Source organism: Aedes aegypti, chromosome 2, assembly GCF_002204515.2.
Source record: "Aedes aegypti strain LVP_AGWG chromosome 2, AaegL5.0 Primary Assembly, whole genome shotgun sequence".
NCBI lineage: Eukaryota > Metazoa > Arthropoda > Insecta > Diptera > Culicidae > Aedes > Aedes aegypti.
In genome coordinates this window covers 55,998,085-56,142,263 of record NC_035108.1, presented here as the reverse complement: position 1 = coordinate 56,142,263, position 144,179 = coordinate 55,998,085, and the positions used below count along the sequence as shown (strand labels likewise).

The following is a 144,179-nucleotide window of genomic DNA, read 5'->3' as shown; positions in this document are numbered from 1 at the left end:
GTGAATGATGAAAGAGTCAAGAGAAAGACAGATTATAAACTTTTCTACGCTGAACCAAGAGGATAGAAAAGTAACACGGGAGAAATAAGAGAATGAGTCAATAAAGTGTCAGAAATTATTTGATAGTGTTTCACAAATTGAGTTAATAATTATTCGACAGTGAACCACGTGAGAGCTGAGAATTATTCTAAAGTAGATCGAGAATGAGCCAAACGTTAGCTTACTCAAGAGTGAGCTTTCAGATCAAATGAGAGATAGGTAGTAAAGTCGAGCATAAGTTGCGAGTAAATTTTTGATGCCAAAGAAATAATTCAAAAGTGAATCGTTTGATATCTATGAATTAAGGTAGAGTATGTCGAGAGTGATTTGAAAGGAAATGAAGATGTAATCGATAGTAGGTTCTAAATGAGTAAATTGAAGGTTTTAAATGAGTAACGTGAAGAAGTCAAACTAATTACGAGTGGTGCTGGAATAATTCGATAATTTGTCGATTAGACGCAAATAACGAGTTCGAATTTAGTTAAAAATAGGCCAAAAGTTCTTATAAAATCAGTGAGAATTTCAAATTAAGTTAAAAGTGAGCCAACATTTCTTAGAAAATCTGTCAAGAGTTTGTTTTAAACGGATCATTAGTAAGTCCTAACATATTTCTGGGTGAGTCGAGATTAAGAGGTTCAAGAGGTTCAATGCTAATATGTTATTGGAAGTGCTTCAACTATATATTAAATTTTATATCTTCCAATGAAAAACCGACGTTTAGAACCGTTGTAATTATTAGGGTTGTTCGCCAAGTGTTGAACGGTCTAAGTTGAACAGTCTGTGCTTGTCTTACGACAATTGACGATTAATCATAGTTCAAAATTTCCATTTCCATCGATGTTTCGCTTATCTTTCCATACAAGTCACTTTTACAGTAAAACGTCATATATGAACCCTCCTTCTGTTACCTTCTGTGTACTAAACTAGCTCGGTCGAAGAATTTTGACGCTAGAGCGGGTCCAGATCACGTGAGGATCATATGGGATCATGTCCCGCTCAAGTGTCACAATTCTTGAACCGAGTGAATTTAGTACGCCGGTGGATTAGACGTCCACTATCGTATGTTCTTTTTCATTGTTTTTGCTTTCAATTTGAATTGCACATTTTGTTATATCCAGTCTCTATTTGTACTAAACACTTTTGTATTTGCATTGCTTTCGGTTAATTCAGTTTTATTATTCAAAAAAATATGTTCAATCATTTCCAACATATCAGAAAATTACACATTTTAGGACACATACTAAACTAGTTGCTAAACTGCGTATTGGACTACTTTTGCAAACCAAGAATACTAGCAAGCAATAAGTGTCACTAATCAATATCAGTTCAGTCATTTTATCCCAACATACATCCCATAAAAAGAATGCGAATATCTTGTACTAAAACAATTTTCGTAATCCAAGATGTCCCACACTGCAAGTAGTATGGAAACTAATGTAAAACGATGTCTGAAAGACACTTTCGAGTACTTTGACTTAGCGCCAAACAAGACAACCCCCAGTTCCTCCATCCATCCATCTCCGTACAGTACATTTTCCGCAACTATGCAACAATTGCTGCATCCCAAGGAAAAGCGTCTCATTCCAAGCGAAAGAAAGCAGCAGCCCATTATGGAAGTGCAGTGGAACCACAACAACTTCACACAAACAATGAGGCGAGAGACGTTTGAGGGGGGAGGGTGTACTTAGTGCAAGCATGACTGCATCTTCTCTGAAACGATGCACCACCGAATGACGTCACGGATAAACGCATAAGGTGCAGAGCACCCGTGCACGCATGCACCTGCCCGAAACAGGATTCGGATTTCACTTTCCATCATCGAACAACGCACGTTGCGGTTGCATTGCTCCAGATAGATAGCAGATTGCAGATATGTTGTGCGTTAGCTTTCGATTTCATTAGGTTGGCGTAAGTACGTATAGTACGCATACGACATGTAGGGAGATAAAAAAACTAGAGCAGTTTTACTTTCACTGACTGACTGAGTGACTGACTGACTGATGCGCCCCATGTTTGGAGAGGGGCAACTGATCGATCCATTTTCCGGGAAATGGAAAACCACTTTCCAACCGGTGTGGTGTTATGTTATGATCAATTTTGATTGTTTAGATGGAACTGTTACAAAACTTGGAGTATAAACAGTGTACTAAAATATATCATGCAATGATTTGTCTTAAAGACAACCATCAGATAAAACAGTTGCGAAAAAATAGAGTACTAAATAGATTTATAATGTTATCTAAATCCACAGCTAGAATTGATTTGTGCATTGTTCCATATTTTAGTACAATAGTAAAATAGAGTACAAGATAAAAACAGTTTTAGATATTTTTTAAATTCATCCAGTTATGAAAAATATATGAAATATGCTTTTACCATTTTTGGATGAAGGGATCACTATTTTGTAAAAACATATTTTCGATAATGTTAAATTAATCAATAGAGGCATAAACATGTACTAAGACCGTCTCATACAAGACAATACAAGACATTGTGAAAAAAGAGTACTGATAGATTTATAGTGCAATCCACATCATCATATTTTAGTACAATAGTGAAAATCAGAGTTTTCTTCAAAGAAATTCTATATTTTTTACTAAATTTAATCACGTTGGTCCATACAAACCACAAGAAATGAGAAATTTTGTCATTTTTGGATAAAAGATCACAATTTTCAACAAAAAAAAAAAACATATATCAAGACCAAGCTCGGGGTCATGGATTTGAATCGCACCGGTTGAGGATCTTTTCGTAAAGGAATTTTTCTCGACTTCCCAACGAATGCAAAAAATGACCTATTGGCATAGAAAGCTCTCAGTCCACAACTGTGGAAGTACTCTTAAAAGCAGTAAGCTGAGAAGCAGGCTCTGCCTTAATCCGGACGCCACACCAGAAAGAAAAAGAATAATGGAATCTAAACAGCCACAATAATGTACTAAAATCTTCTAAGACAACACATCGCGAAATATTGTTGATATTGAGCCATTTTTTTTCTTCGAAAACTTGCCAATAAAGTTGTTCTAAATTTAGTACAACACATTACACCTCGTCAATCGTAATTACTTCCCAAAGAATCAATCAACCTGCTAATAAAGCATTCTTCGACGAAAGAACTCCCTCCTGGAACCGCTACTAAAAGCTTCAAGCTAATAAACCCTTCATCAACATCACAAGTCATGTCTGGACGAGTGACGAGAACGGTGAGAAATCGACTCCATCCGCTGTTTTGCTGCGCGACGGCAGAAAATTATAGCTTCTGATAGGGGATAGTCTCGCGGTCTTGCATACCTCATACTAGAGTAGTCAGATGACTAGGTTTAACAGCGCTAGTCGGACGGATGCATTTAAGCACGATGATGATCATTCGCAGCACACTACAAAGAAAGATGAGTAGCTTGGAGGCGCCTCCGGCATTTAATTTGTGCCGAGGCGAGTGGCGTGTTGCGGTAATGGTTGATTTCTTCCGAGGAAGGCGAGTGAGTGCATTTTTCTATCAGTTTTTGCTGCAAGATCCGTGAAATTATCACGTCCGATGGGGAGATGTTGTTCGCAGGGCTGAATTTGATGTACGGTGATGTATGTTTTAGCACTTCCACTTTCCTATCGGCGAACAATTAGTCACGGTGGAGTGGTTTTGTTATCGACTATGCAACAGTGATCAGATGCATGTGAAATGTACTAAACTCAACTGATTATGCAGGTTTGAGAGAAAAGTGGCAGCATGTCATTGTCGGAAGCAAGTGAAATGCATAAGAGATGCACATTTGGAAATGATGTGTTTAGTACTAAAATAGTTGTTTGTAAAGAATTCAAACTTTACAAATTTTTAATAACGACTGTTTAATTTCGATCACTACTCAATTTGAACTCAAATGTCACATCACATTTCCATAAGGTTATTAGTTTAGTACAAGATCTAAAGGCATTACATGTTGAAAGCAAAACTACTAATGTGTAGATCTCCCTCATACATTTAACATGTAAATGACAGAAATCTCCAATACGAACACACGACAAGCTTTTGTACTAAATAATATTTCTTCGACGATTTTCACGGAGAAACTCGATTCTATCTGCACAGAATATTCTTAGCAAATCGCAAAGAACCCCAACCGACAACAGAAGAACTTCATAAGCTGACTTCATCAATCACATCATTCAACGTACCAACAATAAGGCTTCAGTTCTCGACAGAATCCCACGTAGAAAATGTCTCCATTAGTGTGCGCCAAGTTGAACTCCGCCGCCGCCGCCGTCATCGTTAGAATGGGTTAGACTGATTTCAATTAGGCGCACAAAATTAGCAATAAAGGTGGCAGCCTCAGCAAGCAAAATCCAATGCAGTTCTGGTGGCAACGTCGTTCGCTATGCTGCGTTTGACTCTCTATGCCAGTGTTTCCCAAACTTTGGGAAATTTCGACCCCTCAAATTTAGAATCACGCCCCTACTATATTTTTTAAAATTTGTATTCAAATATGACCGTTGTGCATAATCTTTGAATTTACCTTTATCATAAGTTCACTATGAAGTTCATATAATCTGAAAACAAAATGAAATGCATAAAACAAATGTTTTGTTCATAATAGGGTCCTCAAATGTCTAATGAAATCTTGTTTTTATTTAATAACACGAAAGAGCATGTTACTGCAACTACTTTAGCCATTTTTCCTGCTCAAATAACGGCTATATAATATTTAAACTTTAATTTTAAAATTAGGTTCATAAATGAACCTTGACACTTTTTATCATGTTTGACGTTCGTAGGAATGTTTGTTTTGGAGATTAAGTGTGTTAGTTTCAGATATTTTCCAGAAGAATACTCTATATTGAATAAGTCTTTAATTTTTATTCATTTATTTCAATAACTTTCGCCCAGGGCCCCAATTACATAACACTATAAAGCGTGTTCTTGCAATTTCTTTTGCAAATTGTCCCGGTAAAACAACGGCTATATCACATTTGAACCTTTATTTTTAAAATTGGTCCAAATTTGAATCTTGACACTTTTGATCAAGTCTGACGTTCCCTTAGTCGACCAAAATGTCACATAGGTTTTACTTTTTAACACTGGGGTTGTTTCTATCTCACATCAAAACAAAGTACACCCAAAATTTGAGTTTAAACCAAGAGTTTATGGTCTAAACTCAAGCTTTTGGTACTAAAATTGTGCTTTAGGACCCTATTTTAGTTTTTTTCGTCCTTCAAATTCATATTTGCATATTTTCGCATCTTTGGGCCTGAAAAACGTCTCCAGGGAATCGAAATCGTCCACTTGGGGAATCACTGCTCTATGTTATGGCGGTGGAACCAAATCAGAATATAAAGCCCGCTGTCTAGTAGACGTCGCGTCGCGTCGGCTCCTTATGTTGAGTTCTTTAGACTTCAGAGAGGTTCGGTTCGGACTCCGGTTGAACGGTTGATTATTAAAATGGATAGTATTCACGGTGCGATGCTGTGGGGCTTACCAAAACGCTTGCCACAGATACAGGACGCGGCACGGAAAATCCAGACAAGGTCACTTGGAATTGTAATGAAGCACCCGCTGCCGTGCTGGCGATTAGAAACGCAGTGTAGGCGTCGCGACGTGGTATTATGGTGTATCGTCTTAATTTTGAGGACATTTATGTCCAAAATATTGGAATTTTTCTGTGATTTATTTTACGATTTTTGTCTTTGGTGTCTTTAGACTATTGCGTTTTTTACGTTTACAAAACCATTCCTGATTATAATACTGCTATTCTTACGTAAGAGCCGTTCAAGCTCTCAACGGAAATAAGATTACAAATGTTCCCGAACAGTAGAAGCATTTAGGTAATCGTTATCCATATAGTCTCTTTTCTTCTTACATGAATTCGTTAAATATTCGTATTAAAATAAAAATAAGTTATTTCAGAAGTTCCATAAGCAGGGTGAATGATAATTAAAAAAGAGCTCACATGGCTCTTCAACACAATTGTTTCCAAACAGCAGGAGCATTCACAGTAGAAGCATAGCAATTGGAAAAACGTTGTCTATATAGTTTTTTTTCTTCATGCATGATTTTGCTGTTTGTGAAGTATTCGTATTAAAATTGAAATGAATTATATCCCAAGCAGATTCAATGATAATTCAAATCGAGCTCAAATGGTTCGTCAACACTTAGAATGTGAATATTTCAGACATTAACTCTAAAGACCGAGATACGAAAAGTTACTTAGCGTTGAACTTTCACCTGCTAGCTCATGTTATTTAGATTCAGGCTTTTCCAACACCAATTTTCATCAATATTCTCCGAACGTCCATACTGCAATGGCACCTTTGCCAACATAATGTAGAAGTTTTTGAGCTACTCTGCGATGTTGGATTTGTCGTCAGCTTGAACAAGCTGTGTTGAATGTTAATATTGTTCTGTAAAAGAACTTCTGATGGCGAAAAGCGGTTTAACATTCCATAGAGCCATTATGGCTCTCATACAAAAATAGCTACTATAGCTTCTAAAAAGAAACAACAAAAGTTGACCAATTGTTGCCACTACTATTATTGTTCGATTAGCCAGATTAATTTCTCTTACTGTTGCCTTCACTTAGTCGTCTAATATGTGTATTGCGTGGAGCAGTGCGTTATTTTTAACAGTGGAACGTATAGAGCTCAAACAGCTCCTTTACACTTGAAGTTTAAATAATAATCAAGAAATCGAAGCAGAACAATCTACCGAAGTATCAGCTGCTGTCAGTGAGCTCCTAAGCTCCGATTTGAATTTGTCATTTTCTTCTTTTTTCTGACATTACGTCCCAACTGGGATAGAGCCTTCTTATCAGCTTAGTGGTCTATGAGTACGTCCATCATTAAGTGGGAGCTTCCTTTGCAAATTGTTCTGTTGTGCATTTGTATATGGTGTGACAACCTCAATGATACTCTACGCGCTGGAAAGTTGAGAAAATTGCTAACCTGAAAAGATTATCGATAAACAAGATGAACAAGATCATGCGAAATAGATACGAGTTTACCGCTACGGCTATGCATCGACGAGATAATGGTCTCACGATCAAAAGAGCTTTTGGAGACCTTAACGGAAATAGACCGACAAGGCTATACAAAACTGACAGAATTGAAATATAGAACATGATCAGTCGTTCTCTTAGTTTTTTTTAATGAAGTTTGGAATAATTTGAGCTATGGGATGATAGAGTTTTAGAATCCCTAACAGAATCATGGAGCATTCCGATAAACATAAGAAGACCAACTAATATCTTTGCGTAGCAATAAAAGTATAGTGGTTTTCAATTGAACACCTAGAATCCAAAAGCTCCACCAGATTTATAATCCAAATAATGCAATTTTTCCAGCATTTTAAAAAATCTGTAATACAAAAATTTCGAAAGCAAAATCAGAAATTATGTTGTATTTTCTTTTTCTTTGTGGCGTTACGTCCCAACAGGGACAGAGCCTGCTTCTCAGCTTCTGATTGTATGCAAAGTTAAAGCGATGTACACGGCGAAAAATGTTGAAAAGGGGATTCATTTTAAAACAGTTTTAGGAAACAGGTTGTAATTCTTCTTAATTAACTTTAACTCAAAACCGTATGAAAGTTACTTACGTCGATTTGAAAAAGTAACCGAGCATTCTTAACTTGAACCGTGTTTCTGAGTACATCTTTGGCTGTTTTGTTTTGATCCTGGATTTCGTTTCACAGCGCTCCATTTCACTTCACTCCGTTGCACGAGCTGAATGACGTTTAAATCATTTTTAATTTGAACGGTGTGCAAATAACCGGAGAACAATTTAAAAAGTGGACAAACTAATGAGGGTACCCGGTAGTTTCTACTCCGTGGCTGACCAGAATAATTGGAAAATGCACAAGAAACCAACAGATGATGCTCGAGAGGAGCTTCAGTGTATAAATTTGAGAATTCCAAATAATGAAGGTAATAACGGCGCCGGCCACGTCCTTTCCGATGACTGAAGGAAAGGGATATTAGTGTGACATCCATTGTTACTAAAGACCCAGTATATCTCTGCATCTTCATGGTAGTCACGGGAAGAAGTTTTTGTTGGTGGGGAGGATTCAGAAGATACTCAATCTGGATTCATCTTGGAAAATTATGCGGTTCATGTAACCTCAATTTTAAAAGTTATCTATCTACATAAACCTCTTATATTCTATTCTTCTGAACACAAAATATGTAATCACTAGAGTGTCCATCCCGGGACATCCCGGGACAGAAAATCCCGGGATTTGACAAATTTCGGGATTTCCCGTTTCCCGGGATTTTATTTCTGACATCCCGGGAATCCCGGGATTCCCGAAATGTACGTAGAATTTGATGAAAACCACTAAATTCCAATGCAAAACAACGGCATTTTCCCTCACTATCAACCTTATTTGATGAAGTAAGTAAGAAACACATTATTTTATTTGTCTAGTTGCAAAGTTTTAATGCTTTTCTTTTCAACATTAGCCGTTTTTATAAGCCTATGCTGAGATAACAAATTTGAAAGCGCGTAATTGATCAAAACATATTTTTGCATTTCAACAAAGTTGACAACTATCGGTTGAAAATTAATTCCTGCACACCCAAAAGCAATGCCACGATAGCACCTTCTAATTTGATCGAATATAAAGTATTGAAACACGCATCTTTTTACTGGTTTCCAATCAAAATTAAAATTAAATGCACATCAAACTTTGGCCCTTTTTCCAAATTTGTCCAGAAAGATCGAAGGTACACAACAAAAGAAAACTAGCGATTTTTCCCAAGCCTGGCTTGATTGTCGTTGGTGAGCGGGAGTTATCTTGCAATTTGAAAAACAACATATTTCGTGTGTAGTATCTGTGCCTCCCTCCCAGGACTAGTGTATCATTTTGTTTGGATGATAACACGACGTTTAACAACAGCCTACTTGATGGCAAGACAAAGTTTGCCGGGCCACTACACAGTGGCCCAAGGCTGGCCAAAAGTCAAAAAAATGAAGTTTGCAAATTCCTTCTCGAATATTTTTGCTTGATTTCTTCAGTATTGAATAACAATTCTCCAAAGTTTCAGATCGATTGGTGTATATTTCGATTTTTCACAGCATGTGACCTGGAGAGATGTCAGCTGAAATTGACCCTTTTGAATTTTTCAAATTTCGTGAAGTTTGTTCTATAGAAATTGCAGTTACTGTACTAAATCATGACCAAATCTTTCTCAACTGGTCTCATTCGAAAGAAATTACCTTAGGCTTTGTTTTGAAGCTTTTTGAACTATATTTGACATGTTTACCATTCGAGAATGTCAAGAAGTGTTATACAGAGCTCCTTCAAAAATAAGTAATTTTTTCAAAGGTAGTTCAAGATATCTGGGAAACGCTCTAAAATGATCATTTACCCCTCAAAGTGTGGCAAATATTCCATAGTATTTGATGTACAATGGCTTCACTTGCGCTTTTTTGCGCCAAAATAAGAAAAAATATTTTTAGTTACACTACGAATCAGCCCATTAGACCATCGTACTTGTTAATAACAACAAGTTGTTATAAATATCGCATTTTTTACCATTATAAGCTCCTCAATAGATTTAAAAACCACCTCGAGCTTGCCCACGATATTGAACTTCAAATGGGCATCGAAATAAGACGTATCATTTAATTTTGATCTGGAAACGGATTTCATTTATTGAATTAAAAAAATGTGCTTTTTTAATCTAATTCTGTCAAACTTCTATCAAATTACCTCTAAAAATCATGTTTTGTCAAAAAATTTGAACGTTGTTAGTGAGAATTGTACTTTTGGCCAGCATTTGTATGGAATGCGGCCACTGTGCACTAGTTTCAAATAAAAGCATGAAACGAGCTCACCAATGAAAAATTCATCGTCGACATGGTAGCTCCATATCACGCACAATTTCGTCCCCAACACTACTCCACATTTTCAAAATATTGATGGGGATGAAAGTCCACCAAGGGAGTTGTGGGATGACCATGATGAAGCCCTCATTGTCTACGGAAAGTTCCACAGTGCTCCTCTGCATAGAAGAGCTAGAATTTAAAATTTCATTTCAGTTCAATGACCTTACTGTCGTTGGTCATTTCCAGAGGGGTTACAATATTGAATTCGGCTTGTAAAACATTGTCGTTCGTGTTGTAGAGCTCTTCGTCGGTGACTATTAGGTCAGTTTTCATAATGCCCATCGACAACGGAACACTATTCTAGACAAATTTCGAAAGTACAACTTGCAGAGATTCCAAGGCGATGTACAATCCTGTAAAAAGATAAGGGCTTTGACAGATAATGTCTGAGCATGGTTTTCCAGCGAGACTAATTGGGCTGCGTACTTTGGAAGGCTCAAATTAAGTTTTTGACACAGCAGTCAAGTTATCAACTTCGTTTGTGACATTAGTATGTTAGATACGTTACTTGCGTTACTATAGAGAAAGAGAAGACGATGCTGGACTAGACCAGACTGAAGTCCATGGTTGCAGATAGAATCAGAGGTAGATTTGGCGGTGTTAGAGCTTAATTAGTGTTTATTCGAAACACCATAATTTTCAACATTTCAGCTCTATTAGAAATGCCTTTGTAAATGTGGAAATTCGAAAGTCATTTCATAAATTTATTTGAACAGGACTGAATAATCATTTTGGATTGAGTTCCTATTTGGGTTAACCATTAAAATAATATTAACCCGGAAAGATTGAATCCATTTATTGATTCAATAGGATGTTCTTCAATGCATCATTTTTGTTTTCAATATTATGATGTTTTGATAAGACCTTTCAAATCATTTACAAAACCCAGCCTCCATCGCAATCATGAAACATCAACCAACTGTTGCATTTTTCATGTCCAGTTACCTTCTATTGGCCACTCTCGCGTTATTCTGGTTTACAAATCAGCAGCTGCTTGGCATAAAGATTCCTCCCTCTGACTTAATAAAGCAGTAACCAACCGACCAACCGTCCGGGTCTAAATCAGACTCCCTGAAGAAAATGTGCTGCATCAATGAACGTGGGAGCCTTCTGCGAAGGCACCCGCCGCAGTCCGTCCATCCATAAATCTTCCGGCCGCGGCGCGGTCGTCCGGAAAACAAAACACAATTACATCTTCATCATAATCATATGTGTGAGGGCGGGTGTTTTTTTGCGTTGCGAATCCACGGAGTGGATCGAGTGTTGTTACGTAAAAGACGATGAGGACCGGTGGGATAATAAATCCGGATCCGGACTCAGCTGTTGTGCTCCCCAAAACTAACGGTTCGGGTAGCGGGTTTTAAGGTGAAGATAAGTCGAAGTAACGATTAGATGTACCATTAATGGCCATAGTGGATCCCTATTTCGCCATACGTAATAATTTCATTGCGTTCAAGTTTTGAATTATTTTATAGTATTTTAATAATAAGATGAGTAAGATATCTTGTTGTTAGAACATTCAGAATGAAAAAAGTGTAAGTTTTCAGATATTCAATTAAGTTAAATTAAGTTAAATTTTAATTCAGAATGAGTTCTAGACCAATTAATTGGAACCCCTCTAATTATGGAAATTTTCTACTGGAAAGTTTCATATAACGAGCTTTATAAATAAAAAAAAATTTAAACTTTTTTGCAATATTTGTTGAAGAAAAAATATCCAAACTTTTTGCAATCTACTACAGATGACATGCAGGCTTCATCTTTTGGCGGAGAGGCCTGTGTCATCAGCCACCAAATTTTTGATAATTTCCAAAAAAAAAAGCTTAGAGACAGAAAGTTATCGTATTACCAACAAAATTTTATCTTAATTCAGAAAATTTTGTTCAAATTTGTTTTCGTAGATTCTGCAATAATGTTTTCATATCTGGATTGCAAGTACGTTAAAATCGTCTTCTATTCACGTTTCAAATGCGGATCAAGAGTTTAAAATCATCGTATTTAATACAAACCAAAGCGTTGTTTCTTATTCATTTTGTTTAATTTAGGAATTATAAGAAACAAAAAAGGCCTTATCTCATCTTTATAAGGTGAAACGTTCGATGAAGAACGCTTGATGGGGTAAAGCAACTGATGTAGCCTTCTTTGATAGTATTGCGGTTTTGCAATCAAAATACATTTTGTGTAATCTTCTCGCGAAAATGACGCACCACTCGTCACCGCAGTGTAAATGACCTAATTGTTTTCGAATATCGCGCGATCCACCCCGCTTGTCATGCGATTTTCATTCCTCAAAGCCCATCATTCTCAGCAGCACCATCTTTTCACGCGCGCACGGATTCTTTCAATTTTGTAATAAATTTCCCATTCACCGGATTCTTTTTCTTTCCTGTTGTTGCATGATCGCCGTTGTCGCCACACCATCACCGCCTGGCGCACGGTGTCAAAAGCTCGATTATTATCAAACTTTTATGTATCTATGTTGTTTTTTTCTTTTCGAAATCTCTCTACATTTTGATTAAAACTTTTTAATTGGAAGGTTGGAGAATCTTCTGTCGACGTAAATTTTCACAAATTTTTAACTTGTGTGAAAAAACCTATCTTCAAAAGAAAACAAATTGAGGTAAATTCAACTTCGAAAAAATCGAAATTTTGACACCGTGCCGGGCCGTCGTCGTTGTCTTCGAATGAATTATGGTCGGGGTTAAAAATGCAGTAACCGGTGCGCGTTGCGATTGCTATTTTCATTTTCATACATCGCTCACACACATCGACCGGTATTTTATTAATAAAAACAGCCATTCAGTAATAAAAAAAGATGGCAATAAGGTGATCCACACACAGAACAAGTCAGTGCAGCAGCTGCAGTCCGATTCTCCGAGTCTCGGAGAATCGTCCATCGTCGTCATATCGAGCAATTGGTTGTAAATTGGCGGAAAAGGGACCTGAGAATCGGTTGCAGAATTGGGCGATCGGAGGTTGTAGAATAGGGTTTAAAAGTCTCCTCACTTTGATTTTTAATAGATTCAAAGCTTCTTGAAGTGAATTTCCAACTAGCTTTTCGAATTAACAGATTGATGTTTGAGGATTTCCAATCATTTTCGTAAATAACATTCGCGGATCGCCCAATACTATTCAAATTTTTGGCGTGAACGCAAATAGTAAATGGATGTAGGACACTTATGCCATTTATCATTGAAACACGCAGCGTAAATTGCGTCGATGATGATGATGAAGATGATGACGACAATGATGATGAAGAGATGCGGAATTTGGGACACCGCCGACGACTCACCGGGAAATGTGTGCGCAATTCCTTGGTCGTCTCTCGTCTCGTCTTGGCAAAGTGCATTTTTGCGTGTAAATGCATGTACCAAATTGTAACTGAGTCTAAATTTTTATTCACGCTGGTGGCGACGTGGACCATGGAAAATTGATCTATTAATAGGTGGCCCGTTGAAATGTTCCATACCCTCAATGGATGAGTAAGAGAAGTACTTTCGCTTTCTAGGTTAACCTTTTGAATGAGGATACTTTGAATGTGATGCTTCCCAGTCGAATTGAGTTTCATAGCATGTGTATGCCATGGATAACCAAATCTTAGATATCGATTTCAAACATCCAAACACGAAAAATCGACTCAAAGGTGAGCTCGTTCCATGCTATACGTTCTACGATTTGGATCTCGTATTTTGGATACTTTAAAGATAATGTATTTGCTCACGTGTTAAGCAATACATCAGACGGATTCGAACAAAGCATTCATGATATATTAAGTATAGATCTAATCGGCAACTAAAGTAATAAAAAAAGCGTCAAATTATTGAATATCTCGGTAAGCAAGCTAGATCTTCATAAAAAAATCGCACATCAGATATGAAACGAATTAGCATTGTTCGAAGTTACCACCAATAATCATTTGACAGCCCGTTAAATACCCATTTCCATGATCCATCCCAATCGAACAGCTATTTTACAACCACAACAACCGTAAAATGTTTAGAAAACGGAAAGGAAAACGGACACGCCAAAATGCATTTTTCATTGCGCGCGCTACTGTATTGTTGTTTACCCAACAAATCACACAAAGCCCGCACCCGGACTGCACTTTCTGCAGCCAGCACGCCTCTAACAATTTATGATTTCTTCTGCTGCTGCAACATAAGAAGACGAAGAAAGTCAAGGTCGCTCTCCGCTCTTCCACCATACCGTCATCATCGCGTCTCAAGATTGGAGCCAGGGAAAAGAAAGCACACCACCACCGCAGTCACGGCTGGCTAACGACGAAGTGTGCAATTTTCATTTTCTAGCCAATCACTCGGCGCAACATTAGCCGGAGCCATGATGCATTTCCCCCGCGGCAGCACCGACGCACAATGGGAAAATTGGCGAAAAATGCGATCAAAATCTCGACAGGCTTAAACGATGTGATGTGTAACAAAATTGAGTACGGATACACTGTACTAATAAGGCTATCTGAGACCTCTTAGAAATTTTGATCGCCTTTTTCCCTGAAACGATCCCACTGTGCGACGTCGCATCAAACCACCCAAACGAGACACATCAGGAAAGATGCATTTGTTATGCCTCGCAAGCGGATGCCTGCCTGCTTTAGTGACTGACTGACTGACTGACTGCAAGCTGCACTCGTTCGCTCACTCACTCGCAGTGAATGTGCATCGTCTTCAATCGCTCAACGTTGTCATCGTTAGAGAGACCTACTTTTGCCGCCGCGGCGTGGTGCTAAACTTGCATGCATCACAGATCCCACAGATGGTGGTGGGGGTGCAAGCGGGAAAAACTTTTCCCTCCGAGCGATTTTCTTTCGCCGCTGGAAGCTTTCCTCGGCCACATAAAACATGTTTTGCTTGCAACGCCTCACTAACCAAGAGCGATGCGATCCTCCGATGATGATGGGCACAATTTCGCCGTTTTTCCCTCCCCCTCAGTCAGTCAGTCACTCCAAACAGTCAATCTTTAGTAATTGTTTTCGTTTTCATTTAATTAATTCTTCATCGCGAGCGGCTTTTTCTCACCCTTTCCCTTCTCTTTCTTCTTGCAGATGAAGTCAAGTTTCAAGGTAAGTGTGGCTAATTTGATAAATGTGCGCGCCTATCTTCTATCAAGGGCGCCTTTGGACGAGGTTTGGAGGAGGCGAGCTGTTGCCGTGCCAGATATGATCGAAGGACGTGCCTCCGATGTTCCGAAAAAAATCAATCAACGGTTTTCTAGGCAAGCATCAATCTATCGGTTCGTTTGGAAAAGTTTGTTTTCCGCAGGAAATACTTTGAATAATAATTTAGTTATGGTAATACGTTTCTTTCGCCAATCAGCAGTTTTTTCCTATGGTTTGAACAATAAAAGAACAGAAAGTTCTCACTAATTTGCACTCAGAAATCAAAAAAATTGGGTAATTTTAATTTTTTTTTGTATAATTTAAAAAGAACAACAAACGAACTTCAATAAGTTTTGATGAATTTTGATCAACTTTGATGAAATTTGATCAATTTTTATCAATTTTGATTAGTTTTAATCCCACTCGAACAATTTTGATCACTTTTGAACAAATGTTTATCGATTTTGTACAATATTTGATCGATTTTGAACAATTTTTTAATGATTTTTAACAAATTTTGATCAATTTTGATCGATTTCGTTCAATCTTGATAATTTTTTTATCAATTTTGGTAATTTTTGAAAAATGTTGGTCATTTTTGATGAATTTTGAACAAATTTTGATTGATTTTGAATAAATTGTAATAAATTTTGTTGAATTTTGAACAAAATTCTAATTGATTTTGAACAAATTGTGATCGATTTTCAAGCATTTCAATCAATTTTGAACGAATTTCGGTTAATTCTGATTAATTTCGATTAATTTCGATCGATATTTATCAATTTTGATCAGTTTTGACCAATTTTGATAAATTTTAATCAATGTCGATCAATTTTAAACATATTTTAATCGATTTTCAACAAATTTTGATCGTTTTTGGTCAATTTCGATTGGTTTTGATCAATTTTGAATTGCAGTCGACTCTCCACAACTCGATGTTTTTTTAACTCGATGGATTTTTCGGTCCCTTCAAATTGCCATACATCATGCTCTCCATAAGTCGATATTTCTATAACTCAATGTCTCCACTAGTCGATATCACATGTGAGGAAAATTTCCCTCTATAACTCGATATCCACCTAAAAATCATTTTTATACAGCGAAACAATGACCATTTCTCGTTTGAAAGTGAATAAAGTCTTTAACCAGTTGAGTAAGAGTAAAAAACATGAAAATAAAAATTTTTATTTTCAGTAAAAGAAAGTGATATTTCGACCATTTATGTTAGAAATTAGTTTTGATCAATTTTGATCAATTTTGATCACTTGTGATCAATTTAGATCAATTTCGATCATTTTTCATACAGTTTTAGTTATTTTTGATGAATTTTGATCAATTTTAGGTCAATTTTTGAACAAATTTTGATCGATGTTGAATAATTTTGATCAATTTTGACCAATTTTGATCAATTTTCTATCAATTTTGATCAATTTTGATAAATTTTGAATAATATTAATCAATTTTGATCAATTTTGATCAATATTGATAAATTTTGATCACTTTTTGACCAAATTTTAATCATCTTTTGATGAATCTGATCATAAATTTTGATCAAATTTGATCAATTTTTAATTAATTTTGACCAATTCAATTTTTATCAATTTTGATCAATTTTGAACAAATTTTGATCGGTTTTGAACAAACTTTAATCGATTTTGAACATTTTTTTTATCAATTCTGATCAATTCTGAACAATTTTGATCAATTTTAACCAATTTTGATCAATTTTGAATAATTTTGATAAATTTAAATCAGTTTTGATCAATTATGATCAATTTTGATCAATTTTCAATCAATTTTTGATCGAGTTTTGATCGGTTTTTGATCAGTTTTTAATCAATTATGATCAAATTTGATCAATTTTGGTCAATTGTAAATCAATTTTGATCAATTTTGATCAATTTTGATCAATTTTGATCAATTTTGATCAATTTTGATCAATTTTGATCAATTTTGATCAATTTTGATCAATTTTGATCAATTTTAACCAAATTTGATCAATTTTTATCAATTTTGATTAATTTTGATCAATTTTGATCGATTTGAACATTTTTTTATAATTTCTGATCAATTCTGACCAATTTTAACCAATTTTGATCAATTTTGATCAATTTTGATCAATTTTAATCAATTTTGATCATTTTTGATCAATTTTGATCAATTTTTATCAATTTGAACAAAATTTAATCGATTTTGAACAAATTTTGATCGGTTTTGAACAAATTTCAATCGATTTTGAACAATTTTTTATCAATTCTGATCAAATTTGATCAGTTTTAACCAATTTTGATAATTTTGAATAATTTTAATCAATTTTGATCAATTTTGATCAATATTGATCAATTTCAATATTGATAAATTTTGATCACTTTTTGATCAACTTTTAATCATCTTATGATCGTTTTCATCAGTTTTTAATAAGTTTTGATCAAATTTGATCAATTTTGATCAGTTTTTAATTAATTTTGACCAATTTCGATCAATTTTAATCAATTTAAATCAATTTTGAACAAATTTTGATCGGTTTTGAACAATTTTTAATTGATTTTGAACAATTTTTATTATCAATTCTTATCAATTCTGAACAATTTTGATCAGTTTTAACAATATTGAATAATTTTGATAAATTTTAATCAATTTTGATCAATATTGATCAATTTTGATAAATTTTAAATCAATTTTTGATCGAGTTTTGATCGGTTTTTGATCAGTTTTTAATCAATTATGATCAAATTTGATCAATTTTAAATCAATTTTGATCAATTTTGATCAATTTTAACCAAATTTGATCAATTTTTATCAATTTTGATCAATTTTGAACCAATTTTGATCAATTTTGAACCAATGTTGATCAATTTTGATCAATTTTTATCAATTTTGATCAATTTTGAACCAATGTTGATCAATTTTGATCAATTTTTATCAATTTCAATCAATTTTGAACAAACTGTAATCGATTTTTTTAAATTTTGATCGGTTTTGAACAAATTTTAATCGATTTTGAACAATTTTTTATCAATTCTGATCAAATGTGATCAATTTCAACCAATTTTGATCAATTTTGAATATTTTTGATCAATTTTGATTAATTTTAATCAATCTTGATCAATTGTGATCAATTTTGATCAATTTTTGATCGGTTTTTGATCAGTTTTCAAACAATTTTGATCAGTTTTTAATCAATTTTGATCGAATTTGATCAATTTTGATCAATTTTCAATCGATTTTGACCAATTTTTATCAATTTGTATCAATTTTTATCAATTTTTATCAATTTTTATCAATTATTATCAGTTTTTATCAATTTTTATCAATTTTGAACAAAATTTCAATCGATTTTGAACAAATTTTGAACGATTTTGAACAAATTTTGATCGGTTTTAAACAAATTTTAATCGATTTTGAACATTTTTTTATCAATTCTGATCAGATCAGAATCAATTTTGATCAGTTTTAACCAATTTTGAATAATTTTGAATATTTTGAATAATTATGATCAATTTTGATCAATTTTGTTCAATTTTGATCAAATTTGATTAATTTTGATCAATTTTGAACAAATTTTGATCGGTTTTGAACAAACTTTAATCGATTTTGAACATTTTTTTTATCAATTCTGATCAATTCTGAACAATTTTGATCAATTTTAACCAATTTTGATCAATTTTGAATAATTTTGATAAATTTAAATCAGTTTTGATCAATTATGATCAATTTTGATCAATTTTCAATCAATTTTTGATCGAGTTTTGATCGGTTTTTGATCAGTTTTTAATCAATTATGATCAAATTTGATCAATTTTTGGTCAATTGTAAATCAATTTTGATCAATTTTGATCAATTTTGATCAATTTTGATCAATTTTGATCAATTTTGATCAATTTTGATCAATTTTGATCAATTTTAACCAAATTTGATCAATTTTTATCAATTTTGATTAATTTTGATCAATTTTGATCGATTTCAACATTTTTTTATAATTTCTGATCAATTCTGACCAATTTTAACCAATTTTGATCAATTTTGATCAATTTTGATCAATTTTAATCAATTTTGATCAATTTTGATCAATTTTTATCAATTTGAACAAAATTTAATCGATTTTGAACAAATTTTGATCGGTTTTGAACAAATTTCAATCGATTTTGAACAATTTTTTATCAATTCTGATCAAATTTGATCAGTTTTAACCAATTTTGATAATTTTGAATAATTTTAATCAATTTTGATCAATTTTGATCAATATTGATCAATTTCAATATTGATAAATTTTGATCACTTTTTGATCAACTTTTAATCATCTTATGATCGTTTTCATCAGTTTTTAATAAGTTTTGATCAAATTTGATCAATTTTGATCAGTTTTTAATTAATTTTGACCAATTTCGATCAATTTTAATCAATTTAAATCAATTTTGAACAAATTTTAATCGATTTTGAACAATTTTTTATCAATTCTGATCAAATGTGATCAATTTCAACCAATTTTGATCAATTTTGAATATTTTTGATCAATTTTGATTAATTTTAATCAATCTTGATCAATTGTGATCAATTTTGATCAATTTTTGATCGGTTTTTGATCAGTTTTCAAACAATTTTGATCAGTTTTTAATCAATTTTGATCGAATTTGATCAATTTTGATCAATTTTCAATCGATTTTGACCAATTTTTATCAATTTGTATCAATTTTTATCAATTTTTATCAATTTTTATCAGTTTTTATCAATTTTAATCAATTTTGAACAAAATTTCAATCGATTTTGAACAAATTTTGAACGATTTTGAACAAATTTTGATCGGTTTTAAACAAATTTTAATCGATTTTGAACATTTTTTTATCAATTCTGATCAGATCAGAATCAATTTTGATCAGTTTTAACCAATTTTGAATAATTTTGAATATTTTGAATAATTATGATCAATTTTGATCAATTTTGTTCAATTTTGATCAAATTTGATCAATTTTGATCAATTTTGATCAATTTTGATCAATTTTGATCAATTTTTCATCAATTTTGATCAATTTTGATCAATTTTTAATCAATTTTTGATCGGTTTTTAATCAATTTTGATCAATTTGGATCAGTTTTGATCAATTTTGATCAATTATGATCAATTTTGATCAATTTTGATCAATTTTGATCAATTTTGATCAATTTTGATCAATTTTGATCAATTTTGATCTATTTTCATTAATTTTCATCAATTTTGATCAATTTTGATCAATTTTGACCAATTTTGATCAATTATTATCAATTTTAATCAATTTTGAACAAATTTTGATCGGTTTTAAACAAATTTTAATCAATTCTGAACAATTTTTTATCTATTCTGATCAATTGTGATCAATTTTGATCAATTTTGATCAATTTTTGATCAATTTTGATCAATTTCGATCCATTTTGATGTGGTTTTTTTTCTAAATTTATTAAATTTTTGTAATTCGTAAACAAATACTTCAAATACAGTTAACTTTCCTTACGTTATTCTTTACCTCTGTATTTTATTATTATCTGTATATTATTTAATTTTTTATATTATTTTTACTTAAATTTTCTTTAAATTATCTTATTTTATTTCATCTATATTTTCATCCACTTATCTTAAATCTCCAAATTTCCAAAATATTAAGATTTAAAATTTTATTTCTTTAAACTATTTTAAAAATTTTAAATTTCAAAAAGTTTTGAAAATTTTCAATTTTTTTTTTAAGTTTTTTAGTCTAAGTTTATTTTTTTTCTCTTTTTTCTTTAACTTCTAATTTCAAAATGTTATTTAAATGTATTGCAATTTTTTTCATTATTTTTTTTATTTTTTCGTTAAAATTTGTAACTTTTGGCTCCTTTTAAAGATATCTCTCTTAAATATCGTACACTACATTGTACCAAATATTCGAACCCAGTCGATTGATTCACACAGCTAAAACGTTCCGCCAGGCTGCCACTCCCACTGCAGCACACTTACGCAGATCCGCGCTGTCAGATTGCCACCATATTAACTGCATCGCTTGGACTGCATGAACTTGCAACAAGAGAGCTCCAAATTACTCTCGCTCCAAGGGCCACTTAATCTCTGCACTACTCCATTTAGCCACGCTGACGACAACGTAAGCCGATTCGACGGACGGGTGTCACGCGAAAAGGTCAGATATGTTGACTTATTCGCATGATCTTCATGCGAATCTGGTCCGAGCTGGTCGGGAGTTAACCCTTTGATGCCCAAACCCAAATTTAGACGGGTAATCTTTTAGATTTTTTGGTTTTCAGAAATCAAAATGTTTGGTTTTCTGGCCAAAAGTTTGGAGCATAACACGCATATCAGCCTGATGTTTCAAATAATTTGAATATTTTTAATATTTCGAATGTTTCAAATATTTTGAATTTAAATTATTGTGAACATCTCAAATATTTTGAATAATTCAAATCTTTTGAATATTTCAAATCTTTTAAATATTTTACATATTTTGAACACTTCAAACATTTTGTTCAAATATTTTGAATACTTCAAATATTCAGAAATGTTGAGTATTGAGTATTGAGTATTGAGATCCTATATTGAACATTTAAACAATCCGTTAGTTACACAAAAAAAATGTTTCAGAAAAAAAAATTAAAAAAAAATGGTCGAAACTCAAAAATTTTTGTTTTTGACAAAGATCGGTAATCAAAAGATGCTCCAAGAAAAACTTTAAAAAGCTAGGGATGTTTAAAACTAATAATTGGAAAAACCAAAAATAATTTATAAATTCAATGAAATTCGTCCCCAATACGTGCTTGAATCGATTTTAAATAGCAAAAAAAAATATTCAGACCAAAACCAAAAAAATTGGTCCTGAAGGGTTAACCAACGAGCAGCGGCAGCCTCCGGTCATGTATTTATGCTTCGGAATCGGTAGCCGGCTAGAGTTAATTCGATACGTCCAACTGCTGCCGATTGGCGCAGATTTGGATCTCGAGAGTCAGATTGTGGCAAGGCAAACTATTTTGCACCTCGGTTGCAGCACTAGTAGCTCGAAAGTGCATAAAACAGAGGAAAATTATTAGCCCCCTTCGGGCAGTGGATACAACTCAAACAAGCGGCCGTTGATGGTGGATTATTAAATTTAATTTAAACGCGAGATGTATTTAATTTAGTAGCGCGAGCGCAGTTTGCTTGGTGCGTAGACTACACCGGACTCGTTCTACGGCGGAGATTCTACGGATTCAGGACTTGGAACTTTGGCTGGGGAAGGATTGGCAAACTGGAAATCGTGACTAATTATAAATTGCCCTCCCATCGTGGCAGGAAGGAGGTGGTTTTTTGCGTGCTGGGGTTTTGGATTTTTACATCGCTGAACAGATCGGGAGAGCTCGGCGATTATGTTTGAAGCATGTTGCGCAAGGAAGCGTATGATTGATCGCATTTTGATTAGTGTTAATGTGAGTCTTGTGCAATTATCGATTATTGGCTAATATACCGTGAAAAATTTCTTTTAATGCATATATAATCTTACAATATCAGCAATATTGAATTTTTCAAATATTTTTTGAATTCTGATTTTTTTTTCTTTGAATGCTATTTAAAGCTACACGCTATGTCTGAACAAGATTATTATAAATATCGAATGTACATCGGATTTTTTCTGGCTAGAGTTTAGTATTTGGGTTATATTTTCATAATCGGAAAGTTTTAAAATATTCCATCGGCGAAATTTTGATTTTTTTCACTTTTTAGCCATTTTTCATACAAAATCCCATAAAAAGCACGTTTTCGACGCATTTCAGCCCATACAAAATGTATTGAAAAAATTTCACCGATAGAATATTTTAAATCCTTCTGATTATAAAAATATAGACCAAATACTGATCTCTAGCGAGAAAAAATTCAATGTACATTCGATTTTTATAATCGTCTGGCTCAGACATAGCGTAAGCTACGATGCTTTCTCTACAACTTTCACTCAAAAACCATTCTACTATTTACTCTAGATTTCTAGATTTACTCGCTATCTTCACAAATGGAAATGAACTCGGCTTAAATTTCAGAAAAAAAGAGGTAATAACGTTTTTCTCATTACATGTTTAAAATGTGAGGTATACAACCTTACATTCATCTTGTTTGTTAAAAATAGCAAATCTATATACCTTCTCATTTCACACCATTTTCCCATAGAAAAAATCAACTTTCCACATAATTGACCCAAATTCCTAGCGAGAAAAAAAATCATTCAAACATCCCAAAAAACCCGACCCATTTCCCCTTTTTCCAACCCCGAGAACCGAACAGCGGAAACACTTCCAGCTTCATCGGCTTTTACAACCCATATCGTATGATCCTCCTAACCTTCTTCGATTACGAGCGATCCCCGCCACTCCATTACTCAAACACGTGCCGTCGCATGGCCAAATTTTCCTGAATGAATTCCTCCCCCTCATCGGAGATCGGACCAGCGATCTAAATTATAGCAACAGGAAAAATAAATAACTCTCCAAACGCAATGCGGTGGCGCGGCTCTTTGGAAACTCTTGATCTGTGCACATGTCTCCACTACCTACTCGCTCATGGGATTGGGTCGCGATCGATCAAGCTTGATCTGGTTTGAATGTGGCGATTGATTCCCCGAAATGGGCGATTTGGTCTTTCTCGATCCAAAAGATCATATTTGCTCACTATTTTGTTGTTGAGAAACGTCCAAAAAACGTTTAAGGCGAAAAAGCTTGGCAACTACCGTTGCCGGCCACGGTTCTCCCTTTTTTTTAAAGAAAATGAGCATAGTCCTTTCTTGACATTTTCTTGTTGCAGATACTGACTACTTCGATAGATTTATTTATAATTCTAGTTTTTCTTATTGGCATTACACCCCAACTGGAGCACTACCTGATCTCAGCTTTCATGGAAAGTTGATCGTATCTTGAATTTACACCCTTTCGGTCGATCTCCCATCGCCAGAACGACTCCGAATCGGGGTTAACAGACTGTGAAGTTGTTTGTGCGAAAAAGTGCCGGAATTTTTCACGCATTTTACCGAGAAAATTTCCCTAATGGCTGTCCCACTTTCGCCCGTGCCCCCATGGGGCGCTATTTGAAATCCATCCTTGCTTTATGGTGCCCAACCGAGGTGGCGGCGTCGACGACGATGGTGGATTAGCTGCTTCCTGTTTTCTTCCCGTCGTCACTTGTGCAGCGCCTGACGGGAAGCAGAACTGTACGAAAAAAACATCGAAATTACATAAAACAAAATAAGAATCGAGTTATCGCTATTTATAACTGCCCACAGAGAGAGGAAAGAAGCATTTCCATCCTATCGTGCAAAAGAGTGTGAAGCAAGAGGAAGCAAGGAGAAGTGCGAGGCGGACACCAAAATAGAGGAAAACAGGAACAACAGGAATGTGACACCGCGGCGGCGTTGAGCAAAATAAATTCGCGTACGGTATTTTTAAACAGCCACAGCAACGGGCCGACGAAAACAAGGAAAGGGATACGCGATGCGAACTGTGAGTGAGCAGCGCTGCTGAAGTCGACTGATAAAGCTGATTTGTTAGTAAGCCCGTAATGTGTTTTATTACGTTTCCGGTGTTGCTTGAGAGTGGTATTTGAATCGATGATTAAATGACAGTGTGGAATCAATTAGATAACTTGATCGTAAGTCTCTTTGGCCAACTCACTGTTCATCTGTCTATTTGGCTTTCTTTCCTTTTTTCTAATCTTCCATATGGTCAACTGTTTTTTTAAACTAATTGCCCGAACAAAGACTATAGAGAAACCTATGTTACAGCACCATTAAAACAATACATATACCATATGAGTTATGGTAGAAAACAATAAAAAAAACCTTAGAAACGTTTACAACCATACAGATAATGGTTAATCAAATTTACTACCTAAACTTTGTTGAATTAATCCATTCAAAAAATGACCTAAATTCTAACGTAAGTTGAAAATTGTTCATATGGTTGCCCAGATTCAGATGGTGGTGATACAGCATCTGTATGGTATTCAAACCATTTAATGTGATGTAAACGTATCGTTTTTATTGTTTCATCTATTCAATCAATAGCATGATGAAAGTATTAACCTTATAACTGTATCGTTTTACTGTGTATTCTTAAACCGATACATTTATTTGGTTTCAGTACAGTATTACTTAATTTATCCAGATTTCAGGCACACCCCAAGCAACCAAAAGCTCGGATTTCACTTAAGCAGTGAACTCATTCCACTTTTCCGTATGTTCCGGATCTTCCGAAGGACCAAAAAGCGGCCATTGATGAAGACGGTAATGCCATTGACCCGATTCTGAAATCACATATGCAAATTATTTGAAAAAAAAAAAAAATGACAGCTCTGTAGGTCAATTGTCAACATATGTCGATTTTTACTGATGTTTTGAAGGACCAAGAAAAGGCCATTGGAGATTATACCAAGGCAAGGGTGGTATACTAATTTGAAGCTCATCATTGCAAGTTGTTGGAAAAACATTACTGCTCTCGAGGACAATTTTCTGAAACTATACACTTTTCCGGATTGTCTGTAACTTCCGTAGGACCACAAATGGCCGTTCAAGATTACGTGACGGTGATAACATTTTTACGGTTCTGAAACCACGCATGCATTTGATACGATTCTAAAACCACGCATGGAAGAAAACGCAGTTCTTTGGGTCAATTGTCAACATATATCCATTTTTACGGATGTTCCGGATCTTCCGGAGCACCAAGAAACGGCCATTCGAGATCATACCGAAGAAACGATGGTATACTAGTTTAAATCTCATCAATGCAAGTTGTTTAAAAAAAAATTCCACCTCATTAGATCCACTTTCAGGATATACCCAATTTTACGGATGTTCCGGATCTTCCGAAGGACCAAGAAATTGTCATTCGTGATCATACTGAGGAAACGATTGCATACTAATATAAAGCCCATCACTGCAAGTCGCTTGAAAAAAAATCCCAGCTCTCGAGATCCATTTTGTGGCTGTCAACTTTAACAAATGTTCTGGAGGACCAAGAAATGGTCATTAGAGATCATACTAAGGAAACGACTGTATACTAATTTAAAGCTCATCACTGCAAGTCGTTTGAAAAAAGCCCAGTTCTCTAGGTCAATTTTCAAGATATGTACATTTTTACGGATGTTCCGGATCTTCCAGAGGACCTATAAATGACCACCGGAGATCATACCGAGGCAACGATGATATACTTTTTTGAAGCTCATTACTGCACGTCGCATGGAAAAAAAAACAAGCACTCTAGATCAACTTTTAGGATTTGTCCACTTTTACGAATGTTCCGGATCTTCCGGGGATCATAAAGCGACATTGACCGTAATCGGTTACTCTATGATATAACAATATTACAATATAAATTTGTGTTTTCTGTTAAATTTGAGGTGTTTAAACACCATTTACTATGATTAAATTTTTCAGAAAGTGAAGTTGATCGAATTGTTACTCGACCTGACCCAGGAGGATAACGGAGTAACTCCGGCCATCGGGAATAAATTGATCCACTAGTGCCAGCATATGAAAGTACAAGCCTTTGAATTGGATGTAGTGAAAATCGCATCCTAATCAGCTGAATTGAACGTTCACAATAACAATTTGAAAATAAAAATCTTAACCTAATCGGCTACGCGTTAAGAGCGATCGTTCATACTCAAACGATAATTAACAGTCTTCAAATGAGTGTGATGCATTTAAAAATGTTAATTGCCCTTATCTATTATAAAAAATGTACTGTTTATACAGAATAACAAACAAAAAATTGATCGGTAACAAATCTTTTTCCCAGGACTCCAAATGTTTAGTTTCAATCCACCACTCCGTTTAAATTATATTTTACAGCGCTTCGTTCGTTGACAGCTCGATGTACACGCTTATTAAAAACTATCGAGGCGGAGAGTGACACTCTAATCTTTTTTGAATGAGCTCTTTACACTCAAAGGTGATCAGCAGTATGCTAGGTTTAAACGTAACAGAAACCATATACTGCATTGTTCCATTAATACACACTCAGAAACAAGAGTAGTTAAAGAATTATTAAATTTTAGTCATGTATTTTATATCTGCTTCTCTTTCATCCTGCAGAGAAGTTTTATACTATTCATCAATTTACCTGAGTTGAAGCATCGCTAAAGCCCCAAACGCAATTAAGGCAAATAGAAAATAGTCATTGATGCGTAAACTTTAGTCAAAGAAAAACAGACGTAACACTTAGAACAAATCTCGATCAAAACCATAGTCACGAGGTCATGTACGCCCAATGCTAAAATTGGTGTGTTTGGCCGACAGGCCAACAGATGGTGGTAGTGTGTAAACGTCAGACATGATGCGAGCGCTGCGGGTGGCGGATTACCTATCATATTTTTGAATCGACCGTTTAAAAGGATCGTCGATAGACAATGATGAGAGTGTTACGTCTGTTTGCCTGTGCTTTAGTAATTAAGTGACTGCTTTTATTTATGAGTGTATTTTGTAAATGTACACTCTGAAAAAAATCAAAACTAAATAGTTTAAAAGCCACACTAAAATGATATTCGCCTGGTTGGGCCTAAGCTTCGTCTAGGAGCCGAGTAGTTTGGCTTAGTATAACTTTGATAAAAACATGATCTTGTATAGGAAAGCGGAATTCGATAAAAAAAATACTGCGGTATTGAGGTTATTTTTCTTTAAATATATAAACTTAATATTGTAAACAAAAAAGAAACAACATTAATTAATCTTTATTACTAACGAGCGTTCAATACATAATAACAGAATAAACATATTATTTTTGAAATTGCAAAAATGAGTTTCTCCATGGGTTCCTATTTAGCACAAAATCAGAACGGATGAATGTTCGTTGCTCGCTGTTGATGGTGTCTGCAATTTAGAGACTTCCTGAATCCATTGATCGTTGTCATATAATACACTCTGTGGACGGACTCATACGTCTTCTCATCCTGATCGTTGGTTCTCCAAGTAGCCCCCGTCTCTTCCGATCACAGCAGTTCAAGTTCAGGTCGTAAGCTGGCTTATGGAGTATCGCTGTAAATGGAAAAAAGAATTGTTTTAGGGATCTTGAGAACTTAATTATGAATTGTTCTCTGAAGCTTACCAGGAAACGATTTGGAATGTGGATCTTTTGGCGACGATGCATTTCAATTCCATGATGGTTTGGAAGGCCAGGACCCTGAAGGAGCACTTTTTTCGGCAACTTGCACCTCTGTCTCCGTCTCTGGTTAACAGATGCAATACCAAGACGTATCCGGGGACAAACGGCCACCAAATAAGAGCATTCCAGCAAGCAATTTGGAGGAGGATTGATTCCCTCTTGCTCCTGGAACAACATCCGACGATAACATGGCAAAAAGCTACAGCAGCAGGAAAGCAGCAAAACAATCAGTTTTTCGCACGGCTGAAAATAAAATACCGAATAAATTATTGTAAAATCAAGCAATATGTAGGAAATTACTTACTACTTATTCTCCGCGAGATCCATTATTGTCAATTCTTTATCAACTTTTTTAAATTAATGGCAAGTTTTTACAGGAGCTGAATCACAATATTTTGATCGGAACCAAAACAATGATATAAACACTGAACAAAATACACTTGTGGTAATCAGGCTCAGTTTAGTTTTGTACTCCAAAATAGTATACTCACTAAACCACACGTAGTATAAATCTCACAAATGATAAAAATGATTGTATATTAAACTACCAATGATTGATCATAATTCTGAGTGTACAGTTCCTGATCATTCAAATATGGTACATTCCATCAAAACTTATATCTTCTGTGGTAAACCAATGGTTTTACTGGTCATTCAAATATGGTACATTCCATCAAAACATATATCTTCTGTGGTAAACCAATGGTTTTACTGATTTTTCATCCGAGATACAATCTGTATATTTGATCGTAGGATTCGTATTCTACACGATCGACTATTTGTACATTCGGCTATTTATTCATCCTGCAATCTGCTCAATGCTGGCCAGCTGTCTATTAGACCAATGTAGCTTTCTGTTTATTGGTCCATTTTTCTGTATTTCTGAAAACAGCCTCAAATCATAAAAGTAAACAAACTTAGTTTATCGATCCTAAGTGTTTCGCAGATGAAATTCCACTTGTTCTGCTCTAAACCAACTCGATTTATCACTTTTGGAACGTTTAATTTCCGGTTTTACCAAACGGCGTAAGTAAGATTTCCAACATACGCAACTTTACCGCTCCGTTATATGGAGAGATAAAGTGACTTAACCATGAATCGAAACAAGACACTACTTGGTACAAAAACGTCGTATAAGTAATTGAATAAACGGTGTATCATTTTGTCATAATTTTTTTGTGGGAAATTAAAGAAACTCCCTATTTTATTATCGCGAACTGATTGTATGCAAAATTTAAGCAATGTACAAGGCGAAAAAATGTTAGAGAAGGGATTAATTAAAAAACCGTTTGAAAAGAGAGGTTATGATTCTTTTTAATTAGTTTTCTCGTAACCGGATGATAGCTACTCACGTCGATTTGAAAAAGTAATCGAGATTTCGTCATATTTCCGATTGATCATTTGCTTATTTGGCAAAGTGTCAATTTGGCCATATAAATACATCTTTACTAGTTCATCTGTCTATTTGGCCAATTTGTTCATCTCACCAAATCTATATTTCTCCATCATTGGTTTTGGATATCTGTCAATTTGGCCATCTCTCTGTTTTGCGGGCAGATTGCAAAACAGAGAGATGGCCAAATTAACAGATATATTAGACCATTCGATCGGTCTGTTTGAATATCGGTCTCTGATCATTTCGCCATTGACCAATGTGTCATTTCTCGCATAACAATTCAAAGGGGCCAATCTTCAGATCGTTTATTCTGAGAAAACTCGTTGTGAATATTGTTCATCACATTTTCAATTCCTATTTTCCAGTGTTCAAATCAATCAATGTGATTTATTGCTTGTTGAGTGACGATTTATTGTAACTACACGTTAATAATCGATTTAATTCTGAAAAGGTCAAGAAAATCAGGCATGGGCCTTTTTCATAGGCCAACTTGAATTTTCTTAGTATGCCTTAGCCCAAGACTAGGCTCTTTTGGGCTTAAATGAATGAGCAAGAGTGAGGTATTGACCTCTTACCATGCTAAGAGCAATGACAGTTTGCGAAATTTTCCGATTGTAGGCTCTCTTGATGGAGAGAGATCCAATCATTGTTTACGGAAAAAGCGGTTATTGGCCGTTTTGAAAATCGGGTCTATAGCTCTATGGCCACTTCTTTTATTTGTTCATTTGTTTCATTGATACATTTGGCCGTTAGATTATCATTAGGCCATCTCTACACTTGTTCGTTTTATTAAAGACCAATAGAGTCCTTAAGCCCTGTCCCAATTTTAGTATCGAACGCTTAAGTTTAGGCCAGAAACACATGTTAACTCAATTTTTGAATGTTTTCCGTTGGTTTACTGCCAAAATAACATTTTTTTTTTTCAATTTTTTAGATTTTGCTAACGTGGTTGCAAGAACATGCTCGTTCGTGTTACATATTAAATAAAAATAAGATTTTATTAAAAATTTTAGCACCATATTATTAAGCTTTTGGTCATTTCTCCATTTGATCATTTTATATTTGGATATTTGTCCATAGGGCCCAATTTTATTATAATTTATTTTTATACAATAACACTATAGAGCGTGTTTTTGGTATTACAGTTTACTCCCCATAACTCGATATTGAAGGGATCATCGAGCTAGGGAGGTAAAGAACACAAAACCAGTCCAAATGCGATCCAAGGGACCATCGAGGTAGCCATGAAAAGCAACTTTTGCTATGGTTCTCTAATATCGAGTTAGAGATACCCAAAAATTGTCATATATATCATAATTGAAGTTCAATTTTAAAATGGGTTCAAATTCAAACTTTGATACTTTTGATTATGTTTGACGTTCACTAGTCGTCACTGGGGTTATTCCCATCTGACATTTCGGAAGGGACACGGAAAATGAATTACACCCCATACTTACTTGAGTTTAAACTAAAGTTGTGACAAAATCTCAAAAACTGTAAAAATGCTTTTTTGGACTTAAACCAACAAAAAACATTTAGAAGCTGAGTAAACATGTATTTCTAGGCTAGCTGGTACTGAAATTGGGACAGGACTTGAGGACCCTATTCATCCATTTGCCAATCTATTCGTTTAGTCATCTATCCATTTGACCGTCTGTTAAGTATGGCAACCTATTCACATGCTTATCTGTTAGTTTTTGAATTTGTTCACTTGACCCACTCTTGGTTTGGCCATCTTTCCATGCTTGGCCATATTTTCATATAGATATCTGTTCATTTGGCCATTTTTGAAATCCTCCTTTCAGATACCACAAGACAGCCACAATCACACTCATAGGAGAACCATTCTCATATTTTTTAATCACTTTTTTTTGTTCTGAGACAAATTTCCACGATGTGTGTGGCTCTCAATCGACGGCGACGACGACGGACGAGTCCGGTGAACCCGTAAATCGCGCGCGATAATACACGCGCGACAATCTGTTTGTTGAGCAGCAGCCGCAGCAGTGCACAGCAAAAAATAGTAATTGTAATATCACGTCGTTCGTTGCATTGCATTCAAATTGATGTAATAACGTCAGTGGTTGAATTTCGAGAAAATTGACAGTATCTCTCAATAATCGCTCTCTGTAACAAACATGATCCGCTGCACATCATGAGAGTCTGTTTATCGTCTACTGCTACAGCTCTGATTATATCGAGGGGATAAAAGTGCGATATAAAACTCATCTAAACAAGTTTCAAACCATAAGGATACTATATCTATAGGATGTTCAGGGATTATTTATCATGTCAGTAAAGGGCCCATTCACATATTTCATAACGCTAAAAGGGAATAAAATTACGTGATTCGACGATTTACGTCGTTTCATATATTGTATTACGCCGATTCGAGTGAAATTTCACCCAATATTACAAGTAATTTTTCTACTGTGCATAACCAAGCGCCACCGAACCCATCAGGAGTCCGGAGAACAGGAAAAAAAAATGATACGTGCAGCGCGCGGGGTTGCGTATTTTTAGCAAGCCTGATTCCGAACGCGCTTTTGTTTGGCTGTTATTTTCCGCCGTTTTGTGTGTGGGATTTCGAGATGATTGAAAGATGCGCGGGTACGATTTGCGACGGTGGAAGGAATACTCACCCTCTCGTAAATAAGACTTTTGTTTTATTGAGGAAATGTACCGAATGGGGTGTCCAAAGAGAGGCGTCACTCACTGGGGACGTGGACGCGGTGAATTGTGAACGATATGAGTTACTTGCGATTTCAAGTTGAAGTGAATTTTGATTTGTCAAAATTCATTACAAAACAGGTAACTGTTACCAGTTTGAAGTTTTACATATCCTCACATGAAATTTTGAGAATTGCGTTCCCAAACGGAAAAGAAAAAAACGGTCCTAAATTAACGACCTTCTTTCCAAAATTTCGAAGTGTTCGTAAATTTTGATGATTTATTCTTGTCATCTTATCAAATCGACGAAAAGTTTCTGACATGATGTTTCTCTACTTAAGGAATACTGATTCACTATGCTGCAAAGAAGAGATGAAGGCCAAAACCTCGTGCAAAAAAAAATAAATTCAAAAATCGTCGGCCACGTCCTCACAAAAGTTTAAATACTCACGATTAGACATATTTCCCTACCTCACCTGGTATGCACCTTCCACATATTTGGTTCGCCAAAAACAAAAAAAATCCATGAAATCATCCAGAAATTTCGACTCTTATCGGATTTCCTGCTTCCATACCCCGAATGTTGACACTGTCTGGCGGAGATAACCATCTGTGAACCATCAATGAACTCTCCGCACAACCTGATGGATGTCTGGCCCAAAATTTATGACTTTCTTCGTACTCGCAGTTTGTTCACATCATGTCCAAAAACAGAAATCTCTTCCGTCACGACTTGTCTACCTAGAGTAGAGATGCATCGTGTGTCCGAATGAGGCGCGAAAGGGCGCGTCTTATCTTTCGTAGTAGAACAAGGCGTTTGCAGAAATTTTGGGAAATTCCGCTATAAATTTGTTCTGGTGTTATCTTTGGCGCTATGGGGTGATGTAGTGATGATGATGGTCAAATGATGTAAGAGTCAATATTGATTTTTAATCGGTTTCCTTGTTTGCCTACAATGTTGATGACCTTTCGGAAGCCGAGTTAAAGTGACCAATGTAGAAACAATGCACTATATGGTGGTTACAATTCTGATGATAACAGGTGTTTACATGCCAATTGCTGCCTGCTTGTGCCGATGAATAACCAAAGTTGCTCCCTTTCTTCCTTCAGGCATTACATTCCAATTGGGTCCTAAAATTTTTAATGAAAACTTGTTTTTATTTAACAACACGAAAAAGCATGTTATTGTAACTACTTTAGCAAGTTTTCCCGCTCGAATAATGGCTATAACATGTTTAAACTTTAATTTAAAAATTTGGTTCATAAATGAACCTTGACACTTTTGATCATGTTTGACGTTCGCTTAGTCGACAAAAACACCACAGGGGTTTTAGTTCGACCACTGGGGTTGTTCCTATCTGACATTTCGTAAGGGACACGGAAAACAAAATACACCCAAAATTTGAGTTTAAGCCAAAGGATGTGACAAAATCTAAAAAAATGTTTTTTGGGCTTAAACCAACGGAAAACATTAGAAAATTGAGTAAACATGTGTTTTTGGCCTAAACTTAAGCGTTTGGCACTAAAATCGGCACAGGGCTTTAGGACCCTATTAGGACAGAGACTGCTTCGCAGCTTAGTGTTTAACTGAGGCCAGAAATACATATTTACTCCATTTTTAAATGTTTTTCGTTCGTTTTAGCAAAAAAAAACATATTCCGATTTTTGACCCCTTGGTTTGAACACAAATTTTGAGTGTATTTTGTTTTCCGTGTCTCTTCCGAAATGTCAGAGAGAAACAAGCCCAGTGTTAAAAAGTTGAATCCCTGTGGCGTTTTTGTCGACTAAGTGAACGTCAAACATGATCAAAAGCGTCAAGGCTCAAATTTTGACCCATTTTTTAAATTGAAGTTCAAATATGATGTCACCGTTATTTCAACGGGGAAAATTGCCAAAGTAGTAGAAAGAACACGCTCTATTGTGTTATTTAATAAAATGAAGATTTTTTCAAAATTAGCACCCTAAATTTGCTTTATTTCATGAATCATTAAAAATGATCTATTTCAATTTTTTATAGTACTGGTAAATTTGGCAGCACTCATGTTTCATAGAAAGCATTAAAATTATTCTATACAACAATCTAGCATGTCACCATCTATCTTAGGTTCATAAGGAGCAACTATAGTATTCAATAATAACAATAATTGTATTATGATTACTGAGTGTTCTAGTAAATGACTGCAATGACTCTTTTCAATATTTTATAGCAAAAACTGAGCTTCAACAAAGCTCTGGAGACTAAAATGAAGATTTTTAGAGTATCCTAGAAACAGCTCTTAGAGAAACTTGAGTTGAATTTTCGCAAAATGACACGCAGGATTCTCACATAACCCTAAGCCGGATTCTCAAATAATGGTGGGTGGCAAAATTATGAGCAGTATTCTTCTAACGGTTCCGGGTCATTTGGCCGAATGCCGTTTGGCCGAACGGGTCATTTGGCCGAATGCCATTTGGCCAAATGCCATTTCCTCGTGCATACATTTAAAGTGCTGTCAGTCCACCCGATAAAATGAAAACAAATAAAAGATGCCTCATGTTATGGCTAAATTTCAGATAATTTAACTGACAGGGATTCCAAGTAATGTTTAATGGTTGAAAATATTTAATCCAATCCAAAAATACGAAATAGCTTCTTTCATAGAGTAACTCAGAAAATGAAAGGCAAATTGATCAAACAAAGGATCTACAACGTATAAAATGATATCCAATGTGATAGTGTCCCATTATGCAGCCCACAGACGACTCAGACTGTTTGGTCAACATTGACTCCGCCCCCAGGTTGCTGCTCATGTTGGTGCTATGCTTGACCGTGTGTGACGCTGCTTGACGAACCAATTTAACAGTTTGTGAAACCGATTTGACTCAAACCAGTGGTAAGCGGAGCTAAATATTTGACAAACTGTAGGGATGTTGCACGAACATCGACGTCAGCATGTCCAATTGAAGCTTCGGTGTCCCCTGAACTGCCGATGGAAAGTCAAATTGTGTGAATTTATGCAGCGTCGACACCATAGTTATGTAGTAAATTTGCGCTCTTGAGTTGTTTCTATATATTCCACTAGCGTTTTCCCACAATCTTTAATCTATTTCTTTAGCAAATCCACCAGCAGTTCTACCTGTGATCCCCTCAAAAGAGCAATAAGGAATTCCTCCAGGGATTGTACCTGGAATTGCTACAATGATCCCATCAGGAATTTCTCAAGGTAATGCTGCAGGAATTTCTTCAGGAATTCCACCAGAATCCATTCATGGAGTTCATCGGTATTTGCTTCATGATTCCACCAGGTGTTACACCAGAAAGGACTCCTTTAGAAATACCTTCCGGGAGTTCACCTAGAATTCCTCACTGAATTCCAGCAGGAGCTCCTCAAGGGATTCCATTAGGAGTTCCTCTAGGAATTCCTTCAAAAGTTCTACCAGGGATTCCATGAAGAGAACTTCAAAACTTTCCATCATAAGTTATTGTATGGATTCCACCAAGAATTCCATCAAAATATCATCCAGGGATTCGATCAGGAGTTCCTACAATGCGAAAAAATATAGTGTTGCTGCATCAGCTTTGACAGTTGGTCAAACGGTTTGACTAACTTTTGGGGCGGAGTCAATGTAGGTCAAATCTTCTGTGGTCTGCATTACTCGATATCGACTCAGGCAAGGTATCTAGATGGAAGGTAATTCAATGTGTCAGATTTATTATTCCGCCAAATGACAGATGGCGACTTTGTTTTGGTGGAAGGTTTTGGAGTACAAAAACAACACAACAAAATACCTTGGACTCAGGGAACCGAACCAAATTTCATGGCACCTAAGACTGTTCCTACAATCGACATGCTAACCCGTTTTTGTTTTGACATTACAAGCGGATCAAAGAGAATTAAAATTTATTTCTAAATCCATTTTTTTATATTTATATTTCATCATTTTTTCTTCACGCGTATTCTCAAAACATTATATACAAACAGCACGCGTCCAAAAATTCCGATTTTCTATATTTTTCTCACAAAAACTTGATGATAAAATGATACACCTTTTTGTTCAATTACTTAAAGACTGTATTCGATGAAATTTGGACACACTAAATAGGTCACCAAAAATTTTTCTTGAGCCCGATTCTTTTCAAACTTTTTGGAAATAAAGCACTACTAAATGGTTAAGTTTTGACATCATTGGTTTATTGCACCTCTTTTCCCAACCCAAATGCCCGCACGTTTGCCTTGACCCCTTTCATCAGATTTTGGGCAATGATAGGAGCGACTTGCTTAGTTCCAGAGTGTTTGAAGGGTTGACGTCTCTTGGTACAAAAACTACATCATTACCCTTGTACCAGTCTAAGACGGGCCAGGCATAGTGGCAAGTGGCCAAATCTGACCAAAACAGTGTCGGGCCGTCGTGAGATCTCAAGAAGGGCAGAAGTCGTTTTTGGAGGCATTCGTCCTTGTAGATTTGCCCGTTGACGGTCCCAGAGGTGATGAAGGGCTGACTCATTTTGCCACATCCGCAGATCGCTTGCCAGACAAGGAATTTTTTGGCGAATTTTGACAGTTTCTTCTTCCGTACACTCTCCGGAACGGCCAACTTAGAGGTGGCGACGTAGTGTTCCTGTCCGGGCATTTGTTTGGTGTCGGCTTTAATGTAGGTCTCATCGTCCATTACAATGCAGAACGGTTTTGTGAGCCATTCCCTGTACAGTTTTCTTGCACAAGTTTTGGCCAGAGAGTTCTGTTTGCCTTCTGGACCCTGTAAACATGTAATCCAGAACGTTTCATTGTTTTCTGCTCAAAACAAACTGAAACTTTCGCCTTTTTCGCAACATCCCTGATCGAAATGTTGGGATAACGTTGTTCAATACCATCCTGGCCTTCTCCGGATTTGATGTGTCACGTTTTTTGCCACTACCATTTTTCCGCTTGGTTGTCTTACGGTCCTTGAACGTTTTGATCACATGAGATACGGTTGAATGTGCGATTCCGAGCTGTTTTCCGATCCATCAATGAGAAGCGTTTGGGTTTTCGAAGTGAGTGCCCAAAATTTGTTGGCGCACTATTTCTTCATTCGAAGCCATCACTGAATTCACTCGACCGATTTTCACGAAACTCAGCCTATGTAAACATTACACAATGAAATATATTCAGTCAAAATTTCAATATTTTTTACCCACACTCTAAAAAGTTACGAACAATTGCGTGTGTTCAAATTTCATCGAATACAGTTTTTACGACGTTTTTGTACCAGTGTAATATTAACTCGAGTAATGCTTTGTTTTGATTCGTGGTTAAGCCACTTTATCACTCCTTATGACAGAGCGGTGAAAGAAGTGGTTAGGTTCCGAAAGTTGAAAATCTCACTTACGTCGTTCTGTAATTCCTAAAATTTAACGTTTAAAAGTGAAAATGGGTAGGTTCATAGTGAAACGTGTAGAATTTCACCTGCGAAGCACGTAGGTTATCGATCGACTAATTTCGTTTACTGTTCTGACTTACGGCTATTCAAACATTTTCGAGATTTGATGATACAAACGACAACACATGCAACATCCTTATTAGGGGTGTCCTAGTTTCAATCTATTGTATGATCAAATCGACACAACTTAACATCAAGTTTTCTTTATTTGAATGGCTTTTCGCCCTTGGCGTATTCACCAATACTGAGCAACGGTACAATGTTAGTATTTTGATGCAGTGAAGCCGCCAAAAATTCGAAAAAAATTGATGAGTCGATTAATCTAACTTGCAATTATTAAAGAAAAATTAAGACACTCCTAGCTAAAAGAAGATCTATTCTGGAACTAAGTCTTAGTTACTAAGATGAATTGCTGAGAAAATTCCTAGCGACAAAAGAGCTGCGATTATCATAACCATTTCCGCAACTGTTCAAACAGATACTAACGAATGGGTAGATTGGCAGTGTGGAAGCTTTTGCACAATGTACACTACATACATTGTGTGGGCGGCACGTGCTGCAATGGACTTATCCACGGTCTTCTTTTATCCTCGACTTTCTTTTTCTGTTCTGCTCTTATGACAATTCCATTCTCAGATGATTGATTGGATCTACTTCCTGAAAAAATAACTCAAGTCTTTTTGAACTTGTTATGAATCAACGTTTGATATTTTAATTACTTCTACCCTGTTCTTTTATAAGGGCTTAGCTGACATGCTCGATTACTCTTGATCGATGTTTCGCTAAAAACTTCGCCAAATCATATATAAATATAAATATAAATCTGTAAAATTTCTTGTTCACGGAGCAAGATATAGTGATGCTTTATCCTACAGCAAGAACAAATGTTACGGAAAGTTAATCAGTTTTCTGCAATAATGCAAAGAGAGCAACGATGAAGAGAAGTCGAAGAATGCAGATAAGCCCTTATGAAAAATCGATGTCGACTTTTCCACTGAGGTATTAGAAGCAAAAGGGTGTAAGTGCCAAAAAATTAGTTTTGAAAAAAAAATCGACTTTTAAGTTTTATTAGAAATTTTTCATCCCATACAAATTGTTTGGGACCCAAAACAACAAGAATTTTTGGTGAAATTGTTGTCATGTTAACAGTTAAGCTTTGATACACATCCTGTTATGAAATTCTTTTCGAATACACGGTTGTTATAATTTAGATATTAATTTCTTGACGAGAGGGCATGTAAATTAGTTGTTCATCTGCACAAATAAAATACGTAGTCTCAAAACTTTCATGCATTGGCGCTCAACCAAAATCTTTGTTCAACAATGTCAGCTCCAAACTACACCACTGTTTTCACCTAACCTATTTGCAAGTCATAGATATTTTTTCTCGTTTCACTGATCCGGCTGTTAATTAACGATCTATACAACCTTGAAGGTGCACTCGCGAGAAGCGGGAACAGATTTATTCCCGGTTTTTATCCTGGACTTCGTCACTTCGCTTCCCGGTTGTGTACCCGAGGAAAAATATTATGTTCGTTTTACGTTATGCCATAAAGTGAACCGTATCTACGTTTTTGTATTTCACTTCACAGTCGAAAATCAATGAAACGTGAGTTAATTACGCATTGACAACATCTTTGCCCATCAAGACACAGTTTTCATTCAAATTTTCTATTAGGCCACCGAACGCCAAAGATCACAAGCACACTGCATCAGGTGTGTGTAAGAATCAAATGATCTTGCAGTTCGACACGTCGTCGGCGACGACGTGTTTGCTTAGCCTCATCATCCGGAGCCAGGAATTTGACATTTAGAAATTGCACTTACCTTCCATTTATACCTGGTGGATGAAACTTCAGCGTGGCAGCGTCAAAATCGAAGGAGGCGCTGAATGCGCATTTGCCATTAGACGTGGGGTTTGAGACTCGTCATAGTTGGCTGAAATACATCAGTGGAGTTGAAATTCAAATCAATGTCGAATTGTGGGAATGAGAGTCCTAAAATTCATCTAAAATATAGTTTTTATTAAAGTTCTTGCAACTACTTTGTCAAAAAAACAACAAATTCATAGATAAATTACTATGTATTTTAAAATATGGGTGAAACTTTCAACCTTGACACTTTTGAACAACCTTGCCGTCCACTGCAGCTACAAAATCGCCACAGGGGTTTATCTTCTGACACAAAAGTTCCTATCTGACATTTCGGAAGGTACACGGAAAACAAAATATAAAAAAATAATAGAGTTATGTTTTTGGCCAAAGGCTTAAGGGTTTTGTACAAAATTTTTGATAGGACTTAAAAACCCTATTGACTTTGGTTCATGATGGTGTTATCAGATCTTCTTCAAAGAACCCTAGAGTGAAGTGCCAAAAGATGACATTTCGATCATTTGCTGCAATGCAAATCCAATGCAACTCGCTCCCTTTCGGAAGCGTGATTTTGATTTATATGTTTCACTCCTCATCTTATAAAATCTCATTCAAGAAGTCGTGGCTAAGTATACAACGAACGACAACAAGAACGAGGAACATGTGCGCCACTTTGCCCCTTATACTTACCGTCGCGGTTGCAGAAACCTACAAACACCCACAAGTGGAGATCTCTCCGTATAGATAGAGATAGATATAGAGAGAGCGAACGAGAGGTGCACATTTTATGAGTTGTTGCGCCCAACAGTTGAATAATCACACGTTTCTGTTGCAAATAGAGCGCGAACCGGCGCGGGTGACGGATGTGGTTTATTACATGTTGCGCACCCCTTTCCGCCGCTTCAGGGGGCATTCCTCGACCTGCAGACTCGGAGGAATCTCAATCGGGTTCTTTTTTCTTCGGAATTTCTGATGAAAATCTGAGTGATGGAGGTGGAAATTTTAAACTTGTATCGAAAAGGCACAAGTCTACTAAATTTGTTCAAAATTCTGATCATAGTTACCTCAGGAATACAGCAGGGGATACTAGAAAACATAGTTCCTCGTCTACTTTGATCTTACGATATGAAATCGTCTAGCTCTAATAATGAACGGCCTACTAAGATTTAAGAGCTGACTAGAATCAAGCATACATTGATAGTATTCTAGATGTCAATATTCCATACACAAAGCTCCCGAAATGTGAACCAATTCCATTGTTGTAGCCAGGGGTACTGCAATGTGAAGTAAAATGCGAGTCAGTTGTTAAAGACGACGATCTTAAACTCTTGATCCATCCATTAAAAATTATGAGCTGAAAAAAATCCTTTTGTACAGAAGAGCCATCACAATATCCAACAAGTGTGCAGTCCACCCTACAATGATTTCTCCAATATCTAGATTGCGCCGTAACATTTTGCGACGCGCTATACTTAGAGCCGTGCACTTATCCCCTCGTCACAAATTGAGTAAGTCCTTTACAGCATACCGCGGAACTAAACCAACGCGAACCGGCTTGCAGCCGGAAGGGTAAACATTTGAGTACTTTCCACACGCGAGAAAGTCTAATCATAGCTCCTATACTTACCCTCCTAACTTTCCTAAAAATGATCAACTGGAAACACGAGGATCGTAATCTCGATGGTGTAAGATGCGATAACTGCGATTGTCTTTCCGTGTTCTAGTCACAGACAAACAGCCGTAATACTTAGATTAGTTTCTTTCAAAATCCATCGCTTATTTCTCGCTGAAATTTTCTAAAAGACCTAAGTGCCAATTAATAATTCTCTTCTCTCTCGCTCTCTTTTGATCATTACAATGCCATTTTAAAGCTTTAGGGAAGCTTTTCACTATGGATTGAAAGACAATATCCTTGGCTAGCGATTCGCACATAAATTCGGCTTAGACGTTGATATAAGAGATAGTAAAAAGGAGAGGCTCTCAACATAAGTTGCTCGTTTAAAAAATTTCAGTGAGATTTCACACAGTCATTTGGTGGTCTGATAGCTGAAAATGGCAGACGAAAAATTCATCAGTGTTTCGTCCGTTTGTCTGTCGTCTAGCCATACAGCCATGTTTACCCAGCCAATACAACGCGCGGGCGCGAAAGAACACGAGCCTCCCTCCTTGTCGTCGTTGTCTGCTGCTGCGCGGTGGCGTCCTACGAAAGGGCGTGGTCAGGAAGAGAGACGCTAGCGGAAGTGGATCCCGTGCGCTAATCACTTACCGGTTTGTTTGCTGAAACAACAGGCTGGTTCCCGGCGGTTTGCGCTCTGCGGACAAAGTGTGAATTATCTACCACGACTGACTGTTGTAGTCCATAGACTACATGGACGGGACGCTGCACTTGCCCAGAGAGGGGAGTTGGAACAGCAGTTCCGATTGTTTACGATTCGGCGCAAACACGTCATAGGTATTGGAAAAAAAATGGTGTACAGCAGATAATTAAATTTGGAAGAAAGTAAACATGTTTGGCGAACATTGACTTCCGCAAGAGGTGGGGTTTCGATCTACTTCGTCGCAAGCGCTATTATTCGTCGTATCAGACATGAAATCTCGAAGACTTATTCAAACAGACTCAAGTCAGAAAAATTAATAAATTTACTTTATCAATCCTACGTGTCTCGCAAACGAAATTCTACACGTTCCGCTCTAAACCAACTCGATTTTTCACTTTAAGAACGTTTAATTTCCGAATTAACAAAACGACGAAAGTAAGATTCTCCACTTTCGCAACCAAACCGCTACTTTCGTCGCTCCGTTGTATGGGAGACAAAGTGACTTAACCACGAATCAAAACAAAACACTACTTGAGTCGATTTTACACTAGTACAAAAACGTCGTAAGTAACTGATTGAATCGGCTTATCATTTTTGTTGGAAATGATAGGAACTACCTAGTGTTTTAACGCGAGCTGATTGGATGCAATATTTAAGCGATGTACACGGTAAAAACATGTTAAAAATGCGATTAATTTTAAAACAGTTTTTGAAGAAAGGCTGTGATTCTTCTTAATTAACTTTCTCAAAACCGTATGATAGTTACTTACGTCGAATTGAAAAAGTAATCGAGAAATGTTCCGCTATGGCTATGGGTTCATATTCCTACTTTCCGTATCCTTGATTTGCTCTGAAGAAGTAAAAAAATCTTCATATTAATTCTCCATAATGCAGCTGCATACGTTATCAAAGCATTTTTTAGAGCTTTACACATCTTATTATTCACAATTACACTTATTTCTATTGAAAATCGTTTTAATTGCTTATATTTTCCCACTTTCTGTAACCTTTGCTTCTACTTCAATTTTCTTTGTCATTTGGATAAGTATGACTGTTAAAAACAGAATTAAAAAGACGAAACAGTCGTTTCATCATCTTTCTTCTATGCTTTTGTTTTTTTAATTTGTTCATGGGTGTGTGACTATTGTTGTTTTTTCCACAAATTTCCTTTTCGTTTGAAAATTTTGCTTCTTTAGGCCGTTGTTCCATTTTTTTTCTCGCTTCAGTTCATGAATATGTTTTTATTTTAAACTATTTTTGACTACTCTTGTAATATTTCTAGATATATTCTGATTCACAATTGCTTGTTGTCATCCCAAACAAAATTCTTTGAGCTCACTTTTTCATACAGATATCATATTCCAACTAAGTTAACATGAGAAAATGAAAAAAAAACAACCATTGCAAACTCAAGCTACCTACTAACATCTCCTAATTGTAGAAAATCCTGCAAGAAAAATTGCGCCCCTAAAGGTCAGGAGTTATGAAGATTTATTTCACTCACTTCTCAAAAAGGTACTCACTTCTTATGATAATTGCACACCGTTCACTACACAACAGAACAGTGTCAAGGAATGAGGAATGAGCCCCTGTGAATCATGAATTATGACATTTTTTTCCGACCGCCTTTCTTTATTAACTTGTATCATATAATTGAAATGGCGCCCTATTGATTCTGTATATAAACGGCACCTCTATGATCCAGGTATTATAAAAAGTAATTTACGTCCATCTTCTCAATAAATCATTTCATTTTTCTCGCCCACTTCCTTATTGAGTAATATTGCCCTCCTATGGTTCAGAAAATATTACAATTTTCCATACCACCTACACTTATTGAAAATTATCATGTATAAGAATTCCGTGACTGAGGGAGTATAACAATTTTCCGCCCACCTAAAGGAATACTATCATATCGAAAAAAATACGCAGCTTTGATAGTGCTCTAGGGATAGTGACAAACGCTCTGTTATCCAAGTATAATAAATCTATTTTGTCGCCCAACTCTCCCATTGAATTATATCATGTGATGAAAATTGCGCCCCAATGATTCCATCGTCGATTCAACAGGTCACTGAAATCTAATGAAAATTCCGCCCCTATTATCCAAGAATAGTGAAAATTTTTCCGCCCACCTTCTCATTGTAAAATATCATGTAATGAAAAATACGCCCATATCATTCATGAATTGGGTTGTTTAGTGATGAAAATTTCACGGTTTTGGTAGCTTGATCGAAAAAGCACATGTTACTAAGTGTAACACGATTTTATTGCGCTTTAATATCTTAATTTTGATATAGCAAATAAGTCAAAAAGAATTCATTGCGTCGACTCCATGACATTTCAATTTACATAATAACAGCTTGTCCCGAAGTCAAATTTGCCGAAGGGTGATTCAAACGCGATTTCCATTCTGAGTTCAAACGTGTTTTAAAAATAGTTTTAGGTCACGGAAAATTATGAAACTTTGGATTCTGGCTCTGTTTTTAATGTAGAATCAGAGTATGTAAACAAAGGATACCTCTAAATAAGCAAATTGTGCCAATATTTCCACCAATCTCCAGACATTGAGTAATGTCATCCAATAAAAAAACGCCCCTTCGATAAATGAATTATCACTATTTACCGCCTATTTTTTCTCTTCAATTTTGATTATATAATGGAAAATGCACCCTTCTGGAACCCTGGCCTATTTTTATCCACATGCAATGAAAAATGCACCCATAGTCAAAGATTTTTTAAATTTATTGTTCTTGTCTCATATGCGTTCTGTCTTACTTACTTATTTGGCTTTACATCAATAATCTTGATAAACCCTCACCAACAATATTTCGCCAATTCACTCAGTTTATGTCCGCTTCTCTCCATCCTCGACTGTGACCCACGCTCTCCAGGTCCTGGTGCACCTGGTCAATCCACCTAGTTCTTGCGCCCCACGCCTCCTTGTTCCGACCGGATTCGTAGCGAACACCATCTTTACAGGGTTGTTGTCCGGCATTCTTGCAACATGCCCTGCTCAGCGTATCCTTCCAGCTTTAGCTACCTTCACGATACTGGGTTCGCCGTAGAACTGAGGAGCTCGTGGTTCATCCTTCGCCGCTGCACGCCGCCGAAGATCGTCCTTAGCACTCGGCGTTCGAAAACCCCAAGAGCTTGCAAGTCCTCTTCGAGCATAGTCTTATGAGCGTTTTGTACATCGTGCATTTGGTGCGGGGGTGAATCTTTCTTGATCGCAGTTTTTCCTGGAGCCGTTCTGTCATGTAATGTCACGCCCCTATTATCCGAGGATTGTGCAAATTTGTGCGCCCGATACCCTGATTGAAAGGTATCGTATAATGAAAACTGACAAACACCCCTGTTGTCCAAGAAGAATGAATCTATGTTGTCGCCCACTTCTTCAATTGAATTATATCATGTAATGAAAATTGCGCCCCTTTGCTTCAGTAATTATGACATTTTTTTTATTTTTATTTTTTTATTTTTCTATCATCTAATGTAAATTGCGCTTCATGATGTTATCCTCTACTCAACATGCCACCTTTATTGAAAATGATCATGTAATGAAAATTATTGTAATTGAGGAAATATGATAATTTTTCCGCCCATCTTAAGGAGTAACATTCCCCGTAACGCTCGTAGATCACCTTTTCGAGTTGCGTTACGAAGTGAGATCTACCATATTGTACTCTTGTTGTATCTGTTCTTGTTGATACTGATAAGTTATGGTCGGAAGAGTATAAGAGAGTAACAAGTCACTATGACCCACCTATTTGCCCTAGATGATGAGGAGGTCTATGTGGAAAAAATGACTCAATCGGCATCTGGGGCTGGTTTCAATTCATAATACAAGTTCTTTTCGAGTTAAAGTGCTTATCTTTGGATATCTAGGAGGTAAACGATTCCGAATCAGTGGAGTAGCAGACCTCCTACATTTTAAAAAAGCAAATCGTCCACTGGAAGCATTAACGTATCGGTGTCTTTAAATGTCTAATGCGATGAAACTTGTTCACAGTTACAAAGAACGACTTTGAACGTTATTAGTAGAACCAATAATTTGATACGCTAGAGTACCGATACATGGTCAAAATTAGTATCATTCAACCAACTTAGTGGCCGCACATGATTGAGGGGCGCGCTGTTGATAGTTTAATGGTGACAAACTGTTTTCTCTAAAAGGTATAAATAGCGGTATCTTTTTCTAAAGAGGCTCTATGCAAAATGGTAAAGAGTGTTAATTTTACAAAAAAAGACTACTTCATTATTTCTCAATAGTAATGAAATAGAACGATATGCACTAAACAAAGGACACGGGTATACCACAAAAGATCAAAGAAAACTGGTTGCAGTGGTTCATCCCGAACAGAAACAGAAGGAGTAACATCATGTAGTAAAATTTTCGTTTCGGGGTTGATGACAAATTTTATCACCCACTTCTTCAATGGGTGCTTTTTTTCAAATAAAAAAGCGCCCCTGTGATCCAAGAATAATAAATTTATATTTTTCCTTCGCATCCTCCATTGAATTATATCATGTTTTGAAAATTGCTCCCCTTTGGTTCAGAGATTATGACAAACTGTGTCCCTATTATTCCAGAATTATGACAATTTTTCCGCCCACCTCCATATTGTAAAATATAATCTAATGAGAATTGCACCCCTATGCGTCAAGAACAATGGTAATTTTATTCATCCACTACTTAAAAATGATTTTCTATCATATAAATTTCGCTTCAATTATACAAGAATTATATGAGAATATGTTAAAATTTGCGCCCATATTATAAATCATGAATGCAATTATTCAACCTATCTCCACTCATTGAGTAATATCAACCAATAAAAATTACGCCTCTTTGATTCACGCATTATAACATTTTTTTCGCCTGCTTTCCCTTTTGAACATTTATCGTATGATGAATGTTTCGCCCTTATGATTCTGAAATTCTTACGAACTTCTTACGCACTACTAAAAATGCTATGCCCACTTACTTTTAAATAATACAATTGAATGCAATTATAATTGCGCCCCATAAAACACCATAGTTCAAAGAGAATCATCTCTACCTGTTAATGCTAGAAGTTTTCAAGAATTGGTCGAAATAGCCTCGAAAAGCTTTCGTATGCAAAGGTTGTACAGGTTAGACTAGGTGAGATCACTCCACTATTTTTTTTGTCAAGGCCTCTTTTTCTGCATTTGTGTTTCTGTAAAGTCAACTAAGTTTACTTTTTACCTTGTTGTTTGCTTAGTTCATCATTTGGCTTTGCGCTGTTTTTATACTTTTTACTTCTGCATGTATTTTATTTTTTCAAAATGTTTTATTTTTACTTTTTGATTTTTTTTCGATCTTTACTTCTTTATGAAGATTTTTCTTTTTGTCATGTAGGTTCTTTGATCGGTATTAATGAATGATATCAAGCTAAACATTGAATTATTTATTTCGTTATTATACTTCTTCTAATATTTTTTTACTCTACTCGAATCTTTCCTTTATTCTTCTACAACTTGTATTAGTATGACTGTAACTTTATGTCTGTATGTGCAAATCTCACTGTAGTTCCACCTCTTTCCACGTATTATTTTGCATTTGACATTCTAAGGTTTGCTTCATTTTCTCCATTTTAATATTGTTTTCACTCACCCGTGTGTTTTGCTTTACTCTACTTGTGGTTCTTCCTGTCTTCTTCTACTTTCCTTGAAGTTTATTTGTATTTCAATACTTTTTTTACTTTAGTTTCAATATTTTGCATTACATTATTGATCATGAAGTCGATCCTTACGGTTTGGCTACACAAATTTGATAAAGTAAAGAAAACTATTTTGAAATTGTTGAATCAGAACAAAAAGAAAACAAAATGCTCACGAGCCTCAGAGTGCTGATACTCAGGTTAACTTCTGCGTCTATAAGTTCTCTCGTGATGTACTGGTAACGTATACAAACTGGTAGTTAACTGTCGATTCAATGGATATACTATTGATTTGTCTGTCAAAATCGCAAGCAACCACACCTTGTTCGGTTACTCGCGAGTAAATGTTCGCGAACTTTTTGCTATTCCTTTTGGTATATTCTTCCGAGCTGGCCGGTGCGAACTTACTCACACCAAGCCTGTTCACGAGTCTGTCATGTTTGTTTTGTGTTGGCTTACACTCGTGAGGTGCATCATGATGAAAACATTTCCACCACTGGTTTCAGACAATTCGGCTGAGAAAAACCTCCCATGCCAAAGTGAATCAGCCCAACTAGCTCTGCACCTAAGCATCTGATTTTTTTCTATGAACTTTTTCTATAGAGGTATTTTTTACATAGGACGTCCAATATGCTTCAAATTTATCTCTAAAAAGTCTCTGATCGAAAACTCCACTAAAATCCTATCTACGTCAAGATCACTGAAAACTGCTACAAAGCACATTTATCTAACCGAAATTCTAACGATTTCGCCTCAATGTGTACCGAAGTAACCAGTTTTACCGACAATAGTCACGTTTTGTCCGGAAAACAACATTCTCTCCATCATTTGGCGCGCATCAGAAGGGGTAATCAACGGTGCGGCACCGGGCGCTGAAGAAAGTCTCCACTCGGCACATTCGCATTCTTGGACGATTGTCGATCCGGATAAAAATAGGAGAGTTTCGTTTCTAGTGAAAAGCAGGAACAGCAACATCATAGTGGTACCCAATTCAAACCGACGACGGACGGACAGATGGACGGATGAAAAAAGTGTTTGTCTGTTGCTGCCTGACAGAGCGGTAATTTGGATAAGTCTTTCAGTGCTCTAACGTGATTAAATTGTCAACCCAACCAGCAATGGCGGCAGTGCCGGCGGCGACGGATCGGATGGAATACTTACGGCGGTGAGGTTTGTTTTGTTTTTGCTCGGGTTGCGAATTGCGTAATTTTAATGAGGAAAATAAACGCAGTCTGTGCGTGCGATGTGCGGATGTTGACATATTTAGAACGGAATAAAAAATTCAAGCATTAGACGTTGATAAAAAGCTCTTATGTAATTCGACTTAGGGAGAAAGCAGTGGGTAACATTCGAAGGTCTAAGTATCTGTCTCTATCGTAAAAGTAAAATCCTAACTGCAATTCCTATGGGTAATTTGGCCGTTTTGTGACAAAACTTTGCTTACGGAAGGTCTATCTTAAGTTGTCTAAGTTATTTGAATTGAATTTAACTGATCCTTCATAATAGGTTTCTCAGTACCTGTTTGTATGTATATACGTTCGTATCCCTAATATCACATACTTCAAGGGAAAGCATCCTTCATACGCACTCACTCGTGACGCTAATTAACATTAACAAACAACACCGATGTAAATTAGTGCCCAGCGTCTCTACCTAAACGCCCTCAAACCTTCCGGCTAATTTTAGCAATATCAGTCGGTAATAATTCGCTTCGCCCTAAAAGCATTCCCACGTACAGAGCCACACTACTAGAGCTGCCGGGGACGACTCCTCAACTCGTAAAACACCCAGCAACCGGGAAATGATTAATCAAGCGCCGTACAATAATAGATCACAAACACAGACATCAGTTTCAGACAAGTCATCCCGCGTCTGTGCTTCGGAGAAGGGGGACGCTCGAACACGGAAGCCGGGGGCCGGCCGGCAATCAATCCAAGAGTGTGATTAGTGTAACAACAATCCTCATTCTTACCTCCACTTCGCAGGAGGGATCTGGGGTTCAGAGGGAATCGAATGGCTGCGAGGGATGCGAGGTGTGACATACACGTGTTATCACTTAAACTCTACGGCGAAGTGTGGCGGAGAGGCGGAGAAGAGCCGAGTCAGTCAGTCAACCACTCCGACTAAGTCGCCCAACCACCGATGCTCGGTTTTCTGCGCGTTCTATTGGAGGAGCCGGCCGGCCGGAGGTTCGCGAGATCATAAACTTCAATTAAACGCTGCGACGGATATAAATCAAATGACGGGCGCTGATTCCGCAGGCGACTACCGTATATGATGCGGGTGCTGTGCTGCCTGGTAGGAGTTGTCTTTCCTGTGTTCTTTCTGTCAAACTGTCGTAAATTCCTCTAGAGATGTGTGGCGCAAAAGTGGGGCTGTTTTTCCGAGTCGACCCAGAAATTGTTGGGATTTTTAGGGTGGATAAAAGGAAGAAGCTCTTGACCTAAATTTTTGTCGGAAGTATTTTAACGGCTTGTCGAATTAGAAGATCACAGTGTAGGTAGGGTATAGAATTTCTTATGATTGTTTTCATGAAACAAGGCGTAATAAGTTGTGTTGACTCATTTTATCGTTAGGCGCCACCACTTGAAAACTCGCAGTCAATCATTCAATCAATTAGAAAACTAGAACAAAAATGTAAGTTAAGCAATACTAATGACATTGATTAGTCCTAATCATTTTTAGGTTTTAAACAATAGGGTCCTTCTTCGTCTTCTTGGCATTACGTCCTCACAGGGACAGAGGCTGCCTCTCAGCTTAATGTTCTTATGAGCACTTCCACAGTTATTAACCGAGAGCTTTCATTGCCAAACTTGCCATTTTTGCATTCGTATATCGTGTAGCAGGTACGATTATAATCTATGCCCAAATTTCCATTACGAAAAGATCCTGGACCGACCGGGAATCGAACCTAGACACCTTCAGCATGACTGTGCTTTGTAGCCGTGGACTAAGGAAGGTAAACAATAGGGTCTTAAAACTTTTAAATAACACAACAGAGCGTGTCCTTTAGACACGTTCACATTTGATAAATGTTTGGAAATCTATCGGTTAAGTAGTATTCAGAATTCTCATGCTAAAAACAATGTCTGGTCAAATTGTCAGCTCATTTGATAAAGATATCAGCATGCTTCAAGTTAAAAATGTGTTTTTGTGCTATTTCAAAATTTGAAAAATCTTAGCTAGCATGTGGAAAATCAAAACCACTTGCTATTACCACTATTTGGAATCTAATTCTATTCTGTTCATGTTTGTCGAATACGTTAATAAGATTAAATTGAGTTTTGACTTTGTTTGATTGAGATTTGTTATCCACAGTACTCGAAATCACAGTTTTCTAAATATATATGGTATAAAAAACACACTTTGACATTAGCTGTTTAGGCTCTAGTCAACGGGAATCGAACGTAATAAATCTATGATTTCATTGACCATTAACAGCTTACATGTTGCTTTAGACAATAAATTAAAAAAAATGCCCGTAGATCGAACACCGCATCGCGACCTGATGATAGTTAAGAGGAAAATAATCATCATCGTTTTTCATGTTTTTTTTTTTCGCTCAAAATCAAAGCAAAGTTCATAAAAATCTATCATTGCATTGCACTTAGTATCTGTAATTCAATGATAGATTTTCATGTGGATTTCTTTTTTTTTCTGGTTTTAAGTTTTCGATGATTGCTGATGGTTGAATGATAGATTCTTGAGCCTTAAGGAGACACGGGAGACCGTGTTATTTTCCCTATCTTTTGTCTCACTCTAACAATTATCATCAAAACTTTGTGAAAGCAAATCTCGAGTTTTAGTGAACCGATGAAGCTGAAAATTTATTGGGTTGTGCACTACATATATAGAATCATAGTGATTCATTTTCGCATCGATATATGGAGTGGTTCTTGAGATTTGCTTCTTCAAATGGACAGGGTGATAATGATGACGTCCCGTGCGGCCTTAAATCGTGCATGACACATGTACTGACGAAAAAATGAATAGGACAAGTTAGCATTGCTTTTTCTTTCCGAGTGATGATTGTTTGGGTTTTCTTTTATTGACGATTCAGAACGGTTTGAAAACAATCGTTATCTTCAACTGAAAAAAAAGCAGTTCATATTTTATTTTCTTCGAAGCTCACGTGTGTGTTGTTCGCTCACCCACAGCGGATTTACAAATGTACTTCTTATTTTACTATTTTTTACAATTAATTTTCGTTATACAATTTGTAACTTTAAGATGAAGATGAATCGAACCCAAACCTCAAATTTTCAAGAGCACAAATCTGGAGAACCAAACATCCGTTTAAGCTGAAAGCTTAATCGATTGGTCACTAGCTGGTGGTGACCAATCGATTGAGTTTAAAGCTCAAACGGGTGTTCGGTTCTCCAGATTTGTGCTCTTGAAAATTTGAAGATTGGCTTCATTTCATCTTCACCTTAAACGGGATTAACTTTTAGATATATAGAACCATCATGGCCTGGAAACTTTAAATCCGCAACTTTCATACAGGTATGTTTTTCAGACAGAACACTCCCCAAAAATTGTGATTTTCAAAAACCTCGAAGCACAAACCTCAACCAAGCTATGCCTAAACTTGCTCCAATCATAATATTTAGTTCGACAAAAGTTTCGTACAATTGAGGGAAATCGAGGTATTTCCAATAACTTTTGGTGTTCCGTTCGGTAGTTATGAATTTTTAGAGCTTGAAATTTTCCCAAAAATACATAATTGATCAGAAGCACACCTAAATTTTCTCCAAATTGACTGAAATTTTGACCAGAAGTTCATTTTGACATGAAAAATCAAAATATTAGTTGACTGGGAAGATTCCTGGCATTTAAAAAAATAAGAATAGATCTGTCTTTGCTTCGGTTGATTTTCCCGCTCAAAAACGGTTCTATCATAGTTAAACTTTAATTTTCAAAATTGATCCAAATTTGTACCTTGACACTTCTGATCCGGTTGTACGTCCACTTCTCCGACAAACTTCTACTGGGGTTTTACATTTTTTTAAAGCGTTAACACTGGGGTTGTTCCTATCTGACATCTCGGGGAGGACACGGAAAACGAAATATTTGAAAAAAAAAATTGAATTTAAACCAAGGGGTGTGACAAAACCTCAAAAACCGAAAAAAGCGTTTGGTACTAAATTTGGAACAGGACATTAGGACCCTATTGTAGCTGAAAGAATAGGGTCCTCAAGCCCTGTTCCAATTTTATGACCCTTATTATGACTCTTTTCATAGAAGTTGGGTGCTAATGTAGAACTGTTGTTCTAGTCCATTTTACGAGACGTTTTTGAACAGCTGATCGCTTATTTTACGAATGAAAGTTTAATAGAAGGCGGTGTCGTATCTTGTAAAACTAACAGCAATATGATCAGTAAAATGGACCGTTACTGGTAGAAAACCACTATTATAATGGAAGGTCTCTAGAGTCTATCTTTCAACCTAAATGGTCTCTGAAGTCACTTTTTTCATAGTCAATCATGGTGTAAATTCTACAGGCTCCAAGAAAAACTTTAGAGACTCTTACGCGACTATTTCACAAGTTCTTTCGACAAAAATACTAAAGAAATTCGCTTAGAAATTCCACCACCGGTTCTCCCAGGAATTCGTCCAACGATTTTCATGGAATTTCTAGAACAATTTTCCAGACGTATTCAAGTATTTTCATCAAAAAATATTTTCCCTGAATTCTAGTGTTTTCTCCAGAGATTTTTCTACTTATTCTTCGACAAATTATCCAGTTGTTACTATAAATCAGTGTTTTCCAAACTGTTTTTGACTTTCGCCCCCTTGAGACCAATATGTTTTGGAATCGCCCCCGTGATAAGAAATTCAATAATATGTATTAAGCATTAAACTTACGATGAAATATTAATCAAAATCTCATCATAAGTGTACCAAAAATATGGTAATTTAAAGGGTGCAGTAGTCAATCATAGTGCTCCAAATAAATATCTCAAAATGATTGTCTTCTACTTGAATATCCATAAAAAGAGCCGATTCTATTATCCTGGCTACTGTGCGATCATCGGAAAAGTTTTAGCTCACTTTCTACTTTCTTTTTTTTTACTTGAGATGTTGAAGAAATTTTTCGGCTGTTCTGGGAACAGGAATCCATATTCAAAATATAAAAATATAAGTAAACCCTGACTATCTTTCAACATTTACTAAAATATAACATTCAGTTCAATTTAGTTTTCTTTAGCTCTGATCCATACAACTTTATTCAACTCAAGCCTATTTTAAGTAGGGCGATTTGCATTTAGTGGTGTTATGATTGAAACTCGATTTTGTTTTGTTGTTGATTGGTTTTATAAATACTGACTAAAATGCGTGCAACCAAAATAGCAAAATGGATAGTGTAAAAAATGCAACATGCGTGAGAACTAATAGAAACTTATATTGCTGTGTGCATTTGAAATGCAAATATCAAATGCGGGAACACCAAACGCGGTAAGATTTTTAACAAGGAAGGCGAAGTCAAAAATTAGTTTTCTTTGCTAGGTTGGCGGTGCTATGGATTATGGTTGCTAAGTATCCTTTGGTTACTTTGTGTTACCGCCAGGGATTGAATCCTGAGAAAATTGAGAGAATCTCTCACGTATCGCTCTCTGTAACTATCGTAACATGCTGCACATTATGAGAGACTGTTTATTGTATACTGCTACAACTTTGATCAGATTGGGGGGATAGTAGTGCATGATAAAACCTCTCTAAACATGCTTCAAGCATGGGGGACACTATTGCTATTGGAAGTCCGTGAATTGTTTATCGTGCCAGTAAAGAAAAACACCTATCCCCAACGGTAAACAAGCGAGAAAAATGGATTTTATCATCGCTCTCTCTTTGGGGCTCTCGCTCGCTGCTTCCATTTATCAGAGTTGTTACACCTTGCGATACAATGACGATCGTGGACCGCAACAGGTGGGATGTTTTTCTTTGCTTGCTTTGATCGTGCTTCATACTCAAATGAGAGCGAATTCTGCAATGCCTGGTTACCGCATTTGAAGCCCAGTTGAACTGGATTTTCACGTCAATCGCAAACAGCAATACTACGTTCAGACTAGAGCTGATATTACGTAAAATAGGCTTTCTTGATAACAGAAACCATGCATCTAGTTTTCACTGGAAACAAGAGTTATGACGTTTGATATCAAGATAGCTCATATTACGTAATATCAGCTCTTGTCTGATCGTAGCATTAAACTACCTTTTTCTCCACTTTGTTTGTTGGTTCTCCTAACAAAAAGTCACCAAACTTTACTTTAGACATGGAAATAAATTTCGAATATCATCAAAATGTCTCACATATTTTCTTCTTTCAAAATGCATTCCATATTATTTTTTTGCAAAAACCATTGAGATCTCAATGACGATTATCAATTTTTCTTATCATAATTTTAAAATGAGTGCGTTTAGTGGTACATACAAGAACAGATGAATTAGTAAGGTGTCAAATAAATGCTTCCTTGGATGTAGATACTTTTATTAAAATATGAGTGTCTCCTACAAACTTTAAATCTATTTTTGTTTTTCTATTGCTTCCATAACCTCACTTACGCCCCCTTTTCTAGCATTTTCGCCCCCCAAAATCAGTTTTACAAATTTTCGTCCTCCTGGACCTGAAAGTCGCCCCCTGCGGGCGAATTCGCCCACTTTAGGAATCACTACTCTAAATGATCTTGCAAAATTTCCTTCAAAAGTTCTCCGTGGAAACTTGTTACAAAAATATTTCAGAGTATTTTGAAGAAATTAGTCTTGGGGTTTTTGTCAAGATAGCATAGAAAAGTTCCTCCTAGAGTGCCTAACATATTTTTTAAGTTTTTTTTTTTTTTTTCAATTATTTTCATATGCTTTTCTCACGAATTCACTCATGATTTATCCGAGGAATTGCTTCAAAAAATTCTGCAGAGTCTATTTCAGGAAATCAAATAATTCGACCAGACCTCATGTTCGTTAAAGAATCATTCAATGAACTCCTGAAGACAACTTTGTAGTAATATCTGAAGGAAACTTAATTTTAAATGAAATATCTCAAAATGTGTGGTTCGATTCTCTGAGGAATTCTAATGAAAACTTTTATCTCCAGATTTCTGTTTGGTTTCTTTCAGTTTTCTTGTTCGATCGCTCTTTTAATCCTGCTTCGTCTCTTTTATCAAATATATGGTCTTAAAAGTTATTATTTTTAATCCTCTAGATAGTACCAGCCAAGACGTTGTCTACTCTGCCAAAAGTGAAACAAGCTTTCTCTATAAAGATTGATTTGACAATAATAAATCATTATAAGCTCTTTGTAAATATTGTCAAAATTTATGATTAATTGTATGTAGTACTCAATATTCAGTATAGAAAAGTTTCAGGAACAATCCTTGTAGATATCTTGTACAAAAATCATAGAAGAATTCCTTGGAATGTCCGTCAATGAACTCGTGGAGAAAACATTGCAGTAGTATCTAAGGTAAACTCAAGGCAAATACTTGAATAAATTTCTAAAGAAATTTCTTGGTGTGTCTGGTCAGATTCTCTGAGGAATTCCTATGAAAGCGCATATCTCCTGATTGTTGTTTGGTTTCTTCTAGTTTTCGAGATCGGTTTCATCTTTATTGGTCTCATCTTGGTCTCCTTTGAAGTTTCTATTTTTTAGAACATCAGTCGCTACCAGCCGTGATATTATCACCGCTGCCGATCGTGAAACAAACTTTCACTTTTAAGGCTGGTTTGCTACTGACAAGAAAACGAATCGCCTATATCTGGATGCGTGGAAAATTTCTTCCCAGAAATGGTCCAGAAAAGCACGTTTTTCTGATCTGCGTATTGCGATTGAGAAGAAATGTCTTTTCGAAGAGGGCTCTCCGTTGGGAATGTATTTTCCCATTCAGTCAAGGTTTTGCTTTTCTTATCTTGAGCGAAACAGCATACTTAGATTTAAGCTCGAAGGGAAGGGAAGGGAAGAATGTTAGTTTGGTTAAGAATCCGAATTTACACAATCTGGATTCACCTTGATAAGTGATGCGATTCATGTAAACTCAATTTTTTATTCAAATCATTTATTTGGATAGATTAAGACTAAACATTAGATATGTGTACACCTCTGGTGACGAACGATTCAAAAATTTCGTGAATACAAAAAGGGCATGCGTTTACATATTACGGCATTTACAACGGTTGTTGGGCAAAGGAAACAATGCTAGTGTGACATGCACTATTACTAGAGACAGAATATACCTCGGCATCTCCATGATTATTACAGAAGAAAGATTCTGTTGGTTCTATAATATGAATCACGAAAGCAACGTAAACGTCGATACTTATTGTGCCGAACCATTCAAAGTTATTTTCAATCACAAAACAAGCGTAAATGTATGTGTTTTAAAATATGTAAAATGTAAATGCTCTAATTCATACCATGCCGACATTCGTAGCAACGAATCAATCAATCAATATGTTTTATTCAAATCTTAAACGTAACATGCATTCATTTGTATCGAAAAAGATGTTATTTTACTCAATTGAAAAAAAACATGAAATGAGCTCACCAATTGCTAGTCGTCGACAGGACAGCTAAAAATAGCTTTCAATTCACTCACGGGCAAAAGAAACAGATAAAAGTTGACTTACTTAAAGTCTGCAGCTTCTAAATTTCGATCCTTTGCTAATTTTTTATCAAATTGGTCTGATTTCCGTACGGCAGCTGCTAATAAGAAGGGGCTGTGTCGAACTGGGCCAAATGTCTACCGCGACGAAAAAAAAACACCAGCAGCATCTGAATAAAGGGAGCGGCGACGACGACGACATTAAGTCATTTTAACGAGAAAATTTGACATAATCAACGCGAAATAGCCAGCGGCGGTCGCTGGATGGCGGTGGAAATGCTGTGTCGTTGCTGCAAAGTAGCAGCCGCGAAAATTTTCGCATATACCAACCAATAGGGTTCTAAATTTTTTAGATGAAATCTTTTTTCTATTTAATAAAAATAGAGGGCGTGTTCTTGCAACTGCTTTGGTAATTTTTCCTGATCAATTACGAGCTTATTCATGATAAACATTAAATTTAAAACAGTGTTGAAATTTCTACCTTGACACTACTGATCATCTTTGACATTCACTTCGTCGACAAAAACCTACTGAGGTATAGCTTTTTGACGCTGGGGTTGTTCCTATCTGACATTTTGGAAGGTACACGGAGAACATAATTCACTCAAATCTGAGTTAAAGGAATATGATATAAATTTAAAAAAAAAAAACAAAAGAATTTGATATTCGAAACATTCGAAAATTGAGTAAACGTGTATTTGTGACGTAAGCTCAAGCGTTTGAAACAAATATTGAGATAGAGGGCTTTAGGACCCCATTGGTACGCATAGCACCGCTAGTAAACGGGTCGCCATTCGTTAGCTAAACTGATTCAGATGTGAAAAGGCGGAGGGAACGCCCTTAGGGTTTCCAGTAGTAGTAAGCAGTAGCAGTAAGTAGCACCAGCCACGTCAGAGATTAATCATTTCGATTCCAACCCACCTACCTATGGGAAACGTTGCGCGGCGGTGTCAGAGATGACGAGAATCTTGGATCTTTGAACCTATTTTTGAACTACCGCCGTCGTTGTCAGTTGCAACGGCCAGACGTAAAGCTAATTTGTCCCGAATAAATCATTCGACGACGATGCGCTCTCCACAGCCAGCATGTCGGACGGTGTCGTTAAAAATCAACACTAATTCGGGACTGGGATTTAATTGTGGCGGGAATGGGAGCCACTTCCCAGCGAATGCAAGCCGCCGATGGATGGGCCATATGTGTGTCGTCGCACAGCGAAGTGTAGTTCAAGTTCTAGGAATCTTCACGGTCTTGGTCGCACACAGTGTCAGAGACAATGTCGGTCGTAACTTTCGCGGTGAGGTGTCCAATTAGGATAGTGAATGGCATTTGGGCAGCAGAATTGAAGAAACTATGGATTATTGGGTTAGCGAGCAGAATGTATGAAGTATTTGACACTTTTGATATAGCAAATCTGTAAAATATTAGGCTCGTAGATACAAGTGTTACTAGTAAATCTTGTAAATCTTTGTAATTATTTGAAAATCCTTGTCAATATTTGTAAATCTTTGTAATTCTTTGTGAATCTTTGTAAGTCTTTGTAAATTTTTGTAAATTTTTGTGAATCTTTGTAAGTTTTCAATGGATTTTTCTAATTCTTTAAAAAAATTCGTGGATCTTTGTGTTCTTTTTTATATATTTGTAAATCTTTGTTAATTTTAATTAAATTTTGTAAATCTTGTTAAATCCTCATAAATCTTTGTAAAACTATAAACATTTTTTTGAAATTTTTTATGTCAATTGTGTTGTCTGTTGTTGTTAATTTTATGACCAATTTTTGTTGTAATTTTTGGTACCACGTTAAGTTGTCTGTGATTTCAATCGAACGATTGCGATTCACATTCATTATTGTTGGACATTTGAGACCGTTCGGTTGTCTGGAATGCTTGAATACATTTCATCGATCGATCGAGTGTGGAAATCGAAATTTGATATCGATCTGATTAAACATAGAGTTTGCTGTGACGTGATGGTCTAAACAAGAATTTGATGCGATTAGCGCTGGAAATGACACGCGGAAGTTGCTGCCGTTTCCAAGTTGTGTTCCTGTGTTTTCTGTGAGAATGGAATTTATTGTCGCAACGATGAATTAGAATTACATATCCTGTTTTTGTTACAGTCTACTCTCCATAACTAGATATCTTTAATCGAGTTATAGAACCACAGCAAACGTTGATTTTCATGGCTACCTCGATGATCCCTAGAACTTCAGTTGCATTGGTTTTAATATCTAGTTATCAAAAGATGACCGTATTCAAACATTGGAAAACTCCCTACTGAATTTTCCCCTTCGACCTACAGCCTGAAGCAACCGTCTGGCTGTCCTTCGCGGGACGAGAAAGTAAACCGGCGACCTTGAGGATGCCAGTTTCACCCAAATAGAAATAAATTGCTTCGTAGAACACCAGCTGCAGCCCACACACACCTTGGACCAGACGTGACGTTTCGATGTCATAACAGTAACACAGCAGTTTCAGTGAGCGGCCAAGCTGGCCGTCCTAATCATCGCTGAGGGAGGTTGCTTGCTGCCTCCGCATGTTGGGCAAGTCAATAATCAGCTGTGCTTTGCCATAAGGGAAAATTGTGTGGCGAAACGAGAATAACTTTGTTTCGGCTGCGTTTCGAAATTGTGACAGCTGAATATTGAATTAATTGGTTCGCAGAGAGAAGATTGTCCTAGCACTAAATTGTGATTAAGAAACATATAGAATAAATACCGCAATTTGCAGAATTTGATGCTCATTAAAAGTGAGGATTCAAAAAAAAAATGTTGGGCGTAATTTAGTAATGGTCTAATCCACCGGTGTACTAAATTCACTCGGTCTGAGAATTGTGACACTTGAGCGGGGCACGCTCCCGTATGATCCCCACGTGACCTGGACCCGCTCTAATGTCAAAATTCTTCGACCGAGTCAGTTTAGTACATCAGTGGATAAGACCATAGGGGAATAAAGCCTTGTACTAATTTTAGTACCAAACGCTTAAGTTTATGCCAGAAACACATGTTTACTTAATTTTTAGATGGTTTTCGTTCGTTTGAGCACAAAACACATTTTCTTCCGGGTTTTCAGATTTTGTCATACCCCTTGGTTTAAACTCAAATTTTGGCTGTATTTTGTTTGCCGTGTCCCTTCTGGAATGTCAGAAAGGAACAAGCCCAGTTTTAAAAATTTGAACCCATGTGGCGGTTTTGTCGACTAAGTGTACGTCAGACATGATCAGAAGCGTCAAAGTTTAAATATGATATTGCCGTTATTTGAGAGGGAAAATTTGCGATAGTAGTAGTAAGAGCACGCTCTGTAGTGTTATTTAATTGATTGATTGATTTGTTTATTATCGACACTTTACACCAGTGTGGTGCATTCGTGTCCGATTGAATAAAGGCTAATAATAGAATTCATGTTGGCAAATTAATTATTCTAACGACAATTTCAATTATTAATTATTCTACCTAGTTTTATAAAGAATTATTATTCAATTTTTTACATTTCCTAGATCGGGTTACCCTCCAATTCGCATCAGGAGATGTGTTATTTAATAAAATCAAGATTATATCAAAGGCTTTTGGACCCCATTGTTTTTAAGAGTCACGGGTGTATCCGTAGATTTTAAATGAAACCCATCGAAGGAAAAAAGAAAAAGTTTTGCATTCAAATGTATCGAGAAAGTTTGAAAATGTAATGGTTTCTTCGTAAATTTATAAATGTTAATTTTATATTTCATACTTTTAGGCGTTAGGCGCCATTTTTTATGCATATCCTACTAGAATATTAAAAAGATGGAATGTGTTTGAATTTCTTGAATTTCTATTGAAAGCATACTTTGTCAGGAATTTACATCACGACCTACTATAGCCAACTTTTTATAACTCGTTATTTCATACCTCAATATTGAGTTATAAGTTGACTTTCTTGGCTACCTTGATGATCTCTTGAATCACAGTTGCACCGACTTTGTGTTCCATAACTCGACATCTCTCAAACTAGATGGTTCCTTCAATATCGAATTTTGGAGAATGGACTTTAATCATAATTCAAATTTTTATAACTCGATATTTCATAATAACTCAACTCTCTATAACTCGATATTTATTCCATATCTCGCTCGATATCAACTTAAAGACATAACCATTGTAAAACTAGTTTTCATTGCTACCTTGATGGTTTCTTGAACCACAGTAGCTCTGCATTCCATAGCTCAACATCTCTAACTCGACGGTCCCTTTCAACATAGAGCTATAGAGTTTTGACTGTAATTATAAAAAAACACTGTTTTGGCTGTCTCGAAATATTGAACATAACTCAAAGAGTCATCGATTTTCTATTTCTCACTCGTCGCTCGGTGGCCCATTTTCCCGTCCCTCACGTCAAAACATGCGATGCATGCGTAACCTGGGAAACTGGGACAAATGACAACGAGATGGTCACAATTTGCGCTCAGGAGCAGTCCGAGTCTCCTGAGACATGTGTCGCGCATATACGGGTGCACATTCAAACAACAATAACAAATACCTAAACCGAAATTCCTGGCATTCCCGGAGGGGGCAGTTTCCACACCACCCCCGTCAGTACACGGTAAAAAGTCAACTGTAATGTTACGTCGTTTTCGATGCACATCTGTAGCGTCGTGAATATTGTTTGTAATTGCATTCATTTTTTTGTATTAATATCTATAAAACGACGTAATTGGCCGCATAAACATCATAATTGGCCGATTTACGTCCTTTCAACTATTTCATTGCAATGATTCTAGTGTAATTTTACGCAATGAACACTACGCGACTGATGTGCATCCAAAACGACGTTATATTACCCATTATTTTTTGCTGTGCACTGTTCTAGCTATGTTTGAACTGAACAAAAAAAAAACAGGCCACCGTAAAACGGAACAGGACGAATGGTTTCGAGCTAAGATAAGATCGGACACCTGGCTTCTTTTATTTGTTCTTCTTTTCATCCATGAGCCCAGTTGTGAATTTTCCACCCTTGCGTGATACGTAAAAACAGTGTTGCCATTTGTATGGAAGACGGTACACTATTTCACAAAAAAATATTCCTAATTATTATTCATTTTTTAATTGCATTGATTAGGTAAATTATAGTGTATTCTTCTTCTTGGCACTACGTCCTCGCTGGGACAGAGCCTACTTCTCAGCTTAGTGTTCAATGACCACTTCCACAGTAATCAACTGAGAGCTTTTATTGACAAAGTGGCCATTTTCGCATACGTATATCGTGTGGTATGTGCGATAATACTTTATGCCCAGGGAAAGGAAATTTCCATTGCTCAAAGATCCTGGACCGACCGGGAATCGAACCCAAACACCTTCAACATGGCTTTGCTGTGTAGCAGCGGACACTAAAATTTGTTTTTTCAATTCGAATAATTTCAATCGATTCAATTTTTCATATATTTACTTTAGACATATTACGGCCTTCCTTAGCCAAGTGGTTAGAGTCCACGATTACAAAATAAAGCCATGCTGAAGGGTTCTGGGTTCGATTCCCGGTCGGTCCAGGATCTTTTCGTAATCGAAATTTTCTTGACTTCCCTGAGCATAGAGTATCATCTTATCTGCCACACGATATACGAATGCGAAAATGGCAACTTTGGCATAGAAAGCTCATAATTAATAACTGTGGAAGTGTTCAGTGAACACTAAACTGAGAAGTAGGCTCTGTCCTAGTGAGGACGTAATGCCAAAAAGAAGAAGAAAAAGGCATATCTATCAAAGGCAAGAGTTCTGTCACTTCGCCTTGTGCCGTCTTCTCCTGGAAATGTTACTATTACTTGTAGTTTTGCAACATACAGTTTCAATTTTTTTTATTCATTCCGATCTGATTTCGTTTCACTGTTTTGTTAGGTTTACATCAGTCGGCTACGAACTTGTATGCATAACCGCAAAAAAAATAACGACCCAATATAGTAATCCGGCAACACGGGCAAAACCAAAACAAACGCATCCGATGGTAACTTTCCACACGCAGCTACACACTCGCAGACATCAAATTCAACCAATCAGCGACTGGATCACAAACTGGATTCAATTTTATTCCCAGTTGTCCTATCTTTATCTTAGGTTTCGAGTTGCAGCTATCGTGTGCACGGCGGCACACCCGGTCAACCCAACGACAACGGGTGGAAAATTTCGGCAGTATAGTAATCGCGTGGACGGCATTTGTCACATTCCGCGGCTAGTTTATGTCACCACCACTGACTGGCTGCACTGCATTCGAGCCGAAAGATTCGCACACGAACGAGATAATTGTTCGTCGCATACTTGGATGCAGAGGAAATCGTTCATCCCTTCTTTATGGTGATGCGATTTTGATGTGGCAAAAATGAGAAATTCAAGAATTCTTAAATACATGTTCCAATAATGTATTATGCTCGAAAGATGCATTGGAATGCTGATATCGATGTTATCTGCAATCAACTTTGCAATTTTGCCATTCATTTTCATATTTTTCAGGAATAGCTGGGCGTTTTGTTTTTGAAATTTTATTGAAGATTCCAATGCTTACATAGTTTTAATTTGTGCACCTCATGAAAATAGTAGGCGTTTTGTATAATGTATACCGACGAAGTGAATGAACGGACCAAATCGGCCGCTATGAAAAGTATAGATAGCGTTACCGTAGTATTGTGCGTTTGACAGAACAGCAATGCTGTCACAATGTCAAATCCCATATATAGTAGCGCCGCTGTCTTGTTGCGGTGAGTGCCGAAGGATCCATTGGTTATACGGATTGTGATTTCACACGAAACCATTTTCCACTGAGTGAATCGATCATCTGCCCGAAAAAAAAAACGCCAATTTGTTTTCATATTTCAGCACCACCAGTCAGTCGGCACAGTGTGGGAGAGAATATGCGTTGTTGTGTCACCACCAGGAAGTGGCAATTTTTCTCGCGACAGTTATGCGCACACGAGCGCGCATTGCCTATACTGTGACGCGCGAAATCGCCCAAAAATATCATTCGTCATCGTAAAAAAATTCTGTCCATCGTCGCGCACCGCCCCAAAAGCAGGAAGTGTGTGTTTGTACCGTATCGTCAGTGTCCGATACGCATCTTTTTTTTTTTTTCACCGGCCCCATCGATATTGTTCATTACGGGAGTAAAAACAAACAAAGGGTTAGCGAACTCCGACACGGCGGCGCACAGCAACACGCACAGTAGGCTGCGATCTATTCTCGCGGCTTGTTTTGGCAACACGGCGACGACGATCGGCGTTTTTGTACTCAAATACGATCGTTTCCGATACATATAGTTGTTTGAACTTGCTCGATTCCTCGCAAAACATTGACCCACAACAAACCCACCCGATGTTTGCACACCGACGCGGATGACGTCGGTCGTCGCGGATGTTGAAAAACAACCCTGTTTGAGCTTCGATCGAACAATTCCGGAACGATAACCCGGATAAAAGATAAACAAGTTTACATTGGTAATAAAAAAATGTCATGTGACGATGTGACTTCTTTCTATGTCACGTTGATGTGCATCCATGATCGTTTCAGAAATGTCAATGAGCTTAAAACCTGTCACCGTCATCAAACGTCAACCTCTCGGATTCAATTTTGCTCGGGCAACCAACAATCGATCCAAGTAGGTTGCCCGCGCGCGGTTGTGGACTGTCCAACGGAACCGTGATGTTTTGAATTCCGACCGTTCTGCATAGTTTCGGAAGCCAAGAACCCCTTCCTAGGAGGGGGAAACAAAACGTGATTGTTGGGTGATTTCGAGAATTTTTGTTGTTTTGATTGGCGCTTTCGATCGGTTACGAGTAGGAAGTCCAATCGCCGGTTTTATCGCTGACGTTTGGCTATGTGAATCCAAACAGGGTCGAAACCACACCGCTGTTCATTGACCGTAAGGTTTGAATCATTTCTGGGGTCGTACGGTTCCGGTTTTACTTTGTTCGGTTCTACAGCCGTGGTTTAATTGACCGAGATTCTTTAGGAATTGTTGAGATTTTCCACAGATTCAAGTTAAGGTGCTTCACAGATTCCTTGACTTCTTTTTTTTTTTTTTTTTGTTAAAACAAGATCCCATTTAGATTTGTATTGAGATCCATTGAAATTCAACAAGTTATGGGCCCAGAACGCCTGTCGATCTCGAGAAGGGTCTGTGGTAGCTAGAGTTTATATGTTGAATAATTTATGGAAGTGAAGATTCACATCATTATGTTATGCATTTATTTCAGTGTGTATTATTCGTTTGTCAGTGTACAATATGTTTCACCTGGTAATAATCTTTTGAGCGTGCTCTCAATTGACAGCTCGAAAGGCAATAGGCTGAATAAACGTTCCAAAACAGCTGATTTCGAAGCACTTTGACAGTCTCGTCTTAGCACCGGTCATCCACCGATGTAAACACCTGTCACATGAAAATGCCTGTAAGCGCGAAGATTGGTTTGAACTTCATCGCGTGGTCGAGAAGTCAGTTTAGTGGAGGATTTTGTGAGCATTTCCTTGTCTGGCCGATGGCGGAATTTGCCGAAAGTTAGTTTTAGTTCGATCCGGATACTAGGATCGACTGCATAAGCGTAGTGTTTTGAAAAGCTTCTTTGCGGATTTGCCTAACAGCCAAATAGAGTTTTGTAAGGCACCAGAAGTTTAGTATCAAACTAGTAGAACAGAAATTCACAGAGACGCGTTCTGAAACTTCCTGATCTAGAATCTTCTGAACTAGCAATTTAGTGGTGAAGCATTTAGCATGTATATGGGGTGCTATGTAACGGGATCTTTTTCTATAAACTTTCCAGGTACCGTGGGATACACGTCCGCATTTCAAACTCCTTCTGGCCTACATCTTTGTTTAATATGGTTCTTGAATTAGGATCTGCAGAAAATTGTTAAGTCAGTACGTAAAACTAGTACCAGTAATGTCTGGGAACCATTACTTCCTAATAAGGAATCATAAGTTGAAATAATTCAATAGGTTATGGGCCCAGATATGTGTTCATCAATATGTATCGATGTAGACGAGAATCATATTCATAAGATGAGTAGTGTAGTAAGGGATGTAAGAAATCTTTCTGATGAAATTTTTTTCTCAATTTCTTTGTGCAATGTATAATATAGATTCATACTTTTATACTAAAATTAATAATTCCTTTTTTCTTTCTCTCATTCCAGGTAACGATAGTTCCTCACCGATTTGCTGTAGCTGGCAAACAGGTGAGTATGGAACGTATCTTTTATTCAGTTCAATATGCGCTATACCATTGATTTGTGATAGACATTCCTCATCATGTTTTGGTCTCTGAATGATATTGTCAACCCCTTTGAAAGCCAGAACGATATAAGGATGCAAATCGATTCCTGTTCTAATCTAAATCGGACGTAGTGCGCTTCGAAGAGCATCTGATGCACTTCAAAGCGCACAGTATCCGGAGTGAGGTCTGCCGTTTGGATTGGTATAAATTCTGATTTCCCTAATAGTAGTTTCGAATCACAACTGTCAAAATATCTACACTTATCAATATTTGATCGTTTGGTTCGATATTCAAGATCACATTTTAGTAAGAGTCAAGCAATCTGAAGTCAGGATTGTGCCATTTGACAGTTAATTGATAAAATTATGATCGATCCTTTCAATTACCTGTCAAACAACACAAGTCAGACCAGATTGAATACTCGTGCTCCTTCCACCGTGAAGTATTAAAAGTATCTAATTCTTCATCAGCTCATTTTCTAATCAAGCTCATTTTCTGATAGAGATAACACGATCTGAAGTATTGACTTGTCGTTTGATAGTTAATCGATAAGTTAGAAAGTCTTTTTTACTGATCAGCTGTCAAACGAAGCAAACTTAATTCATATTGCGTGATCTTTACCAAAAGATTTGGTAATCTGGTGATCGTTTTGCATCGAATTTTCTAGAATACCATGTTCAGCAGTCTTGTATACAATTTATGGTAGATTTTATGGAACTTCTTACTCAAGTTACCCAACATAGATCTTAGGCATGCTTTACCAAGGATCTTAGGGCAACTTCACTCAGATTAACAACTGGAGTAACCCCGTAAGAATTGCTGGAGGAGCTTCAAAAGAATTGCTGGAAAAATCATGAAGAAAATCTGAAGGAATTTCTGAAGCTGGAGCTCCAAACGATTTCCCGGAGGAACTCTGAAGGCATTCCTGAAAAAACCAGTGTTGCTTCGCGAACGATAATCTACGCATTTTCGCGATCCAACAATTGCCAACATTAGTTTTTTATTTGTAACACGAAGAGCATCGGAAACTGCGAACGGAAGCATTTATGGAAGAACTCCGGAGGCGTTCCTGGAGGAACTCCAGTTCCTGGAGAAACTTTGGAGACCTATCAAAATTATATAGACCAATAAAAAAAGGCCAAACCGCACGCGCATGCACCGCTTGTTGAATTTTTTTTTCGATCCATTTTTAATGTGATCAACAAAAATAAACACATTCTGGATTGAACCAGCAGAATACTTCGGTTTATGGCAAGAAAGACTCCGAATAAGTACCCGGAACATCTCCAAAGGAATTCCGACGGAATTCGCCGCGGAGTTCCAAAGGAATTTCCGGCGGAGCTCCGAAGGAATTTTCGGTGGAGCTCTGGAAGCTTTTCCGGAAGAACTGCTGGCAAATTCTCGTTGGACCTCCAGAGGATCTTCGGATTAATTGCTGCGCAGCTAGGAACTCTGGAGCAATTTCCAAATCAACTCTGGAGGATTTCCCGGAGGAAATCTGACGGAAATCTTCAGTAATCGCGGAAGAATTCCTGGAGGAACTCCAGAGGAATTGCTGGACAAAATCATGAAGAAAACCTAAAGGAATATCTGAAGCTGGAGCTTCAAACGATTTCCAGGAGGAACTCTGAAGGCATTCCTGAATGACCTACAAAGGAATTCCTGAAAAAAAAAACAGTGTTGCGTTGGATCTTCTTCGATGTCAATTGTCAACATTCATTTTTTGTTTTTGTAACACGAAGAGCATCGCATAGTGCGAACGGCAGCATTTATGGAAGAACCCTGGAGGAACTCCGCAGGCGTTGCTGGAGAAGCTTTGGATGTGGTTCTGGAGGATCTTTGGGGTAATTGGTTGAGGAACTCCAGAGAAATTCCTGGAGAAACTATCCAAAGGAATTCCCGACGGGCTTCTGGAGGAACTTACCTGGAAATACTGGATAAAATCCAGAGGAATCGCTGGAGAAGTTCCACAGGAATTTCTGAGAGAACTCCCGGTAGAAATTCAGAGGAAGTTCCGAAGAATTACTGGATGACATCCAGAGAAACTACTGAAGGAAATCTTCTGGAGGAAAGACTTCCTTGTGAAAACCTTAAGAGGAGTTTCTGGGCAAAATCACCGTCAACATTCATTTTTTTTTTGTAACACGAAAAGCACCGCAAAATGCAAACGGAAGCATTTATGGAAGAACTCCGGAGGCGTTCCTGGAGGAACTCCGCAGGCGTTCCTGGAGGAACTCCGCAGGTGTTCCTGGAGGAACTCCGCAGGCGTTCCTGGAGGAACTCCGCAGGCGTTCCTGGAGGAACTCCGCAGGCGTTCCTGGAGGAACTCCGCAGGCGTTCCTGGAGGAACTCCGCAGGCGTTCCTGGAGGAACTCCGCAGGCGTTCCTGGAGGAACTCCGCAGGCGTTCCTGGAGGAACTCCGCAGGCGTTCCTGGAGAAACTTTGGATGTGGTTTTGGACGATCTCCGGGGTGATTGGTTGAAGAGCTCCAGAGAAATTCCTGGAGAAACCATGGAGGAAATCCAAAGGAACTCCCGACGGAGATCTGGAGGAACTTTCCTAGAATTACTGGATGAAATTCAGAAGAATCGCTGGAGGAGCTCCAAAGGAATTTCTGAGAGAACTCCCGGTAGGAATCCGGAGAAAGTGCCAAGTAATTACTGGATGACATCCAGAGGAATTGCTGAAGTAAATCTTCTGGAGGAAAGACTTCCTTGTGAAAATTTTAAGAGGAGTTTCTGTACGAAATTAACGGAAAAATTTCTGGAGAAAATCGCCACAAGAGAGACAGGAAATTCTGGGTGAAATCTGATGCAAATCCCTGGAGAAAATCCCCGGAGGAGTTCTTGAGGGATATCTTTGGAAGAATTCTTGAAATCCCCGGAGGAATCCCTTGAGGAAATTTGGTTCAAATCCCTAGAGAAATTACTGGAGGAAATCTCCGGATAAATTTTCTGAAAAATCCCCGAAGCAATCTATGGAAAAAAATCCGCAGAGGAATTTCTTAATGAATTCCTGGAGCAAATGCTCGGTGGAATTCCTGAACACAATTCCCGAAAAAATTGTTAGTGCAAATCCCCAGAGAAATTTCTACAGGGAATCCCCGAAGGAATTTCTGGTGGAAACCTTAGAAGGATTTTCTTGAGGAAATCCCCGAAGGAATTTCTGGACGAAATCCACGGATAAATTCATGATGGAAACACCTGTATGTTTCCTGGAGGAAGTCTTCGGAGCAATTCCTGCAGCAAATCCCAGGAGGAGTTCTGGAAGAAATCCCCGGAGGAATTCCTGGAAGAAATCCAAGCTTTTTTGGTGGAAATCGTGTTAGACTCATCGGTGCAACTTCGGTAGTATTCCTGGAAGAGCTGCTCAAGAATCTTCAAATTTATACCCGTAGAAATTCGTGGTGGAATCATTTCACGAATTCCTGCAGAAATACATAAATGATTCCCCGGAGATATAACCTGTGATCACCTTCCTTCTTGAATCGCCTTTAACTTTATCAACCTTCACTTCCTAGACTAGCAAGCTCAGGGAGAAAAACTGATAAACAAACGTGTGTCAAACCAAATTTGGAACAGCTCAAATCTTGGTTCAAATCTGACCAAAAATGGACCATGCAGTTTGCCTGTTCAAATAAAAAGACCAGAAAACTAGTATAAAACAAAATTGGAACATCATTTTCAACACCGGGGCAAGCTCCAATTTTTAACGTGGTCCAAAAATTTAGACCAAACCAGTGATTCGGACCACCGGTGAAGTTGTCCTTAGACGTAATCTGTCATGAAAATTTTCACAAAATTCATTTTTTACGCATCTCAGAAACCCCGCAAAACTTCCACAAATATGTATGGAGTGCCCGAGGTTAAATCTTTGAAAATCAGCGTCATTTATCAATGTTCCGCTACTAAGTATCAGGTGTTTCCGACGCTCATACAATAATCCCTACAGTGATTCTTGTAGAATTAGAAATATTGAAATCAGTTTGAAATAAAAGATAAACTTTAATAATTGTCAGTGTGATGAACTGTGATATAATGCGGGCTTTAGAACAGCGAGCGATTGAATGGTCTCAATTTGTAGGCTTTTACTCTAGTTGATGTCAAGCTTCTGAGCTGCAAGATACAGCACTGCAAACGTGAAAATTTTCAGTTTGGAAAAGTGAATAGATTCTTAATGGGAATCCGAATAAAATTGTAATTATGGATGCTTTCGACAGTTCTCTCTTCTAGAACTTCTCCCAGAGTTTCCAAATTATTGTAGTGAAACCTCCATGAGTGGATATTGAAGGGACCATCGACTCATGGAAATATCGAGTTATGGTACAGAAATCTTTTGGAAAGATATTTCAAGGGACCATCATAGTAACCATGAAATTGTGTTTCTAGTGTTGTTCCATGAGTCGATATCGTGTCCTGGAACATCAACTCATGAGGGTTTCACTATATGATTATCTCTTTATTCTCGAGACTCTCAGCCGGTGGCTGGCTCGTCTCCAAGGGTTTCCAATGATTTTTAACATTCTCTTACAATTTTTATGTTTTCTCTTACAATTTGGATTCTCAATTTCATTTATGAAATTATTCACGTTTTTCTTAAGATTTGAGTTGAATACACACAACTGATAAATTCTATGACATTCACTGAATTTGTGAGCAGCGTTAAGTTTCTGAGCTTTTTCAATAATTTTGGGATGGAAGGTGATCAGCAATTTCCTAGTTTTAAAGCTTTTTGAGCTCTGTATGATCTGCCTCAAGAGAGGAGGAACTTTCCATTTAGGACTGTTTATTCTTGTAGAATACTATAAACAGTCCTAAATGGTTCGCATTACAAATTCAGAAAGAACTTCCAATAAATTTTCAATTAGAAACTGGATAACTTTATGGTTTTACCAGTAATCCCGGCATATATCGTTTTGCCATCAAGTAGGCTATTGAAAAATTCATATAAGTCTTCTCCCGTTTGAATGAATTTTCCGAAAGTATTCCTTCACGCGAACATGTCGCAACCCTTCAAGAAGACAAAAGTAAAATAATTGCGCAAATCGGTTGTCCCGTTCTCAAGGCATTTCGTGACATACCATTCCATTTTTATTTATATATAGAAGATAGATTGACAGTGTCTTAACACCTCTACCACTCAACTCATGATAACTTTTTAACAAGATCTCAAAAAACTCTCCTATTTTTATATGCGTCGATATTCATCATTGGTCATTTGGTTTTGAAGATATTCCAATGTTCGTTGGAAGAACTTTCGGAATATCTCCGGATTCAGATGACCAACCATCAAAATCGACGAAGATTCAAGAAGCAGAAGAGATATTTTTTGTGAACATGTGAAAAATTGTGCAAGAATATTGAAAAACAAAAAGATTATAGCAATCTGAGTATTTTGTTGTTGTGGACAAATAATGCTCCTTATCCTTTTTAAATTTTTTAACATTTCAGACGCTCTGTCCTTGGAACGGCACCATAAATTTCATTTTTCAAGCATTCTTAACGTTTTATCACCGTTTACTTAATCTTTTCCGATGCACAACTTCTTTCTGCCCTGAAGTTCTTTACAAAGTTTCCATAAGTATTCCGTTTAATAGATTCTTCGTACTTGTGGGTGAAAATCATGAATGAAACCTTCAAATGCTTGAAGACATATCTGACAATTAATTTCGAAGAGAAACACTTGAAAAGTGTGAAAAACTTTAGGAATAGTGTCTCAGATAACCTTTCTGGAGATTTGCTTGTAAAATGTCTGTACTTTTTCTATATTTTTTCGGTAAGTGCATGCAATGTTAGGAAAGCTACAAAAACTGCAGCTTTGTAATTCAAAACGTGTGATAAAATCATGCAATTTTGATGTGAAATTCGTTTTTATAGAAATTCTATGATCCCAACCATCAATATCGAGGTATTCCTGCTAAAAGCATCTTTGCTTGAAACACCAATTTTGTCGGAACAAATCAGCTGTCATATTTTTCCAAGTATATTCAGCACACTGTCTCCGACCGCTACCGAAATGCCGAAACATTTCCGTCTAAATGGAAAAATCAATGCTAGCAGACATTTTTCCCATTAGGACATCTGACATTGCACAGACTTGATTTCCCACACACCCAATCCCCACGCCAAACTCATTAACGACACCATACCCTCTCCTTGTGTGTCGCCTCGCCGTCTCCAAAGCTCTCGCACATATCAATCAGACGCACCAGAATGTGAAAATTCGTCAGCTTTTATCACATAAGCACAACCACCACCAGGAACGGGCATTCCACCTGTCGCGCCTTCTTCACCACTACCAACCAGGGCCGGATTTACACAATTGTCGATTGATTCATCGCGAGTCGCATTCTCTTACCGCACCGCATCGTCCCGTCGCTTCTTCCATTGTTCCCTTCGAGTGAAGCTTCCCGAACGGGAACAAAGAAGTCACCTCGCCGCCTCCACCACCTTACAGCCACCCCTTCAATCATATCGATGAATAATTAACTTCGCAGCGAAAACGCACATGATTCATTTAGCTCATAATTCGTTTTCCTCTCGATTTCGTTCGCTACGCTCGCGCGACCTGAAGCGGCACGCAACGCTACCTAGTAGAATGCTCTCCTCCCTACGCAACAAGAGGCGAACGATTCGAGTATGAATGGACGTCGGACGGGGAGGGGGGCATCGTAGTTCGTGCGTATTCCAGAGAGCGAGAACGTTCCGCGACCACACGACGAACCAGAGCGAGAATGCACTTCCCTTTCGTTTGTGTGGTGGGCTTCCTTCACACGGTGTGCTGTAAATGGCAACAGCACACAGCCTGCTAAGCTTCTGGCTGTGATGATGTTGTGTAAAGTATCCGCCTCCTTTCCACCAGCTTTCTTCCAGCCGTCGTCGTCGCGTCCTCAACCGAGAGCACGACTTCACGTCGGTCGCATCTAGTTGCCTAATCAGGATGCACCACCCCCTCCTCTCGCGCTTGGGAAGTGTTCTCTCTCTCTGTTGAGTTGACTTTTGTCGTTCTCTGCTACCCACTAGGTTCTTACGGACGCATACACGCGAATGTCGACGCATTCGGTGTTGCATCCGATTGGAAAGTCTAATTGGAATGGATTATCTTCAGTTTTGAGTGCCTAGAAGAATCCTACGACCCCCCAATGTAATCCCCATCGCAATGGTCTCCCTTTCGGTTACATCACATTACACCGAGCCCTTTCCTGGAGACCGAGATTCACCCGTTCCGTGCCTACCACAAAGGTACGGGTGTGTATCGGAATCTCCCGATTCGCTCTCCCACTCTCGCTGTCTGCTACCCATACACTGCTGCGTACGGTTGCATGCATTCACCAAGCGGCCAGACGTCGTCGTCGTTCCTGCATGTCTGCCACCGACCAACGGAGCCGCTGTGCAAACGCGAAACGACGATGAAGCGAGAGGAAATCATATGTTTACAACCCGCACACGCGCCTGCCGCCGTTGCCCTATCCTCGCTCTCTCCCTCGTCCCATTGAGCCACCTTCTGAAACGCTGCATTTGGGTTGCCCGTCGGGTGGCGACGCAAGAACCTCGGAAAACAGGGGGTGTTGTGACGGAGATCAGGTTTTTCGCCCGTCCTCTTTGTGCCGCTATTCGCGAGAGCGCTTCGCTCGCCTATTTTCTCGCGGTCGGCGATTGCGCCAGTTTTCGATTTCGTTTAGGCCCCCCATTCCAACACGAACGAACGAGCGAATGCAGCGGGCGCAGAAAAGAATGCAAATTTTCCGTGTACGGACACGGAAAGTTTCCCTTTTCATACACCAACACTAGTGCGCGCGGCAGGCGAGTGTGTTGGGAGAGCAATGGGCGCTGGTTCCGCACGCTGGTGCATGGCGATAGACGGCCGTCGGTCGGTGCAACGCGAACGGGATGTGTGCTGCTGGGATTGCAAATCGTCGCTTGCTGCGATTTTCGTCTACTGGTGGCTGAGAGAGGATTCTCTTTGTTCGTTCGGCGGCTGGTTCGCGCGGTTCGTTCTCTCTCTCTCGGGTTGCCGTCGGGCGACTCTCGCGCAACCTATACTGAATGCTGCTTTGGAAAAGTAGAGGAAGGTCGGAGTACAGAGCTGTCATTTCTTGTATCGTTTCGTCATTCCGATTCGAGAACGGATCGTGTGAATACGCGTTTTGTTTTATATCGTTGTTCAAAACGATTTTTATACACATATAGAGCTTTATATTTTCCTGTTTAGTTGATTGAAGAAAATTAAGAGAACCACGGGACAAGAACCGTGACTTCGCGAGTTGTCGCAGTCTGAAAAGAATTTCCCGGTAGATTTTTTTTTTTTGTTCCGTTGAGTCTTGTGTTTCCGTTCAGGTGCAACTAGAATCTAACCCAACCAAGTGACCAAAACTCGTCCAAAACAGAACGGACCGAAGAATAGAATCAGTGGTTTCCATCACCGTTTTTTGCAAATACAGAAAGCTACAAAGAGTCTACCTCAGAAGATTTAACCAGAATAAAAAACAGTGTTTTTACCAAGCAAAACCAAATTCTCGTAATCAATACCCCTCAGATGTTGTGGAAGAAAATCGAATTTTCCCCGCGCTCTTGACAACTCCGGGTGTTCTCGGTATCATATGACTCTGTTGAAGCGGCTTGTTGAAGTGAAAGACAGACATCGGGCAGACGTTGAGCTGCCAGCCGACTCGTCTCATCCCAGTGGGGTATCGGGCGTCGTCGTGGAGGTGGGACTCTCAAGAACACAGTGAAAAGTGAAATTTTCCTCCGCAGAGTTGGCAAGAGCACGCAGACACAGAGACATAAGCGCGAGAGCCGAACAAAAGTGAAAAGGACGACGGTCGGATTCTGTCGGTCGTCCCCAATCGCGGGTTGGTTGGTCCCGAACCCGCCGCCGAACCCAAGTTGAAAGTGAAAACTCTGGAAAATCGGGCGGACGGGCGTGAAGCCTTTGGCAGTCGGTGTGCACAAGTGAATCCGAGCTCCGTCGCCGAAGGACGGCCGTGAAAATAATATCAAGTGTGAGGCAAGAAAAAAAAAACAACCAAAAGTGTAAAAGGATTATTGTGATCCTGTTTGACGGGCTTTGGGGTACGGAGCCGAACGGCCTATTTTTGGGGCGGCCGTGTGTGCGTGTGCGACCGAACGAATGTTTTGGGTGGCCGCCGGTAATACCGGAAGAACGGTGAAAAAATTATGATGAATGGACACTCTTTCCGGTCCGCAAGTGAAGCAGCAAAAAGTGTGTCTCCGTGACTCAGGGATTGTGGCAACAGTAGCTAGCAGTAATCCACGGAACCAGAAAGTGCTGCCGCAGCTCCGACTCGTCAATACAATAATTACTAAACGTGCTAACGAGGCGCAACCAGAAAGGTGTGAACGCGCGACCGCTAGCAAATGAAGCAAAGTGGTGCCCACAAAAATGCTCCACTTAATTACAAGTTTATCGACTTGACATAATAAAGAACAACATCGGACTATAATTACAGTTATATAGGAAAATGAACACCGCATTAATAATCGACCCCCTAGAATCATTATCTCTAGCCAATAGTGTTTGTAGTTAAGCAAGAAGAATGTTGTAGCCAATTATTAAAGAGCCTCTACTAGTGAAAATTTATCTCTATCTGTTGAAACACAAAATAATTTGTTGAAAACAATAGTGCAAAGTGTCAGTTCAAAAACACAAACCAGAAAAACAGACCTATTTACAAAAAAAAAAAACATAAAGTCCAATAGAACAGATCAAACAGTGAACCTCCAGTGCTGCCATCTGCAATGATGATGCTGCAGCACATGTCACCCCACTTCGGGGGTGGCCAACAAACGACCGCAGATCATGGGCCTGGTTCTTCGCCGCGATCAACCACTCCTTCACCGCCTGCGCAGAGTCCTTCACCATCTCCGCCGATCCATCAGACTCACCTTCCCGTTGAACGAGAATATCCCATCGAAGAGCAGCCATCCCGAATCATGTTCCGCCGTTCATCTTTCCACGAAGATCTGCCACACTACAAACGAGAACCCCGTTCTCGACCAAGCACTCCGCCAGCAACCTACATCGGACATCACGTACGGGAAGCCTCGCCCGAAGTCCCAGATTCCTACTACCGACCTCGTTCGCAAACACCTCCGGTCACTCCTACGCATCAACATCACCGAATCACGTCAGTAATCCAGGAACGAAACATTATCCGATGCATCAAAGAAGAACATCCGCTACGCCGTGGATCGATCGAAGACGATCAACAGGTGGCTTCTCAGTATTACCGCGATCACCACGCTCTACGCTACCAGCCCCATCACGGAGGCGAACCGGATGAAGACGAATACGATCGGGAACGGCACTACCACCGCCGGCCGCAATACGATGACGAAGCTCCCAAAGAGGACCGTCACCATCACTACAGCAGTAGCTACCACAGGCGGCGGCTCTTGAAACGCCGTGACAGCCTACATAACGATCCCGACTCGGACTACAGCGACAGCCAGGCTGGGGGCGATACAGACCACTATCCCAAGTCCGAGGAGGAAGACGGCGGCCGAGATGACCCGGACAGGCCGCTGGATCTGTCGATGAAGATCCAGCAGCGAGAACGAAAGGACTCTGGCGGCAGCGATTCGGACGATTCGGCGGGACTCGACTCCGATGGAGTGCCCCGCGACCGACAAGGGCGGCCCTACAAGAAAAGTCTGATGAAGCGATACTGTAAGTATGCTAGAACGATGGGAAACACTGAAAATTCAATGTACAATGTCTGACTTGAAGTTCATTAGGACACGAACTGGTGTTGGACAGGTTCTGTCTTGTTTCCTGAAACCTGTAACGAGATTACAGACTTCATTATGGACACCTAAAATGTGGTTTTTCAACGAAAGACTCTCTGTCCCTCCTCTAACATTGACCTTGACAAAGGTCATAGCTATCCAGAGCTATGTAACATGCTTTGAGGGCGGCCACAAGTTCTGTTTCTGGTGAGAATCAAACGATCTCAGGTTTTGCATGATTCGTTTAACAGTTAATCGATTAGCTGTCGAACAATACATCCCAAGTTTCAGATCGTTTCACCTTTATCAGAAAACCGTTGAAAAATACGTTACCAGAAAGCAAGCTTATTTCTGTTAGCCATAAGCGCTCCTAGAAAGCTTTGTTTAACATCGAACATTGCCGTTTTGATTAAATAAAAAACATTAAAAAATATTTGCTGCGCTGCACAATTCTGATGAGATTGACTTTCATAACCTTACTCCCTTCCAAAAGCTTGTATGAAGAATAGTTTCCTATCCATCTTCACACGAGCTCTTATGTCCGCCAAAAGCAAGCTCGTTTTCTGGTAGGGATCAAGCTATCTGACTTGTGTCGTTTAACAACAAATCGATAAGATTGATCACTAAACTTATCGATCAGCTGTCAAATTACCCAATTAATACATCAGATCGTACGATCCCTACCAGAAAGCGAGCTTTCTTGTAGCGGCCACCAGTGCTCGTTAAAAACTGGATACAAACCCCTATTGACAAATTGCCAAACAGTCATTCTCAATTGTCAACATCAGTATTGGTTCTCAAGATTTTCCAACTTCTCGATGTTTAAACGGCGATCCCCGAAGCACCCTCTTATGACCCACATTCTTGTGACGATTTCCCCTAACCCACATGGTTCGATACCCGCTGCGCACCGCCAAAGGCTCGCACTCACAAAAAGGGGTTCCTTTCAAGAGTGGAACGAAATCCTTAATTGAAGTCGGGAAACTTTGTTTGGCGGAAAACAACCGCTTCGAAAGGGTGCGCGTACGCAACCCTTTCGCTCTCCGGTTGATGTGAAGAATTTTTCGCATCACTGAATCAATCAATCGATGACGAGTGGCATTAGCATAATTGATACTTTTCCGCATAATTACATGGAAATGAATCCGCCATGGGAAGTTTGCAAGCCGATCTTGTTCCTTCGGAAGCAGTGACCTACTTCTTCTGACACTCGGCGGCAGCCACGCCCTGATGGATCCAGACGCGTGGAATATCATATTCACATTAGACTTAATGTTTACTCACGACGCCACACGGGCAAGTAGGAAATGTGATACATCATTTCTTCTTGCATTGGTGCCTCCGGAAAAGTTCTGTCTCCTCTTTCCGCTAGACCTGGCAACAACACGCACAGTCAAGCACAGACATCCGACGGTAGCCACTTTGGCAGCTCTTGAGCTTTCAACTTCGAGTGAAAAATCAATAGCGGAGAAATTTCCGACTGCGAACCGTTTCTGTGGCTTTGACAGTCACCGGAAAACAGCGGAAAAAGCCCCCCAAGGGCAAAAGGAAAATCTTCCTAAACTTTCTTGACACACTTTGGGCTCCAGCAACTAAAAAGAAGCCGGCCTCGGCTACATGGAACAAGACCCTCCACATGCGGTACAACACACATGTAGTGAACACATAAGGAAATCGTAAATAATCTACGAAAAGTCCGCTTCCTTGCTTCCGTTTCGTGTCAGCCGTCGCAACGTCATCCTTATTCAGCCTCTGGAAACACAACTTCCTACACATCAACGATATATGTAAGCGCTCGTATGAAGGAACCCACCTTCTCCCGTGTATGAGAGCACTCCACCACTTCTGCCATTGATCTGCCTTGGTGTGCCCATTACACAACTCAGGGCTGCAAGTTTAAAATGCCTTTCCGTCTTTTCTGTTTCCTCCTTTCCGTCTGCCAACTGCTGCCTCCACCTTTGCTTCACCCGCCGAACCCACTGAGAAATCCACACAAGAAAAACTTGTCCGTCTTCTTCGGATTTGCATCCGCCGCTCCTTCGTCCGTTCGTTATCCAAGCATTTGCCCCAAGACACCTTCTGCCTTGCTTCTCCATCCACTGCAAACAATCGTTAGTGGTTTCTGGTCCCAATCGTGCGTCTCGTAAATGTGTTGCCATTTTTTCTTGTTTCCGACGTCCCATTCCCCAACCCCGCTGCTCCCCAACCGGTCGAACAACTTGCTCCCGACGAGTCCGGTCCCCATCGGCGAACGATGCGAGAAAGTGTGTATGCGTCCGGCCTTACTGCCTGCCGGCGGTTCGTCCACACACAGAGAGAGCACAAGCGAGAGATTGTACCGTCGTTTCAAGTTCAAGGTCTTTTTCATTACAATCACTATCGCCACCGCGCGAAATACACACCCAGCAAAAGCGGAGGCAGAAAAGGCAAAACTTCACTCATCGCCATCCGTCCGTCCGTCGATCCGTCGTCGGGAAGACGGGAAGAATCGCCAACGTTAATGCACCAACATTCACACAATCATAGCAGGCGGCGAACCGAGCAAACGTTGATGACCCAAGTAGGCACAGGAAAAACAAGAAATGATTACTTGTTTGTTTGCACGATTCTTCGGTTCTCCCCGCGAAACGGGTTATTTCCAGCGAGCCCCCATCGTTCGCAACGTCGGTTTTTTTTTTGCAACCCGCTGAAATCGAACTTTCTTTGTCTTTTCCCAATGATACATGAAGCTTCTGAAATGTTCCAAGAAAGTCTAACAAATCGCTCACCTGCTAACAGCCTCCGCCCAGCACGCTCCTCTCGAAAATTGCATGTTGGAATTCCACGCTTCCTTCAGCGATTTTATTACAGTGTAGAGACAGTTCCGCTCGGTTGATGGATCCCACTATCAGATTTCCCCCGCGCCAACGCACAGTAGCGGAACGCTCTTCCAAATTAATCTCGCTCTTGGTAACAACTGCACTGACTAACAGCCGCCCGCTCGCCTACTGCCTGTTGTCGATACATTTGACGTTTGCCTATGCAAAAACAAAGGATCGGCCCTCGAAAGAAACCGACGACGAAAACAAGCATAAACACACTCGCACGCATTGATCCGCTCCATGTGCGGGAGATAAACACTGAGGAAACGGAACGTATGAGGTACATAAGAATTTCTTATGGAATAACGACATAAGAAGGATTTTGTTCTTCATTCGAGAATCTTATAACATTCCACAACAGACTTATGAAATAACACTCATTACATAGACAGATATAATTCCATAAGAAACTCTTTTTGGATATCAAACGCATTGATCATTGACATTCATAAGACAATCTAATGGAGTACGATTTTCTTAACAATTTCATACGAAAATCTTATGAATTACGTGGAGAGATGCTAATAACAAAATATTCACGATTGAGATTCATAAGCGCGCGTATGACAATGATTAGTAACACTTGTGAAAAACAGTCGACTTCCTATCAAAATCCACGTAAGAATTTCATACGAAATTCTTTTGGAATAAAGACATAAGAAGCATCTAATGAGACTCATAAGAAAAACTTGTGAACTTTCATCGATCATTGCGTTCATAATACAAATAGGTATAATATCATAAGATACTCTTATGAAGGATCATAGATATCAATTATGGAATTCTTTAGGACCATTATGTATTTAGAGAATCGCTCTTTGAATTTAGAAAAATAAAGATATTCATAAGATCTCTAATAATAACGACAAGAATTTCTTGTGAATATCGGACGTTTTGTGTTTCATAAGAGTCTTATGAAAGAGAGAAAACCAGTCAAGAAATCAATTCACAAGCGTTCTCTTATGAAATTCGTACGCAATTTCTGGCTCAGTGAAGGGCGGCTGACGGCGGCGGCGGATGCGTCTTTCAACAATTTGCACACATTCCATCGTCACCACCGCCGCCTTTTGCTCAACTTTGCGTGCGTGTATGTGTGTGCGTGCAGCAAACGATGTTTTCATTCCATTATTATTTGTTCGCTCCAATTCTGGAAGTTGTTTTTGTTTCAACTTCTGCTGCCACAGCCGTCGTCTTCGCCCAATGATTCTTCTTTCCACAAAGCCAGGAGTATTCATTCCGAAGAATTACCGCTCGCTGCTGCTGCAATCGAGAGGAATTTTGTCATCGCGTCGCTAAGAATTGCGGGAAACCGTAAAACCGGGTCTTTGATTCTCCTCTTTGCGTTTTTTTTTTTATTACCAATTGAGCCAGTTGTTCACTTTTTGCCGAAACTGTCTCGTACCAATTTAATGTGAAAAGATGTCCCGTTACGGGGAAGATGAGTCGACGCACCCGCAGTCTGCGTTTTTTGACGGCTGCCGGTGACAGTTAGAAGACTTCCTTTTCTTTCGTCAACGCAACGCATACTGTGGTTTGATTTCGCCTGGCGTTCGAATTACTGCCGGTGCGATGTGCAGCGGCGATAAAGAAGGGTACACTGATCAAATTTTCACCTACAATTGTAAAGCTACCTGAAATGCAAAAAAAAAAGTTGTAAATGCGCCGAAATTCACAGCTTTACATCGGAAACTACATTTTCCCAGCCAAAACAATGCATTTTGGGAGTCTTTCAGATGAAATCGAGCGGGAAACGGTCCGATGGGACCGTCGCCGTCTTACAGCAGGTAGCGAACAGCTTAAGAGGATCAATGTTTAATCAGATTAAAGAGATTCGGCTCCTGGTCTTTTTCCCTATCGTTCGAGAAAACTATCCAAACGTGAAGTGTAATAAGCGCGACGGGAGGAACACAAACACTTCAGGTGACACAAACATCACGTTCGGGTATTTTCTCATTTGGCTTTTATTTACCTATTGGCCTCGTAGTCCACGCTTCCCCTACAGTAAATTAGTTGCTTTTTTTCTCTGTCGAACAGCCGGACACGGAGAAATTTCGCGACATTTTTACGACACCCGCGCGGCACGGTACCGAATCGTGTCGCGTTCCGCTCACGTGGCCGCGTTCCTCCTTGAAGTTATTTTCCATCATGTTGTCATCGGCAGCACCCCACATAGTCCGGCAAAACACATCTGATTAGTTAATTTTGACACGTACTGGAGAAATTGACATTCGTTCGAAACAGAATATTGTAATGCTTGCTCGAAAACAATCACATACAGCTCTGCTTGCGGCCGACCGAGCAAGACAGCGAGAGAGGGGTAGGTCATGGTCGATGAGTTAACAAATTAATTTGTGTTACGTATTCAAATTTTTTCCTTTCCTCCATCCGCTTCCAGTTCGGCCTACTGCGACGGTTGACGTCTTCATTGTTCCACTTTTCGGGGTTGGAAGTTTCTTCAGTGGAGCATCTTTCCGCTCGAAAAATTAGAGCGCCGACATTGCATAATGCGACGCAACACCGTGGATTGTGTCGACTTCCCACATGCATCGACCGTACCGGATGACCTGTCCGGTTGCTGCTCTTTCGCCGCAACCCAGTGTGTCATTATGACATCCGACTGGGGGCGCTAATTGATTCGGCAGGCTTCACTTACCTGTAGCTGAAGCGTAGCCGTCCGGTGTGGACAACGTTCAACGGCGAGTGAAATGGCGTAATTTGATTCCCCTTGTCTCGCCTCGAACCACGCTGTTCACACTGAAGTGCTAAACGATCACCGAAATCTTAAACGCCTACTAAGCCAGGGCCAAAACTGTCTCTTTAATCTCTAACACATTGGCTCGCTTTCGATTCCATATTATCGATTGGAATTTCAATCTGTCAAATTGACGGCTGCTTCAATTGTCAAATTCTACGAAATGCGCTGGGCACGTTCACTCGCATCATTACAGCCGCCGAAGCGGATGAGACGAATTGAATTGACATTAAAATGAAAATGAGATAAAATTATCGTAAAAGCATGTCGCCTTCTCTGGCAGCGGGACGACGTTGGCTTCCGTTGCCTCGCATTGCCGCTTCATGAATTGTAAATGTTGTACATTCGCAGGAAGCGTACTATCTCCCGGGCCTGCTACCAGACGGTGGATTTCTTCGGAAAACTTCTGGTGAAAGTTTTTCTCCGATATCTGGAGGATGGTCTGGAAATCAAAGTGAAGGGTCTATTCCAGGTAGCGAGTGTGGCGTGGCTGCCATCCAGCATCGATTCTCGGTACCCATCCGGAATGACGGAATCGTTCTAGCCGCCCATAGTAGGCGCCGGCACTGCGAGTGCCATATAGTGTCTCGTGCTAGTGTCGTTATATAACCATACACACTACTTGCTTTTCACGCTAATAAAAACAATCCAGGACAAGGTTATTTAACTTTTATATAAACATCACACGGCCCAGCAGCAGTGCATGAATGTTGTCTCGTCGCTCTAAGATTGCTGGTGCAGAAGCACACACAGCGAAAAAAAGCGTTTACTCACTTATTTTGCACACAGGGAGGCCTCTCAGTGTGTTCACTTCTCCGTTTGCCGCCGTCGTCGTATTTTTCTCGTTTGCACAGAACTGCATCCGACTTGCGTCTCCTCCATGCCGACCCAGCCGCTCACTGAGGGACCTTTTGTACAGCAGATCCCCGATTTTCCGATTTTGTTGCATTTCTACTCAATTCGCTTGCCAGAGCGAAGTGACTGCAAAGCATATGATGTGTGCTCTTATCGAACTAGCGGGGATCCACTATAGCAAACTCACCTGTAGCGTTCGCCTCCACACCTCCACAAACGGTCACTAACTTGTTGTAATTCAACTGTCATCCACAGCACTTCCTGCTGTAGCAATCTTTTTTTCCGTTCGAATTCCGGCGTAGTTTTAATCAAGATCCTTTGGTGGCTCATCGCTTCCTTTGTATGCTCGTCTCTCTCTCTCTCTGTATCCGCACGAATCTTCCGTTGCAACTTCTGTTCCCCGAGGAGAGGAAGCTTCCACTAAATCTTTATTACAGCTCGTTCTTCCGTTCACGTGTGGAAGCCACCGCCACTGTCTGTTTTCCGGAATCCGGATTTCATTTTCCACCGCTCTCGGAAGGTTCTTGATATCAAAAAGCTATAAAAAAGGTTTCAGAAACAGACACGGAGAAAAATTTGAGATTAATCCACCTAGTGAGAGCGGTTAGCTGTCTTGGAGTTAAGCCGGGGCGACCATGAAGTTACTGAAAGCAACGCTTTAACCTTACTTTTTTGACAGATCAAAGATCCTTTTTTACGAAACGATACACAGACAATTGATTTGCGATTTTTGGTTGAAAATTATTATGGTTCTAAGGTTCTCTGCACAAAAATCTTTATCTATTTTTTCACTCTTCCATAAATGTTGTAGACAAGGCCAGTACATGTTAAAATCTCATACAAAATCAAAACAATCAAGTTGCCTATAGTAATCCACTTCAGTCGAGTAATTTTGATCATTCCGATTTATAAAAAACAAATCACCTAACCATAAACAAACAGACGTAACACTCTGTTCACTTTCCATTGACACCTTTTCAACGATTGGTAGGTTGGTTGTTTTTGTTCGCGTTTGACGTTTGAACGCTACCGTAATCTAGTAGCCGGTTGTCAAACTACAGTACTCTTACCATTGAGTTTTAATGACGGAGATTTCGCCCGCAATTCGTTTTTAGTGTTACGTCTTTCAATCTGATACATAGTTATCGTTTTCTTTTCATTTGTGAGAATATAACCTTTCAGTACCATTTTGTGACACAAAATAAGCAAATCGGTAAAACTTTTACCGCCACTGGCCTTCCTTCTGTGCGCCGTGGCGGATCCTTACGGATTCATCGTGATTTCATTACACACGCTTTCTTCGGCGGGTTCCGGTACCCGCATATCAAGTAAGAGAAAAAAAAAAGCAGAAGGTCTCGAACATCCTTAAGCATAATAAAAACATAAAAATATTTGTTATTTTTTATTCTTACCCGTTTCCATGGCTCCACTCGGGTAAAGTACGACCATCCAGCTGACGACGACGATGGTGGCGGTGTCCCCGACCACCTCAACGTCACTCACTCTAGCTGGTTGACTGCAAAAGAAACAAAGTCATAAATATTAAATATTTAGTCATAAAACCTTTTCCTCCGCTTCCAGTAGCCCTCGAAGTCGTCATCCCGCCAATGATCGCAGTAAGCCCAAAAAAGGGAAGCCTCTCTCGCACTCGAAGTAGGCCGTCGCAGAATCAAACTGCACTGGATTAAAAAGCCGTTACAAATTTGCACTCGACACTGCAACGCAACAATTAACACACTCTTTATGCGCTCCTTGCGTATGGGAAATCTCCTGACACTTGAGATTTTATTGTTTTTCGTATTTTAACAATCCCAAGAAACGGCCCGAGCGCCCGAGTTTTACGACCTTTTACGATCCTGATCCTGATGGCTTCGGAACCAATATAAATCAAACCGTTTCTGCTACTGTTTTCCTGCGGTACGGGGCAAGATGTCATGTAAAATATGATAGCCCATAAACGCACTCGGGACACACACGTTCATTCCGCTCGGAAGTTGTTACACGGTAGCCTAATTTTAACGACTGTCGTCGATTGCGCAGATTTACCGCGTGCGGCATTTAACGATCGAACCCAGGATTGTTTATTCAATCGCGCGAACGGTGAAAAATCAATTTTGACAGTTGCGTGGCGTTTATCCCGCTTTGAATCCCGCTCCCGCGTTGTTCTGCACGGATGGCTAGACGACAGGAAGCGATCAAATTTATTCCAATCGCGTCACGTCCAACCGCGGCAATCCATAAATTTTATCTGGAAATCCTCGATGAATTTCACATTCTTCCGCTCAACATTGCTGGTTGCAACAGCGCACTTGAATGAATCACTCGCTTCGGAATGCGTCTGTCTGTGTTCAGAGAGCTTCATGTTTCGTACTGACAGTTGTGCGTCTGAGGCCGCTAACGAGAGAACCGCTAAATGGTCCATCGGTCTCCATGCTGCGGTGATTTTTCCATCATGTTTCAATTGCGCAAAATCGATTCATGATTGAAACCTATAGCACCGCACGTCTGCGACCAACGCTAGCGCCGAAGGCACTCTCAAACCGGATAAATCTACATCAATTTGCCCGCCACGGAGCGCAGCTCGAGAATCCGGTCCGATTGCGGCACTCGAAACGGAAATTTACGCCACACACGTTTGGCCGATTATCAAGAGCAATTGAGATCCGATTAGGTTCGGTTGGGTGCCGCGCCGCCCTCCGCTAATTGTCATTTCGGACCATTCCCAGCCAATCAACAGGCGACCCAGATTCAGCCCACGCTGTGCCATCAAACCTCCAATTGCCCTACCAATCGTTTGTCGCGATTAAATCACGACAAATTTTGTCCACGCATACTCGCATATGCCTCTACAGAAAAAAAAATTGCATAATTTCCCGCCTGGCATCAGCGCCGCGCAGTCGTTCGCGCAATCCAAATCAACAATCGTCTCTTTTTCGTATTTCGTGTGTACACTCCAACCGCGTACACACAAAAAAGGTCCAAATATTTCGCAATTCTTTCCGCCACAACAACAGCGCGCGGACCATCATTAAAACCCATCATCGCAGTGTGCCACTCGCGCTTGCTCGCCGCCGCCGCCTCGCCCTCATAACGATGCGATGCGACGACGCGTACATGACGCTAAAGCATAAACTGTTTTTTACATAACCCGCCGAAAATTACCTGTCTGTATCGGACAGTCCATCGCCGTCGAACGATTGTCTCAGAACTGGGAGCAACTGCAGCAACAATCAAACGAACGAAACTTCCAAAACAACAGGCGGTCAATCAGAATCGCGTTTGGTTTGGCGTTCACGGAATTCCACTTGAGAATCGTTGACGGACGAACGGGCGAGATTGCAAAACCTCCCGCCACTATGGGGCGGCGCTGCCAGGCAAATCGATCAAGTACGCATTGACGCGATGATGCACTCGGGCAGGGTACGTTTAGCGATTGTCATCGGTTGCGAGGGCGGGCTCGGGCGGCATTCGACGGTGCAGGGCGCGCGGCAACTGCGGGTACGCAGACACTTAATCATATTTTAATATATTTGCGCCACTTTCTGGGTCAGTTTGACTGTGGTGGTGCTGCTGCTGCTGCGATTCGTAGCCGTCGTCGTCGTCGTCGTCGAGATGATGATGCGAGATGCGGGAGACTACGGCGATGGCGATCGCGAATACGATTGCGGATGGAGGCACGAGTCGAGGCAGACGGCGGCGGCGGCAATTTAAATTTTTTGATGGGTCGAGTGCTGATCGTCGGCGGAAAAATTCGGTAATCGTTCGAACGAAATCGAAAGTGGATTACCGCCGGCAACGCACCAGAGGAAATGAGCGTTTTGGTAGGGCAGACAAACAATGGGCGGCGGAGACCGGCAGCGAGTTCGCTGTTTTTGGCGAATTTCCGTTTTCTCAGGTTGCTTCGTCGGAAGGTAAATTCGTCTTTGTTTCGCCTACTTCTCTTTCGCCGTCGACGACGGATGATAATGGGCAAGTTCGGACGTGACGTAACTACCGAATCAGTTGCTAAGGGGTAGATAAAATCTTTGCGAGAGTTCGTCACTCAGCGGAAAACCTCCATTGACGGGAGACATTGTTGATGAAGAAGGCCTATCCTGTGCGGATTGGTTTCGTAACGTCATATCGAGTGTGGCTAGCAATTAGCTACGAAATGCCATCCTCCCCACAGGGCAAACCCCAGCAGGAAAAATAGTATCTAGAACTGCTGCTCCCGCTGGTTATAGTTCGTTCGTTTGACTTCCCTTCGACCAGCACGACATCCGTAATGCACTTGCCCGCCTGGTTCTGCCGTGCGCCGTGCAACCTGCTGCAGTAGCAGAGGGCGGTAACATGCGCCAGTAGCCAGCAGTGCTCCCCCTTGTGCGAATGCGGGGGAAGCATTTTTAGTGAATAAAATAGTAAATAAATTGATGTAAGTAGGACATGATGCATTAGTTGTATTAAAAATAAACGTGCGCAATTGTGCAGCTGCGAGAGAAAGAGAGGCGAAACCCGCCGCCGCAGCCGCAAGAGCGCATATGCATATCCTCACAGAGGCAGTCGAAGTCGATGCAAAGTCGACGCGTTTGCAATGCAGCCGAGGAAGTACCAGTGCTTTACCACTGCATATTTTATTAGGCTTTTATTCGCACTGCTACCGGTTTCAAAGTGCAATACAGCGAACGATGGCCCGCAACTAGCTGCAGTCGGTGGCCTGCGCGATTGACAGCATTCATAGGAAGTCGACCTGGTGGCGTTTCACTTTCACGACAACGAAAGTGACACTATCTGCGTGCACGGGTGAGCTGAAGGAAGTCGAGGAACAGGCGGAGGGGGGCGCGTTGTAAAGTATGTCACTTGGTATCTTTGCATCGCGCTCCGCTGCCTTCCACTACAATGTTTACCGATGGTGCATGTAACCGAGCGTTCGCACGTACTCGACAACAGCTCACGCTCGTCGCTAGCGGCAACTGCTTACGTATTCTCAGGGTCAACGAATCAGTAATTCAGAAAATCTTGACCCGTTCTGCTGAGCATCGCTAGCTGCATCGATGAGTGTGCGTGAGCGTATGGACTTTGATCGCCATCATCCAGAGGAATCTGGGACACGTTCGCCGATTCTTTGTGCGCACGAGACAACACAAAGATCCATTTAGGCAACGAACAGCGAGCGTTGACACTGCCGTCCGGATTCTAAAAATCCACGTCTTTCTCCACTCCCTGGGTCTCTCTTTATTCGCCGCTCTTCGGATGTCGATTGCAAATTTCAAAACAACCGGTTCGCAGCGAACAGAAAGAAGCATTTGAATTTTATTACTCACTTACTATGACGATGATGGGCTATGGCGTCAACTTTATAATAAAGTGCAAACAACAATGGCCACTAGTGGCGTTGACAGAATCGGAATGGTGACATCTCTGCCCGCATTCTATTCGAACGATGCTAATTGCGAGTTGAACGACTTAGGCATTAATCACACCGGTCGGTCGGTCGGTCGGTAGCGAACGTGACCCACGGAAGAGGATAATGAATCGCGCCAGATGCAAGCTAAAGCTCAAGGTTTACAAAACACTGTCAAACTATCGAGTTCATCGTGCCCATACTTATAGGCAAACGCTCTGTATCTGCCCGAATAAGACATCCTTTATCCCACGCGAGTTATAAACAGGAACCATCTGCCACTCAGCGCTGATAGCCATCAGCAGATTAATACCGCGACAAGTGCTTGAAAAGGCCTTGCAGCTAGTTGTTTCCATACGATGAAAGTACAAGTGAAGCTAACACTTCCACGCGTCCCAATCTCTACTAGATCCCGCCTTGCATCTACTATCAGCGTATCAGCAGGCGTTGAATCACCGAGCGGTCACAGCCTACTTGCCGGCAGCGTCTACACTTAAACGGCCGTAATGTCGAATATGGGTCAAAGTATGTTTTGACAATCTCTTTCACGGTTGCATCTCTCCGTATTTACATTCGCACACCGACTGGTGACTGGCAAGGCAAGTGACGACGACAGACGTTTCTAACCTCGCCGCTGTCGCTCTAATGCTCCGGCTCACTGCAGTCAACTTTCCTTTTTCTATGTCGCATGACGACGGTAGAAGTGAAAACATATAATTTAATGCAATTGCATCTCTCGGCTCCTTGTCGACTTCTTCCATCCGGCCGGCGAGTTGCATTTCTCCATGGGCATTAGATTGACTTTTCACTCGCAAAACCCGACACGGTCGGTGAGCCTGCAGTGATCACCATTATCGTAAATGACCCCAATCATAACTTATCCTCATTTCTGCTTAAATTAAATAAACTCCCGATGTCCGTCGTCTCAAGCAGCCGCTAACCAGCCAAGGACCATGAGTCTCCATGATTTTTATGGATCATGGCTAACTGCGATGATATCGGCGAATGACGTTGCATTCATAACGAACTGTCACTTCGGCGGCGACATTTCAATCATGCGGAAAAGAAAGCACCGCTCCAATGACAGCACATTTACCTTATTTCCCCTCCGTGTGCGCAATAGATTCATAGGAAGTACGGGAGGAAAAAAAAACGTCAACCAATAGTTCCAATCACCGGTTTGTCTCTGCCGCTCACTCCGCTATTGGATTTTTTCGTCGAATCTCTACTCATCGATTCAACGCTATTATTACTATTCAGCCGCCGCGCTCACCAACCTGTTCCCGTGCAAGCTTGCTCAACTCCACCGCGCCACTATCTTTCTCTCTTTTACTGCTATTATTTATGTATATCTTGCTGTAATACAATAAGCCTTGACCCACTTTGTAGGCTCGACTCACGCGGCTGATGCGAGCGACGGCGGCGGCTGCGGTGCCAAGCCGCCCACCCGCTCCTTCGTCGCCTACTTTGCGTACTCAACCCGTCATCAACTCGAACTCGACTCGACTCCACTGCGCGATGACTGACTCGCTGACTGACTGTTTTCTTCGTCTTGCTCTTCGCACTCTTTCGGTCACTTCATCCCGCATCATCGTAGTTTTTTGTCGGTTTGCTGTGTGCATTCATATTCATCAGCAACGTTTTTGATGTAATTTAATCAGACACTTCCACCACCACCACCGTTCCATCCGGCGGCTCGTTACGTATCGTGCCTGCTGTGTTTGTTCGCCTCTCCAATAGGTGAGAAAAATCTCCGACTGACCAACAACAATCACACCCAGAGTCGCTGTAGGATTCTTCAGGGCAGACCCAAATAGCCACACGATGACGAAATAGCGGAAAAAACTGCCACTGCCAACGACCCGACCGAATCACACTTTGGGAACTAAAAGGTGTTGAAACGTGTTTTGCGGCTCACGAATTTGCATGCGCCGCCGCAGCATGGCCTCCTTGATGAATACAGCGGCGATTTATCACTTTTATTGACCATCAATTGGCCGCCTGAGCGCGACTTGGCTGCTATACACTGTAAACTTGACATTACCCTATAAGGTGTAAAAAATACCCACTTTTTTCTGATATATGAAGCTGTCAAAAATAGGGGCATTTCAAAATTTTGCATAATGGGTAAATTTTGCCCATTCGTAAGTTCCAATGGTTTACTCTTTAATGGGTGAAGAAAATCTTATGTCTTTATCTTTCTGTGCGACCGAAGTTGTATCCTGATCGCAGGTTATTGAGCAGTATCTTGCAGGTTAGTGATAAATCGAAATTTATCACCCATCTCGTTCTTAATTAAAGAAATATTGATATTCTTACAGAATGAGTCGGCTAAACAAAATGTTCGGTGTGATATGGCATCATGATTAGTCATTGCGGCCTGAAGCGAGACGCCACACAGAAACAGCGACCATGTCCGGGAGCTAATTATATGAAAGATAGCATGCTCACAAGATATAGAACATTAATTTAATAAAATTTCTATAAACTGCTAAACAAAACGCCCAATTATTTGTCTGCACATTATTCATTACTATTAATTAATATCATATAATATTCAAGTCAAAAAAAGAGTAAAATTTACTCTCATTCCAAACAAAATTCATTTGGAATAGAGGGTAAAAATCACTCGTTGACTTGACGTACAAGCGGTTTACTCTTTAATGAGTAAAGGCCCTTTACTCTTTTTATGAGTTAAACTAGTTTCTCTCAAAGAGGGTACTTTTTTACCCTTTAAAGGGTACTTTGGTCTTACAGTGTAGTGCCGCTCTTCGCGAGCACAATGTAAACAAACGTCCGTTTGACTTGATTTGACAGTTTCCATCGGAATTACGGACACGCGTTGTCATGACAACTGATTGATTTCGGATGCCTACTTTGTGATGGAGACTAGGGCGCGCAATCAGCGCCATGTGGCGGCCCTTTTCCCACGCGCGCTGCGTCGTTGAAATAAAACCCAAAATAAACTATCACTTATCTGCTAACCGGGAGGCAACCGGGAGAGATACAAATGTGAAAAATCTGTCAAACTTAACCTTGGCCTAGATTGTGGCCTCACTTATTTTGAACTAACCAAAACAAATGGATGGGCATCGATTTCCTAATCGTCACCGAACGACAACGCGTGCGGCTCGTCACGTGGAATCTGCTTTTCTCATTCTTTACCCGCGATTAGTCAACAGAACTTTCAATTCACCTTTTTCTGAAAAATATGACTTTAAATTTCACGGTTCTTCACCTCTGGTTCAAATCAACTCGGTAGACCACAGATCACGGCAAAATGGGAAGGATGGGAGCCAACCCGCAAAAAAATCAAACATTAATTAATTTTCAGTTCAAGCTCTCTCGCTTCCAATTTCAATTCTCTGACGAAAGCTTTCGGTTTCCGCACCCCCTAGAAGCTCGTCAAAAACCCCGGACTACTTAGGTAGCAGAACCAGCGTTCATTTACTCCCTAATAAATTCGCAAACAAAATGGCGCGCGCCAACCGATCCACTTTTTCTAACAACAAACATCGCAGTAGCTTGCTATAGAGAAAAAGAAGCATAAACGTCTGCTTAATTAAACACTGAATAAATAATTAAAGCAAACTTTATTCCCTGCTCTGACTGCCAACCAGGCTGCATCGGTCCAGGGAATTTCCGACGGAAAGGATCCCGAAAACCACAGTCGTCTCCATTTCTGTTGGTGTGAGTAAACAAGGCTCCACAACGGGCAACTCTACGTCATCGCCTTCCTCTCCGACTGTCGTTTTGATGGCGATGACTTTTCAACTAAGCAGCCTCTGCTTTAGCTAAAAGTGGCAACATAATGTCTGCTTGTCGGAAAATTGCATCTACGGTTTATGTTTCTCGTTGCAGGATGAAAATCAAGGATAACACACACCCTACCCAACCGAGCAGAAACAACTGCAACTCGTTATCATAAAAAATAATCTAATATTTCTCAAAGCTTACTTTGTTGGCACACTCTGTCGTCAGCAACGTCCACTGCTTGTCAATGTTTACTTTGATGCCGGAGCTCCCACCCAATGTGTTATTTTTCACTGGGACGCCCTTGCGGTGTCGTAAAGTGGGGTGTGTGGGTGGGCGACTCCGTTCCTGACCTTTCTCTGACGAAGAACGGTCTCCGATACGACGGTACAGCAGGAATTGTTGTCGCCTGAGTGGATTCTCCGAATGGATGTAATCCTTCCATCCGAACGAGAATCCGTCACCTTATCGTCAATCAGCAAATTACTTAGTGCTCGGTCTTTCCCGAACCTCTCCACTGAACAGCTCAGTGTTAATCCCGAGGAAATACCCTGCCATTAGTCTTCCGGCTAGATGGGGAAAAGGTGGCGATTCAGTCAATCATTGTCATTCAGCCACGGTTACAAAGGCGAGTTGACGCTGGAGTTTGAGTCTCAATTCACGGTTGCATCTTCATAAGGCAGAAGTACGCACCGAAAACTCGACTAGTTTGGCTTCCCGTGTGGGTTCACACATGCACTGAACCAACTGAACTGGTTGGCACTTTGGTTTCTTCGTTGCCGTCGTCGTCCTCGTTGCCGTCGTCTAGCCATATTGATCCGTTTCCCGCCCGGTTCCATCCGGTGTGCACCAAAGCTCTCTATCATCCAGCAGTTGTAGTGTGTGGTACAGTCATCCCACAGTTATGGGTCAATGTGGGATTCATCACAAAATTTCTCATAAAATAGTTTTGCAATTACGCAAAAACACATTTTAGTTACGTGTACCATCAATTTCGAATCAATCAAGTATTGAAAACCACATCACAGTTATGAATCAAAGATAAAACAACAAAAATGAAAGACCAAAACGTATGCTTTCGATTACACACCATTCGTTTACCTTGCAGATAAATTGCTGTTATAGTGTTCTGATCCGGGGCCTTCCTTAGCCGAGTGGATAGAGTCCGCGGCTACAAAGCAAAGCCATGCTGAAGGTGTCTGGGTTCGATTCCCGGTCGGTCCAGGATCTTTTCGTAATGGAAATCGATTCTTTTTCGTAGATAACCGTGAATTCAGAGTTGTATTCTCCTTGATTTTCAATCATATTTTATTCTGAAAAACGGCCCATACTTGATCCATAACTGTGGGGTGACTGTAGCAGCAACAGTGGCACCCAGCTTTCCCAAATGGAAGGATTTTCACTTTCCTCGTTAGTTTTCCACGGCTGCGGCTCCCCGTCGCATCGCGTGCTACGGTGGTACGTTTCATCCCATCCGTTGCTGGCGGAGAAAGTGTATTTTCACTTTCACTTCTGCGGTAGCGAGCGATGATGGCATCCGACAACACCCACCGCGTGTTAGAAGAGGGGGGGAGGGGGGTGGGTTGAAGGCGTTCATGGTGGTGGGTGGGAAAAGCTTATCGCTCCTTTGCCAATCGCCACCGTATGTTGCACTGCATGGAAATTGTTTCTCTTCGTTGCGACGACTAATCCTTATTGTCCCGGTGGTAAACTCTGTTCTTTGAAAGGGTACTTACCATCGGTTGTAACGTCCGTTTCGTTCTGGTCGATGATTGGAACACTTTTTCACGTGGAACTGTCTTTCAGAATTGATTGTTTAACGATAAACTTGCGACGATCGACGCGCCACCATATTGTATACAACGGAGGAAATTAGAACTCATTTGGAGGTGATGATTCGGAGGTTATTTGGCAATTTGGAGGTTAAAATCCCCTCCAAACACTAGCGATTTTGCGGTGGGATGTTGACGTTTGATGACGAATTTCGCTCCAACGCTGTTTTTATGCTTTCACTGCACGAACACGCAAATTACTTGTCGATGATCGACAATCGATTATTAAATCTACTTTATCGACCCATTCTGCTGTCAAAGTTAGAGGAATACACTTGAATAAAATTTCATCCAAAATTACCTAAAATTGCGGTTATCAAAGTCAGAGTTTGTATTTTGGATACTTTATCGCATTTTCGTTTCCTTAGCTCGAGTTCAACCAACAGATTATCGTTTATAATACAGTTTAAATTAATTACAAAATTAAAATTGCACACTCATTAATCTTTTACGGCTAAATAATCCACCATCAGCAATCACAAATACAGTTTTTTCGTCCAAATTCAGAAAGTCCTCATGGAAATCTATCATAGCATTACAGGTAGCAGGTGCAATGCAATGCAAAGATTGATTTTCATTTGAACTACTTCGATTTTGAACAAAAAATACTGGTTTTGAAGATGGACACAATGATGGTTATTTTCCTTCCAATGCAGGTGTAAAAGTTTTTATTTAATTCAATATATACGCCTTCTTTGTGATAACATGTTCTGAACGGTAACTTTTATGTAGTTCTTTTCTCAATTATTCTTATGAATCTAAACAGAGAACAAGTTCTACGAGCAACAACTACAGATAAGCAGACATTTGAACCCACTATGGACGAATGCATGAGCTCATCAATTAGACGTTTGAGTAGTGCCAAATTCATCTGTTTCATGTCATATTTTTACACAGAACTATTCAGCATCGATGTACAGTATGGACCTGAACAGTTAAACGTTCAAGTAAAATTTGTATTGGATCGCCAAAAGTAGCGATTTTAGTTAACGGGTGTTAACGTTTGTGTCTATGTTTTGAATCGATGAATTTTACAACAATAGGTTTCTAAAATTTTCAATTAAATCTAGTTTTCATTGAACAACACGATAGGGCATGTTCTTGAAACTATTTAGTAATTCAAATAGTATTTTCCATAATAAAACTTTAATATATAAAAAGTGCGTTGAAATTTCTACCTTCTCACTTTTGATCATTTTTGACGTTCACTTCGTTGACAAAACCCCACTGGGGGTACGTTTGGTACAAAAATTAAGCTAGGGCTTTAGAACTCTATTGGGTCTAATTGTCTGTTCTTTGAGCGTCAATTTCAACTTTCAAAAAGATACTGGAATTTCATGACATTGCTGTTTCGCAGGAAATCCAGCTCCTCCCATCTTCTGAAATTGTATCATCGTCCAACATCTAACAAATCGACAACGAATTCCCGACTTGTCCTCGGCGAGAAGAAATTGCACGCCTACTTCAATTCCCTCGCTAAGTGCGTCGAAAAAGGCTTCCTTCCGAAATGTTGTCACGCTTCACAAGGATTCAATCCAATTGAAGATGACAACTACGCATCGAAAGCCCATGCCCATTCCTCGTCATTCCTCATCATGGTCAGGAAAAGGAAATGGAAAACCTATCGATTTTCCTGACACCAAGGTCTGCTATATGAGTAGTTATGTTCTTCCCACGCTTCCCCGATGATCAATGCCTCCTTCGATGGGCTTTCAGTAGCTTTTCAACACATCGTAGTTGCCCTTTTCTTTTCGCCTGTTGGTCCACCTGTTCCGAAGGGCGGTCCATGGCGATGGTGACGGTGGCGGAGGCCGACGACCTGTCCCAAACTTTTTTCCTCCCATATCGTTATTTATTATTTATATTGCACCATACTGTCGTCGTACTTGGTGCGCTCCGACGACGACGACGGATCTACCGACCGACCGACCGGCGAGTTCGTCGACGTCAACCAACGTCGCGTGAAACATATTTCCATATTCATGAATAATAGGAGCAGCTCCACATTGGCGGAAAAAAGGTCCTCGCGATTAGGCGACATTGTCGTCGTCGTCGTCCTTCTCGAATAACGACCATAACGAACGGGGTCCACTTCCCTGCGAGAGCTAGGGCAAAACGGCAAGATATATGGCGAAAAAAATGGTATCGGACCTCCATATTGGAATGGTAATTAAAATTTGTTACAACGCCGTCAAGCGGCGATGCGACATCAGGGGTGGGAAAATTAAGCACGATTGGACGGGCGAGACTGTGACGGGTTTGATGTTCCTGGCATGGTGATTTAATTCACTGTTTTCTTTATTGGAGTACTGAAAATGGGCGATATTTGCATGTTATGAGCGCGAATTATTGCCTGTTCTCCATTGTTTATTCGAATCGTTGGATTATTTGATAGAATTGACCTATTTCGGTTTTGTGTGTTAGAATCAACAAACAAGGTCAACGGGTTGCCAGATGTGATTATCGATAAAGCAGATTGAGCCTTGAAACTATCAACACTAAACTAAATCGACACAATTTCTTTCACTGTGAAGATCATAGAAAAAGTTCCAAATCCAATTATGGTTACCTTTTCTCCACAGTCCATTATCTCGCATTCAAACAGAGCCACTTATCCCGACCTGCCCCAACAGCATGAACGCAATCCAATTAAGCCCAAATTTCACCGAAAATTGATTCCGCACAATGAGCTGACTTCACACCCAGATCGGGGCCCAGAAATTCGCTCAAACAAATTACTAAGCCCCGCTTAATTTCCATACCAACGGCGAGTAAAATGATCCCCAATTATCTCACTAATTGCAAACCAATTTCCATCGTTCAACCATCATCGAAGGAATCCCCGTGTTTCCATCTTCAAGCTCGCCGCCACACTTCAACCCCCCTTCCTAAACGGCAGCTCCTTCGTCCTTGCCGTTTCTCTTTCGGGCGAAAGAAATAAAGCGGAGGTCATTTCCTTTCTCGACGGAGCATTTTATTTTCGGTTCATATTTTCCTTTATTACCCCCATCCACAATCCCACTGGCTGCCTGTCATCGTCGTCGTCGTCGTCATTTTGTTGGATCGTCTGCAATGATTACGCGACAGATCCAGGACTCCTGGCTTCCTGCAGTGAACCCTAGCTAGCTAGCTAGCTAGAAGGACCTTCCCCAAATGCTTCCTGCGAGGCAAATCGCGTGTCGCAACCAAACAGCGTCCCCAGTCAAACCGAGAAAGCTCTCAAAAAGTCACGAACTTGTTCGCTTTTATTACTAAATAATGTGATGGCAAATAAAGTGAGAGTTCGGGTGGGGTATGGGCCCATAACGGGGGTGAGTGAGCGCTTTCTTCTCATCGTCCTGACGAGCACAGTCTGTCTGTCTGATTGTCGTCCTCGTTGTCTGCTGCTAAAGTGTGTGTCGTCGCAGCAATATGACGGATGCAGTATAGCAGTGATGATAAAATTTGATGATAACGATAATGGCAGAATGAGAATGTCGGTACAAGTCAGAAGATTGCAGAGGGTGATTTTCACTTTTCCGGCGAAGAAAACTTGTTCGAATAAATCAAAGGGGTGTGTCCGTCCATGTCTGATCGGTATGCTGCAATTGTTGGCTAGTCCATAAAACTGAATCGCTGGAAATCGGTGTCTAGACAGCTCTCCTATAATAAGGTTTTCTTTCTCCTCTCGTTACAGTGGATACGGAGATACCCCTACCGCCTCAGACGCCAAGCCCGCCACCTCAGCAACGATCTTCGTCACAATCCCACAGTCTCCTTCATCACGGCAGCAGTCATCACCAGCAAACGTCCAGCAGTCTGCTCGCCAGTAGTCTCAGCCAATCATCCCAACAGTACAGGCCGCTCCTGCATGGACTACTCAGCGGAACGCACATATCTCAGGCGCCCTACCACAGCCGGGGCTACAGCACGTCCAGCACAGGTTAGTGTGATCCAAGTAGTGGCCACTTCTCCAGAGAGGCCCACTTCATCCATGGCATCTTCTGTTTCCGTTCCGTTCCGTTTCGTTTTCAATCAACAAACCGCGCGACTCATGACGCACTTTGGTTTACCATACCGCCGTTTTCACGCAACGCAGTTCTGTTTATTTAGAAGCAAATTTAAGGATTATGAATAATTGAGCTGCCCCTCCTCGGGCAGCTGTCAAACCGTAGATAGCCCCCGGGAACAACCGTGCGAGCGATGATTGATGGTTTCTCTGCCTTTATTCACGCGCTGCCACAGATAGATAGAATCGTCAACAGGCGAACCCCAATTCCATAAACTGACCATCCACAGGACGGACCACATCAATAGTCCCATAATAACCCAGTCACCCCTTGCGTACGATCCAATTTCACCCCTAAGCAGGCTCTGAACCGCCGCCTGACTGCTATCCCTCACCGCCGCCTTGGATGTTTCCTTCGGTTCGCGCGCGCACTTCTCGATAATAATCCCAAGGACCTCTCGTTCGTCCGTCAAGTTTCACGCACCGTTCCACCGGAACAATACCCGCGTCAGAGTCCAGCGGCAGCGCAGCTCCCGGCAGCAGTGGTTCAGGACAATAAAAATAAAAACAAGCTGCAAACTTTCTTCCTGCCCCTTCTTTTCGGCTCATCTTTCGTTGCTTTTTTTTTCACGATGACACTTTCGGTTCTTCCGACCTGCTCGTTCGGCTGTTTATTATGCGGAATTATTACATGCGACGAGTTGTAATTATAAATCCCCCTTCGTGCGCATCCCTTTCACTCGGAATCGAACAGTAACATGCGGTTTAATCCCGGTGTGCGCGAAGCAAGTCGAGCAGGTCCGCATCGCGCAGGGAAATCTCTCGCGGAATCGCGGCGGTGAAAACATTAGGAAGCCGCTGTGCGCTTCTTCGTCGTGGACGCACAATGGAATTCCCTTACGTAATGATTTCAACTGTTTGCTATTCTTGGTTTTTTTTCCTTGTGAGAAAGATGCAGAAACGCGGAACAAGATAATGAGCGGTCAACGCAAAGGCTGTGCGATTGCGGACGCAGCAAGCCATGAGAGATTCTTAGGTAAACTCCGATTGCTAGGTTTGGGAGGAAGAATGGAAGCCTCCTCGGCCGAAAGGACAAACGGAAGGAATAAAGAGTGTGAGCGGTTGTTGAATTTATTTATTTTTATATGAGGAAATGAAAATAAAAGGGTTTGACGGAGCGTATCATCCTCGTTGTCCACCAACGAGGATCTCTGTCGGGAAGCTCATTCAAATGCGTGTGAGTGTGCCGGTGTGAGTGAGTCAATTGGGTTGTTTTTCTTGTCGTTTCTCCGATTTGAATAGAAAACAGGAAGATCTCGGTGGCGATGGGAATGGTGAGATAGTACGCGGTCAGGATGAATTTTACGGAAATTTACAGCACAACCTGTTCTTGAGATTCGCTGTTTGCACATCCGCAGTTTTGCTTCTGTGGAGAACGAGTTTGTAGGGTTCGATTGAAAGAAATCAGTGAACTTCGCTTTTGCCGATTTTAGAGGAAATTTTGCCTATAATCAAACTGCTGAGTACTGGCATTTCATTTATCGAGATATCATCAATATTTTTTTTTTTATTATTGAGATTTCGGTACAGATTATATACTCGTTTGCCAAGGTATATGAAAAAATAGATTTTAGCAAACAAATTGCTGTAATGATCCATTTAGCGAGATAATTTCATTGATATAAGTGTGAAATTTCAGTGAACGGGTTCTTGAAATTCAAAAAAACTTATACGATCATTTCTAGCTTCCAATTCGAACGTTTACTGAAATTTCGGTGTTTTTGCCGAGATCAGGAAAACAAATTGCCGAATATCAACTCTTGAATTGATGACAGTTAAAGAGATTGTAATCTGAAATAAAGAGGTCTCTTGGGAAATCGGGCTCTAAAAATGCAGACCGTATATTTTGATTCGAATCCCAGACAGCTTCAAATTCCGAACATGCTACGTTGTATGGGAAAGATTTCACTCAAAATGTTTCAAAATTTACCGCTAAAAAGTTCCCAACTTGATTATAATAAACATTTTATATAGCAATCCATGGAAATTTACAATATTCAAATAGTTTTCACGTCTTTCTAACGGCTTAATGCGTTCAATTAATAATTTAACTGTTCTAATTTTGTTTTTCAACAGTCCGGAATATGAAGCAAAAGTGTGGTTGTGTCCGGAATGAAAATCATGAAGAGGCCGAACATTTCTAAACAGACAAACAGATGTAACACATAGAGCACATCTCGATAAAAATCATAGTCACGAGGACATGTACGCCCAATGCTAACATCGGTGTGTTTGGCCGACGGGCCAACAGATGGCGGTAGTGTGTAAACGTCAAACACGAACAAAAACGATGTGCGAGCGCTGCGGGTGGCAGATAGGCCACCTAGTATAGTTTCGAATCAACCGTTAAAAAGATGCTCGATGGATAATGATGAGAGTGTGACGTCTGTTTGTCTGTGATTTCTGTTCATCAAAGTGAATTCTAGAAGTGGAATTCGAATCTTCACCCACCATTTAAAATTTAAGGGTTTGCAAGGCCTGATTACGCTAAAGTTTTATACAAGTTTCATGTTTCATTTGTTTTAATTAGTTGTACTTCACGGAAGCCTTATGTGTCCGTAATATCAATCAAAACGGTAATATCATATAAAATTGCAAAGAAATATTACTATGCATGGGTGTTTTATATAAAAATTGTTGTAGAATTTTCATATACCGCTGAGACTAAGCTCAGAATCCATAGAATCCTTCTGGAAATCACGTTGGGAATCCCAGAAGTTTCTCAAAAATCTACATATTGCATGTTTCCAGAAACTTTACAGAACCGTGCTTAAAACAATCACCCGATTACAATTTTTCGCTTTTTATTTTTCTAATTTCAAGTCGGCTTCCCGATTGCAGTGCTGTCAGGAATGTTGATGGTTACGTACGGCATCAAGCAATATTGTTCAGTAGAAATGAAAAAGACTGAAACTGATGCAATGATTACTGGCATCGTCGTCTTATCAATTGTAATTTCACTATTACCAACGAATAAGAGAATATTTTTTTCCGTACCACTACTTTCGAACAGAAATTTACGGATTCAACGGAGTTTCACCTTAAGATCCCAGTGGAAATCATCATGATTTATATTCCGATCTAGCATGAATCAGGATCATCTTGGATCCAGCTTCAAGCCCACAAAATTCCACTAGAAATTGAATTGAGCATTTCAAGTTGTTTCGCAACTCAGAAAAAACGTATTTCTTGATACAAGAAAATTTTGTCTTAAGGCCATCTTCAGCAGAGAACTATGTCGAATTACATAATTTTCGTAAAGCACTTTACGATTTGAACCTCTGCTAAAGATGTCGAGAGCAGAATATACGAGCTTCTTAAAGTCGTAATGTTATTGTAAAAAGCCACAATTTTCCGTACTTTATTTATTATGTTCAAACTAATAACATTTTATGTCCACTAGACATGTTCCCGAACGATTTTTGCCAAATTTATCGACTCTTCAATCCAATTTGAATAGGTACTTCAAACAACCTATCGAACAAAGAAATTTTAGCGTGAAAATTAGTTTTAGAGTTGCTAGTCGATAAAGAAGATTGCATTGCAATACACTAAAAATAATTGTCAAAGGAAATTCACCTCAACATAATGTAACATTCACATGCTTGATCGAGATTATGTCTCATTTCCATCGGATAACTGAATCGAACAACTCATTAAATGCATCTGAATTATTCACGAATTGACAGTGCATACCTTGCCGTTCAAATCACTTGCTACACATGCTTAGATTACACCAGATGAGCATGTTCAGCTATCAATATCTTTAGCATTGGACACCTAGCTTCAAAATATCTCTCCAATCGAATTTAAATACAGGGTGTCTACTACCTGGAAAAACCTGGAATTATCAGAAAATTTGATTCAACCTGGAAAAAACCTGAAATTCTCAGGAAATTTCAGCTACACTCAGGGAAATTGTTTTGAAGCAGTAGTACATGATAGTATTCAATCAAAAAAAATATCAAAACGCTAGTTGACATGTTTGATTATTTTAACGTTTTCTATTTATTCAGCTTTAAAAAAGCATTAAAGATTACCAAATTGGTAAAGGCAAGTAAAGTACCAGTTGGGTGTCGTTCATGAGCATATGAAACATAGGTGTAAACATTCTAAATTTTCTTCCAAATTCTTCTGGAATACTTCCAGGAATACTACCAACTGTTTTACAATGGATGCTTAGAAGAATTTTTTCAGAACTTGGTTCAGCAAATCCTAGAGCACTCCAACGCTTCCATAAACGTTTATTCCAGAGTTAAAAAAAACTGCAGTAATTTTCACAGATATTTTCGCAGGATTTCTTCCAGATGCTTTTCCACAGTTTTGGAGATATCCTGTTGTTACTTTAGAAGATTTCCCACAGATCCTGCAGGTTCTCTTTTTTATTCCAGAGTTTAAAATAAAATCGTTTCGACGTTTTCCAAGAAACCCTAGAATAATTCCTATGCCTGTTTTTCATTTAGGCAAATTCATCCACGATTACTCTCAGGAATTGCTCCAAAAATCAACCCGAATTTTTCAAAACTTCTTGTAGGACATTACTCTGAGATTGTAATTGTTTTTAGTTATCTTAGCAATTTATCAAGAACATTCTAAGAATAATTTTATCAAAAATGTAGGAGTTCTTTCAAAGATCCTTGTAGAAATTCATCAAGGCATACTTTGAACTCAACCAAGTTTCAAAAGAGGTTACTCTAGGATTTTCTTTCGAAATTCCACGTGCACTTTTTTAACAGTTTTCTCCAAAACAATTTGAAAAATTTTCTTGACATTTCTCTGGAGACATTCCTGTATGAATGACTGTAAATATTCTTTTGAAGACCACCTTGAGTTAGATAAAAAAAAATGTAAGGATTTCTGAAGAAGTTTTAAATTCTTGAAGGTGCCCTAATCGGGAATGTTGGAGGAAGTCATAGGGAAATCAATGGAATATTTTTTGGAGAATTTCGTGCATAATTGAAAAATGTCTGAAACAATCTTCAAAGTAATTTTTGTAAAAAAATCCAAATTGAATTTTCGAAGGCATTCAAAACCGATGTTTTTGGAAGAATTACTTAGAAAGTTCGTGATCCACAGTAAAACGAGCAGTTACACTTGTAATGTCACGAGGAATTCCAAAAAAGTCTTAGAAATAGTCTTTTAAAATGTCTGTTGAACTTAGGAAAGTAACTCTCATGTCGTTGTTAAGACCTTGTTTTGGTTCAAAATTGTTTCTTTTTTCAAACAAGAGGTCTCTTAAGTTCTTATTTTCAAAACGATAAGTCGCTACCAGCCCAAGGTTTTCCAAGTTGTCAATAACGAGAAAATACAAAATGTTCTACCGAGAAACATTCTGGGTGTGTTGCTGATGATCATAAATCTTAATTTCATTTTTAACGAAAGGTTATTTTTCCCTAAGATCGAATAGACTGGGGAACATCTGACATTGATGAAAGCATTTTCAGATAAGTTGATAAACATTCTTGTTTTTTGTGGAAATTAAGTAAAAATCATCAATATTTTCTAATGTTTTTTTTCCTTAAAACAAAACAGATAGTTTTTAGAAAGGAAAAACACTTTCAAATTTACTGTTACATAAAAACCTGAAAATATCAGGGAATGTTATTTCGGCAATCTAGTAGACATCCTGAAATAGCTTTCGTATGGAAAATATAACATTTTTGTATGAATCCAATCAACGATACGAGCCTGTTGTAAAGGATTCCAAGAAAATGAAATTCGTGCATGTTCTATACGACATTGAAAAAGCACTTACTAAAAATCAATCCAGCCTGAGTGCTTTCTTAGATATTGAGTGCATCTTAATGACTTTCCATCGATATCATTCAATTCGATTCAATGACACCCGCTATCGTTGGGCGAGTATCTATATAGAAATTCTAAAATTGATCGGTCGTAGCAATTAACATTTGGTCAAAACCTGGAATTTATTACCGACATCGCGTCGTAGTGATGAAGAAATTGAGCGTTTGCGAATGTTTCCAAGAGGTAGTTTTATTTCCCATTTTTTTTAAATCCGTCTGGAAACATTTTAAATCAAATATCTGTAAGAAGATAAGAACAAATATCAAAAACACGATATTTAGCCTCAAGAAGTGTTCGATGATTGAGTGTTTGCGGATGGTCCCAGGTAGGAGTTCATTCATCAATTCCGGTAGATAAGCTTTTTTGATGTTGAAAAAAATATTCTAAATTGAAATCTCCGTGAGAAGATTCTCATTAAAACATCACTTCATTTTGCCCACCACCCTTCCGACAAGAGCTCCAGATAATTTTCGCTCTCAATTGACCACGAAAATCCCTTCCTCCTGGTCCTCGTCTTCATAGATAGCGCCAAATCCCCTTTTTCGCCATGTAAATCAAACACACTACAACATTGTATCATTCATTCGACAACCAATCCTTTCCTTGTCCATCCGAGACACCCAAAAAAAAACATCCATTCAGCGAAGGAAACTGATGCCATCAGTTCAGAAAAGCGTATCTAATCGCTCGATTTGATGGACTGGTTTTTCTCCGAAACGGAACCACTTTTATTGCGACTATCTTCGGCCAGCACCACCACGATAGTGCGGCAAACGAAACCCATTTGAGTCGGCGAATTTTGCATGAAGTTTTTCGAGGAAGCACTCGGCCACAGCATCCCCTTTTATCTTTTTCGGTGTGCTCGTACTATCGAGCAAAAAAAAGAAGGAAGTGAAATCCTAGCTAAATAATAGTTCCAGTCCAGTTGCGAAGGAAAACAACTACCAGATTCTAGGCACAGACAAATGGATGTAACAGTTTGAAAAATAGTACCGTGGACATTAGCGCCCAATGATAGAAACGCGGTGTTTGTCTAACCGACAACTAGATGGCGGTAATACGCAAACGTCAAATTCGAGTGGAAGCGCTACGGGTGCCATTAGTGAGCAGTTGACCAATTACCAAATATTAGAATTGGGCGCTCCTTCGCTAAAAATTCGAGTGTAACGTCTGTATGTCTGTGTTCCTAGGCATAGTGCGTTGTTGTAACGGTCAGTTTCGGCGGCCAAGATCTTCCTCGTGTACCAGGATAGGGTCAATAAATTTATCTATTTTCATTTCTCACGAAAACCTTCCAAGAGATGTGACCATATCATCTTCGTCACCCGACTGACCGGACTCTCCCCCGGCGCTCCTTACCCGACCATCGTCTCCTATCTCTTCTGGGGAGGTGATTTATTTATTTAGCGCACTCTTCTTGGCGGCGGCGCTTCGCTGCGAAAGGATTAGAAAAAGGACACCTCACCACGGAGCGCGAAACAAAAAGACGCGCAACGACGCGAGGGAATTATCTGTCGCTCCCTTCCACCGGGAGTTGAACGCATTATTTCAGTGGATTCCCGTTGGCTGGATTTGATGGCAGAAGCAGGAAGAAATGTCACCGTAATTTATTGCTTTTCGCTTGATTTGCATCGGGGCTTCAAATAGCGCCGCGGTTAAAGAGGCGACATACTCTACATATATACAAAGTTGTGTCCTTCGTTGACGGCAGTTGATGGTCAGTTTTAATGATGATTTGAACCCAGAATACTGCGAAAAAAACGGGGATTTCTTTCCAAAAGGAAGAAAGGGATGAGCGACGAGCGGTCGTAATTGATTCATCTGTCATGTCGATGGGAACTGGTTGCCAGAAGAGGTCCTTTGTGCCTGGCAGCTGCTGCTCTGGTTTGTCTTTGATGAGCTTGACTTGGCTCTAATTGAGACAAGCGTGAAAAGGAGGATGTCCATTTCCGTTGGCTGCCACGAGATTTGCAGAGTTGGGGCATACCATGTAACGTACAGCATTGGACAATATATAATTTGCTTTTTTTCGATTTTCCATACAAAATGGTCATCTCTTGGTAAGCTAAAACAAAGTTATTTGAATTGATTTAAATGGAATTTCACATCACGTCAGGCATAATTTGGATTATAACGTCAATTCTAAATCTGTTTTGAAATAAAACTACATTTTGACATTTTTTCTTCACGTATATCCTTAAAAATCTACAAGTAAGAAGCACGAAAATATAATTTTCTATTTAATGATATGTCATTTTGTTCAAATATCAACGACATTTTTGTACCAGTGTAAGATTGACTCAAGTACACTGTAAGATGAAAGCACTCTTTAAAGGATAAAAAAGTACCCTCTTTGAGAGAAACTAGTTTAACTCATAAAAAGAGTAAACAGCCTGTACAATAGAAATATAAGTAGTAGAACGCTAGTGGTGCAACTGACACAAAACAGAATTAATATATTACTTATTTTTATTGCAGTTTTTATTGTTTCTTCAATGCCATGTCGTAGAGTATGTTTTGTTTTGGTTAAAAAAGTGACACTTATAGACCCGGTACCCAAGCTGTCAATGCGTGGCAAACTAGATATTGGTCACACGAACAGGCGCGGCATCAGCATTCTAAGGCTAATGCTTCTACTGCCTGTGTTCATTAAAGAGTAAAGGGCTTGCACGTCAAACCAACGAGTAAATTTTACACATTATTCAAAATAAATTGTTTAGCTTACTTACTTACTTACTTACTTATTTGGCTTTACATCAATTATCTTGATAAAGCCTCGCCAACAATATTTCGCCAATTCCCTCGGTTCATGGCCGCTTCTCTCCATCCTCGACTGTGACCCACGCTCTCCAGGTCCTGGTGTACCTGGTAAATCCACCTAGCTCGCTGCGCCCCACGCCTTCTTGTTCCGACCGGATTCGTGGCGAACACCATCTTTACAGGGTTGTTGTCCGGCATACTTGCAACATGCCCTGCCCAGCGTATCCTTCCAGCTTTAGCTACCTTCACGATACTGGGTTCGCCGTAGAGTTGAGCGAGCTCGTGGTTCATCCTTCGCCGCCACACGCCGTTCTCCTGCACGCCGCCGAAGATCGTCCTTAGCACTCGGCGTTCGAAAACCCCAAGAGCTTGCAAGTTCTCCTCGAGCATAGTCCACGCCTCATGCCCATAGAGGACTACCGGTCTTATGAGCGTTTTGTACATCGTGCATTTGGTGCGGGGGTGAATCTTTCTTGACCGCAGTTTCTTCTGGAGCCCATAGTAGGCACGACTTCCGCTGATGATGCGCCTTCGTATTTCCCGACTAACATTGTTGTCAGCCGTCAACAAGGATCCGAGGTAGACGAACTCGTCCACCACCTCGAAGGTATCCCCGTCTATCGTAACACTGCTTCCTAGGCGGGCCCTGGCGCTCTCAGTTCCGCCAACCAGCATGTACTTTGTTTTCGACGCATTCACCATTAGCCCGACTCTTGTTGCTTCGCGTTTCAGGCGGGTGAACAAATCTGCCACCGTTTCAAATTTTCTCCCAATAATATCCATGTCGTCCGCGAAGCAAACAAATTGTCCGGATCTCGTGAAAATCGTGCCTCGACTGTTAAGTCCGGCTCTCCGCATGACACCTTCAAGCGCAATATTGAACAACAGGCACGAAAGTCCGTCGCCCTGTCGTAGTCCCCGCCGAGACTCGAACGAACTGGAGTGTTCGCCCGAGATCTTCACGCAGTTTTGCACACCGTCCATCGTTGCTCTGATCAATCTTGTGAGCTTCCCGGGAAAGCTGTTCTCGTCCATTGTTTAGCAAAGTGGATTAATTCACTCTGTTTTATTTGTTCATAATTTCGTCTTTTTAAAACAATATTAATCAAAAAATAACACAACAAACTATACGTTAGGCTAAATTATAGGTACTTATTAACAGTCATTTGGAAAATAATAAAAAAAAAATTGATTGAGATCCTCTTCCTTGTAATCGCCGTCGTCGACTGAAAGCAAAGCCGGAAATAACGCTCTTCGGATTATGTGTCCTGCATCACTTGGTAACTTAGGGACTGGTCCATGTAGTCCCATTGCAGGCACTTCCGTGAAAAAAAAATAAACAGAAGATTTTTGTTAGCGGAAGATTTGTTGCCTCCTGATTTCGTCTTCGATTCCATAATTTCCATTCTATACTCAATAATTTTATCGATTAGGATTTGGTGATAGAGTTAATTAATTGTACTTACATTTGAAGTATTTTTGATGCTCTTTCCATTACTTTCTATCCACAGTTATCGCTACTGGACAATGAATGATTAATCTGAATCACAATAAAAAAAATAGAAAAATAACACGTTATGAGAGTGAAAATTGAGTTCAAAGTGGAACGCGTAGAATTTCGTCAGACAAATACGTAGGAGCGATAAAATAAGTTTGTATACTCTTCTGACTCTCGACCGTTTGAATAAGTTTTCGAGAAACATTGAAGTTCAAGTTATGTCTGAAGTGCATTTGAAATTGTACTAAAATCGACCCATAAATAATTCATATCTAATTTAAGGGTTAGATGACCATTTTTATGGAACATCGAAAAAGTTGCAAATGTATTGTCCAATACTGTACGTATTTGTGTAATCAGTTGACATTGACAGGATATATCTGACAGTTGACAAAACCCTACAATTCCCATTGTGCTCAGGTTTCAATTCGTCCAATGTGCAAATTCTTCAATCGGGACAACAGGCACAACCCTTTGATTGGGCAACAGCTGCCCGGTAGATTGAATTTTCGTCATGTCATTCAATATTGCCTAAACTTCCACCCGCATATGTGTACATAATCAGGGTCCGAAATTACTGTCGATTCATCCTCCGGGTGTGTCAGCTCGTCCGGCGCGCAACAAATGTGGGCAGATGCCCAAAGTTATTATTTGCCAAACAGTTGCAAAATCCATCCATCTCCTCTGGTTGCATCGCGGAGGACCCTTTTTTTTCGAAAAATCCGACAAAGGTAACCGGAGAAAGGATAAACAGTCCAATTGTTGATCCTTTGACCCCGAACCAAGCCTGCTGCCGGTGCCGTCGTCGAAAAATCCTCCGATTCGGCGATGATGACTCAATACACGTGTCCTGATTGGTACATTGATCCACCTCTTTTCTTCCTTTCCTATGAGTGAGTCAGTTTGTCTGTCGTGAGTGAGGTTCAGACTCGCTTCTCGTCAATGGGGTCGAAACGAAAGGAGCTTAGCTTCTAATCCTTTCCATTGTGTTTTACTCCTATCTCCGCCTGGCTCGAGTTGTATAACGATGAATGACAAGGATCATCGACGCCGTCGTACACTCTCGATGAAGGATCAATGGCCAAACCCGAAAGGGATGCCGTGAACTCCTGAAAAGAAAAGAATTCCGAGTGTTTCACAATATAAGGGTTAATTATTGAATAACATTTTGTGTCCTTTTTCTCCAGATTCGGTATGCATCGATTTTCGAGTCACGCTTCACAAGGTGGCAGACTCCGACAGATGCTACGCCCGTCAATTTCGAACCTATGGATTACATCTCTTCTGTCCAAATTATGATTGCATCCATCGCCCTCACCCAATCGATTCAATCATAGAAGAACACATAAGCATTTCCACCACAAGGTGCAAAAGTGTGTGGTTAGGGACCCCTTCTGTGTTCGCATCCCGAATTGCATCCAGCTTGTGCCGTACCTGGCCAGCTCCTTTCATCCGAGCCGAGTCTCTCTACCCAGAAAGGATTTCTGCTTAGCTGTTAATGTAAATATTTGAAGAGCAAACCACATGTGCGTTTCTTCTCGTTCTTGTTCCTTCGGCGTTAGAAAAACCTGAAACGAAACGAGATCCTCTTGCCCGTAGCCCTACCTTGGCCAATTTACATAAACACATAATTAAACAAGTTTTCCTCCGGAGCCCCGACCGGCAGCGTCCGTCCTGTCGAACGGCAAGCCTTGGTGGAAAGTGCGTATTCCGGGATGTTTTCCGTAAGTTCATTAAATTTTCCGTTTCACTTTCAGCATCCGGTTGTGCGTTTCAACCGGATGACCTTCGTTCTGTTGGCTGTGCCAATTTTCCTCCGCCCACATCGTCCGTTATCGTGTCATCCGCTCCGGTTCGGGCCCTGTGCACAGGAGGAAATGAGGAAATCATTTATTCATGGAATGGCCTTCGGGCAACGCAAGAACAAGGCTCCACTGCTTGTACTGCCTCGTTCTCTTCGGGTGAAATATAGAAAATATCGATGTTTCGCCGGAGCCGAAAAGTCCTTTCTGAAAGGCGGAAGTCGTTCCCCATCACCACCGGTAGCGCGCCATTGTCGTGCCCGGAGATAAACCAAAGACAAGATAAATAATGTTTTATGCTTTCGTTCTTTGGAGTTTTCGGGCCCGACCCTTGTAAATTTTTCAAGGAAACCCATTCTGTTCGGGGTTGAATATAGCCAGCAATGTTTGCCTTCTGGCTGGTTTTTGTATATCGCTAGCCGTAACGACGACGATGTCGACGAAGGTCTTTCAGAAGCTACCAGCCACGCGTTTGATCCACGCCAGCTGAATCCACCCATTCCGCGAAGTGATGGCTCTGTTTATTCGGACGCACAGCCTTGAACACAAGCTTTTTTCGACAAAGTTGACACAGACGGCTCGGTGACTTGCAAACTTTTTGGGCGGTGAGTTGAAATTTGCAGAAACGCAACGCAACTGTTACTCGGAGTTTACAGTGCGTTGAGGGTGTTCTTGTACGAAAGTGACTCCAGGACATTTGAATAGTGGCACGAAGCTTGATCCGTCCAGAAGATCGTAAAGCCCTCGTGTTTCTGTAACAGAGAAAGCAGACGCTTCTGCAAACATTCCTTGAGATAGACATCTCCGTTTACAGTCCTTAAAGTCAGAAACGGAGCATTCCTTTTGTCACATAAGTAGATCTCTTGCCCATTGACTTGATTTAAATCACGTATTACTTGACATACTTGGAAAGTTTCCTCAGATTTCCTTCTCCTCGCTCGATGCTCAGAGTTTCGTAGTAACGTTTAATCACACGACTCACCCTTGACTGCACGATTCCGCGTTGTTTTCCGCTGTCCCGATGAAAGAGTTGAGGATTTTTCAGGTGCTTGCGCAAAATCAGCTGACGCCGTTTTCCAAACTTCCAGCAACTGATCGAAAAAATACAGTGTAAACAATACATTCTAAACCACTTCAACCAAATTTTCAAAAGAAAATACCCAATGGGTAATTTTCTTCAAGGTTTTTTTTTTCGAAATACAATTTGTTGTGGGACACCCTTTATGAATTCTTCTTTATCGACCGGCTTAATACACTCATCCAAAACAGCATTATCAATTGGTTGCTTTTTCCATCATTATTGACTTTGTTTGATCAATCAACTTTTCGCATCATTCCACTGCTCATAAAACATGCCAAATTTCCAAACAACCCGAAAACAAACCGACCACGCTTCCATTCGCAGGCGGCACAGGAACCGAAGCGGACGACGACGGTTTCCTGGAAAACATCCTCCATCTGCATTCGATGGAGAAATTGAAAAAATCACACCGACTTTTCAGCCTGACAAGTACGTATCGAACAATTTGACAATGTTATCCCTTCTTTTTTTGTTCGATCTGCGAATCAGAGCTTGTACATCACGCTAGAACGAAAGAATATATTGTAATTAATGGTTATGTTGCTGCCAAACCACCGAATCTCAAAGGGTGTGGGAACGTTCCCACCCCACATGCGAACAAAGAAATGTCAAGTCACGTCACCGGGGAAAGGATCGAAAATTTTCTTACTTTTCTCCCTGCTTTCTCCACTTTTCAAATTCAGCAGCAACTCCTTTCGCTCCCACACATGTTGCTGGCATTACCAGGCACAAAATCAAGAAAATCCTTTTTCGATTTCGATCCGATCCCACGTCGGTGAACTAATTTTGCAAACCTTCAATTAATAATATGGGTTCGGAAAAGAACCGAACTCCGTCCCGGGTCAAAATAAATATTATTGCAGTTCCAAAACCCCGATCGCAGCTACTGAATGAAATCAATCATCTGCCTTCTTCGCCTTCAGAAACGAATAGAAAAAATCGATTCACCAAAAATTGAATTGAATCAAGTAGTTTTTTCGGCCTACTCTTTTGTGTATCAAAAAATGCGAAAAACGCAGAACCTAATTCCCCCGTCGTCAGTCGATCCCATCCGGCCTACTCCGGTGATGATCCTTGTGAGAGAGTTTGCGCCCGCTTTGCTTTTGCAATTGTTGTTTTCATTCCCGCTTCATCCCACATTCCTCCACCGCTTCAGCCGTTTCCGAACCAAACGAAAGGACCCTTCAAGCAAAAAAAAAAAAATACAAGTTTTATATAAAACTGATATCACCTGTGAGGAGCGGTTGCTATACCCTTCAACAGTGTCCCTGTTGTGCGAATCCGGGGAACAAGATCGGTTTTGATCGTATCTGGAGCGCAGCAGAAGCTGCGAACAATCGGAATCCTTTTTTCGTGTTCCTTCGTTGCTTCTGCTTCTTCGCTGCTAGGGTCAATCCCGATGCCGCCGCCGCCGTGGCTTTTCCTTTGTCCGTGACAAACTCCCCAGGCAACTAGGACGTTACGTCTCCCACCTCCCTCATAACCTCTAATTGCCATTGTTTACGCGTTCTAATGTTCTAATGCGGAAACCCTCCGCCAGGGGCGCACGTAATCCGGCGATGCACCCGCTGCGATTGGAACTCTCGTTAGCTTTTGTTGTTGCAGTTTTGCTGCAATTTTCAATTCTGAAACTGTTGCTGTGAAACCTGCAGCTTTTGTTCGACGGATGGAATGATTGACGGATTAGGACCAGGATTCGCGGGAAATAACCCTTATTAGTGTTCTGCTTTCAAGATTGCAACCAGTAGGCTGGGAAAGAATTTAATTTTCGTTTTTTTCCGTTCTTCTTTATCCTTTTCTTATGTTTGTGCAGGCTCACTACCTCCAAGTCCCGCCGACAGTGGTGTTTCGGATGTCGACAGCTCCAGCAGTGGCGGGCAACCAGCTTGCAGTGATGAACTGAAAGCCCGCCTTGGAATTCCACTCACAAACGGGGGCGGTGCGGGCAGCGGTAGCAGCAGTAACAATCCCGCCAACTCCGGATGCAGTACAGTGTTACCACCGGGAAGTGCGGGCGGCGATGGCGGACTTCCATCGCTCAATAGCTCGTCCTCACCTACTTCCTGTCCCACGTCCCTGTCCTCATCGGTAGCTCTCTCGGCGGCAGCAGCAGCAGCGGCCGCTACCCAGCAACATCTACAGCAGCAAGCACAAGCCCATTTACCGCCAGGGACGTTCCTGCGGCCCAACTTCTACCATCACAACTCTCCGCCACTCAGGAATATCTGGAACCAGCGGAGTGTGCCACGTAAGTACTCACTTCTTCATCTTTCTCAATTAACTACCGCGGATGTGTATACGTTTGCAGTGTTTTATCAGGGCACCAAAATTTGCATAATCGCTTATCAGTACGTGCAGCGTTACTATACGAACGCTGCGATTTTCAGATGCCACGCGAAGAAACGCGATTGCAGCCACGTGCAATCAATCGATTCCATTGTACGAGATGGGAAACAAGTTTTTTGCCTGATTGTCCTTCAATATCTGCTCTAATGCATCGGCAGCTTTGTATCCAAATAGCCTTCTTTGCCATACAAAAAATGCATTCGGACTCCAAGAGCCCGAAGCAAATATTTGCCCAGACGGCTGGCAAATCGATCAACGATTTCCCGAACGATAAGATCGCAAAAGTTCTATTTTCGGCTGCTTTTCTCCTTTTTTTTCTCGTCGCATTGTGATGCTTATCAGCAAAACGACATTCCCCGCCAACGTGCCCGCCCATCCCTTTACCAACAGCAGAGATTTGGACTGCTTTGACGTATCCATCCAAGTAACCTTGAACGGGAAGCAAAGACCACGCCACGCGAACGACAAAACGTGTCCCGGTGATTAAAGATTCGTTGCACTCTTGTTTACCATCGCTCGGTCGCATCGAGCGGTTCTTCTAAATAAACGAGTGCGTTCCCCGATGACAGCATCGTTGCTCATTCGCGCTGATTATTATTAGCATGCCGTCGTGAAAATTGCCCTCTCTATTTTCCCCGCCCACCGGCATCTCGAACACTATGGTCAGCTGCATCACCGTGGCGGGATTTATCCTTAATACCTGATGCACGATGGCCTGCGCTCGTTGTTCGGAGAAAAAAAAAACGGTGACATAAATTTGCTACACGAAACAAGCGGAAATGTGACTGACGTGCCTGCCATTTTTTCGCTGTCGAAAAGGGGAAACGTAAACATTTGTTTTGAACGTCGAGATGATTGCAGCCAGTAAACTGACAGTTCACTGCACGCAGTGCATTTGCCCAAAAATAACGATCCTGTCATTGCGGCAATAATAGAAGATTAATCTCGCCCGCGGCCCGAAGACAACGAAGGCGATTCAAAAGCCATCTCGTAAAAAAAATCCGCACTGCCTTTGCTACTTTGCGCTGCACTGGCAACCATAACATGGAGCACGTGGGCTATTTTTAGACCCCCCGTTCTTGGTTGCAGCGTCGCGTCGTCGCCTCCTATTGCGTCCAGGAAGGCAGAAAGTTATAATTTTGAAGCTGATGAATGTCAGTTCACTCACGATGTTCCTTTTTTTCTCTTGTTTGTGCGTTCAACTCTGGAACGCGAATGCAATCAGGAAGAGATGTCTGTTTGGCTCGCGGCATTCCTCCCATCGTGGAGGAGCGCAGTGTGCAAATATGGCGCCCGTTCGATGACCCCGTGCCATCGTCGCCACTGCGCTTATCGCTTATATATTTTTTTCTAAATCAGTGAGCACGATGCAATTTTTTCGAATTTTGTCGTCAAGCTCGCTGCTCTGGCTGTTGTGCATAAGCACACAAAACGCGACTTCCTCATTGTCCAGCAGTGGCTGCGGCTCACTGGGCCACACATTTGTTTGTAAATGTGTTTGTGTGTGCGTGCAAGAGTTTGCATTTTACGCGATTGTCAAAAAAGTGACGAGCGGTAATAATTCAATTTGATACGAGGGGCTAAATGATAAGCAGAAGCCGTTGTGAAACAAAAATGCATACGTGACGTGCCAAATGGTCGCATTATTCCATTATGCACTCTTGGATGGCTGGTACCGAAATAAAAACGAAGCAGGCGGGGTGGCGGGCTCGTTAGGCGGGGCACAGCCAGAGAAAGAGAAAGAGGGGACAAAAGTGCAAAAGATTATTTTTCGTATAAACACATCCGCGATAACGGCGCCTTGGTGTGTAGTAGACCTATTCATATTTTCAAAAATGTGTGGAAACTCCCCAGTCAACCAATACTTTGATTTTTCATTGCGAAATGAACTTCTGGCCAAAACTTCACTCAATTTAGAGTAAATTTAGTTGTGCTTCAAATCAATTATGTGTTTTGGGCTATTTTCAAGCTTTAAAAAATCATAACTACCGAACGAAACATCGAAATTTATCGGAAATACTTCTACATAGTAGTTTATCCAATTCTACGAACTTTTGCCGAACACAATTTTATGGTTGGAGCAAGTTTTAACATAGTTTGGTTGAGGTTTGTATCTCGAGGTTCTTGAAAATCTCTTTTTTCGGGAATTGTTTTCACTGAACAGCATGCCTGCATGAAAATTTCGGATTTTCAATTTCCAGACATGATGACAATGCATATCTAAAAGTCTATCCTGTTCAAAGTAACCATTTATCATACGAAAATAAATGATAAAAAATAGGTAATTATGAAGCACATTTGTAAATCCACTGTGGGTGAGCCAATGGCACCACCGTGAGCTTCAATGCATACAAAAAATGAACATGTTAGCACTGCCTTTTCTCAGTCGATGATGATGATTGTTTTCAAATCGTTCTAAATGATCAGTGAAATGCGATCAAAACAATCATCACTCGGAAAGAAAAAGCAATGCTAACTTGTTCAATTCATTCGTTTCCGGTACATGTGTCATGCATGATTTAACTATCATCAGGTTGCGATGCGGTGCTCGATCTTTGGGCATTTATTGTAATTTATTGCCTTTAGCAACATGTAACCTGATGATGGTCAATGAATTCATAAATGTATTATGTTTGATTCCCGTTGACTAGGGCATGAAAAAATAATACCAATGCATGTTTTATATACCATGTATATTGAGAAAACTGTAATTTCTGGGTACGGTGAAGTACAAATTTGGATCAAACAATGTTAAAACTCAATTTAATCTTGTTAGCGTGTTCGACAAACTTTAACAGAATAGAATTAGCTTTCAAATAGTGGTAATAGCATGTGGTTTTGATTTTCCACATGCTAGTTATGATTTTTTAAACCTTGAAATAAGCCCAAAAACACATTTTCAACTTGAAGCATACTGAAATCTTTATCAAATGAGCTGAAAATTTGACCAGACATTGTTCTTAGCATGAGAATTCCGAATACTGCTTGACCGGTAGATTTCCAGACATTTTTTTAAATATGAACAGGTCTAGTGTGTAGCCTCTGGCCGACAATGGGGTGTTTGGAAGCGAATCGCACTCCAGTGAGGCCACTGGACGCCACTGATGATGATGCAGGGCATTTGTACGCATTCTTTGCTTCTGTTACACAACTAGGTAGATAGATGCTGATTGTGTGCTAGGTGGCGAGGTTGGCGAGAAAAAGAGCCGCCGCAACTTCAGGAAAGAATGTCCAAGGGAGGGTCATGACCTTTTTTTATTGGTAAGACTTCCTCCTCGTGGAATGCCAGCGACGGTCAATGTCGAGAAGGTGCAAACATGTTACAACATTGTTGTGCTTTCAATTTCTTCCCGGTAAAGAAAATGTTGCCTGAAAGAAGGTCGAGCTGACATCTGAGAGTTTTGCTTGATTTTATTTGGAACATTGAAGTCAAATTTAGTTAGGAAGAATTGTTTATCATTTACTCAACTTTTAACGAGCGCTAATGGCTGTCACAAGCATGCTCGCTTTCTGACAGAGATCAAACGATCTTACATTTGACTTGTGTCGTTCAATAGAGGACAGATCCATCTATGTATTTGTTTACATCGGCGAAGGACCGGTGTAAACTCGAGGCTGTCATTTCCATAGAAGAACTGTTAAAGAGCTTCCAGGTCAGCTGATTTGGAACATCTGAATAGTTTCGAATAGACCTATTGAATTTGTTCAAATGTCAAGTCAAATGTCAGATCGTTTGATCCCTACCAAAAAGTGAGGTAACTTGCTCCAGTAACGATGGATATCGTTATCGTTTTGGCTAACGTAAAACAAAAACATAAACATAGGATGCAAAAAAATCACTATTTATTTAGAGTTGGTTTCATTTAACATAATACTTACCACAACCAAGCTCGATTACTGGAAGAGATCAAGCAATTTGACATTTGATTAGTTTAGTTTGCATCAGTGAGCACTTAACGATAAGTTCAAAAATCGTTTTCTATCAGATTTTAGGAATTAAAAATACAAACCCGTAAATATTCATTTCAATTTGTAAAACTTTCACAAACTAACCTCACACTTGATCGTCAAGATAAAAGCAAACCAGCTGGTTTTGGTAAAACATCTTGTAAAAAATCTGTTTAGAAAGCCACACGGAAAACATAATTTACCCAAAGTTTCAGCTAAATCGAGGAATGTGCAAAAAAGACAAGTATTTTTTGGTCTAAAACCAACACAAAGCATTTGAAAATTGAGCAAACATGTATTTTTGGCGTAGGGTAAGTGTTCCCTTAGTTGTGGGTGTTCCTATAGTTGCGGTAGTGCCGGTTTTCACTGATTTTATTATATTATCCACCGAACCGACACTGCCAATCGACGTATTGGCTTGAAATACACGGAATAGTGGAAAAGAGCGTTCAAATTCCTTCGAAACTGATGAAATATCACTAAAATTGCTAAAACTTTTATTTACTTGTACCAATAGTTGCGGTAAAGTGTTCCTATAGTGGATAATCCCATAAGAAAACAACGGATACCGCAACTATAGGAACACAAATTAAAAACTAAAGGAACAGTGTGCCAATAGTGGAGGTCTGGGAGGGAGAAACCAATACAAAATTTCTCTACGTCACAGTGAGCCGAGATTTCGCTGTCACGAACTGTCACTGTGAGCCCGGATCTTAAACGATGGACAAACATGATAAAAGCGCGTAATTAGCCTAAACATATTTCAAGCGTGTGCTGGAATAAGGGCGTAAGTCGCATGATCGATTTCTCTTCGTCGATCCTCTCTTCTGTGAATAAAGGTGACAAGAAGCAGATTTGTTAGCATTTTTATACTTCGGGACGCTAGGCAGCGATGCAATCTTGCGTTCTGAGGTAAAAAAATGATGACAAACCCGCATCTTGTCACCTTTATTCATAGAAGAGAGGATCGACGAAGAGAAATCGATCATGTGACTTACGCCCTTATTCCAGCACACGCTTGATTTTTGCATTTCATCAAAAGTAGCAAAAATCGAATTAGAATCAATTCATGCACATTCAAAAGTAATGTCACAAGAGCACCGTTTATTCTAATTGAATGTAACGTATTGGAATGAGGTTCTTTTAACTGTTTTCTTTAAAACTGAAAATTGAACGCATAGAAAACTGTGGCCCTTTTTCAATGTTTGTCCAGAACGATCGAAGGTACACAACAAAAGAAAACTAGCGATTTTCACTAAGCCTGCCTTGATTGTCGTTGGCAAACTGGAGTTATCTTGCGATTTGGAAAACAATTGTAGCCAATTTCGTGTGTAGTATCGGTGCCTCCCTCCCAGGTGGAGGTATTATTTTTCACTGACATGACGTGGATTACTGCGATGAAATCATTTTTCTCATTAAGTCAATGATTGTTACTTCCCGTTACAACATTAACATGTACATTGATTGCGCTTCTTGAATTTAGGCGGTTAAATGAAGTTCAATCGTGCTTAGTAGGGGGGCATGGGGCAAGAGCGACACCCGGGGCAATAGTGCCACCTCTAATTTCACGTAGTTCAAATAAATTTTTTGATGTTAAACTCAGGATAAGAATAAATTGAGTACTAATTGAGGGTTGTGTAATTATTACAGTTAAAAATGTTTAGTTCAAAAATTAGTAAAATGTTTTTAACTCACCAATGCGGAAAATGCGAAATATTATAAGAATGTAAGACTGGAAAACAAGGTTTGACTCCCAATAAATACAAAACATAATGATTTTTCCGCACAGTATTGATGATTTTCAATTGATTAAAAATAGCGGTGAGGATTTTTTTTTCGAAAAAGTTCTTTTGACATTAAGTATTATGTAAATATAAAAACAGTATGTCTTATGGAACAAGAGGGACACCGCAATTTTCTCATATAAAATCAAATGAACTTTTATTTTTCTAAATCAATGTTAAATCAATGTTTCCTACTAAATAAAATCAAAATAAACCATTTTGGACATTCAAAATGGTTTCTGAAAAGTTTTACTATTATTGTTACAGTCAAATAAGATGAGAACTTAATTAATTTCGTAGAATTACTTTTTAACTATAAGTCTACTTTTATCCCTCAGTATTTATCTTTACTTACTCTAGAATTTATCGTTTAGGCGGGGAAATAATAATATACAAAATTTATGGCATTTTGCTCTGGTGGTCTTCTTGCCCCATACGAGTGGCACTCTTGCCCCGTGCCTCGTCTAAAAACCTCATAAGAAGAGACATTTTCAAAAATCTCAAATCATCATATGTTTCTTATATTTTTGAAATCCATCGATAACATCATTTAGAACAAGAGGTGAGCTTGCTCCTACACTGGAATAATCTTCAAAAATTGTGCTAATCAACCATGATTTGAACCTATAATTCTTAAGGTGTCCTTCTTGCCCCCAGCCCCCCTACCTTCATTTTGTACATCTACCCTAAACGTATACAAATTTGGTTAGGGCTTTAGGATCCCTTGAAAAATCAAAGGTAAGCTCACTTTCTGGTTGGGATCAAAAGATCTGACGTGTGACTTTGAGCAAATTGGCAAAGATCAATCAGCTGGCAAACACAGCTGAGCGTCCGATCGTTTGAAAACGAGCTTGCCGGTGGCGGCCATTGTCGCTCGTAAAATGCTAAATTCCAACGGGCAATAAATCCCACCACCTCCACGTTTCAACGCAAGCAGGCGAGCTTCCAGCCTTCAAGAGATGCAGGAGTGCAACGGTCGACAACAGCTTAAGAATGCCTTTGTCGTTTCTTCATACACTGGAAATTTGCAAACCTAAACCAACACCAACCGGAGGGAAAACCTTTGCTGAAGGTCAGCCCGGTATGCATATGGCCACTGACTGCTCACCGCTCTTTGCCATTGCGGTTTATGCACCTCGCGGCCAGAATTGTGCTGATGACTATATGGTGGCGCGGCACTAAACTACCGTGAAAAAACGACTCCAAAGCAAAAACATATGTAGAGAACCTCCACAGCCGGCCCCCGAGCAGCGATAGTCCAGTAGTAAACAAAAAGGTACTCGTGTTGTAAATACCGGCGATAGAACAGTTGCCCGCGCGAGGGCGGGCAAGTATTCGGGCAGGGGTGGAGGCGCGCATTTTATTGCAAAACTAAACTCTTCCGGTCCGGTCCAATCCACCGCAGTCCGTTTGTCTCTATTCTAATTGGAATAAACCGGCAGCCGAAGGGAAATCGAGTTTTATGTAACCACTGCCGAGCCGGTGTTGTTGGGGGGCGACCAGCAGCGTTCGTTGTACTCTCGACAATGATGAAAGAGATTCTTTTGTTCGACCGAGGGGCACCCAAGCGGAAGTAGTCGACCTATCCGAATGGGTGGAACTGGTTTGAGGTAAGCGTGCCACCGGCGCGCACAATCTTTCCCAATCGGAAACTGTTTCGGGTGCCATCGTTCGATGAATGGTTCATTAAACGCAAGAATAGACCATAATCTATTCAGCGTGTTTGGTTGATTTATGTCCCGTTTTGACAGTCGTGACGCGCGTACGTGGTGAAATGCATCCGTGCGCTGACAGAACACACGCATCGCGCTCCGGGGTGACAACGATGGCGCTTCATTCGGAATGCAAAAGATGCGATGCACCTACATATGGATTTCCGTTCGTAATCATAATTCTAGGATGCACATTTGCGCGGCACCTCGGCACCCAGTATGGCGTGCATCGCGCCATGTTTCAAAACTGACGTTTCCGCCATATTGACGCACGTAGTAGGCGCTTGCTTGCAGGCGGGCACAATGACCCCGCTTTCTTTAAACGGTTTCACGCGGGCTACTGAGATGCGCACAAGAAATCGTCAAATTGACTCAAATTAAGTAATCACAAAAAATCATCCAAGCAGGCTGGGTAGAACCACAAACGGCAACAAAAGCAGCCAGAAAAATGGACGCTCGTTCTAGACCGTGCGCAGTCGAGAATTTTTATTAATGACAGTTTACCCCGAATGGTCCCGCCGGTGTTTGCCTCGACAGAGAACCATCAGCACAGCGCACAAACAGATGAGGATAAAGCGAGCGAGTTAAGCGAAAAATTACCGAAATGACAGTTTTATTTACGTCTTTCAGGAAACAGGCGACCGGGAGGAAAGTCATAAAAAGGCAAATCAACTTGCACTTGAGCCCGGCCCGAAGCGCTTCCTTCAGTGTCGATTTTTTTCTGCATGTTTCCACATGTGCAACACAACAAGCCTCCGTCCGTGTGGGCGGGCCTTAATATTTTCTCAAATTAACTTTTTTCCCCCATCTCAATATGTTAAAAGATCTTGGCAAATCTGTTATATGGTTCCCGGTTTTCGTGCACAGGAACAATAATGCATTCTCCCCGTTACGTCGCTCCCCGTTGACGACGCGGAAGCCATTCCGTGCGGTGATTTTTGCGCCTCCTACGACTTCCTGTCTGCCAGTTTGTCTCTGCCTGCCTTCCTTCCCCGCTGGTGGCGGCGAAGATTAAGACACCTTCATTTGAGGCAGGAAGCATCGGGCAGCACGCCCGTAGATGGTGGCTCCCGAAAATGGCCGCCGCCTCGACTCTCCCCATATAATCGCGTGTGCCATATTCGCGGTTTGGATGGCAGAGCGGCGCGAGACCATAAACTCACTCTGAATGTCCCTTTGTCAACGGCTCCGAGGAGCAGTTCGCGTGCTCGGTCGCACACGCCACGAGTCCCATTTCAATAATTTTGCCATTTAATTAATAACAATGTGCCGATTTATCTCTGTTAGTTCGATTCTTCATTTGAACGACAATGGCGCGACGACGCAACGCTTCCTTGTTTCCCTCCCGAAAATTTTGCAAACGTTTGCTTTGTTTTCACGGTGTTGCACGCGAATAAAATTCCAGTCGGACAATCATGCGTGTCGTGATTAGCGTTGGGCCAGGTCCGTCCCACTCGGGCTCAGATTGGGTACCACTTCTAGTACTGCATTTGGTCCCTCGGTAGTGCAAAAGGTACCCAAGTTTGACAGATCACAGTACACTTTTCACGGCATTCTAGATTACCTTATGAGCCATAAAATTTTGGGCAACTGCAAGGGACATGGGGGTCTTCAATTTGTCTTTGGTTGGGCGCTATTTCTCGCAGAATAAAGCGGACAAGGGCACTAAGTTAATTAGTGGCAGCCAAATTGGTAGGCCGGATCGTCTGCTCCGTATCCCTTTCGGTGGCCTGTTTCGCCAAATTGCCCCTCTTCCAGTTCACGACTTTAATTTGATTACGTAACCAGCCATTGTCAACGATGTAAGTGCGGACGGACAAACGAATCAATACAAGCTTTTCCCGTCTAGTGCTCTGCCAGCAGACCCTTGTAATCAGGTGACAAAGCGAGCTCCGGTGGCAGGGCTGCCTGTCCCCACGCCTTTTCCGTTGTCCCTCTTGTCGAAATTCGCAGTCCAACCGCGACGTTTGGCGCAGTCAAACCACAGAGATTTGCTCTGTTCTCTTCCGCTTTCGCCTTTCGCATCCAGTCCAGTTCTCACCCATGTTCTCGCCCCTCGTTCAATGTTTGTTTATTTGTTATATATTTTAGCGCGATAGAGAGGCCCCCCTGCCGCGCCACAATGTGTGTTGATGCTTGATGCAGCAGAAGCAGCGCTTGTTTGGCTGATGGCGATGGGGCAGCTGCATCTATACCGTTTCACTTTGGCTGACTGTTGTTTGGCCAAGCAGTGGCAGCAGCAGTAGTTGTGACCTTCAAAAAATGCACCAAAGACAATGTGTCGATGACCACACAGCAGCCAGTATAGCGTTTTCGCGTGGCTGTTATTGTAAGATTTTCTGTTGTCGGTTGCTGACCGTTTGTGCGTTTGAGGAAGAGAACGAACGGTACATGGAACTTAGATTAGTTTAACGACAGATTTTTAGACTTTTGAATGTCTGTTTCTTAGACCAGGAACATTTTAGTAAGTGTAGATAACGAGCAAATGTCGTTTTGTTAAAAATGGCGTCCAAAGGACCAACGCACAAGTTTACTTGTTTGACCAAAGACGAGAAATGACAGTAGTCGAGCTAACACTTCTAGTACTACATTCGGTCCCTTGGTACCACACTCGGTTCTCAAGTTTGACAGATTGCATAGGCTAGTGAAAGTGGTTCCCCTAGAATAAATAATGGATGAATTTATCGCTGAGAAAAAATAGATCTCTTTTAAAATTTGACAAGTGTTTGAATGACAGATTCAGCCTCGTTCATCCACTTCTCCTAGCCTATTCCTAATCAGGGGATGCTCAAACAACAAAGTCATGCGTCAGTACACAGGCCTTTCATTGGACAGATTCGTTTACAACAACCCAGATAACCGTAGCGGTAAACGCGCAGCTATTCAGCATGACCAAGCTGAGGGTTGTGGGTTCGAATCCCACCGGTCGAGGATCTTTTCGGGTTGGAAATTTTCTCGACTTCCCAGGGCATAGAGTATCTTCATACCTGCCACACGATATACACATGCAAAAATGGTCATTGGCATAGTAAGCTCTCAGTTAATAACTGTGGAAGTGCTCATAAGAACAGTAAGCTGAGAAGCAGGCTCTGTCTCAATGGGGACGTAACCAAGGGTGGAACTGGCGGCTCTTTACTGCTACCCCAACGTGTCGCTGGTTCTAAAAAGTAAACAACCATACAAAATTTCGACCAAACGATGGTGAAGGCGTAATCAATTTTCTAGAAAACATCCATTTTGGAGATTAAGTCGAATTTGCTGATTAAATTGCTAAAAACGCACAGCAGTAGCACGTAGCAAATAACTGCTTGCAAACAATATCTTTCAAGCGCATTGATTACCTGTAATTTTGCGTATGATACAGTGACCCCACGCAGTTGAATCACCCACAATTAATGAATAAGCTGATTTCAAAAGACAAAATTATTATCAAACTTGTCACAAAACATCACAGAATTATTTTTACTGATAAGAAACTATGTGTAAAAATAATTCTGTGATGTTTTGTGACAAGTTTGATAATAATTTTGTCTTTTGAAATCAGCTGATTCATTAATTGTGGGTGATTCAACTGCGTGGGGTCACTGTATGTTTTACTTTTCCGCGTTAAGCCTTAAAACTGGTTCTGGACTTAGGTTGGCGGCTTTTCAATTTTACTCCCATTTGACAGCCCCTTGGACGTAACGCCAGAAAGAAGAAGAAGAAGAAGAAGAAGAAGAAGAAGAAGAAGATTCGTTTACAACTGCCGAACTTGGCTGTAATTACTGACATTTCAAAGGCCTTTTCATGTGACAACTCCGTGTATGCAATTGTTTACATCTGCCGAAGAGCGGTGCAAACACGGGACTGTCATTTCCATGAAAGAACTGTCAAACAGCTGGCCTGAAGAAAATGCCAATCATCAATGTCAGTTGATTGAAAATGCCCTTTCGCCTACTGTGATGTCCACATCGAATGCTTAATTTCAATCTTCCCCAATGATTCTCTCTAACTTTTACCGAAAACAAGTCCGCTTTCCCACGCGCCACTCGATGCAACGAATCTCCAGTGCCGCGCGTCCAATCAACAATGCATAATCGCTTCCTTCCAACACCACCTGTACGACCGATAAGCGTGCTATCGCCGCCGATTGGCAGCCCAAAAGTTCGAAAATAAAACAATCAGTCTCATATCGGGGAAAATTGCTGACGAAAGCGGCACCACACGTCCCTGCAATCTAATCTCGGTTGCAAATGCAATTCTTGATAAACCCGCAGCACTTTGTTACCCTGACGAGGGCTGTCAAAATGCAAAATGATAACCCCCTCGTTCTCACTCTGATTTTCTTCGGGTACGTGATTTGAATCCCCTCGGCTTACGATTAGGAATGGGTGCTCTTTGTCTTCGCTCTCCAGCCGAATTCAAGGTGACACTGCTGGTGCAGCTGCAACAGAACGAACTGCAGGAACTTTCCCTTTTCCCTAGTAAATTGCCCTCCCCCTGCTTCCAAGCTTTCTCTCTCTTTCGGTTCTTGTTGGTGTCGGGTTTCCCATTAAAGGGGCACAAGCGTCTACGAAAGAACAACCAACCCAAACAACGGGAAGAACACAAAGCTCCTCCCCATAGCGCCTCTCTCGCTCTTGTTTTTTTTTGTTTTCTAGTTTTCCTAAACTTGTTCTATACACGCGCTTCCACACTCTCACTTTTCCACCCCTCCAATGTGTCACCAACCAATTGGATTCCTATAGGAAAATGTCATGCAAACAATGGCGCCACCGCCGTCACCAAAACCAAGATTGCGCAACCGTCTCAACAGATGGCAGCACCGCAGTAGGCGCAGAAGTTTTCCTCCATGATTCTAAACCCACCAGAGCCAACTACGATGCGACCACAAAACATAAAAATAGCTTTTTCCGCCGCCGTGGCTCAACACTGCACGAGGAAAAAATACAAAAAGCCTATTTGTAAAGGCTTGCAGCGACGAACGCGCGCGCAAAGCCACAAAGGAAAAACACGGTCCTCCACCACCGAGTCTTGGTCGCGCTCGGTCCAGGTTGGAGCCCTCTGCTTTGCCTGGAGCTCGACAGAAGTGTGGTGCAACCGAAGAAGACCAACACAAAATAGAATACCAAGAGCGATGCGGTGAAGGAGAGAGGCAACAAAAAGCGATGACGATGACGGCATGGTGCAAGCGGAAGACGATTTGCAATCTCCGGCCTCGGGGCTTCTCCCTGACCGCGCACTCTAGCTCCACCTCCTCCTGATGCTACTCCTCCATAGTTTCGCTTTTCATAGTTGCATACTGCAGCAGCAGCAGCAGCAGCACTGGTCGTCCGTCGCCGTTCCGATGCAGGTACCTACATTAGAGAAGACAGTCGGTGACGATGATGATGACGATGAATATTTATGGGGCAACTCTTTCCACGGGTATAGAGTCTTCTAAGGTTAGATTTTACGGAGGTTGTCGTCGTCTTCTTGGAACCACCGCTGCATCCGGAGCGATGAAAGACGAATCGACGCGAAAAACCCGGGGCCTCAAACGGAATCGAACTGTTTGCGGTTGGCGCGACCGAGGGGCGCTCGGCCCCAAACGTGTGGCGAGGGGTGATGCACAATTTCAATAGAGCGCACTGACTGATGGCGGCAAAACAGTGCAGTGCTGCACCGCGTACTCTCTGCACATGCACAACGTTAGTTCAGTGGATTTGTAGGGTGATCGCTCGTTTAGAAGGTCACCTGTAGGTAATTTGGTTTCGCTCTCACTCTCGCTTGTTTCCACGTGGAATTAGCATAGTTTTTCCGCGCGCGCGATTGCATCGCAACCAACCTAACCAGGTAACTATGATGATGCGTGGCAACACTTTGCCTGGATGCACTTCAGGTGACAGTATCGCCAACTGTTCGCGTCGAGGGGTACATCAATTGCGGAGTTGAGTTTCAAATCGTCCAAATGGCAAACTTTTCAGCGTGTTGACCAAAGCGACATGGAAGAGCGACGGCCATTATCCAATTGAAGCCAATTACTGGCGCGCGGTAAGCTATTTCTATTTTTTCGAGCCTTCCGCCGATGAATTCAGCACAAGCGGATTGCGATTTTGAGAGCAAGCACACAAATCATTGAGTTACACATTTCATTAGCCGCCGACCGGTTGCTTCCTTCTGAACCATAGAGGAAGTCTTGAAACATCGTTCGAGGGATATATCTAAGTACCATTCCGGTGTGTTATCTGCCTCTCGCAAATCCATCTCCTTTCGCTGCTGCCACCAGTTGCCACAAACTGGTCTTCGGACGCACACACAAAAACACGGGGAGCCATCAAACAGGAATCCACCAGATGCAACCGCAAAGATTAAGATAATGGCTTTTAAGGCATAATCGTACCTCCAGACTCTTCCTTCGGGTTTCTCCCAAGAGATGGCGCACCGTGGCCCTTTTTTGCCCTTCTGCATCAATGCCAACTTGGACCGAAGCAAAAAGATGCGCGCATCCTCCGGACGACGGCGCGGACACGCCGAGGAGCAAACAACCTAAGCATTTGAAGGTCATACCTGACGATGTCTGTTTCCTGGTCATTGGCTGCATCGCTGCTGCATCTGTTATGCACCAGCCACCGTACCAAACGACAACGAAGACGACGACGACGACCGGCAGTGCATCAGGTATTTTTTCCTGGATCACGGGACTCTCTCTCTGTCTCTCTCTGGTTCGTTGCATATGCGAGCAGCGCGGACGCGAATCCAGTCCCCCTGTCTGACTTGTTCAATAAATTTGCTCCTCCAACGGGGGCACCCAGCCTGCCCTCACTCGCGGGATTACGGGATGCGATGAATAGCGATTAGGAGGAACAGCCGAGAGAAGATGCGCGAAACTATCATCATCGTCGTCTTCACGTCTTCCCTTCGTTCCGTCGTCTTCGTCCCCCGAACTCGTCGAAGAAGCCGAAGAGGTTTGATGCACTCTGGCGCGCGGACGAAAAGCGAAATGCATTGGCACTGGCATGCAACCGCGCGAACCTGGCAATCTTCTCGTTCATTATCCTTTGCTTCCTCTCGGGATTTTTGTTTTGCTGACGGTTTGCTGGGGGGATGGGTGTCGTTTAGTAATTCGTTCAGGTTTAGTACTGGCGGATGAGGAACGGCGCGCGGCATGCAACCTAAGCTGAACATCGAGAACCTTTATGGATAACTTAGTCGGAATCGGAACCTTTTTTTTCATAATTTGAAATAATTCTAACATGTATAGAATGAAGGCGTTTTTGACTAATCCTTGCGCAACGAAAGACGACTTGTCATTAATCGTACTGTCATTATAGAGTAAATCGGGATAACCGGGCTACACTCCGCTCTTCATATTCAAGGGATTGAGGCTTCTTTTACACATGTTCTTTGAGAAGTATAAACAATAAAAAGAAATTCCTAAAATATCGAAAATCAGGTCTTTGGCGTAAAATGTTGGGTCCGGTAAGCATTCTTTCTTATCACAAAAACTTTTACCGGAAGACGACTGCTAATGGGCCCATTTAAGCAAGTGTTAATTCTACGATCCTATTACACTTCCCCGAATACCATCACCCCGAAAAATAAAGCCCCGAATGGCGAATTACCCAGAAAACCTTTTCCCCGAATACGACACTTCCCCTAAAGTCAGTGATGCACTTGACAAATCCTTCCTTGTGTTTTTCGTGGAAAGAATATTCGGGGTTATGGTCAATTCGGACAAATGGTATTCTGGGTAACGTACTATTCGGGTAATGGACATAGGGGTCTTGGTTTTCGGCGTACTTGACCGTTCGGGGTTCTTGTTTTCAGGGAAATGTTATAGGATCCATTTCTTCAACGCTGTGGAACTTTTTTTTTGAGAGGGGGATATTGCCCGGGTTGTTTTGAAACGTCAAGATTTGGACCGTTTACGAAAAAACATCTTGTACCCTTTTTAGAAACTACCTTGCAAAAAAAAGTTGCATGCAGAGCATGATCAACCAAATAAATAACACCATGACATCAAAAACTATAGAAGTAATGTATTTGGTACTGCGATAGAGCAGTTTTTCCGTAGGGGGGCGTTTTACACATAATATATACACAGACAAACAGACGTAACACTTAGAACAAATCTCAATCATCAAAATCATAGTCACGAGGACATGTGCGCCCAATGCTAAAATTATTGTATTTGGCCGACGGGCCAACAGATGGCGGCAGTGTGTAAACGTCAAAGGCGAACAAAACCGATGCGAGCGCTGCGGGTGGCGGATTGGCCACCTACCATATTTTTGAATCGACCGTTAAAAAGGTGGTTGATGGACAATGATGAGAGTGTGACGTCTGTTTGTCTGTGATATATACCTAGGGGTGCGGACTCGAAGATTTAGGTTGTTCAAATTGAACACAATCTTTGCCACGAGTGCTAACCATTGTGTGTTTGCTTGTCTCGTAGGAAACCACATTCAAAATCCACACTTAAAATACTTCACACAAAGGTTCATCAGCTCAATGCAGGAAATGAACCCAATGAATAGACTAAATCAGAAAGTTTCTGGCCGTATGTAAGTTAGGAACATATTTTGAGCAGTTTTTGGAGGCTTATGCATGATTTGGACCGAGCAGAACTATTCTTTAACAGTTGGCAGTCCTTGTGTTACATAAATTGTATAACAATTTTTAGCGTGTCGAAATCACGACCGTACATTTCTAGGGGTACTCTGATCATTTTTATGAAAATTTTAGTTTGATAGCAGCCTAGCTGCTTGTGGGTTTCCTATTCGCATCCTCCAGATATATGCTATTTTATCTTGCACACAAAATTTAATTCAGGCTTACTTACGGCTTCATGCAGTATAGTTCCAGAAGGGCCTACTTTCTCAGTAAATAATTTAAGATTGAGGCATTTGAAGCATTCTAGGCAAACAAACTAAGACATAGTAGTCGATCTCATAATAGATAATTCTTCTAGTACTACATTTGGTCCCCTCTATACTTTGATTCTAGATTTGGCTCTATTACCTCATGTACCATAAAATTCTGGGTAACTGCAAGAGACACGAAGTTCTTCACTTCGCCTTTGACGTTACGGTAACCGTTACATCTGCTGCAAACGAAGGACGAATAAGTTGTAAACCGTTTTACTTACTGGCCAAATTTTGACTACAAACGCAATGCGAAAACCTTTGCTGGCAGCTATTATCACTAGCATTCATTTCATTTATTTAGTTAACATCTACACAGATAACACTGAATCAACAATTTCACGCCACAATACTCGGTTCGTGGCCGCATCTCTCCATCCTCGGTTCTGCCCCACGCTCGCCAAATCGATACGCACTTGATCCGCCCACCTAGCTCGCTGCGCTCCACGCCTTCTTGTACCAACCGGATCCGAAGCGAATACCATCTTTGCAGGGTTGCTGTCCGGCATTCTTGCAACATGCCCTGCCCATCGTATCCTTCCAGCTTTGGCCACCTTCTGGATACTGGGTTCGCCGTAGAGTTGGGCGAGCTCGTGGTTCATCCTTCGCCGCCACACACCGTTCTCCTGCACACCGCCGAAGATCGTCCTAAGCACCCGACGTTCGAAAACTCCAAGTGCTTGCAAGTCCTCCTCGAGCATCGTCCACGTTTCATGCCCGTAGAGGACTACCGGCCTTATGAGCGTTTTGTACATGGTACATTTGGTGCGGGCGTGAATCTTTTTTGACCGCAGCTTCTTCTGGAGGCCATAGTAGGCCCGACTTCCACTGATGATGCGCCTCCGTATTTCACGGCTAACGTTATTATCAGCCGTCAGCAAGGATCCAAGGTAGACGAACTCGTCGACCACCTCGAACGTATCCCCGTCTATCGTAACACTGCTACCTAGGCGAGCCCTGTCGCGCTCGGCCCCACCAGCTAGCATGTACTTTGTCTTGGCCGCATTCACCACCAGTCCAACTTTTGCTGCCTCGCGTTTCAGGCGGGTGTACAGGTCTGCCACCTTTTCAAATGTTCGGCCGACGATGTCCATATCATCCGCGAAGCAAACAAATTGACTGGATCTCGTAAAAATCGTACCCCGGCTGTTAAGCCCGGCTCTCCGCATAACACCTTCTAGCGCAATATTGAACAACAGGCACGAAAGTCCATCACCTTGTCGTAGTCCCCGGTGGGATCCAAACGAACTGGAGTGTTCGCCTGAAACCTTCACACAATTTTGCACACCTTCCATCGTTGCTCTTATCAGTCTCGTGAGCTTCCCGGGAAAGCTGTTCTTGTCCATGATTTTCCATAGCTCTACGCGGTCGATACTGTCGTATGCCGCCTTGAAATCAATGAAAAGGTGATGCGTTGGGACCTGGTATTCACGACATTTTTGGAGGATTTGCCGTACAGTAAAGATCTGGTCCGTTGTCGATCGGCCGTCAACGAAGCCGGCTTGATAACTTCCCACGAACTCGTTTACTACAGGTGACAGACGACGGAAGATGATCTGGGATAGTACTTTGTAGGCCGCATTTAGAATGGTGATCGCTCGAAAGTTCTCACAATCTAACTTGTCGCCTTTCTTGTAGATAGGGCAGATTACCCCTTCCTTCCACTCCTCCGGTAGCTGTTCTGTTTCCCAGATTGTGCCTATCAGCCGGTGCAGACAAATGGCCAGCCTTTCCGGACCCATCTTTATGAGTTCAGCTCCGATACCATCCTTACCAGCAGCTTTATTGTTCTTGAGCTGGTGAATGGCATCCTTAACCTCCCTCAAAGTGGGGGCTGGTTGGTTTCCATCTTCCGCAGTACTGACGAAGGCATTTCCTCCGTTGTCCCGTCCTTCATTGCCTGTGCTCTCAGCACCATTCAGGTGCTCGTCGAAGTGCTGCTTCCACCTTTCGATCACCTCACGCTCGTCCGTCAGAATGCTCCCATCCTTATCCCTGCACATCTCGGCTCGCGGCACGAAGCCGTTGCGGGATGCGTTGAGCTTCTGATAGAACCTACGCGTTTCCTGAGACCGGCACAGCTGTTCCATCTCCTCGCACTCCGTCTCCTCCAGGCGGCGTTTTTTCTCCCGAAAGAGGCGGGTCTGCTGTTGCCGTTTCCGTTTGTAGCGTTCCACGTTCTGCCGGGTCCTTTGCTGCAGCATGACCGCCCGCGCTGCATTCTTCTCCTCCAAAACCTCCTGGCACTCCTCGTCGAACCAATCGTTCCGTCGACTCCGTCCTACGTACCCGACGTTGCTCTCAGCTGCATCGTTGATGGCTGCTTTTACTGTTCTCCAGCAGTCTTCAAGAGGGGCTTCGTCCAGCTCACCCTCTTCCGGTAATGCAGCCTCGAGTTGCTGCGCGTATGCCGCTGCGACATCCGGTTGCTTGAGCCGCTCTAGGTCATACCGGGGCGGCCGTCGGTACCGTACGTTGTTAACGACGGAGAGTTTTGGGCGCAGTTTGACCATCACCAGATAGTGGTCAGAGTCGATGTTAGCGCCACGATAGGTCCTGACGTCGATAATGTCGGAGAAGTGCCGACCATCAATCAGAACGTGGTCGATTTGCGATTCTGTCTGCTGTGGTGATCTCCAGGTGTATCGGTACGGAAGGCTGTGCTGGAAGTAGGTGCTACGAATGGCCATATTTTTGGAGGCGGCAAAATCAATTAGTCGTAGGCCGTTTTCGTTCGTCAGCCGGTGGGCGCTGAACTTTCCAATCGTCGGTCTGAACTCCTCCTCCTGGCCAACCTGAGCGTTTAGATCTCCTATGATGATTTTGACGTCGTGGCTTGGGCAGCTGTCGTACTCGCGTTCGAGCTGCGCGTAAAAAGCGTCTTTATCATCATCAGTGCTTCCGGAGTGTGGGCTGTGCACGTTTATTATGCTGAAGTTGAAGAACCGGCCTTTGATCCTCAACTTGCACATTCTCTCATTGATCGGCCACCACCCGATCACGCGCCTCTGCATATCACCCATCACTATAAAAGCTGTTCCCAGCTCATGTGTATTGCCGCAGCTCTGGTAGATGGTATGGTTACCTCTAAACGTTCGCACCATTGATCCCTTCCAACACACTTCCTGCAACGCTACGATGCCGAATCCACGGTCCTTCAGCACGTCGGCGAGTATGCGTGTGCTCCCGATGAAGTTGAGAGACTTACAGTTCCACGTACCGAGCTTCCAATCGCTAGTCCCTTTACGTCGCTGTGGTCTTCGCCGATTGTCCCGGTTCGTATTCTCTCGTTGATTATTCGTTGCTTGATGTTTTTACGGCTGGCTTGCAGGGCCTGATCACTAGCAGAGAAGTGAATAATTGCTTACATTAAGGATGTCCTTCTTTCAGAATTAGACTGTTTCTTGGACTAATACTCAATGATGATTTATCCTTCTTTAAGAATAAACTGTTCTTAAACGGAGTTCATTAAAAATGCATGCTAACTGTAGTTCACTTTAGTTTTCAATTTCGACCAAACGGCAATTGGCCAAATGGCGTTCGGCCAAACGGCATTCGGCCAAATGACCTGGAATCATGTACTTCACAACATACTATATTTTGTTGTACACGTTCTTCGCCTTTTGTATGTTTTTTTTTTCGATACCGGGTTGGCCTCTACCGTGGACTTATATGAAAAAGTGGTCGTCTGAATCTTGATGAAGTCTGTATCTCATAAGTCATATACGTAGAACCTTAGAAATTCACAACAAATTTTGTTCGGATCATCGTGATCTGTCTAAAATTGAGCCTATAAATCGAGTGAAACGGCTACCCAAACCAATGCTACAGACCCTTTGCCTGTGCTTTCCAGCAAGCGTGTCGCCAGTTCACCAGCTTCTATGTTCATTGGATTGCCTTATTAGATGTCCAAGCTTTTGTTCCAATCCAACCTTTGAGAAAAAATGTTTTATCGGCTCCTTTGGTACCGAAGCTTGATTGAAATTCTCACAAAATTGTGATGCACAAGATTACCAAATTAAACAAAAATGTAGATACCAGATTCTTGAAGGTATCTCGTATTTGTCCACCAATCAATGTCAAACATTCAATTATTATGATGATTGACGAAGCTTCGGTCAACTCGCTTGATCAACAAGCGAATCGCATCTTCTATTCATTCACCCAGCTGTATGTGAAAGTCCCAAAAGCTTGAATAACACATTTGTAAATCGTAAAATGAGAAGGAAAGGAAATTTATGATTTATGATATTTTTTTTGCAATGAATGACTACTACAAATGTAATACACAACAAGAAAGAAATATGTACAAGAAATGCAAATTGCAATAGAATTAAAATAAAATAAATGATTATATCAGTCTTCACCATCATGTGGTAAAAATCTATACTGTTATTTATTCTGTGTTGTTTGTCCTTCATTTAGAATTGGAACAAACTTTTGCTCATATTGTGGCGCTCCTTGTGGACGGATTTGGAAGTTCTTGGCGCCCACGTGTCGGGAATTTTGTCAGCTTCACGTATGTATTTTTGACATTCCGCAAATCGACTGTACTTTGTAAACAATCAACATGGAAGCCGAAAGAAGGGGAAAAATTGTGCACAGTTTTTTGGAAAATCCATTGTGGTCTGCATCTAGGCTGAACTTTCCCAGAAATACCGTATGGCGCGTTATCAAACGGTATAAGGAAACATTGACGACGATTCGGAAGCCTCAAGCCAATCGTCGGAGTGGAACTGTCGACCGGAAACTGCGTGGTAGGATTTTGAAGACGATTAAGAGGAAACCCAACCGTGATTTCGCCAAAAAATTCGGTGCTGCCCATAGTACCGTGAGGAGAACTCGACTCCGGGAAGGAATCAAGTCGTATCGAGCTAGCCAACAGCCAAATCGGACCATAAAACAGAATAGTGTGGCCAAAATCCGTGCTCGAAAGCTATACGACCAGGTGCTGACCAAGTTCGACGGGTGGCTTCTGATGATCCTATGCCAAGGCTGACTTCGGGCCAATCCCAGGTCAAAAATTTTACTTGGCAACGGCTCGGCAACATCCCGTTCCGGCCAAATTTCAATTTGTTTTTGTCGACAAATTTGCACGAAAATTCATGACTTGGCAGGGCATTTGCAGCTGTGGCAAAAAAAAACGAAAGTTTTCGTTACAAATAAGACAATGACGTCGGAACTATACCAAAAAGAGTGTCTCCAAAAACGAATTTTGCCGTTCATTCGATCCCACGACCATCCCGTAATGTTTTGGCCAGATTTGGCAAACTGTAAATACAGCAAAGTCGATCGAGAATGGTATGCAGAGGAAGGGGTCCAGTTTATTCCGAAAAACCTTAAGGGGGCAGGATCCGTCATTGATTTCAGAATTTTCAAAAGCAGTTTTTTCGTTCAAAATCAAGAAAATTTACAGGAAAATGTGTTCACTGTATTCTATTCTACAACCGAAACACAGTGAACACATTTCCATCGAATAAGTTTCAGTTATGAACAGGAGAACTGCTTTTTAAAATTTCGATGATGACGATGATTACGATGACGGAGCGTTGAACGTTAACCCACCCAACTGCCCCCAGTTCAACCCTATTGAGAAATACTGGGCAATCATGAAAAGAAGACTCAAGGCAAAGGGAAAGGTTGTCAAAGCATCAATCAGATGAATACCTGGTGGAATAAGATAGCTAAAACGATGGACAAAGAAGGTGTGCGCCGCCTAATGAGGCGTTTTACAGGAAAAAATCGAGAATTCCTTCGAAACCGTGACGAATAATTGTATCCGTATTTTTTCTTAAAAGTATAAAGAAAACGCTACATTTGTATAAAAAAAGATCTTGAATTCAATAATAAAAAAAACTCAAATACAGGCAATAGGGTAACGACTGTTTATTTTGTTCTCAAACGCTAACAGTTGGTGACAGCGGCAACAATTTCAGACAACAACCTTTCGAACATTCAGTTTCTCTTACCGACCGCCGAGCGGCGACACTGATGTTTATATTCCACTCACTGATCGCGCTACGCTGGATTCTCGAATTTCTCAAACTTCCAACACAAGCGCATGGAAGAATGGTAGTCGGAGAACTGTCAAAACGTATGGAAAATAATGAAAATCGTAAATTGCTTGCTATTAGGAAACCGGATCAAAAAAGTAGTGATTAGAAATCAAGTGTAATGAAAACACATAACTTTTTGTGTTTAGTTCATCTTCCGTGGTGCTTTCTTTGCTTCAGGATTTCGTTTTTACTACCATTGAAAAAGAACCATCTATTGCTTTTTCAGTTTTGAATATCGCCCTATTGTTTTTGTTCCAATTCTATCTGAAGCAAGCTTTATCTGAATAAGTTCCTCTAACAATCATGGTTTAGGATGGTTCAATGCCAAGGGCAATTTTATTTTGAACAGTCGAAGTTCATTAAACATTTTTACCCAGATAAAAACCATAGAAAATTCGTGAAACATATTCAACTATGGGCAATTGAACTGCACTAAATTATTCGGTGAAATAACGGTTCAAAACACTATGTTAAACAAAAACTCTATCTCATTTTACTATTTTAATATCATGTTAGAGGTCAAGTAATCATTGACATTCAGTTCTGAATTATGGAAAATATTGCAAAAGCGGTTTTAAGGCGTCGGATGTATCTTTCTCATCAGATGTATGTTTAAAAAGGCTTCACAATTTGCGACGGACAAATCTCCCATTTGGAGGGAAACGTGCTGCTTGAGCTAAAGTTTTGATACCTGAAAGTCGAACGTTTGCCCCACCTTACTACCATATATTCGAATCCACCGTTAAAGAAAAAGGTGGTCGATCGACAGTGATGAGTGTCTGATTGTCTGTGCTTTAAGTATTGGGTGATAAGGCATTTGAAACGATTACCTGAATCCGATAATATCGAAGCAGATCTTAGACGATCTTTGCAAATCCGAGGTAAGGTCAGAACTTTACATTTAGTATGTCATTTCTGAAGGAATGGATAAAAAGATTCTCAAGTGCTTCCGATGTTCGTTTTCACTATGTTCGATAGCAATTTTTCATGTTTTACATCTTCTCCCTGTCTGTGCTATCTTCAAATGTTAATTGTTGCGAATGTGCAGCGATAATCTTTTCGAGAAGTGTTGTGTAATTTTACACTGCAGCTACTTTGAAGTAGACAGACTCAGAATGCGGCTTCGTGGTGGTAACATTCATCGGCTTCGTCGATGATAACTGGGGAAATTGTCGTTCGTTATCAGGGGCGAAAAAAGGCTCGGGCGCGAGTATAAACGTACAAATGGGGCTTATCTCGTGGGCGAACTGAAGCCACAGTGCATCGAGGATGCATATTTAGTAGCAACAACAGGCACCGCGCGCACCATCAATTTAAGTACGGGAGGGTGCGAAAATAGAAATGAAGCTTAAAGCGTTTATTGACATCGCCCTCAACTGCCACCGAGCGTTGTTTCCGCGCGCATATGGGGTATCGATTTGATAAGAGAAGGAGTCGGTGAAGAAGCGGATTAGACCCCCTTCGAAGAATGGGGTGCAATGGAGGTTTGATCATAGACAAACAGACGTAATATTGAGAACAATGGGGCGGTATTAGAAACTAAAAAGGCAACAGATAGGGTAACGATCGTATTTTGGACCCCCTAAGGAAGTCATTTCAGTTTTTTGTCCCAATTGATTAATTGCACAGCGTAACCAATTCAAAGAACATGCCAAAAAGGAGAGAGAAACTTTCTCTACGAGATAAAAATGTAGGATCCAAAAAACGTCGAAAATAATTGAATTGGGAAGCCATTATTTTGGACACACCAATACATTTTGGACCCTCAAAGTATATATTTTGGACCCCCGGCATTTTTTATCGTTTGGCGACAAAGTCCACAACACTGGATGTATACTTTGCTTGCCCATAGTCTAATCAATCGATTGACAATGGAAAATCGAAGAAATTCTACGCTTTTAGTTCAGAAATTTGAAAAAAGTTTTTGTTTACATTTAGAAAATTTCTGACGGCTTCAATTTCTGTGTGTAACGTGCTGTAACGGTTGCATGGATGAACCGATTAAATAAAATTAATTTCAGACAAAATAAACCCCTTTTCTATGTACAAACGGTTGATGCAAGTGCGGATTAGTCCTATCTTTCCAAATGGCATGCGAATTGAGTTGGTCTTTCGATTCAAACTGGGAAATTTGCAGGAAAATTGCTCAGGGGGTCCAAAATATATAGGGGTCCAAAATATATTGGTTACCCTAGTTATTTGAATTAAACACACTATGTTAAGTATCTATTCACTTTAAGCTTCATTTCTATTAATTACTTTTTTGATATAGTTTCTTAATATCAAGAAATTTACTTTTTCAATACATAATTGTTCATATGTTTTGACAGTTCTCGACTACCATTCCTCTACGAACTTGTGGTGCAAGTTTGAGAATCAAGCGTAGCACGCTGAATGAGTGGAAGACACAACACTTTCGCCGTTCGGTTTTCAGTGTTAGAAACTAAATGTTGAAAGGTTGTTGCTAATCTACAAAAATACTCTCCAAAACGATCTTAATAAGGATAGTTGTTATCTGATAAATTGTATATTTGACTTATGTGCCACGCTGCAACAACGTTTCTCGAACTAACAAGTAATACATTGTATAGAAATCGTGGCTGACATTATAAAGCGAGCTAATCGCTCTGAATCAATTTCTAAGTCGCAGGCCAAAGACTTTGCAGCCAACCTAAAGACAAAATAAAGATATAGTAGTTCGCCTCATAATAGATACATTTTCTAGTACTACATTTGGTTCCTTGATACTACACTATGTAGGTAGCCAGGTTTTACCTCATGAACCAAGAATTTCTGAGCTACTGCAAATGACTTCGTATTTTGCCAAACTCCACGCTGATAACGCGATTATGTATATGCACCGCTTTCCCACCCCCACTCTCGAGACAATCTTAAAACTAACCATCACGTTTATTCTCTCCCCCTCCAGTTACCGACAACTATCACTACCTGCACTCGATGAATGCGGCGGCGGCGGCCGGTTATCCATCGTCCCACTTTCCCTCGGCAGCCCCGTCGCAACGGGTACAGCAACTGTCCGCCGGTGCCGGAAACGGAGGCCTAAGCGTCATGAGCCAACATCACCTGCATGCCCATCATCCCCACCCGGGTCAGCATCCGGGGGCGCACGTGGGGAACGGATCCTCCATTGGCGCCATGGCCAATGGTCTGGTGAACGGACTACACCACCACTCGCAGAGCGTGTCCTCCAGCTGTCCCGATGAGTTGTCCTACATGCTCGAGCTGGGCGGATTCCCTCCGAGGAAGCTGAAGAAACCCAAGAAGCCCAAACTGGAGATGGGCGTCAAGCGCAAATCTCGCGAGGGCTCCACCACCTATCTGTGGGAATTCCTGCTCAAGCTGCTCCAGGACCGCGAGTACTGCCCTCGGTTCATCAAGTGGACCAACCGGGAGAAGGGCGTGTTCAAGCTGGTCGACTCCAAAGCCGTCTCCAAGCTGTGGGGCATGCACAAGAACAAACCGGACATGAACTACGAAACGATGGGCCGAGCACTGCGGTATTACTACCAGCGGGGCATCCTGGCCAAGGTCGACGGCCAACGGTTGGTGTACCAGTTTGTCGACGTACCGAAGGATATTATCGAGATCGATTGCTCGGCCACATAGAACAGGTACGAGAAGCGACCGGTGGTGGCGGTGAAAGCGTTACCACCGTTGGCCCGGTCGTTTCTGGAACGATAAGTAAGCAAACACACACACACACAATGACACTAGTCCGGTTTCCGACTGTTCCCTACCCCGGGCAACAGTCCTCCCCATTGCGGTCTACTTCTGTATAAACGACGATAAAGCATGGGAAAATCTACTACTTCCCGCAAGTTTTACGTCTTACTTCGCTCCCGTGTACATATGTAAGGATCTTCTCGGTTTTTATTGCGATATTTATTTTTAACAAACGATCTTCTTTATTTAAGTGTAAACATTCTGTATGTATCATATTAGACGGTAACGTGTGTATAAAGTTATTTTTGCCCCCTCTTTTGTAAATTATAATTTATTTAAGTTATGAAACACGATCAAACAAAATGAGAATCAGAATCATCCCCGGCAGAAGCAAGGCAAGGGAAGTACTAGACTAGGACACGGAAAAAGGTTTGAAATCGCAGAAAAAATAAAAGACAATAAGAGAAAATGAGAAATAGCTATAAAGAAAAAAGGACCACCTTCCGCTTTGTTTTGTTTTTTTTAACGATTGATGTTTTTTGTTTTATTATGAGAAAATAGTTGAAAATTCGTTTCGGTTCGCAAACGCTCGCTTCACCCGAAGGCAACAAGAGAGAAGTACAAATCAAACACAAACAAATCAAATATCAGTTATACACATACAGGCAAAAAAAAAGTGTTGCAAAATAACCATCAACCTCGCGCTGGCAGTACTAGATCGCTAGAAAACGGAAAGCGACTCCTAACCGGAAATCACAGCGATTCTCTCCTCCCCGTCCAGTGCTGTGGACGAGAATCTAGTACCTCAGTAGTGAGTGATAGTTTTTGTGTGCGTGTAATATCTATTAGCGAGAGTACATATGTAAATGGTTAAAGCGAGATAGTTTTTAATTAGTTTTTTTTTATTATTATTTAAGTGGAACATATTTCCCGGTTAGGCTAAGGACAGGACGCAGCAACTGTACTACTGAGGATGTAAATTTCCATGTAAATTGTTTGTAATAAATTTTAAGAGTTAGGTTTTAGGTTATGTTTTAGCTGCTACATGCAATCAGCTGTATAATCAAGTGTAAAAATTTATCTTATTTTTAAGCAAAAGTATTTCGTGTTATTTAAGAGGTTCGCTTTCTTTCGTAAACCTTTTTTTCTCTATTGTTAGACGGTAAAATGCTATTTTATTTCTCTTTTTAAAACTAAACTACCTACTTTTTTATTAGAAACGAGAACAACTCACTGCCCTTCCCGTGTCGTAAGTGCTGTTTTAGTTTTACTGATTTGTGTTTTCAATACTTTTACCGCGTAAGCCTTCGTTCTTATATATAAAGTGTAAGGAAGAGGAATGTTTGTCCAATCGACAAGGTGATATAAAGAAAAACGGAAAATCAAAAAGAGCTAGGAAAGAAGCAGAATCGTACCGCGAATCAAGACACTCATACAAACGCGAAACACACACAAACACTCTCACAGTACAGAACAACAACACAAAATCGACAAGAATTTTGAAAGAGAATAAACGAAGTTTCTTTAAAATCTTGATCTCATTAATTTATTGTTTATTGATGCAAGCAAAATCTATTTTTGAAACGGAAAATTTTATGGTTTTCTCCCACAAGTGTAAATATGCTTGGAAATTGAGTTTTTAATATGATTTTTACATTGTTTACGTGTTACCTAATGTGATCCAAGGGATTGGATAAATTTACTGGCGGAACCCATACAAAAGGAAGTACCAGATTCGCTTGAATGTCTCATGTAATCAACATTGATGCCTATCAATCCGTCAGACACTGCCACCTATACGTCAACATCGGCTAATACCAAATGTGTCAGATTGGTATGGTAGAAGCCATGGGGAAGTGAACTTCCACCTGACGCAGTTTCTGTCAGGACATGGTTGCTATAGACAGTACCTGCATAGGTTCGGGCACTCAGAATCTCCTGCGTGCCCAATTGTGCTGGTGTAGAGGAAACAGCGGAGCATGTCGTGTTCGATTGCCCCCGTTTCATTGTTGTGAGAGGTCGCATGCTCACTACATGCGGAGGGGACACGTCCCCCGACAATATTATAGAGAGAATGTGTGCGGATGCCGAGTGCTGGAATGCAGTAAATACGGCTGTCACTCACATTATGTTAGAATTGCAGCGTCTATGGCGCGCCGACCAAGAGTTGGCTGCAGAGGATTAGCCCTGCCGAGGCTGGTCCCTTGTAACATTGTTTAAGTCGGCTAGGAGAAGCAGTTTGCCTAGGCTACTTCTGCTACACGTGTTGTGCTATATGCACTGGTCCCTTCCCGAAGAAATACCGTAAGGTGGTTCCGGGGAGATGAGGGTCTGAGTCCAAGGGTCATGTCGATGCACTGTTCACCACTTGAGCAATTCTAAATGAATTGCTCATGCACAGTGCATAGGCTGGTTTTAGCGGGTCGTCGTTGGTGCGTCATCCCCGCATTCCCTGAGTTATCTTCTCAGGGGATCTGTTTTGCAGATTTCCCCCTTGTAAAAAACAAAAAAAAAAAATACGTCAACATAAAAACTAAAGTAAATCGGTATGAGAGTGAGAAATTCAGCAAATTGGTGCATTAAATCAACTAGTTTAGTCAAAATTCACTTATCCATTGTGCTAGTACAAAATCTCTCCTCCCGGAGATGAGCGTCGCGAATCTGGTACTACCGCTCAACTGCCCAGAACTGTACCCATTCCCCACTCAATTCGACTACACACATGTATTTCTCGTGCTATTGAGCTTCCTTGCAAGCTGCAAAATTCCACCGCACATCAACACCCGCGCACGCCCCCCTTCCCTCTCGACTGCCTGTTCCCTCTTTGGATTTAGGATGAAACAAACGCGATAGGAAAAAGAAAAACAACAAATACAAACACAACTGCAATCTTCTTTAGTTTTCAAATGTAAATGATAAAACATAGATTAAATATTAAACAAAAAAAACTTAAACTAACAGTGTAAACGAATGTGCAATGAATCAAACTCCCGGTGGCGGCTACGGTAACAACCCCGCAACGGATGCGAAATCGAGTGCCGTATCGATATTCTTCTCAAGTTTCTGACCAACCCATATTTCAGGACACACATACACACAAATTAAAACCCGCGCAAATTTGGTAAAAGTACTAGATTTGTAGAAAACCCCGAACCACTCGTAGGAAGTGGAAGTAATGTCGAAAAACTTAATAAATCCTGAACATACGAGGCTCTGTTAACTGGGAGTCCGAATGCAATGAAACTTTCAGAAAAAGAAAAATCAAATACAATAACACAAAGAAATGAATTTCACAAGATGCGGTGAATGATGATTTTTACTGGGCAAACGAAAAAGAAAAAGCGAACAGAAGCGAAGAGAAAAGGCAAAAGGCGAACAATAAGAGAGAGAAAAACACAGATAGACAGACAGACACACAGCTCTAGAAATCATTTGTTATGTGTATTATACTTTAAATGTTGCAAATTTTATATATAAAATTTATAAAGCTAGGAAAAAAAACGAAAATAAAAATCATATAATTTAATTAAAAAAGTTTATGTTTATTTTATTTCTTGCTATTTGTTTATTCCTTTGAATTGGGAGGGCCGAAAGCAATGTGGCGTAAGTGACATTTCTTTCAACTTTTTGAATAATACCTCAAAGCCATTTTTTCTCAAAACTGGGTTTTTGGTCACTTCCACCACTATGCTTCAAACCCTCTCAATTGTATTTCGGCTTTTCACTCATCTGTTTTTCATCAATGCTTTTCTTTTGATGGGATTTAATTTCTATTCGATTCGTTCATCATTTAGTACTTATTTTTTATCATGATCTTTTCTCGACGCATAATAATTTTCCCCTCTTTGACGTGAGCGGCAAAAAAGAGCGACACGTTTCGTCCAGTGTAGTTAAGAATCGGAAAAGCGTATAACAAAAACGATCAAATCGATGGAGCTGAAACAGATCGTTCATTGGAGATTGGTTCGAGTGACGACTATTGCATACTTTTAGGCTCAGTTGTGCGGCTTATCTAGGTAAATGTTTTTTTTATTCTGTTGCATAACCAAAGGCGAATGTCGTGTGAAAAGCGGCTGGCTAGGGTGGCTTACAAACAAATAATAATAATGAGCTTTTGAGATAATCTTTCGACAACTGAGATTTTGGTTTGTTACGAGTGCAAACAGGGCTGGTAGTGAATGAGTTTCTTGAAAATAGAAATCTAGAAAAAAAGATCAGTTAACGACCAAGAATGCAAGAAGAAACCTAACCGGAAATGCTGAACCAGGTTCGATTCCT

General features: G+C 40.4%; 1 protein-coding gene and 1 long non-coding RNA gene across 2 annotated transcripts; one reads left to right on the top strand and one right to left on the bottom strand.

Annotated features, from left to right (window-relative positions):
• Nucleotides 1-27,709: 27,709 nt before the first annotated feature.
• On the bottom strand, nt 27,710-29,132 carry LOC110675565. Its single transcript, XR_002499600.1, has 3 exons — nt 28,461-29,132; nt 28,100-28,399; nt 27,710-28,029 (listed from the first exon to the last, which is right to left on the bottom strand). It is a non-coding gene; the product is annotated as an uncharacterized LOC110675565 (long non-coding RNA).
• A 45,269-nt stretch (nt 29,133-74,401) lies between these two features.
• LOC5566265 (ecdysone-induced protein 74EF) lies at nt 74,402-141,709 on the top strand. Its single transcript, XM_021840887.1, is given in 5 exon segments — nt 74,402-77,000; nt 98,169-98,414; nt 113,300-113,734; nt 139,147-139,779; nt 139,782-141,709. Coding segments are annotated over 5 exon segments (2,481 nt in total). The 5' UTR covers nt 74,402-76,069; the 3' UTR covers nt 140,018-141,709.
• The last annotated feature ends 2,470 nt before the right edge of the window (nt 141,710-144,179 follow it).